Raw genomic sequence first — 131,387 nt, 5'->3', positions numbered from 1 at the left:
AATAACAAATTTTGCACTTTTTCTTAAATTTCTAAAAATATTAAATGACTTAATAGCCTAATAATAATGATGATGATGATGTAAAAGACCACTTAGTGATATTACTAAATTCTTTTGAAGTCAGCTTGCACATTAAACTTTCATTTAATATGAAACTGAGAGCATGGCATTGATATTGGCATTCAGAAAGTAATCGTGAATCTAATATCTTGGGTGTGGGAAACTTTAATAAACCTACTGTTTAATACAGTATGAAAAACATCTTATGAAAATCTCAGAAAAAAAGCACTTAATTTCAAATAAAAATGATTAGAAATTTCTTAAGCAAAGCAGTGCATTTGCAATCTTGATGGAATTCTTAAACTGCAATCTAACTGCATTGGGCAAAGTGTCCTAAATCTTGACCTTGCTGCCGGACATTGTCCCTCGAGAGCTAAATGAGCAAAGTGGCCACAATGATTCATTACAGCCCTCTCCTGCACAGCATATCATATATCCATCTGCCTTTGACCTGCCATCTCCACAAGCATATCTCCTACATACTGTTGCCATATGCAGGTACATGGCTATTTGACCATAAAATTCTGATTTACCTTCGCTCCCCAAATTCTGGAAAGGATGTTATGCAAGTACTTATAGTTATGCAAACTTGTGGTTGAGAAATAGGAGGAGAGGGTCCCATATCAAATAAACACTTTCTGACTTTGAGCCACAGTTTTCCATCACAGTTTCTACAAAAGCACTTAACACAGGAACCAGATAGTTTACAATTAGCATGACCAAAGAATGCAGTGGGATATGATTGTGGTATGATTGGTTTACAAAATGTCTCAAATAAATTTCGAAATGTAATTTAAAATGATAAGACTGTCCTGTTGATCTTTTATACGCCATCGGTATAGAATAGTATTAGTATATTAGTATAGTAAGTAAGTGCATACAAATGTACTATATGTTCTAATAAAGAGACTGAAAAAATTATATATATATATATATCAGATTTTCTTCTTTGAGAAACTGGAAGAAGTCCAGGAGGTCACACTAAATACTGATTTTTTTTTTTTTTACTTAAAGAAGCCATTTTGTTCTTTTTTTATTATTATTATTTTTACATTTTGTGTACATATTTCCTGTATTCTCTGTTTGTATCGTAATAAAGACCAAAAAATAAATATGGATGGTCATTAAAACTTGCTGGTGGTGGCCTAAGACTTTTGCACAGAACTGTGTGTGTGTGTGGGTGTGTGTGTTTATATATATATATATATATATATATATATATATGAAAATGGTTGTGCTGCTTAATATTCTTGTGGAAACAGTAGGCCTAATACGCAATTTGATTTTATGTTTCTTTGATGAATATAGCGTTCCAAAGAACAGCATTTATTTGAAACAGAAATTTTTTGTACCATTATAAATGTCTTTACTGTCACTTATGATCAATTTAATTCAACCTTGCGCTTAATAAAAACATTTCTTTACTGACCCCAAACTTTTTAACAGTAGTGTGTATATAGCCCTATAATTATAAATAAAATATTATATTTGAGTGTATTATTCATTTTCATATTCATTCATGCTTGGACACTGATCATTGCGTCAACAATTCACAAATACAAAAGACACACACACAAAAAAATGTATTCCAAAACTGAATTTCAGAAATAACAAAGTGCTCTCCTGACAAATGAACAAATTTCGGGTAAACCACTGAAAAGCTGTTTTGATATACAGTTATAATAAATGAGCCAACTGCATATAACTGACCACAGTGAATTTGACCACAATTTCCTGGAGTAGTGCTAAAGAAATCTAAAAGCCCCCCAGAACTTTTCCAAAGGAGGAGGATGTTGTTGTGTTTCTCTTACATCACTTACAACTAGGAACATTCTGTTCTTTAAAACAGCTAAAGTCCTCCAAAAAGATAAAGTCAAGGAACCACCTCCGAACTTTACAGTATTTGGGCAGATGTAAACCTCATAACTTTGACAGGTTTGGTCAAGCCAGGATGGGAGCTTGATGTTTTTCAGTCAAGTACAGCTCTTATGTACATGATGGCTCTCTAGGGCCTTTTAGATGATATTACCACACATACAGTCCATCAGAGAACCTCTATGACCCTCACAAATGAAAAAGACGGAACGAGCATATTCTGCACTAGATCATGTCTAAAAACAGTGCTGATACTTTATAATCTGTGATGGGAGCACTCTCACCTTTCCTTTATTATTTTTCATCATAAACAGAATTTTGATGTGGAATGAAAACAAGCAGCGAATGGCAAGTATGAAGTTCATAAGATCATGCACATATGTTTTGGGTAACAGTTATTTTTATGAGCATGGTGATACTTAAAATACCATTCTAACCATAGTCTGTCTCCTGACTGGAGGAGAACCATCTGTGGTACAGTCACGTTCATTCCTCCCGGCCCCTCGCTGTCCCTGCAGAGGAGTCGGTGGGTTGCAGGGATTCCGGGTCTTTGATCAACACTGGGGCCTTTTCTGAGAACATTTGAGCCAGAGGAATTTCCTCTTGAGCAGCCCGCTAAGCCAAAGGATTCCTCAAGACCTGCTAAACAGCAAGAAGACACGTGCATCTCCCTGTGCTTTTGAAATAGACAGAGAGAGTAAACAAATAGTAAAATATGCAGCGAGCATGAAGCAGCAAAATATGATAGACAGTGCTTTACCAAGACTGCTAATGAGAGGTAGGTTTTTGAATGCTGAAATATTTAAACATCTACTCTACTATTAAAAATGTTTTTTTTTTTTTTTTTTTTTTTTTTTAAAGAAATTCAGCAGGACACATTCAATTGATTAAAAACTTACAGTAAAGTCATTTATAATGATACAAAATATTTCTATAAATGCTGTTCTTTTGAACTCTATTCATCAAAGAATGCTGAAAAAAAATATTAACAGCACAACTGTTTTCAACATTGATAATACATGTTTCCTGAGCACTAAATCAGCACATTAGAATGATTTCTGAAGGATCATGTGACACTGAAGACTGGAGTAATGACTGCTAAAAATGTTGCTTTGCCATTACAGGAATAAATTACATTTTAAAATATATTTAAATAGAAAACTTTTATTTTTAATTGTAATAATATTTCACGATATTTGAGTTTTTACTGTATTTTTCATGAAATAAATGCAGCCTGTTAGTGAGCATAAGACCTATTCTAAGTCACTTATGCAATAGTTCAAGATCTCTAAACTATGTAAATATAAGCAAACAATGAAATATTGCATTTATCCCGTTTCAAGAGTGTTGCACAAGACAGGATGTTTGACGGGGACAGCCTACCATAGTTTAATCACTGGACATTGTGTTCTCAGTGTAAAGAGATATCTGTGAAATTGCATATTTATATACATACAGTAGCCTCAATAAGTATTTGGACACTCAAATCACTTAAAATGTCTGAATGTCACTGCATAGATATAAAACATCTCTATTATCATACAAATGATGCTAGAGATTTCTTCACAACTAACTTCACTGCAATTAGGTTTAAACAACTGGTGAAGGTGATTTTAGTAGATGTATGAAATTAGTTCCTCTCAAGTGTAGACTAGTAGGCACAGATGTAGCTCATCAAACTACGAACATCATACACCAGAAAGCGGTTACACCTCCTCAGTTTTAGCACAAAATCAGGTGCTAGATTAAAAAGTCCATTTAACTTGAAACAGTTTTAAACTTCAGTGATTTTTACAAACACCTTTGTGATATTCTGTTCTGTGCAGCTGCTTATTCTAATGAACAAAGAAAGGTTTTTGTGTCAAGAAATCAGAGAAGTTCTTTAAATAATCTGTGAGAGGAGAAACTTTGCAGGCTTTGCATGCTATCGTCCTCTCTTCCTCTTTCATTCTGTGTCATTACATCTGGCTGCCAAGAAGTAAGCATGACAAATGTATTTTCCCCCTCCTCTGTTTTCTTTCGGGCATAACTCTCTGACCACATGAACCGCACAAGGACTCTAAACAGAGGCCAAAAAAAGGCCAGGTATCAAAGACAGGCTGCAGGAACAGAGAAAGACTCTCATGGGACAGGGAATTGTGTCCCTAAACTATAAGTGCAAAGGTCAACTTAACAACTAAACCGACTATATCCCTTCAGAGACTACTGCAGAGTATTGACATGTAGCAACAATGCTCACGCCTAATTTAATTAGATTAAAAAACATTTAAAAATAAAGGATGAGGATGCCCAGGGACCTCAAGTCTAAATGGAGTTTCTGGTGTAATAATGCAGCTTTCTAAAAAACTATTACTGTGAAATGTTATTGATGAAAGTGCAAAAGAAGTGTAAATGTTGCCCTCTGCTGGATTTCATGACAAATGGTCCAGAATTCCATTGACTTCCATTTCCTTTCCAACAAGTTCAAGTGTTATATGGAAATACATCGGAATATGCAAAAATATAAATAACTGTGGATAATAATTAGAAACATCAAAAGCAGAAAAATTTGTTTTTTTAATCAATCATTCTACTTTTCTTTTTCCATAAAACTGATTTTTAAAATATACAACAAAAATATGATCAATTTAAAAATACATATTTTACAGTACATTGTCAATTTCCTTTGCATAACTGCATTTTTTTTTTTTTTTTTTTGGACTCTGCATTCGTGACTGTGGCCGGGTTGACAGTCTGTTTTAGAAGGCAAGTTAATACTCTTGCCGATACTTAAGTATTTGGCTGTGGGGTTTGGCAAAAACCTGAAAAAGAATTTTTTTTCTATTTCAGGCCTAAATGTAAACCATACAGAAATTTGCATTGCAGCATTTCAGTGTAATTATGTGTCAGCATTAATGCTGGCAGTGGCAAGTGACTTGTACTTTTCTTGAAAAACAAAAACAAAAAAACAATAAAAAAAATAAAAATAAAAGGTACCATAATCACATACTTGCAAAAGGCGAAAAATAAAACAGTACACTCACTCATTCACTCAAAAAAAGAAAAGAAAAAAAAAAGAAAAGAAAAAAGTTCAGTCTGTATATGACATGGTACAAATGTAAAGGCTTGGTGACATAAAAATAAGCAATCTCAAAGAGCCGTTTCCTTAGATTCTGCCACCACTGGTGCCGGATAGAAGGTCAGAATTTCAGTGAAGGTGAGTCCTGGGAAAGAAGGAATAGAAGTGGACAGAGGAAGAGAGAATGGAGGGAAATTGGTTATTTCTTAGCTCTCTGGAATATACTATCACACCTATAAGAAAAAAAAGTGTTATAACTGGTTGCCTCATCCATTACACCAATTATTGTGAATTTAAAGAATTAGTCCACTTTCAAATAAAATTTTCCTGATAATTTACTCACCCCCATGTTATCCAAGATGTCCATGTCCTTCTTTCTTCAGTTGAAAAGAAATTAAGGTTTTTGATGAAAACATTCCAGGGTTATTCTCCTTATAGTGGACTTCAATGGACTCCACTGTTAAAGGTCACAATTACAGTTTCAGTGCAGCTTCAAAGGGCTTTAAACGATACCAGACGAGGAATAAGGGTCTTATCTAGTGAAACGATCGGTCATTTTCTAAAAAAAATACAAAGTTATATGCTTTATAAACACAAATGATCGTCTTACAAGTGGTTCCGCCATTCCGCCTTCCGTATTCTTCAAAAGGCTTACGTTGAATGTCCTACGCCTTCCCTATTCTACTTACGGAAAAAATTGGAACTGGTGCCATGTTCGTTCCGTAAGTTGAATAGGGCAGGTGTAGGACATACAGAGTAAGCTTTTTGAAGAATACGGAAGGCGGAATGGCGGAACCACTTGCAAGGCGATCATTTGTGTTTATAAAGCATATACAGCTGTATTTTTTTTAGAAAATGGCCGATCGTTTCACTAGATAAGTCCCTTATTCCTCGTCTGGTATCGTTTAAAGCCCTTTGAAGCTGCACTGAAACTGTAATTTTGACATTCAACAGTGGAGTCCATTAGAGTCCACTATAAGGAGAATAAACCTGGAATGTTTTCATCAAAAACCTTAATTTCTTTTCGACTGAAGAAAGAAGGACATGGACATCTTGGATGACATGGGGGTGAGTAAATTATCAGGAAAATTTTATTTGAAAGTGGACTAATCCTTTAAAGTCACTCATATCAAGCTTTTCAGTTCATATGTGGAACACCCCCAAAACCTACGTTTCCATTGCTCCACTGACTGATCCGCTTCATCTAGTGAATGGTCATACGGTGGGGCCTCGGTCTCCTCCTCTGGTTCACGAAACTCTGAGAAGAAAGGAAGAGCCAGTCCCTCTGCTGCTGTTATTCTACTTTCAGGGTCCAAGAGCAGCATGCTATCTAACACATTAATTGCTGAAAAGGAGAGCAACATGGAGTCAATACGACAAACAATCAAGTGACATTCAAAATTGTTTTCATCAAATGTATGCATGAAAGGTGTACTTGGATCAAATTGTAGAGCATCGTGCTAACCAGACTTGGGTAAGCTACTCTAAAAAAGTAACTGATTAGTAGCTACTAATTACATCTTCAACAGTGAGATTAGATTATTATACTAATTACTCTCTTCAAAAAGTACTTTCTAAATCCCATATCAATCTCGAACAGTTGAACAATACAAGGATAGACATGAAACTGTTCTTTGAATTATTTCAAATAAATATAAAAAATATAAAATTGCATAAATCATTCTTTCCTTCAAGTGTTCATTTAAAAGTGATCCTGGTGTGTATCAAATGGATTTACAAAAGTACAAATATTAGAAGTACAAAACTGCATGCATATTAAATGAAAATAATTGCATAATAAAAGTGAATAAAACAATTAGCAAAATGCTTTTTAAAATACTTTCACATAATTATGATATGACTACTATTTTTAAATGATAACAATGATTAAAAACGTATTAAAAACACAAATTCACCCCTTTTTGCATTGAGCAGAACACTTTCAAAACACTCTTACCTTGTGGGTTAACATTTGGTAACAATGTCCGAAGATCTCTCTTTCTAAGTTTTGGTAACTTTGCTATGTAGTTTCTAGCCTAAAAAAAAAAAAAAAATTATATTTATTATATATATATATATATATACCATGTGACTTTGGATTTTCACATCTCCAAATTATTCATAATACATCTGGTGAGAGTTCTGCAAACTAATCTTAGTATGAAAATACAAATGAAACACACATCTTCAGACTGTAGTTTGCCCGTGAACTCTTTTGTTGGCGTCCCTGTAATCTTCATGATCTCCATCAGCTGATCCAGGTCTGACGGAAAATGGTCAAGGATTCAAATATACTGGGGATGAGACTTAGGGAAACAATCACCACATCAAAATCACAATTACATTTTATCTCTTATATACGTAAATAAAAACCAGTTTTCCTGCGAGGAAGGATACGGTCATTTCCTTTGAACAGTGGTTTCCCTAGCAGCATCTCTGCCATGATGCAACCGACTGACCAGATGTCCACTGAGGGGAAATTTGAATAAAACATAACATGTCTCTGAATTATCATCAGTTTAGTTAGCAATTGTGGAATATCTAATTAATCATGTAATCATGCAAGCAATACGTGCAACCACTAATCTATAATAAAAGAAAAATATAAAAAATACAATATTATTATTATTCATAATATTTAAGAACAACATATAGAGATCAGTGCATTCAACGAGGGACTAACCAGTCTGTGTGTAATGCATCCAGCTAAGAATGACCTCAGGTGCTCTGTACCAGCGTGTCACAACGTAGCCCGTCATTTCACTGTCTGCTTGCCGCGCTAGGCCAAAATCAAGGATCTATAATATAAGACATGGAACAATAAGGCTTCAAATAAATATTTTTTTTCGACAAGAGCCATACAGCATGAATATACATGCACATGGTGAGATACCTTAAGCTCACACTCCTCATTTATTGCCAGATTGCCTGGTTTGAGATCCTGAAAGGTAACAGATGAGGTTAGTGGATTCGCAGTGAGAAATACATGTGTACATACGTGAATAAGACTGACACAAATGTACTCACCCTATGAATGATTCCAGCAGCATGGATATACTATAAACACAAAGAGATTCATGACAATATATTTGCGAGGGTGTGTAAGCATGCATTATTACAATAATGACTCACTTTGAGTCCTCTCAAAATCTGGTAGACCAGATACTGGACCCTGTCCTCTGATAGTCTCTCCATTTTCATTAACTTTCCTAGATCAGTACCCATAAAAGGCATGACCAAGTAACTGTGCAAAAGATGAGGAGAATCAGATAATGATCATGAATCCATACATCCAAAACAAACTGTCACAATCACAGTTAGACCACATGGTCAAAGCTTGACAGTTTAAGAAATACTCACAAGTCATGGAATCTGTCTAGAGAAAGGTCTGCAGTGAAAACATCCACAAGTCCAATAACCTGTACCAATTCATATAGAGAAAGTGGTTGACTAATACAGCATAACATGAGACTGTAAATCTGTTAAATTAACAACAGGGCAGATGAGAGCATGCAGTATCAATCTTTGGTGTCCTACATTATCATGCTTCATGTGTTTGAGCAGCCTGAGTTCCCGATAAGCTCTTTTGGCAAACAGGTCAGACTGGAAGGGACGATGGAGTTTCTTGATGGCCACCTTTGCTCCTGTCCTCCGGTCAAACGCATAGCTGAGGAGTAACTCATCAGTTGTAAATAATTACATGCATTTTGAATTAGAATACAGAAATATAGTAGCATTTACTACAAAAGAAGCTTGCTTTTGCAAAAGAAACGCCTATGCACAAAGAATTTGTAAAGTGTCTTTTGAAGATACATATGTATATTTCTGTTTTTGAGTGATATTAATCTATATGAAGATTAGTGATATTATTAGGGGTAGTGAGTGATGTAATATATATATATATTATATTTAAATAATTTCAAAGTGGAAAGGTTGCTATTTACTAAGTTAAAGGGATAGTTCACCCAAAAATGAAAACTTTGACATCATTTACTAACCCTCAGGTTGTTCCAAACCTGTATAAATTTCTTTGTTCTGTTGAACACAAAGGAATATATTTTGAAGAATGTGGAAAACTGAACAATTCTGGGGCACCATTGACTTCCATAGTATTTTTTTTTTTTCCTACTATGGAAGTAAATGGTGCCCCAAGGCGGCCTGGTTACAAACTTCCTTCAAAATATCTTCCTCTGTGTACAGCAGAACAAAGAAATGTATACAGGTTTGGAACAACTTGAGGGCGAGTGAATGATGACATAATTTTTATTTTTTGGGTGAACTATCCCTTTAATGGCAGAATAAATTGTGGGACGTGGCTCAAAACGCGAACAATAGTATGTTAATCTGAAATAATCCTCTGGGACTTTTAAAGGAAGTATGGAAACGTAATAATCCATCATCACCTGACCACAGGCGGTATTAGTCAACAGCTGCCATCTTACAATTATTAACCTCATAGTAATGCAACGAGCTGTACACAATTTAGGCTAGTCTTGCAGACACTTAATTTTGAAACTCTCATTTTCTGTGTTTGTTTATCTTGTAAATCCCTGTAATCACGCATGGAGAAAACATATAGACTGACTCGTAAATATGCTGTATGAATTTGGATCGCATCAAAACATTTTGGGGCATCTTAATCATAAAATAATCTTTAAAAATTTCACTGTGTTCGCCAACCGCCGTCCACAACATTTGTTTTGAACAGATCCCAGATAACGTTACATATTTTTGTGCCACAGTGACAAGTGCATTAAGATATAAATCAAGATTCTTTCTAGGAAGTACAGAAAATGAGAGCAATAACTCACCATACTGTACCATATGCGCCCGTCCCCACCTGTTTCAGATCTTTGTATCTCTCCGGCACCTCCCAAACGGTTTTATTTACATCCTGGCGATAGTATCCAGGTCTTGATCGGACTGACATATTGGTGAATATCCCTTTAAATATGATACGCAGAGTCCCGTGGCTGTGATTTCAAGATTTACCTGAACACTGATAATAGCAATCTACCTGTCCGCGTTCATAGATTGTGCGTGTGCGCGTGCGCGTAACCGCTCCCTCTCTGGCGTGGCGGTGTGTATGGCAAGCCGTTTTAACATATAGTTATTGCGTAAACTGAACTAATATCCATTTTTATGTTACTAGCAGTAGCGTAACTTAGTTTTAAAAAGTGGGTGGGACAGTGTGTGTTGTAATTGTGTTATTACAATAATAAAAGCACAAAATTTCTTGACATAGACCTCATGTTTAATATGAAAGTTTCATCCTTACATCTAACTGTAGAATTTTTGTTCAGCGTACCAGAGGCAATCCGCCCTCGTATCATTTATTAGATTTTTTTCTCATTAAAACCAAAGATGTTCATCAGTGATTGTATATCAAGAGAAGGGACACGTTTATGTGTATTTTGTTTTGTGATTTTACCTGACAAATAGTGTCTCCGCAACAGCGCTAAGCGATAGATTGAAGCGCTCGTCCATTTGAAGACTGCGCAGTGTGCACGAGCGCCAAGAGAGCACTGCTTCCAGTAGTGACTATCTATAGGTGCTTTTCCACTGCGTGGTACGACATGCCTTGCTTTACTTTGGCTAGGTTTGCTTTTCCACTGCAGTTTAGTACCGCTTCAAAGTGGCTGGGATTATAGACTGATCATTATAGTTGAGTTGCGCCGCCACCTCGTCTACTGACCACAATACAGCCATTTCTTTTTTCAAGTTGCATGCAACGGTTATTTAAAGCAAGTTGTTTAAAAAAGTTGTGCGAACAAATGATACTGCGATTGCTGTTTATGACTATTTAAATCTAACGGGTTTGGTGTCTCGTGTCGCAAATCCAATGAGGCTAGTAGTGACGATTCTCTCTGACCAATCAGTGATCTGAAGTGTTTACACGTCACATTTTAGTGTCGGTACGGCTTGCTTGGAACCTCAACCGAGGTGGTACTAAAAAAAAAAAAAAGAACTAGGTACTGTACACAGTGGAAAACACCCCAAAAGTGAGCCGTACCATACAGTGGAACAGCGCCATATCCAGTCACGGCTCGTCTGTATGGGCAGGTGGGGCAGAGGCCCACCAAAATATTAATCCAAAAATAGACTATTATATACACTGAATTAATAATAAATGTGTCTGCATCAGGTCAGTAACTATAGTTGGCATGTCTGTTCTTCCTATGTGGAGTAGCGTATCAAATTAATGAAAGTATAAATCCTTTAGTTTAAACATGCTCATGTGAATAGCATTTATAGTTCTGTTGTGTTTGTTTTATGTTTGTTCTGAGAATAGACATGACTTTGTTTTCCTCACTGGAATTCCTACACAACTTGCAATATTCTAAAACAACATTCGGAGGTAATAAATACTACATTAAGACAATTCTAAAATGGCATTCTATGCGTTTGTCATGTGCACTAAAGTCTGTCAATCACCATTAAAGTGCCACCCTCAGGCTAAATAGCGCAAGGACATTAGAATTTTGCCAAAAGTGTGATGTGTTCAGCGATAAGGATATAAAGCTTACAAAATGTTTATCATAAACTAGCGCTAAGACCCAGAATCTGCCCTACCTAAATTTACGGCCAGGAGCCGCTACTGGCCATATCTATCCCACAAGTAAAAACGTTTCACTTGAGTACTATGACAACTGGAATACCATTTAAAGTAAAAGTAAAGTAAAACTGAAATAGGTATGAGCACAAATGGAAAACATACGAATGAATAACATTCAGAGATGAATAGTTGATAACTGAACCACAGATTCCCATAGAATTCAATTGCAATGAAATTTGTTACCAGTATAAATAATTACTTGTCACCATTAGGGACTAGTAGCAAAGGAATTAATGCTATTATGTAATGAATATATAATAGATTCAAGATGGTAACTGAATAAGTTCTTCAATGAATGTTTATTATTTAACGAATAGTTACTTGTAAAATTGAAAAAGACTACTAGTCAGTATTGGATTCCTTGCTAGTAATTAGAAGTGTTAGTACAATAAAATATATACTAGTCTTTAAGGAATAAATGTCAAAACAGCTTTCCATACATGAGTTGCATCACTGAGACAAAATATCCAAGAACATGTTCATCCTTCAGTGAATGTTTGAACTGCTGCATGTTTGTTCTTCTACAGCCTTGAAAACCATTAAACGAAGGCTTTGGGAGACATAAATTTTTGGTCTTTTACAATATGAACAAAGAATGCTTGTTTCCCCTGTTATATGCCATAGATTACAGAGAGATTTCTTTTTTTTTTTGTCTTCAAGTATTTGACAGTGTTGAAATCTGCCTTAATATTTTTAGGTGCACACCTGAACCTGTGTTAACATGTTAAAGTATTGGGCCCCAGGCACAGACATTCCTCCCTAAATGAAAACAATGGAAACTGCTTCCCCACACACTCACTGAGAAATAATCCTCCTCGTTGACAAAATTAGAACACAGATGTGCTATTTGTTATGTTTATTAAATTAGTACTTTATCTTTAGAAATATTGCATAGTCATCAGGGAAGTTCATAAAAATTATATAAATAATGTCTGAAAATGTAATGATGTCTTCACAGTTGTTGAAACTATGCCAAAAAACATTATCATTCTTTTAGTTGTGTTTTAAACAACATTTAAAGGAATGGACACAAAGCATATTAAAATACTTTCTTCGTTGACTCCAAAATGAAAATGTAAAATGTCCACTTCTTATGATTTATGCATTTTGTAATCACACTTTAAAAAAAAAAAAAAAAAAAATTAGGTGAATCTGTGTTGTAGGGAAACTTAAAATACTTAAGTAAAAATAAAATACTTTTAAGTCAGGATACTATCTGCAAATAGGTGTAGTTGATGAATAATAGACTATTCTGGCTACAGATGGATTGTGTTAAAGGATTAGTTCACTTTCAAATAAAATTTGCCTGATAATTTACTCACCCCCATGTCATCCAAGATGTCCATGTCCTTCTTTCTTCAGTCAAAAAGAAATTTGAAGGTTTTTGATGAAAACATTCCAGGATTATTCTCCTTATAGTGAACTTCAATGGACTCCACTGTTGAAGGTCAAAATTACAGTTTCAGTGCAGCTTCAAAGGGCTTTAAACGATACCAGACGGGAAATAAGGGTCTTATCTAGCGAAACGATCGGTCATTTTCTAAAAAAAAAAAAAAATACAACTGTATATGCTTTATAAACACAAATGATCACCTTGCGTCATTCCGCCTTCCGTATTCTTCAAAAAGCTTACTCTGTATGTCCTACGCCTTCACTATTCAACTTACGGAACGCGGCGCCAGTTCCATTTTTTCCGTAAACAGAATAGGGAAGGCGTAGGACATACAGCGCAAGCTTTTTGAAGAATACGGAAGGCGGAATGGCGGAACCACTTGCAAGGCGATCATTTGTGTTTATAAAGCATATAACTTTGTATTTTTTTTCGAAAATGACCGATCGTTTCACTAGATAAGACCCTTATTCCTCGTCTGGTATCATTTAAAGCCCTTTGAAGCTGCACTGAAACTGTAATTGTGACCTTCAACAGTGGAGTCCATTGAAGTCCAATATAAGGAGAATAATCCTGGAATGTTTTTATCAAAAATTTCTTTTTGACTGAAGAAAGAAGCACACGGACATCTTGGATGACATGGGGGTGAGTAAATTATCAGGAAAATTTTATTTAAAAGTGGCCTAATCCTTTAAATCAGCGCTACATACTTGTATAACTACATGAAAGTGAGATAGATACCTTTTAAGTAAATGATTTGTGCGTTTAAGCTTTGGAGCTACATTGCTCAATGGCTTGTGCGTTTCATTTCATACACCCTTCTACATTCAAATCCACAGTTAATTTATATATAAAGGCACAACTTCTATCTTTCAGACTGAGACCTGTCATGGTTAGACTGGTGGTCAAAGTCATCATTTGTAACCAGTTAAATGTGCAGCAGTAAATGTGCTGGATTTTCATTTAGCCCCTACACACATCTTACTGCATGTTTTTAACTGGTGGACAGGAGTTTAATACCTCATTTAATACCTTCACTGACACCTAACCAGCTTCTGCAGGATTATTCTGCTTAAATGAGCAGGTTAGTAGTCACAAAGGTTTTATGATGATCAGGTGACACAGATCTCATTGGCCCAGATGGGGGGCTTGCTGTCATATGGAACAAGTACTCGAGCCTCTGCTCCTGAAGTATTCCCTTCTTCTCCGGTCTCATCTCTCTCCCCTGGAGCCGTGGCTCCTCCTCTAGCCACTAAGCCTGGCTGTTCAAGACCTTCCTGGACAGAGAACGGCTTTTCCAACACTTTCAGAACTCTCTGGACCTAATGGATTTGAGAAGACGACAACATTTATAGGACTTTAGGAAATGTATGCAGTACAATCACATCGTAAGAGAATTGATACAGATCATGACAAACAAATTATTAACAGACAAAACTGTTCAAAAGTTTGGGGACGGTAAGGTTTTTTAATGTTTTTTGTAAAAAGTCTATTCTCACCAAGGCTGCGTTTATCTGACCAAAAATACAGTAAAAACAATAATATTGTGAAATATTTTTACAACTAAAAACAACAGCTTTCTATAAATATATTGTTTTTAAAAATTATTTATTCCTGTAATGGCAACGCTGAATTTTCAGCATTTAATTGGAAATATATATTTTATTGTAACAATATAAAATTCTCTCTCTTTTTTTGTTGTTGATCAATTTCATGCATCCTTGCTAATAAAAGTTTTTAAATTATATATAAATTAATACATCTTCCGGACCCAAACTTTGGAACGGTACTGTATGTCTCTTGCAATTTAGGTGCTCTGAATAACAAAGATCGTATGAGCCTCACCTCTGAGAAGTCACCATTTTCAGCTGCCTCTATTGCATTCTGGGCAATGTAGTTTCTGAGCACTACATGTGGGTTGTTGTTGTTCATCACACACACTCTCTCCTTCTGTAGATCTTTCACATCAACCCCTGACTCACATTCATAAGCAAGCCGCTGCCTTGGGAATTAAATAGACAACATATGCAAAAGGTACATTGTAGCAGGAAAATAATTCATTTACATAAATGAATCTAACCTTAACTATTAATAACTACTTATTCAGGTCTTTTTGGTTTCAAATAACAATGCTTTATAATAAATTTTTCATTGCCAATAGGAAATGAGTGCATCAGATTAAAAGAACTCAAAGCTTCCTTTCTGTACCTATATTTTTTGATCCAGCAGGACCAGTCTTCATTCTGCTTGGCCCACAGTTGTTCTGCAGTAGTGTCCATCAGCTCCTTCAGTCTTGAGAGTCTTTCAAGCTGCCGGGCGACTGTCTTCCTGTCCGAAATCATCTGGAACAGTGCAGGGTTACTCTGAGCCATGGACAGCAGCATTGCAAGCTCACTACGTTGAAAGAAAAAAAACAAAAAACAAAAACAATACTGAAAAGAAATATGTAAATGAAGATATTTAACCATTTCATTTTTATTTCAAACCATATTATTTTATAATACTATTATATTATATAATACTACTATTATAGTATTTATTAATATTTTGAATTCACTTTTCATTTTAATTTTAAAATTTTAATTTTGTTATGCGTTTGTCACTTTTATTAGTTTTTGTTCTTATATTAATATATATATATATATATATATATATATATATAGCAATTTTAGTAACTTATTTTCAGTCATTTGCCAAGGCAACATTGGTTCATATTCATTTCAATTAGCAAAACGATTTTTACTAGTTTTAATTAACAATAACAACACTGATTATTTTAGGCAAATCTGAAAGCCTGTTCAATACCTTTTTGCTCTCAAATGCAATCTAAAAATCCATTCCCATCTCAAAGTAGATAACGGGGACTGTGTGACATTTTGTTAAATGTGGGTAAGTTTCATAAAAAAAAGCAACATTTTGAACAAAAAGTTGAGAAAATCACATTTTTTCCTCCAGACTACAGGGCTCTACGCTAACATTTTTCTATAATAAAATAAAATTTAGGAGCACAGTCAAAAATTTAGGAGCACTTTCTGATCAATAACAGACAATAACTTTCCCATTACAGGGCCATATTTGCTCCTTTAAATTAATTTCCAGGGGTATTTTTTACCATTATAAGAGCAATTATTTCTAACCTTATTAAATGTATGCATCATATTTCGTCAATTTCTTAAATTAAAATAGAAAATTTGTTTTTAAATGTTAAACAATACATTCGGATAGAACAATAAGACCCAATCAGACTGTTATCAAAAGAAATAATCAAAAAATCCATCTTTGTGGCACAGAAGCTCCATCTGAAGCGGTATTATTTAGACACATTTACATAGACTGCTTAATGCAGCTCATTGGTAAATAATGTTGTACGAATGTTTTTAAATATAATTTTTGAATTTAGAAATATGTAAAAATTAAACTTTAAACGTTTGATATTTTAAGTAAAAACATTCCATGTAAAGTGTAAATATGAAAAATGTAAATATGAAAATAAAACCGCCAGTAGGTGGCAGTAAATCTTCATTCAGTTGTTCAAAACGCAGATTCATTCAAAATCACTGTTGCTTGGAGATGTGCAACAGTTCTGGCATGGCTTTGTTTGAAACTATTTTCACGACATAGAGCAAAAACAGACAGTATTGTGGCTAAAATGTTGTCACTTAATATCAGCTTGTTTATTGGACTTCAATAAGATCAGTATCACATTTGCAATCACGCCAATACTCGGAGAAACAGGAGTCTACTCGTGTGATATTACTTAACTTGCATATTAGGCTTGCTGCAATAGACGGTGTTACCGTTGTTCAGCCGCAATACCGGTTTTATCACTTGCCCACTGTGACTGCGGCACCGCCCCCCCACCGTTGTTTTGATTTTTTTATAGTAATAAAAATTATTTCGCTCAGTTAGAGAACAGATACAGTTAAAAACTGAATGCGTCTGCTCAATTCAGTGAGCCGAATGAGAGTCACAGCACAGATCAGCAGCAGTCAGATTTCACCTCACTTCGCCCATTTCGCCTCAAGACAATGGATGAAGATTTGGTTGCAAAGCTGAATATAAGTAAGCAATAAGGTATGAGAGGCTGTGCTGTATCATGAATAATTCATTCACGATACAGCACTAGCATCGAGTACCTTATTGCTTTTATAAAACGGTTACCACACAATACAAACAAAGCCAAAAATATGTATTAATGCAACTTTCATGAAGTAAACTTTCACTATAAGCCTTCCTTCCACCAGAAAAAAATTGTCCCTGGCTGTGAACAGAAACAGAATTTACATTATTACGCCATTAGATGGCGGCAAAGAGTGTGTCAGTCAGAAGAGAAGCCTTTTACATTGAAAAGACTGAATTGTTGTGAACATGGAAAAAGATGCAACTGATTAGCGCTGTCAGTCACAGAAAAAAAAACCTTAACTGTTAAAAGTACAAGATAATACATCGTACATTTAAACAGATTTTTTTATTATGAACATAGGACTGACCTGAAGGAAAATGCTAAACCTGAATGCAGGAAATAAACTCGCTCACTCAATCTCTTTCTCACAATACTCTTCTACATAATACAGTAAGCTTCAATGAACAATATCAACTGAGAACAAAGTTTACGTTGCTAAGAGTGGTTGCTAAGGGTGTTGTGTTGTGATACACAGAACCGTTGGGTGAAGCGGTCATAGCCGTGTTTTATCGTGAATAAAACACAGCTATTGACCAATCAGAATCAAGGACAGGAACTAACCATTTTATAAAAGTGCATAATTAAGCGAGTTTGTCATTGTACTGTTTTGTTGTTGTGTTTTTCATTAAGAATAATAACGAACCCACCCACCATTCAAGCAATTTCTGCTACTTCAAAAGCAAAAGTAAAATTGCAGCACGGGCATTCATAACGTGTGTTTTTATTAATTTTTGTGGCATTTTTGCCCTCAAGCCCCCGTTAATTTCCGACCTTGCTTATGATAATCCATATGTAGTATTTCCAGTTAATTTGGCTGAAACATCAGCAGCATGAGATGGTCTGGTAACTGTGCATCACCTGTTTCAACTTGTAAACAATCTTTAAAGTGTAGTCCGTTGCGCACGTCTTTTGCACTTGCTCTGCTGACTGAAGCAAAGTCTTTGAATGAAGGCATGAAAAGCAGACGATTGCAGTACGAAACATAACTGTTGTTCTTCAGTGTAGATGCATGTAGGGAGTTGTACTTTTTATTTCGATTGTATTATAGATCTATTCATGAGAATCGATCGGGTCACTTGCACCAGTGCGCCTAAATATTTTTTCACAGTCGCACGTAGTTATTTTCACCAGCAAATGCGACCCAAATGGTCGCAGTGTTAAGCCCTGTAAGCAATGCTTTTATCGCTTGTTTCTGCTCCTTTTTAGCTGTGTTTTGATCTGGAGATTCTCTACTCTTTCAGAAGAAGCGTAATAGTGCCCCCTACTGTATAATAGTGAAAACACAGAAAGCCGAAAAAAATTATGTCATTGGCAGGGAAAGAGTTATGTACTGAGTTACCACAGTTATAGTTGACAAGATAACTTGTTTTGTGTAAACAGAATTATGAATGAACGTACCACCGTTTGTCGCATTGTAGTTCTTATAGGCTATCATCGATATGAAAAACGTATACATTGTCATTTGCAGTGTTGCGTTTTAAATAAAATTAAACGGGTTGCAAATAATGTCTTACTGATGACAAAACAGAAGATGTCGCTCACTGAAGCTTTTATTCAGGATTACAGCAAATGGCTTAGATCAAAACAAAAACAAAAAATCAGTGTTCTCTATGTGCTTTCTTCTGTATCCGATAATCCAACACATTAACCCCATGAATGTCAAAGCAAAGAAAAGAACAGAAAATCACAACTATCACAGCTATTCACAGTTTGAATGCGGCACTAAAGTATATGTACTCGGTACATATCAAACGATCTGTAACAGACAAAGCAATAGTGACACATGGTAAAAACATTGCTACTCACACTGTTGCAACATTGCTGTCAGATCCAATATAGTCATCATCACTGCATCATCTTTTATTTTCAGTCTTTTCTTATAGGATATTTTGGTAACACTTTACAATAAGGTTCATTAGTTTAACATTAGTTCATGTATTAACTAACATGAACTAACCATGAGCAATACATTTGTTTCTGTATTTACTAATCTTCGTTAACGTTAGTTAATGAAAATACAGTTGTTCATTGTTTGCTCATGTAAAGATTTTAATAGTGTATTAGTAAATGTTGAAACTAACATGAACAAAGATTAATAAATGCTGTATAAGTGCAGTTCATTATTAGTTCATGTTAACTAATGTTAATGAATGAACCTTATTGTAAAGTGTTACCGATATTTTTTATTTTATAATAACCTTTTATATGTTAAAAGATTCAGGAAAATTTGATTTCTCAGTTCATGACCCCTTTAAGCAGCACAATTGTTTTCAACATCGATAAAAATAAGAAATGTTTCTTGTGCACCAAACAACATATTAGAATGATTTCTAAAGGATTATGTAACACTGAAGACTGGAGTAAAATAAAAATGGCTGCTGAAAATGAATAATATTTTTGATCAAATAAACGCAGCTTTGGTGAGTAAAAGACTCCTTTCAAAAACACTTTTTTCTGAAACCAAAAGTTTGAATGATAATGTAATGTACATGAGAATATACAATAAGGTGTTACCGTGGATCCATGGTGGGTTTGTTCGCTGCTTTCAGCTCCTCTAGAGAGGCACACTGCTGCAGGAGTAGCTCTGTGGCTTGTTTTATAACCTCACTTTCATCTTCCCCTGCTGTTGGGCAGGAAATCTGACTCAAGCTGCGGAAAGTGTTGGTGAAGTCCGCACCTAAGAGGAGGAAGAGGTTATTGTCCTGCATTTGCTCCTCTTCTACTATATCTGACATCACTCTAATATGACTGCTACACAATCTTCATACCCGTGTTATGCATGGTTTGCATAAGTTCTGTGATGAGCATCTCATCCTCTGGTTCCTCCTTCCTCAGCAGACCCAGTTTCTTCCTCATATTGCTCAGATAGAAGCCATTGTAGAGCGGCAGGTACTCATCCAGTACCTGTTTTGCCCGGTCTGGAGGTAGGTCAGGCTCCAGGGCTTCAGCCAGTCGAGCTAAATTCCAGCGGCAGATGGCTGGTTGGGCCTGGTAAGAATACCGGCCTGAATTATCGGAAGCATTACAGATGAAATCTGGGTCAAAACTAATGAGAAAAAACAAGGAAATTCATGTCATTAATGCAAATAATTGCTGAACATTCTGAATAACATTTAATGTTTAAGTGAGACCATACCGATCCATGAAGCCAAAAGGCCCATAGTCCAAAGTCAGGCCCAGGATGCTCATGTTATCAGTATTGAGGACTCCATGACAGAAACCCACACACTGCCATTGAGCCACCAGCTTCGCTGTTCGTAAAGTCACCTAGTAATAAAGATACACATTCAAGTAAATACAGATTTAATATAAATATCAAATGCTAATGCTTTATATAAAATATTACTAATTTAAAAAGTAGTCAGAACAAGTGCACACATCTGTTACCATTATATCCTGTCAAAGCTTGAACTATTAGAAAACTAATATAAAAATAAATATTTACTAAAGAATAAAATAGAAAAAAAAGAAAATTCAATATTGTGCTAGTATTTTTCCTAATTAATAAGTCATAATATAAATTTAAATCTAAAAGAGTTTTATTGAAAAAAAAAAAAAAAAAAAAAAATCACTGCTAAGCTCTAATATAGTTTCCGTGGATAAGAAGCTAAATCTGATGATGGTAGCCTGGCAAAGTCACTCAGGTAAATAAGGTCAGTGAGGATAATGAGATTATAGACCAACAAACAACTGAAGCAACTAAAAATTGTGTGAAACTATATATAGTAGTTTCAATGGATCAATAGTACAACCAGAGCAATCATTTTATTAAAAGCAGAAAAGAAAATGATCTCAGTCTACCTCTCTGAAGAAAGCAGTATTCCTCTCTGTGCGGTCTGAGTGATTCTGATGGATCTCTGGGTAGAAGTTCATAATGACATAATCCAGCATCTGAGTTCTGATCTCATTGTGGCCATAGCTGGGACCTTGCCGACCAGTGAACTCATCAGCTCGTTTGAAGATCTCAAATGATCCAAACCTACATCAAGAATCAGGACAATTTCTTTCAGGACAACATCTCTTATTTGATAAAGTTTCCATCATACTTCAGTTATTACTACAGTAACTACATGTAACATATTTAACAAGGACACTGTAAAATAAAGTTTTACCTAAAGCTGAAATAAAATCAAAGATAATGAAAAACTTAAAAACTTGAGTGAAAATTAGAAGTGCTGACCTAGCAAAAATAATTGGCAAAATAAATGCACTAAAATTACTACATTTGAAATAAAAATAAAGCTAAATAGAAACATAAAAAAAACCCTAACTATTAAAAATGACAAAAGCACAACAAAATTACTAAAACTTGAGCTAAAATACATAAATGCAAATTCAAAATATTAATATAATATAAATAAAATAACACTTATGTAAGAAAGTATTTAGGAACTAAATAAACAATTCAGGTTACCTAATAAAACTGGGAGCAATGCGCAAGACCACAGAGCATCTTTCCATGCGTGGATTGCCATCGTAGAAGATATCCCTCATGACTCGTGAATCTGACGTCACTACTGATCCAGCTCTCGTGGTCGGCACTCCCAAGGCAAAAACCGCCTCGCTGCACAGAAACTCGCGTATGCTGGAGCGCAAAACCTTCCGTCCATCTGCCTGTCTAAAAAACAGGACAAAAATTTAAACCTGTTGACACTGTTATTGAACTGAATTGAATCAACATTTAACTGAATCAGCTGCTTTACAGCACAGTTTGAATTTGTCTCATATTTGATGAGGTTGGCATCACTGAACATTATTTATTTTCGTGTTTATTAATGTAAAGCTGCTTTGAAACAATCTGTATTGTATAAAAGTGCTAAAGGTAAATAAATAAAGGTGACTTGACCTGTTTATCTTAAGGGAAAATTCTTTTGGTAGAATTTGCCCCTTTTTAGTTGGTTCATATTCTGCTTCTTTTATACTATGCAAGGTGTAAGATGAATTTTAAGAAAATAAAAGACCACTTTTATTTTACATGACATCTCCAGCATAATAATCTGCAATAGGAAAACACGTGTTGACAGCCAATGAGAATATCATAACATGATGTAGTAATTATCTAAATAAAATGTTGGCAAAAGTTAAATTACAGTTGCAAGCCTACCTAGAGTATGGTGTCAGGCCGGCACCCTTCACCTGGATCTCCCAGCGTCCAGTGGGATTCTCATGCAGTAATTCAGGGCTCTGATCCACTGGGGCTTTCACTTCTCCTAGATAACATGCAGCTCCATCACCAAGCTGTCCTGCAAACTGTCCAAACTGGTGTCCGCAGTAACAATGGGCAGCAGGCTCTGATCCTGGCATCACTTTAGACCCACTGAGATACTCTGGGCCCAGTGGATCCTTCAGAACCTCATCAGCATCAAGACCCAGAAGTGCCAGAGCTGGACCTGAAACTGCCACAAACTTTGGGTTCTTTAGAGGGGTGGGTTGAACTCTAGAGAAACAGGCCCCCCGGACCTGTCGGACTCCTGGTTCGGTGGACGGGTCCAGTGGAAGTTGTTTAAGAGCAACATTGTCAAACTGCAGTCGTTCAAAGCAAGAGCGGCTCGTGCTTATACCCATGTCATCCATTGCCGCATTTGACAATGATCTAAGTAAAATAACACCGGGACATGAGATATAAAGCCGTGTTAAACGAGCTCCAGCAGAAGCCATTCACATTGTACTAATGTCTAATAAAGCTTGTTAGATAAGGAGAGTGACTGTCATCCTTATATAACTCCTAACAGAACCAAGTTGTTCTCAAATTTTCTCCATGCAAATCCGGTCCGTCGTTGTTTCTGTCCCCCCTAGAAACAAACACATCGGAACGTACTAAGACTATATAATAAAGAGACTACTGCCCTGTCCAAATACCCACACTTGCAGTCTTTGCACTTGGCCACTTGTCTACTTACATGACGTATTTCCTGTATTTGGCTCAAGTGTTCAAGTGGGCGTGAAGACTGCAAGTGTGTGTAGAACTTTTGATTACCCGATGGGACACACTTATAGTCTTGCAAAAAAAAAAAAAAAAAATGCAAGCGTTTACAGAACTTTATTATTATTATTATTATTATTGTTATTATTATTATTATTTTAAATACTTTGCATTTTAAAATACACTTCTAAATGTCTGTTCAGTGGTCACTATGTAACTAACATAAGACACGATTTTAAAATTGTGGTGCTTCTTTAAGTGATAAAAAGCAGTTGCAACTGTTGTACAAAATACACATAGCCTACTCATCTTTACATCAATAAAATGTGCAACACTTTATATTTTACTACCAAATTATATGTAATATATAATTAATTTAACTTACAGTCGAATGTTTTCCTTTACATCTCGCGATTTCAGGGCATGTGAGTTCCCGAACATAATGCATGATGGGATACGCTTAGCCTAAAATGCCGCTCCGAAGGAGTACGGCCAAAGCTACTGGAAGGCAAGCCTGCAACCTTTAGCCAAAAAAGCGTAACGGCTAATGCTAAAGCTCCGCCCTTGGCGGTACGCAGGGAAGGAGACCAGAGGCTGTTTTTTGAATGGATGTCAATGGATGAGAGGCTTCACTATGCTGATTAAACAGCTTTTGTGGGGAAATAATCATTTAATTAATCGACAGCCTGTTTTCTAATCTTCAGCATGTTTTACACTAAACAGTACTTTCGTTGGGAACTATATGTAGATTTTAGCTTGATAAAAATGTATTTTTTTAAGAGAAGGCAGACTAGGGAATGTTGCGACTGATGTCACTGCCATTACACGATAGGCTGAGAGGTGCCGCACGTGATTAAGTTAGCCGTTACGCTTTCTCCAATGGTAAGAGATACAGACGCTCTCATCTCCCTATAATATACAATCTCTGGTATGCCGGGTAAAGTCCTCTGCGTAGCTCACAGTCATGACCGCTAAAATAGTATGTTCTATATAGTATGAGGGTGTGTAGTATGTATGTAATCCAGACGTACTACAGTACATTTGCTATGCTGTCATTATCATGTGACCTACCAGCGTGAGTGGGACAGTGAATCTCGCCGGAAGTAGTAGGTAATCCAGGTACTTTTTTCCTACTCTTTTATGAGTACTGTAAACTGGTTTGTTTTTTGCCTACTATATAGTAGGGAAGTATGCAATTCCGGATGCAGTCATTGACATTAATGAGCAGTGTTTGACAGCTGACAGCTCAGAAAAGGTTGGTAATCTTGGCAGTGTGCAAAATATCCATGCAGCACCAAAGCAGGGTTAATATTAGGCAATTATTTCACAACCTTTATTATATACAGCTTAGAAAAATACAGAGGTCCAGACCTCGGGGACCTCAATGGTGGGTACAGTCCTGGCTGTAGGTACTGTTGAGCTGCTTCACTATGAAAAGTTCATTAACTGCAAAGACAACCAAGTAGTGGCTCAAGTCCAGATTTTTTTTTTTCCTACAAAGTATTTTTTGTCTCACATTAATTATATATATATATATATATATATATATATATATATATATATATATATATATATATATATAAAGGTGGAGAGATGAAAAGACAAATATAACATGTTGGAAAATTTATATATTTTAGTTAGATCTGAGCATTAGCTATTTGGCTTGTTGAAAATTAAGGATAGCAAAAAAGGATAGCACTAACAAAAGAAGAGGGACCAGTTATTCCCCCTTTCCACATTAACAATTGTTAGAAAGAAAAAAAATGTAGCAGTATAATTCAAGGGCGTACAAAGAGGTGCATTCAATATACATTACTTGTACTTGTTGACCATGTAATTTCTCACTTAACTAATGCAGCAGATCTAGATGATCAAAAGTAGCACTGCATGTGTAGTTAACTGGAAGACATAGTTTTAATTTTCATGAAGACAGCAGCATTTTGAGAAAAACTTATCAGGAGAACTAGCCTACTGGGTCACTGGATCAAGTTTTTTAAAATATATTGTTTTTAAAATCAATTCGTTAGTCATCCATTTTAATTGTGCAACCACCTGTCAACATTTTCAAAAAGTTAAATGCAGGGACTGTTGCTCTACAAATAGAAATACCCATTAAACACCAGGGCACTGACAAATTTCCCATAATATATGTTGTAAAGATTTCTTGAATTCCAATTAAATAATCCCAACAACCCATCTACATAAAAAAATCATGCAGATACATTTATATAGTCATCTCCTTCTCCAGCATAAATGCACATGGCACACATGCAAAGTTTCAGTCTTAATTTGAGCCTCACTACAGCTCAATACACTCATTCAGCATCTAAACATTTAAAAGAACAAAGGCAAGCAGCTTTTTTGGCATTAGCATTCCCCATCACACTCAGACACACAAGTGTTGTGTTTTGAATGTGCCTGTGACCTAGGTGCCACATCTAAAATTGATTTTCAGTCACCCTATAAAACACCATAGTAAAAAGGTACTTAGAAAAACAAAGTCAAAATGTGAAGCAGCAGTTCCAGTAGTATAAGGCTGTAAGCAGACAAACACTCTCACCTACCTTCTATCCATATAAAGCATGATTCCCAAATTGTGCCCTGATGGCTCATGCTGATGGCTTTTCTGTAGAAGCATTTTCCTGTCAACATACCTTCTTTGAAGGTTGTCTACACTTTCAACAGCAGATTTTCGAGTCTCATGTGTCTTTTTAGACAGTGGTAAATAATAAGAATGAATAAATATAAAAAAGGTAATTTCATTACAAGTGTTAAGAGTATTACCATACTATCAGCAATGAGCTTTAAGTTTGTTTCCAATTTAGTGAACTTAACCTTTACGCAACTCGACTTCATCGACACGGTAGCAAAAAAACAGTAAATTGGGGGAAAACAGCTGTTAGTTTCTTCTGGTAAAAAAATACTGAATCAAGTACAATCTCATTATGTAAACACAAAATGTATCTTGTCTAATTAATTTCTTCAGCAAGAACTTTTTTTTTTTGTTAGTTTTTGTTTTTTTTTACCAATTATGAAACAGTGTGAGTGAAAGAGGAACCCAGATTTAATAGTACCCATTTATTATGACCATATGGAGAGACAGCAAAACACGCTGACCAGTCTCTGTTCCTTTTAGCCCTTTCCAGGTCATGTAGTAGGAGGCACTTGATAGCTAGCACAGCCAATAGTTTACACTGGGCTTATCAGGGAACTAAACCAAGCAACCCCACATAGAGTGAACGAGACTGGGCGTGACTTGAAACTCTCAAACACTGTGTGCAGTTGTTTTAGTTTCACTCATTTCAAGCCATTTTTCAGAAACATACAAATTCAATCACTGAAACCAAAAATACTTTGGTCATAATCATTTTCCCAATGTGCATTACATGTATTTATCATCAAGTCATACTTTCAATAAAATCTAATGGTCCTAAATGGCACTTGTAGTGCAATTCAGGTTTTAAAAATTAGTTCTGGGATACTGTTCCATTAATCACCGAAATAAAAAAAGGTGGCTTTACTACTCATACTTCATAAACTACAGATTATGGCTGGAGTAGGTCGTAGATTCAAATGCTGACTTACAGGGAATAACAATACTGGACTGCTGGGAAACAAATTCATCGATCATTTGCAGGAGCTAACCAAAATAAAAAAAAGCACAGCAAAATAAAACTTCATTTAGTTCAAGTTGGATAACGTGGGAAATCCTGCTGCAGCTAATTTCCTAGTGGGTCATACTTTAAGAATGAGGAAAGAGAAAGAAAGCATGGTCCGATTTCTTTGGCAGTACAGCTCTGCGTCCACAGGTACACAGAGGGTTGAGGAGGTGACTGAGAGCTAGTCAAAGGCTTCCATCCACATTGCTTATTTCATATGAGATGGAGATTATGTTTGCCTTTAATCTTCCTCCTAATCTACCCAACCACCATCCTGTAGTTAAGGCTACTGGTGTTCAGTGTGACATCCTGATCTCACTGCTGAAAAGTCTGTGCCGTTTAGAGAAGGGTCAAACAGAAGGCGTTCGTATATTTTCAAACAGCGATTGGACAGTCGGTAAGGAGAGTAACGCTCTCCCCACACCCTTGCTGGCACGGAAGCAGGCATAACCCAGAAGCCCCCACATGGCTCCCTTCAACACGTTCCGTACTACCCAGCTGAAACGAGATGGTGGAGCCACGCTAAGAGGAAAAAACAAAACAAAGATTTTTATCATGGCATATCTTGTACTATGATATATTTCAGTGCATACAACCATTCCAATACGCACCTCATGATCTCATGGATATTGAGCTCTTTATCCCAGTTCCTCTCAATACCAGGCACATGACCCATCCCAACCACTCCAACAACCACAGCAGGCACTTCTGAGAAAAAGAAAGTGTGTATGAACAAGAGGTTTCATGTTGGTCCTGCAGAAATATATGTTACCTTATCCCGCTCCCACCCGCAAAAGCCCACAGGTAAAAGTACATAGTTTTTTTTCAATACATTCATATGAAATAGTTTCAAGTTACGTGTCACCTAGCAACAACCTAAACAGAAAAATTATTTGTTATTAAAGCATCTACATTCACAAACCACTGTTTATTTTAACAGAAAAGCAAGCATAGGTTACTGCATGCGTGATTAAATAAAAGTGTGCAAAGAGTGCTCCCTTTATAATCACTAAAAAGCTGTCACTCTTTGTTAATCGCAATCTCAAAGTTCCTTTATAATCAATGAAGCTCACTGTACAATGAATCTCTCGTAATGTCTGTTATAACGAGAGGATTCATGTTTTGAGCAGCGAGTGGATTCTAATTTAAACACCTCTAATTGGCCATTGAGTTCAAGAAATCAACAGATATATTTGGAATTGTCTGCATTGCTAAATGCTACAAAAACATGTAAATAGAAACCTTTGACGTACATCGCTTGCCTCTATTTATAAACAATACATCGCTTGCCTCTATTTCACCAAAATGCTATAATTACGGAGAAAACTGATCCTAGACCAGCAGTTATGGGCTAAGCCTTGCCCTTACATGCGCTCCGCCTGTAAATTATTTTTATTTCATTTTAGTTTTTCTTGTTGCATTTGTACAATAAATGAATAACAATTTATTTGTTTTTAGATATTTTATTTTTAGATATTTCTATTCTGCAGGAGTCATGCAAATCATTTTATTCTCTTCCGCGACCCGCACACACGAGTGTCCCGAACTCACCTATCAAATCGTACACTGTTGCGTTGGGTCCTGCGGTAGTGCAGGCCTCTAGTTTCATGTAAAAAGTAATGACTCCAAATATGTTTCTTACTATTATATTATTTATTAATATATTTTTCAGCTGTCACCTTTATTTTACTTCTAGTAATTTTATGTGCTTTTGTGATTTTTTTAGTTTTAATTTTTTATAATACTTCTATTTAGCTTTAATTTATATAGCTTTATTTTAGTTTTAGTAATTTTAGTAATTTTAGTACTTCAACTTATTTCAGAAAATTAAAGAAATGTTCTAATTTTTCAAGTTTTTCATCTAACATTTATATTTTATTTCAGTGCTATTTCAAACAAAAATGATTTTTAATAGTTTTGGTTTTAATTTAGGTTTTTGTTTGAGGAATGGTCCAACCTAAAATGAAATTTCTATCATTTACTCACCCTCATGTCGTTCCAAACCTGTATGACTTTCTTTCTTATGTGGAACTTAAAAGATGATATGTAGGCAAGTAAAAAATTTTGTTCCCATTCACGTCCATAGTATGAGGGGAAAAAAAAAAAAAAAAAAAAGCAAGGAAGAAAATGGGAACGTTCTTCAAAACATCTTTTGTGTTCCACAGAAGAAAGTATGTCATACGGGTTTGGAACGACATGAGTAAATGATGACAGAATTTAACAATAACAACACTGATCACTGGGCATACCTGAATATGTATTTTATGAATTAAACATTTTTCTAAATCAAATTGGCATCAATTTAATTAAATCAATTTAACTTCAATGCAGAGCACTGGAAAAGACTGCAGCATGAGAAGACTGCGCAGTACTCACTCTCAGCATTAGGAGGCGCCTCCACACAGCGCGCTGCCTGTCTAAGTGTGTGTGTGAGGTAGATGTCTCGTTCTGCAACAATAGTACGGTGGAGGGCTGGAAACTCGCCGATCATCTCTGACATGGTCTGTTCCAGAAGATCTTTTTGTTTGCACTTCTCTACATCCTCCTTGCTGATAAGAAAAACACATACCAAAAATGTGTGAATGTGTGAATTTTAAAAACAAGAGCATATCCAGGCCATACTTCCCACAATCCAAAAAGAAAAAGAAAAAAAGAAATTATGTTTTGCTTAAACTTTGCTTTAGCCTATATTTAGGACTATTATTTTATCAACAATGAATAATTGTCCTAAACGGCCCTAAATAAAGGCTTCATTAAGCTCAAAGGAGCTTCATGCTTAACAAAAACAAAAAAAAACTAATTTTTCTTACTGTAAGGCTTTAATACAAACCATCTTAAGAAATGTAATACATTAAAGTTTTGAATTTATACATCATGGTAGAATACTACAAAAATGCCAAGGCTATCAATTAAATTTAATTACTTTTTATATATTATTTTTTAAAATATTAAATTAATAAATTAAATTACAAATAATTGTATATAAATTTTTGTTGAGAAAAGCCCTAAAAAAAAAAAAAAAAAAAAAAAAAAAAAAAAAGTATAACGTTTATAGTATAATTTATTATAAAATAATGATCACCTGCCTAACTGTGGCAGATGAAATAGTGCTGAAGTGGACAGACACTATAAAAGTACCTGTAGAAATTTATTGATAAATGTTAACACTGTTTGTTTTATTACATATCTTTGAACATATAAGCTTATCACTTCCAGTCCATAGCAATCAATCTTGCAAAACTGGTCTATGTACACACGCAGACTGGCATCTTTGGCATTTGTGTCTGTCTGTTTTTCCTGTCCCATATTAGTGTTGTCATGGTACCAAAATTCCAGTAGTCGGTACCAATACCAGTAAAAATTTACGGTTCTCGGTACCAATTTCGGTACCACAGGAAAATCTGTTGGAACTATTTCATTAGGCCTAAACAAATGCTCAAACATCCATTTTGAAACAGACGTGTGTGTTTATTTTAGCTATTCCTTCAGTGAAACGACACACTGCAGCCTGTAAAACTATGAAATAAATATCAGTAAATAATGGTAACCTAAATAATAAGAAAGTGAAGTATTATTCTAAAAAACATTCGTTTTATTATTTCCACAAAAAGATGCGTCATATAGCCTGCCGCTCTGCTCTTTGAGAGGGATGTGGGACACGAGCAGGAAAGAGACCGTTTCTCTTTAATAATATCTTCATGTTATCTCCTGATGTTACAAGCAACTGACACTTGTTGTAAAAGGTCTGAAGAGCTAGTTTTATCTTCAGACATTCAGGCTGTTTGATTTTGCGCTGCCAGAGAAAGCGAAATTAAACCACCGGTGTGTGAAACGCACTATACAAATAAACTTGACGCGCCTTATAAAGTCCAATAACAAGCACAAACTGTTAAATAGAAATTGATGTGCAAGCAAAAAGGTTTCTGTCCTACGGTGTTTTTCTACTTTACCACAGTAAAGAATGTGAATATAATAGCCTAATTAAGAGTGAACCAAAGAAAGAAACGTTTATAATCCCCTGCGTGAGTGAAGATTTGGGAAAAGAAACAGATTCCATGTTCAGTGGAATAACTAATGGAATATTGTAAATTCTCTGATAATTGGGTGACCAGATCGTGATTCGCAAAACAGAATTCAAAGCCGACAAAGCTTAAATGTATGGACTCACGTACCTCTCTCATTTGGCATGAACCAAAATGTTTCCATGGCTGCGATGTCACATTTAATTCCTAACCTATTAGCCTATTTCTTCTATAAACAAAGCTTTGTGCTTCACTCATGTCATATTCACGTAAAATACTGGCACAGCCCTATCAGTGGGTACCGAATATACCCGGATACTTGGTACTCCCGGTACTACAGAAATGCTGGTATCGTCACATTTTCAAAATTTCAGTACCGACTTGGCACCGAAGTACCGGTACTTTTGACAACACTACATATGAAGTTTTACATTCTGAAAGACTTCTTAAAAACATAAAGGAGTGATCGCTGTGCATATAAAGACAAAGTGGTGTTGACTTGTACCTGATGGGGTCAGAGAGGAAGCACAGGCCCCAGGCCAGACGAGCCTTCTGCCACAGGCTGAGAGCAGCTATTGCACGCTTAAAGGTTACTGGAATGGGCCGATCCCCAAGATGAAATTTACAGAAGGGCACTTTTCCTGCCTGAATTGGGTAAAACAGAAGGAAATGCCTATTTTATTTATGCAGATCAGTCTTTGCTGTGACATGTACTGTGGTGTCCACAGGTTTCATGTTTCAGGTTTCGTGACTGTGTGCACTTATTGTTTTTTGATAATTGGTGACATCTGCTAGAAGTCAGGAACGAGTGCATGAGTTACAGTGCATGTCAGGACCATGAGGACTGTGTAAGTGAGGGAGAGCATGTGTATTCACACTGACCTCCTTAAAGGCTTCTCTAAACTCTCCTCCAGGGGCCATGCCCAGCTGTTCTGTAATGTGAGCTGAGACTTTGAGCAGCAGTATCTGCATGAGGCCAGACATCACTCCATTCTGACACAAGAAATAGAGAAAGAGAGAAAAAAGCAAAACAGAATAGAAATGAGGTTAAACTTGTAGCATGTTGATAAATGAATTCCGAGGAATGTGTCTGGCAGTTTAATAACTATGTCTTCAGTTTCATGGCTGACCTGCTTAATAGCCTGCTGGACCTTCTCCAAGTTGATGTCTTTAGCCTCTTTTAGCAGCGTTTTCTCATCCATTTTAAGCATGGATACTCTGTACTGGCATAGCTCCACCACCACCACATCAGGCTGGACCGCTCGGATTGTCTAAAGCAAAGAGAATCAAATCAAAACAGCATCTAATCAATCAGTAGCTAATACTAAGGGTTTTTTTTACACTCAAGCGTTGGTTGTGAGCTCACAAAAAAAAAAAAAAAAAGAGAAAGCCAATGCTTACAGTGGCAACATCTTTCTTGCTGCTGTCGCTGAAGTGGGCGGTGCCAACCAGGTACACAATACTGCCATCAGGTGTGGAGAGACGCGTCACAGTGTCTGGAAGATCAGGCTCTGCCTGCCGGCGCTGGGTACGAACCTGCCACAACACTTCCACTGCCTCAGAGTCTGCTAAAAAGACAAAAACATTTTCATAATCGTAAGAGGTGGAGCAAAAACACTACATATACATAAATTTATACACATATATACATACATACACATACACACACATATACATAATATATATATATAATTTATAAAGCTACCAGAAAATATGTTTAGATAACTAGTTTCAGCACAGAGAATAAAAAAGAAAAAAAAAAAAAAAATGGAAAAGAGCTGTAAACAAAGCTATGTAAATATTCTTTTCTCCATATGAGCTCATAATCAAAAGAAAACAGCAATAGAAAGATCAGTTATGTGTTTTTCAAGCAGTACTACAGCAAAAACATAGAAAGGATGAGCTTTAGAAAATATATGGTTTGTGGTGGTGTGACATTTGGAAAAAGTTTAAATAGTTATAGTTAGAAATTCAGCAAATTTCGCTGAACTAAACTAAGGTTAATACTAGTTAGTTCAGCAACTAAACTAACTAGTATTACTGGACCAGTCCGTTGCACTGGACCAATGTTATTATCATTAACAAAAACTAAATAAAAAAGAAAAACCCTAAAAAACATAACTGAAAACTGAAACTAAAATAAATTATGACTCCAAAACTAAGTCAAATAAAAATGGGCACAAATTAATTTTGGTTTTTGATACAAGGTATGTTATAAGTCATAAAACCTTTAAAACCCTGACAGCACTAAAATTCTAAAACTAAAAATTAAATAAACAGAAACTGAAAAAAAAAAAAAAAAAAAAATAGGAATGATGTGAAAGATAAACTGAAAAGATAAACTTCAATCATTTTCCTAAGCAATAAATAAACTAATTATTTAAACATTCAAAACTCTAATAACCCTGCACTGAACAAGGGGAGGTTTTTCTATGATATACTATGACATTTAATTTGAGGACTACACAGCACTATTTCTTACAAAACCATATGAAAGAAACCTGGGATTCAGATCTACTATTTTGTAAACTTTAAATCAGAGATTACTCACAAAGTTCGAGAGGAAATGGAGGTTGTGTGTCATCTTCTGCTGGGCCAACTGAGTCATCCTACAAACAAAAACAATGTATTATAATCTATGTAATTCTTTGTATGGACATGCTGACAATGTACACAAAACAGGTGAGAACAAGCTTGGCATCAACTTCTAGGAACTCAGAACTTTGCGATTTCATGTTCGAGGTTGAGGATATTTTAAGCAGTTTTGAAGCTTTAGTAAAAAAAAAAATAGCCTGAGAATTCAGTCCATATTTCTTCATGGTGGGAAATGCCCAGCTAAATAGACAAAAGACCATTTTCCAATACTCTCAGTACCCACAAGAAGGCAATAAAGAGACTATGTACATTAAATCAGAACGAAAGTCAACAAAAAGCACAGGAAACTGAATGATTGTCATGAGTTTTACAATACCATTTTTTCTTCCTTTTACAAACCACAGATGCTGTTTCTATTTAGCAGCTTGAATCAAACCCTCCTTAATTATTACAGATAAACATCCATCACCATGCAAATCAGTCAGTTTATAAATATAGTAAAAAAAAAAAAAAAAAAAAAAAAAACTGCCAAATACGACAAAACAATACATTCATTCCGCCAAAGTCTTACCTCTGAGTTGTTGTCCTGTTCCATTGTCCGCTGTTCAGTAAACCCTCAACCTGGAATAAAAGATCATAAGTCAGATGCACAAACAACCTACATGACTCCACAAAATGGCATTGAACCATTAAACAGTTAAAACCCTTGGAAAGTAGTGTACTGACCTGGCCTGTTGGAAATATATGGCTCAATACTAAACCAGACAGTGTTTAATTAAAGGATTTGAAAGTTTTTTGACTTGTGTAGCTGGGTAGGCTGAGTAAAGTGAGTCATCGGGCTTGATTATCAGCCTGCCATCTTGCCTTGTGCAACTAGGCTACGTATACTTTCCAAACTACTGTGATTCCAGCACACCAGGATTAGTTGGTGTTTTGCTGAGGGTTTAGATCTGACTAAACATCTCTTTAAAGTGGAACAACAAAGCGTTTTTATGTTGACCATGTAACAGATCTAATCCTACAGAAGACAGACATTAAAGGTGGCAACCTGCTGTTATCAGACCACCTGGTTAGTACATCAAACTCATTTTAGACAGTTTACCGTCTCAACACCTCAAAACGGGATTGTAAACAGTTACATTATGAGGAGAAAATCCTCTCGTATGAATTTTAAACTCAAATTGAAAACTGACAGTTCTGACAGAAGACAAAACTGAACCGTAAGAACGTTTTGGACTAGCTGCAATCTCAGCCACCACTCTGAAAAAGGAACAAAAACAAAAATAAATCTTACATTTGACTTGGTAGACAGCTTGTTCACTCTTCCCACAAGAGTAACGAATCGGACCAGATCCAACTGTCAATTGTAGAGAGGGATGGTTCTTGACAAGGTAGCTCGGCTACAGGCTAACTGCGCACACATACACGCAGCTGTTAGCTGATGCTATGCTAATATAAGCTAAGCCCCTTTAAAAACTTTACAGAACTGACCGATAATAAGTTATTTAATTCGCTCGCTGTTACGATTATAATATTGCCTTTGCATTATATAGAGATTTAAAGAATACTTAAAACAACCGCCTTGACTGCTGTTTGGTAACGTTAGCTAGCCTCGGCGAAAATGAAATGATTAAAGTTAGAGCTACAGTCAGCTGCTTGCATGAAGTGAATCGGTAGAGCCGCCCGTTATTGCAATACTTTCTGGGTAATGTAGTATATAGGAGGGGGAAAAAAAGACTATTACAGATGTTGTTGTTTTTTTTTTTTTTTTTTCGAAAAAAGGTCGGACCTATATACTTTATACTTATATTTGATTAGAAATAGCGTTAAGGACGTATCATTTTAATGTTAACAATAATAATGTTAAACATTTTAAAACCTTGATGTAAAGTGTACCTTCATTTTTAATTCATATTAATTTAATTTTGTAACAGTAAGAAAAACTTGCTTTATAATTTTAAAAAGATGTAACACTACATTAACTCACTTTTGCTTTCTCTGAAACAAAAAGCAGTTAAAATCTGCAAAAATTAAATTACGTCCTTTGTAAAATGTAATTCATTGTTGTTGTTCAGATAATATTGTAGTAACTGAAGATGACATTTTAAATCATTTCTAAAATGTTTATTACTGTAATTCATTACCCTGGTTATGACCACCCCCATCCCTTCAACACAAAACCACTCAAGTCAATCCGAACCCCATTCTTCGTACGTGGATAACTTAATTATCTGGATTTTACTTTTGACATTTCATGATACTAGATTGTTAGGTTCTATGAACCTCATCCTGGAGTTGCTGTCGTAGCAATAAGTCTGTAAGCTCCACTCAGGAGCAGGCATATTTCACGTAAACAATATTATACTGGTGAAAGTCTGTCATCGCTCATTCCTAAACATGGTTTTGACGAGTATCGGCACATCTGCCCTTTCCAATGAACACAAGAACACGCAGTAATATCAGACAATATAATCTGGATATTTTAATCAAATCTGCAAATTCCATTTCAAGAACCAAATTAGCCAGACATCGATTATCATCATGATCAATATAATTTATTATATCTTCTCTGTATTAAAGGAATAGTTCACCCAAAAATTAAAATGATCCCATAATTTACTCACCTTCAAGCCATCCTAGGTGTATATTACTTTCTTTCAGCCGAACACAATCAGAGTTAAATTAAATAAAATCCTGGCTCTTCCCAGCTTTGTAATGGCATTGAATAGTGCCTGAGTTTTTGAAGCTTTAAAAAGCGCATCCAACCATCATAAAAGTCATTCATAACTGACTCCAGTGGGTTTAAAAAATGCCTTCTGGAGCGAAGCGATGGGTTTTTGTAGGAAAAATATCCATATTTTAAACTTTATAAACCATAATCGCTGGCTTCCAGCAATGGCCGTGTGTGCAAAAACCCATCAATTTGCTTCAAAAGGCATTTGTAATGCAGGGTGAACTCAAAAACAAAGGAGAGCTGGATCCAAATGCAGTTATTTTATTAAACAAAACAAACACAGGGCGGAGCACCCAAACAAAACATATATGTAAGGACAAGACTCAACAAGAGACAAAAGAAACACTGGGGTTTAAATACTAGAGGGGTAATAAGCAAACAAGACACACCTGGAAATGATCACAGAACTAATCAACTAAAAAAACTACAAGGACTACAAAAATGGCAGACAGGACAGGAAACAAGGTAAAATGTACACTAAAATTCCAATTAACAAAACATGAAACACAAGGCCAGGGAATACATAACAGGGAGGGAATACGTAACAGGGAGGGAATGCATGAGGAATACGTTAAGGAGCAGATTACAGACGCTCCCAAAAAACAAAAAACAACAAACAAGAGTCCAGGAGGGTGGTGGAGGGGAGGCAGATCAGGGGGAGGGATGGAGGGCCAGGCCAGTGTGGTGGTACTGGAGAATGAGGAGGATCAGAGAGCCAGGGTGGTGCAGGCAGAACAGGGTTCCAGGGCGGAGACGGCATAGTAGGGGGCCAGGGCTGAGCCGAAGACCACCAAGGTGGAGCAAGTGGAGCAGGTGACCACCACAGCGGAGCAGGTGAAGCTGGTGACCACCACGGTGAATTAGGTGAAGCTAGAGACCACCATGGTGGAGCAGATGGAACAGGTGACCGCCATGGCAGATCAGGCAGAACTGGAGACCACCATGGCAGCTTCGGCAGTACTAAAACAGAGAACACAGAGAGGTTAGAAAACAGGAAGCACAGGGGTTTCAGAGAAGGCCTCCTTGGCCAATACAGGACAGGGACTGCTCCTTGGCCATTAAAGGGCAGGCTGAGAGTTCATGGATGACCTCCGTGGTTGTGTCAGGACAGACAGAAAGTTCATGGGCGACCTCCGTGCTTGTGTCAGGGCAAACAGAAAGTTCAGGGATGACCTCCGTGATCATGTTAAGGCAGACAGAGAGTTCAGGGACGATCTCTGTGGCAGGGCACACACAGAGTTAAAAGATGACCTCTTTGGTCATGCCAGGGCAGACAGAGAATTCAGGAACATCCTCTGTGGTCGTGTCAGAGCAGACAGAGAGTTCAGGGATGACCTCTGTGGTCGTACTGAGTCAATAGAGAGCACAGGTGATTCAGCCGCCTCGGGAGGAGCTGTAGCAGCCGCAGCCTCAGAAGGAGCTGTAGTGGTCCCACCACTGCTTCGGGAGGAGCTGTAATGGTTGTCACTGCCTGAAGCAGTGTGTGCGGCCCAAACACACAAGACACGGCAGATCAGGCGGAACTGGAGACCACCATGGCGGCTTCGGCAGTACTAAAACAGAGAACACAGAGATGTTAGAAAACAGGAAGCACAGATGGTTCAGAGAAGGCCTCCTTGGCCAGTACAGGACAGGTTGAGAGATCAAGGACTGCTTCCTTGGCCATGACAGGGCAGGCTGAGAGTACATAAATGACTTCTGTGGTTGTGTCAGGGCAGACAGAAAGTTCAGGGATGACCTCTGTGATCATGTCAAGTCAGACAGAGAGTTCAGGGATGATCTCTGTGGTCGTTACTGAGTCAACAGAGAGCACAGGTGATTCATAATCGGCCTTCTTGGCCATATCAGAACAGGCAGAAGTTCAGGACCGGTAGTCATTGCCTCGAGAGGATCAGTAGTGGCCGCTGCAGCCGCCTCGGGAGGAGCTGTAGTGGTCGCCACCACCGCTTCGGGAGAAGATGTAGCGGTTGTCACCTCCTGAAGCAGTGTGCGGCCCAAACACACAAGATGGTCATAGCTATTACAGACAATGCAGACGACTCTGTGACCACTGGACTTGAGGACACTGAAACGACTGGACTTGGCAGCGCTGGGATCCATGGTGGGCCAGGCTCCGCTGCCACTGGAGCTTGAGGCCCATAGCCTGTGTTTAGGGGAAGGGTCCTCCTCTACCACCCCCACAGTGTACAATGAACCACTTATTTAAATGGCGTAGTCCAGGAATTTCACCAGTGACCCCCGAGGACCATCATGGACATTTATGGGTTGGTAGTGGTTATTGAGTTTGTGGCAGTAAAAGTCAATGAAGGCGAAGTCTCGGAAGTCTATGGGGTAGTCGATATCCAAAAAATCTTTGGTGTGGTTCTCGAGAGAACGGGTTTCTTGGCGAAGCTAGATTAGGGTGACTGCCACTGTCATCTGCGTTGTCTGTGATGGCTACGGGCATCTTGTGTGTTTGGGCCACACACTGCTACAGATCCTCCCAAGGCAACGACAACCGCTCAACTCCTCCTGAGGCGGTGGTGACCACTACAGCTCCTCCTGAGTCTTAGCATTATCAGTACTTCCCCGGCTTCCTTGCCTCCCTCTGGGTGTTCGAATACCTCCTGAAATTGCAATAAAAAGTTAAAGGATGATTGAAGACTGGTACCTCTCTGCCAAACAGCTGTGGCTCAGTCAAGTGCTCGACCAGTGAGAGCAGAGATCATAAATGCTATCTTGACTTCAGCATGCTGGAGTACTGTCAGACTTGTCCAGTAGCGAGAGAAAAGGTTGATGCCAAAGGGAAGCGAGGCTAGTCTCGCGTAGCCAGACCTTCAGACTGACGGCAGAAGGTCTGGACTCTATCGCAGCTTTCATTGGCCAAGGTCTGCCCAAGAGGACGTTTGACTGACATGTAACGCAACCAATCACAGTTTGTTTTGTTCCATGCCATGTTTGGGGTGTGAAAATGTAAAGATGTCCCTACAATAACAGACCGGTGTGCATCTAATAAATTATTCATTCAAGAACATTGTGCAAGTTTACGGCAAGAATGGAGCCTCGAACTTCACATCCTTTTGAAAATCCAGTGTCTAGTTGATCCTGGTAAGCACACATTGTCACAGTTGTAAACACGACGGCGTTCTTCTTCCATGAGGGCATTTGGAGTCACAGCATTTGTTTCCAGGCGGACCATTAAAGAACGCGACACACAAGTCTCCCGGACATCCTGTAGAACTCAACCAACCAGATGACGACTTTGAAAATCCTGAATTGTTTCTAGTGAAGTGTGCCATATGCTTCAGACGTTCAGCCAACGATCCGTGGGCATGAAATCTGAGGCAGAGACTGAGGCTAGCTATAGCTGAAAGGCTAGCTGTGCTAGGGGGCTCAGAGTGAAAGTGGAATGTTTGCAAAGACTTGACTAGTTCTTTTGTTAGCGAAGTGAGTTTGCACAACTGTTGATGATTTGAAGAGAGCATGGTCGTTGTAGTTTGAGAATCTCTGCTGAATCCATGGTGGGCGAAGTTTTATGTGATGAAGAGGCTTGAGTGTTAGGCTCCATGTACAGTTTATTAGTTGCAGAGATCAGAATTACAAAGAATGAGCAAATAATGGCAGCAGAATGGTGGCATGCCATTGGGAACACAGCGAAACACACAATAAAACAGTTCCAATCACACACTGCAGAGAGAAAAAAACTGAGTCCAGGCACGAGAAATCAATCCAAGGGAGTCCGTCAGAGTAAACGTGAAACATGAAAACAGGCACGAGTCGATACACAGGCAAATAATCCAAATCAGGGGAAGAGGCAAAAATAAAATCCCAAAAAAAAAAACAAGCAAAGTCAAACACAGGTAAATCCAGTCCAAAGAGTAATCCAAAGTGCTCAGATATGTTTGCAGGGCAAAACAAAACTTCACACTGGGCCAAGTGAGCTCAGCATTTATTAACCCACTGAAGTTGTATAGATAACTTTTATGATGGATGGATGCGCTTTTTGGAGCTTAAAAAACTCGGGCACTATTCAATGCCATTACAAAGCTGGGAAGAGTCAGGATATTATTTAATATAACTCTGATTATGTTCGGCTGGAGGGTGAGTAAATTATGGAATAATTTTCATTTTTGGGTGAACTATTCCTATCAGCAAAGTAAGAAGAACGGACACCGGATGTCAGCAAGCCCTAACACAAAAAATTATTCACAGCCATAGAGTGTTTCTGATTGGCTAAAAAGCATGGGCCGCTTCTTAGAATGCTTTTAACGTTTTATGTGGTACTGTTACAGATAGAGGGACAGGTGGGATTTCTCATGACACTGTTTTCTGTGAGTTAGTAAGCATTTTATGCATTGTATTAAAAAAAAATCGCTTACAGCATCTTACAACATTGTGTACTTTATACTCCTCTTTCTGAGGTTCATGTATAACAGAGATATCTCATCAAACATACAGAGAGAGAGACTAAAAAGATAAAGACCTGTGCAAGACAGACTAGGTGAGTTTATGATTCAAATTCAAGTATTTTTTTCCCCATGTAAATTATGTAACACGAGTTTAACAATTGAACATGCAGTATACAACCCATGAGGTAAATCTAACATTTTCTCATTTTAGCATAGATTAATTTATTTTTCTAAGCAGGTTATTTGGTTGAAATGCTGCAGTTCAATAAATATACGTATATAAAACATTTGTCAAGAATTTGAGACAAAAAATAGACAAAAAAACAAAAACAAAAACAAACAAACAAAAAAACAAGCAAGGTGGCATGGCCATGAACTTTTTTATACATACCTTGTCTAACCCCATTTGAACATATCGGCTCAAAGACTGAATTCCATTAAGATTTTCAAGTTTGAGATTAGCACCCATAATACCATCAAATTATATTCAAATCTAAAACGTCAAGCCTGGAAAATCAGGTGTGTTTCCTTCCCCTCTAATGGTATGGTCATACATGATCTGTGTTCCCTGTATCACATAAAAATATTGCACTTTGATCATGATATGTGCTAGAAAAACAGTGAGCTGCAGCTATCCCTAATATCAATCTCATGCCTTGTGGTTAGAGGTGCTCTTGGATTATAATTGTTGTGAATTACTGTGCGCTTCGTGCACTTCACTCGCAATCATATAAGTTTGTTTTGGTAGGGCATTTGTTAAACTTCACTACAAGGTGCATCAGTGAATATCAAAGGTTTTAACCAGGATTTACAAAGGTGGTATGACACTTACACGAGTTGTGGTTCATTGTTATCTAGGTATCAAAAGCATATTTCATGAATCCTCTTTAGCTTGAAAATGTCCAGCTGAAGAAGCTGAAATCTTTTTGTCACAACTCTGTTCAAAAAAGCTGGTATAAGGATCCATATTTCTTCGGGAAATCCAGAGTTGAATGTCTTTGAGCACTTGGCCCAGAGACCCAGAGTGATATAGTCTCATTGAATAAGGGCACCAGAGGTGTGTGGATGAACGCCATGTGACAGTCTTTTTTTTTTTTTTTTTAAATAAGGAAAAATCTCATATTATTAGATGTAAGAACATTTTTTTCCTGTACAGCTGAGTATATACATTCCAAATGTGCATATTATTGCAACAATAAGAAATGAGGTTGCATATTTTAAGAATACATGTATTGCGTTGGATACCTCAAGACATCTACATGAAACAGACGCTGATTGTGTATACGGATAAACAACACAAAACTATGTTGACACTGATGTTAAACAGGAACAAACTGTGTTTTGTGCAAAATTCTGATGTGCCTCTGCCTTCATTTGGAATGTCATAGGGAATTCATTAACCCATATGGTGAGCACCAAGGTCATGGGTAATTTTATTTTCCCTAAAACTACACACACTTCCAAGTATGTGGATGTAAGGCTGGGAGATGGTGTTTAAAGGTGTGCTTTTTTACACAAAGAAATTAATAGTGTTTGTTAATAATAAAAGTGATATACACTCACATAAGATGAAGATATATCAGTGGTCTAAAACATTTTGTTTCTACATTATGGAGCGGTGGTTGACATATTAAGATCGTATGACCAGCCCAATATTTCACTTTATTTCAGAGTTATTATTATCCCTGTTATGGGATCCTTTTGCTTGCAGAAATAAATTAATCATGTCAAACTGCGAATAGGGCATTTCTGCAGTGACACCAGTAACCGAAAATTCCTGTATCCATCCTGCAACTACTTTCATATCTGTCAGTGCTTCACTTTGTGCTTCAGTTCATATTCTAGTGCTTTTGTGTGTGTGCAGGTGTGTATACATTTCCTTCAACACTCTCCAGCAGCAATCAACTCGCCTGGTCTAGCTAGTCTGTCCCTTCTGTTTTGCTCCTCCTCGTCCTCTTCATACAAGGTATGATGGATGCTCAGCAGCGGGTGTGAGGGGTTTCGACTAAAAGGCCCGGACTGGCTCTCAGGCTCTGCCCCCTGGTTGAGAGGATCTTTGACCTTTGGGGAGTCTGGAGGAGGCATGCTGGCCGTTCCACCATTCATATATGATGTTGTGGAGAGGGTGGCTGTGGAGAAGGCAGTGGTGGTAGACAATGGCGGAGACTCTTTCTTCTCTAAGGGGACAAAAAGTTAATATAGATTTATTGGTAACACCAATATAAAATGATACACGTTTTATGTCTGATACTAAAATACTATACCATTTTGCCTAAATAAATAATAATAATAATAATAATAATAATAAACTAAAATTAATTGTTTTAAATCCTACAAGTAATTTAAGCATCACAACATTATAATGTACAGTGCACAGTATAAAAACTGATAAATTAATTTTGAGATTTGAACAGAACATTTAACAGTGTTACTAAATTATTACTTTTTTTGAAGATTAAATTTAAGTAATTTAAGTGGGTGAGTTAGATGATGGCAAAAGTAATGTAAAAATAGGGAAAATGTAAAAATGGGAAAATTGCGGCACTCTATTGCATGCGCAATATTGCAGTCCTTACCTAAAATAATTTTCGCACTTCTGTTTCAATAGTCCTAAATCAATGTTTTTTTCTGAATTCCTGAAATAAGATTTTTCAAAGCTTTTATGTGTCTTGGAAGAAGGCACTTGCTAACACGTGGCTAAATGGGACTACAGAGGTTGTCAGGGACATTAAAAGTCATCACATAAAACAGGAAAAGTCTGCTTTTACAGCCTTGTGTTCATTATTGCATTCTTGCAAACCTATTCTAACTCAAACCTGAAAATGTTTTTTTTAAATGAAGAATAAAGTGTTGAAGTCATGCGATTGTGGTATAGTTCATTTATAGCCTAATTTGAACTTTTTTTTCTGCCGATTGTATTTAGGCTTCAAAATTCATAAAAGTTGTGTTCATTTGTGAAGATTACCTTTGATGCATACGTATAAGAATTATGAACTCGAGTTGGTCACAAAGCTTTTTTGCAGCATTAATGAGGGAACCAGGGTGAAGCTAACTTCCGCGTTGGCCTACAATCCCTGCAACACTATTAAATAACCCATATCAATATAATAAATTAAAAAAAAAACTCTACCCATGGCAGATATGGTACTGATATACTGAGTATCTCTAGAGGCAATTCAAGCATACCAGTAAGAGAAGAGGAGACGTGGACAACTGTATGTGGACCCTCAATATATACATTGCTGAGAGAGTGCTCAACAGGGGGTGGTTCAGGGTTGACTATGTCTGCTTTTGCTTTCTGGATGGTTAGCATGTAGGGATGAACATCCAACGAGAGGTTAAGAGTGTGTTTCCTCTCTATATTGTTTGATTCTGTAGCTGAAAAGTAAAATGAGAAACATGATCAGGACAATTTTGACCACATTTTCTATGCTAACTTAAACCAGGTTTTACTTTGGCATTACCTATGTTTGTAGGAGGATGTTGTGTGCTCTTGCTGTCCAGAAGTGGAGCCATAATGCTATCTGGTACATTCTTCCTTCGGACTGGTTTAGGTTTATCTGCCTTTATACTATTATCCAGTCTGGTTAGAGTCAAGGGTTCCTGTATACAAACAAAGAAATTTAAGGTACATTTCACTGACAGAAGGACCATACTACAAGTAAGCTATTCATTCGCTAAATATGAATGAGAACCTCAAGTCATGTCTTACTTTAAAAGACTGTGGCAAAGGGTTAGATGAGGGGATCCACTTGATCTTCTTGCGGGGTCTTTTGATTACTGAGGGCTCTCCTCCCAGCTCTCCCACACCGAGCACTGAGGGGTCCATATTGGGGTCAATAGTCTGGATACCAGAGTCTCTCATAGTCGGAGTGGCATCGTGGTTGGATTGAGCCAATGCTGCCAGCAGCTGCCGCACCACATTATCATACATGAGGTCACTCTCGTTTGTGATAAAGTCCAGTCTGTTGAGAGATTTAATGTGGTCTCTGTTCTCATTACAGAACATGGCCAGAATGTTAATATCACAAAACTGTGACTTCTGCCATCGGCGACGTGTTTTAATGCCAACTTTGTGCAGCTTGTCGAAAACGAAATTGGACTTACGTACTACAAACAAATGCAGCAAGTTCACAAGGATAATGAGGTTCATAGTACACAGCAAAGCGATGTCCACTGCGGCCATAATGCGCTGGAGCTGCACGGCTGGTAGCTTGCAGTTGACGTTCAGTCGCAGTTCAGGGATGCTGCTAGTGTCCGGCGGCTCGCCAAGCGCACAAGTGAACTCGTTCTGCCTCTGACGGGCGTAGTAGGTGCTCAGGTACGTTATGGGTAATGAGCTGAGGCAGATGATGGCTAAATGTCGCGCCAGGTACAACTTAGCCAGAAAGTTACTCTGCCCTCTGCGCTCAAGATACTTCTCAAACAGGTTCTGCTCGGGGCTCTTCTCCTTCTCCGCATTCTCGATGATCTCCCGTCGCTCACGTTCTGTAATCCCTGGCCCCTTGGACTGGATCTGCTTCTCAATCTTAGGCGCTCTGCCCTCGGCCGCCCTGTGGTAGCAGTTGTCGATCTCTTGAAGGAGGAAGTTGAGCTCAGATGTGAGGCGAGTGGAGGCCAGGAACTCCCATCCAAGGGCAGGTATGTACATGATGCCTGCGAAGGCCAGCAGAGCGTAAGGCAGAAACTTGTGCTCGAACAGGGAAGGCCGAAGTTCAGGGTCGACACCAGGAACAGCATCCCGAAGCTCTGTCCAGCAGTAACCTCGGGCATACAGGGCCTGGTCTCGTGTGAAGTTGTGTGGGGTGTAGCAATATATAGATTCCTCTAAAAGAGAAGTTAGAAAATCATAAAAATTCCACTTCACAAAATAATCAAGATTTCTGCATAGCAATCAATTAGATGCCACCAGTGTTAAGGCCTGTTCACATCGATAACGACAGAGGGTTGGAATCACTTACAAAGCAATTTTTTCCAGTTGATGGCTGTGATCGGGTTTCTATTAAATTAAATGAGTTTACTGCATAGTGTAAGGCAGCACAGGCCAATTAAATGATGAATCAGTGATAAAAACAAATGCTACATTTGTCTATGCCAGCTGGACAAAGATAGAGGTAATTCTTTCACAGCTGCTGTAACTCCTATAGACGCCTCCACCTTACTCTGGGTGGATTCTACTCAGTAGATTACACTCCTGCGCAGAATCAATAATGTCAGTTAAGCAAGATAAAGTCATAAGCTAATTTCTGTAAGGCAAGTATATGTTATATTTGGTGTGTCTAGCTGGGAATAAACTCTTTATGGTTACAGGCTCTACTTTTTCTATCAGTGCTTTCAAGTTTCAGTTTCTATTTATTGTCCTTGCATTTTATGCTATAAACAGCCTCAGCCAACATGACAATGAGGGTTTGACCTTCACTTATCCTCTTTTCTGATATAAGTGTTCATATTAAAAAATATTGCAATGTAGTAGCCCTCAAATTACATGAAAAGGCATTTTAGCTGCAGTCTAATTACAACCTTCCTAAGCGTAAATGTTTGTATACCTCCAACAGTTATTCAGATCTAAACTATACTGCATGTTTCTGCCCAGCAGGGTTCTCAATGTTCAGTCACAGCCAGTTGGTGCTGCTATGCAGTAAGACTGACTCAGCATTTAGTGTAAACCCCCTCCTACCACCATAACCTCTTTATCTCCCTCTGTCTCTCTTTTCCTACTTGATCACCCCACAATATCTCTAGAAAAAATCTTTTAACCACTCCTCTGCTGAATACTCGTGGACAACAGGAGTATAGAAAGTCCTATAGAGCTGTTAATAATGGGTCAACTTTAAAAACTTGGCAGAAATCTGGCACAGTGCCATTCAAGTTGCGTAAATCCAAAAATATTTCTGATTTAGAGTTTTATACCATATCATTAATTTTTCAAATGAATAAAGGGCGTTTTGCATAAAAAATACTAGATGGAAACACCAAGATGTGAATAAAAGTCCTAATATGTGCAAAAAGAAGCACGTAAATTATTAAGGAGACACATTTACCAAATAAATCCTTATAAGTGCATCAGAAATTCATGTGACTGAATAATTTGCTCAGATTATAGTCTATTATCACCATTTCGCTGCTCATTTGCATAAAGTTGAGTTCTGCTGTTGCTCATGTCTTCAGAAATCAGCAACTCTTATTGAAAACGAATGTCTTTCAAAACTCTTTGTCGCTGCATATTGTAAGGTGTTCATTAGGTACGTTTGTCTAAATAATGCGTAACACCACTCACCTGCAAAGTTCCGTGTGAAAACTAATGTGACCAGCAGTATAGGGATGATGACAGTTCCTATGGTGACGACCCGGTCAAAGGGCAACTCTAGTTTGAGTTGCACCATGAGACCTGCGAGAACCCCGCCTTTCTCATCCTGTGTGGAACCTGGCAGGATCAACTCCTTCAGCTTCTCACCCGCAAGCAGAGCCGTGGCCATGTCCAAGTTCTGCTCGAAGATGTTCTGCATTCGGTCCCAACAGCCTGCTCGCCACTAACCTCACAACACTCCTGATGAGACTTGAAGCTCCTCCTCCTCCTCCTAACCCGTCAGCCAAAGGATTGGCTGAGGGCTTTTCCCTGCAACGATATTATGAGTAATATGTAAGAGGTGTTGACTTGAAGGATGAAAGTGGATCTTCTAAGAGTCACAAAGGAAGCTTTGTGATCAGCCTGAGTTGATGGGTTATTGATGGCTGATCTTGTCAGAGGTAGATTGAAGAGATCAGTTGATTTGTTGTTGTCGCTTATATTGACAGCTGGGATGAATTTGTCATCGTATCTATTCCACTTCTGCAAAACCTGTAAATTAACAATAGAGTTCATTCAGAATCGGCGTTAACAGATAAAGATTGACAAGAAAAAATAAAGCTACTAAACCAAAATTAAAAATACATATAAAATACTTTTAATTCAATTGATTTGAATTCTTGATGATGGCGATAACCATATAACCATAAAAGAAATCTATAACCATAAAAGCAGACTGCATTTGCTTCTACACATTCAGACTCTATGAAAGTGCACATTCCTTTAATTCAGTAACCAATGGAGTGTGTCTCTCTGCAGAGTCCTTTGAGAGCGTGTACTAGTGACAAGGACAAAAGGACACAATGACATCCCTACTAAAGGCTTAATCATTCAAGACAGTCCAGATTAGAGTACAAAGATGTTCTGTTGGTCTTTAACTCATTGGAAAGTTTTATTGCTTACTTCTGAACTACAGATGGAAGCTTGATATGTTGCAGCATGTCTTTGCCCATGGTATAAAAACACAGACAAGAAAATAGCTGTTGTACATTTTGAAATCAATATATCTCACTTTGAGCTCAAGAAATCAATAAGGAGCAGCTTTCTAACAAATGGAAAGAACAACAAAAACAGCAGGAACTCCAAGTTTGTAAGTTAACTTAAATATGTATTTATTTTTGGGATGAAGTCAATCAGTTTTTCAAATGAATGAATGCATTAAACATGTTTTATGTTAATGTAAAAATGTATATTAATATAGACTTGTATTAATATATTTAATAAATGCAAAAAGCCATTAAAATGTCTAAATATGCAAAAATGTTTCTTTAAATAGATAAATAATTATTCAACCCACTAAATAAATAAATGTATTAAATATAGGCATCCTTCAATCTCAGGAGACCATGGATCAAGCTGGATGAGGATAAGCGGTATCTGGTAGCAGTTTTCAGTATACTCTCTTGTATGTTACTTTGGCCTAGTTATGGACAATTTTTTAGCTCCTCCCTGAAACACTTGGGGAAAAAGACGAAAAACTCCTTTTCACAGCAGGTTTGATAAAACTCAAACAAGCTGATAGTGATTAGGAATGTGTCATGCAAACTTAAAGTAATAGCATGAAGTAGTAGGTTATCTTTTAACATAAAACAGCCTCAGATATAATCTATTTTTATCGATTATGGTGTAATGACATCGCCCGACATATTGACATTCTGACAATGTTTAGGAGCATTAAAGGTCATGTGGTGCACATCACTTACGCTCAGTCGAGGAGCTGTCCATCACCGGATCATCAGGCTATCCGGCATCATTACTGGCTGGAAAGACATATAGCGGCTTAAGACATAGATATGATCAAATACATGATACTATATACGGCATGAGTTAAAGAGAGACGGAGAGGACTAGGCTGCATTGACTCTCATCGTCATGATGTCACATACCTGTCAGATTACTCGATATTATTGAGGAACACGCAGAGCCTGAATCCCATTCTCAAATCAACAACATCAGGACAGATCACCTCACAGCGACCACCAGATCCCCCAAAAAACAATGGACGCGGATGTAGTGACTTGTGCTTTATTGCTGAGCATCCCCGGCGTCTGAAGAGTTAATCTGCAGTGCGGGCGAGCCGTTTCAGCGTGTATCCGGGCACACACGCCGGTTTGTTCCGCCTCTCGCCATCCCTCGCGCCCTCCCCTTAACAAACCTCACACACTTCTCCGGTTTACACGATCATCTTCACACAGACCTTCAAGGAGATTCATTGTCATCGCTTGTTATGCCTTACACAAGACTATATCGTTAGTAGGATTTTTGCCATATTATACTTTTTTATTTTAAAGGCTAACAAAATATATAGCTAATTTTTATTTTATTTAGGCATTATTTTTTAAGATTTATGGGGAAAATTATTTATGTAAAAAAAAAAAAAACATCAAAAAAGTAAAAAAATCATGTAAATATAAAAAGGCAGCTATTTTTCCTCATACTTGTGTTCCCATATGCAAATACTTTTGATATACTATAGCAAGACATTTACATAAGTAGGCTTACATTAGTTATGTAGTCATCTGAACTAAATGTTTAAAAAAAAAAAAAAACTAAATTAAAGGGATGGTTCAACCAAAAATTACAATTTTGACATAATTTACTCACCATACAGGTCATACAGGTTTAGAATAACATGAGGGTGAGTAAATGAAGAATTTTTATTTTTGGGTGAACTATCCCTTTAACTGTGTCTAACTGTGTACAGATATATTTTGATCTCTATTTTTCTGTATTTATTTAAGACTCAGGCTGCACCTGGGCTAAAACATGAACAAATACACTGAGCTGTTATGCCACTATCTGAAATAATTCACATTTCACATAAACAATCCTCAGAATTTTATTGATCTATAATAACATCACAAGATGCATATATTTATACAAAAATAAAATCTAACAAAGTAAAAATGGTTGCATGAAGCAAGGTAGTGAACAGCACTGTGGTCCATTAAAGTGTGTTAGAATTATTACATGCCTCATATATTAGGTCCCCTACTCTTTCAACATCCAACATATGAGATTTTTAAACATGGGATTTCTAAATAATGCATTACAAGTGCTGTGGATTGTACATGCATGGTGTGTTCACCATTTATTTGCATATAAACTTGCTCAGTCATTCACTCACCACATATGATTCTAATTTCAAACTGGTATGGTATGCTATATTCACGATTGTGAGACACAAGTTTAAGGATCTTTACAATAGACTTTAAAAACCCACCTCGCATTTTGACTTCTTGGTTCTTATCCTCATTAAACTGTCATTCAATGATATCTTTGACAGACATACATTTCTGTTTAAAAGTCTGGGGTCGTTATTTAATTTATGTTTTTTAAGGAAGTCTTTTATGCTCACCAAAAATATAGTAAAAATACAGTAAAAACAGTAATATTGTGAAATATTATTACAATTTAAAATAACTGTTTTCTATTTGAATATATTTTAAAATAGAATTTATTCCTGTGATGGCAAAGCTGAATTTTCAGCAGCCATTACTCCAGTCTTCAGTGTCACATGATCCTTCAGAAATCATTCTAATATGTTGATCTGGTGCTTACGCAACATTTATTATTATTATCAATACTGAAAACACTTGTGTTGCTTAATATTTTTGTAGAAACTATGATACTGTTTTTCAGGATTCTTTGATGAATAAGAAGTTCAAAAGAACAGCATGTATTTGAAATAGACATCATATACTTTTATATAACAATGTAAAAGTCTTTGCTGTTACCTTTGATCATTTTAGCGCATCTTTGCTAAATAAAAGTATCTTGAAAAAATTAAATAAAATCTTACTTTAAAATCTTAACCCCAGACTTTTGAACAGTAGTGTATGGCTCATAAATATGACAATTCAGCTGACAGTTATGACAGAACTCTAAGTTTCATACCCCAAAAAGTGATGCTTCTCTTCCAGCTGACATTCTTATCTTCCATATTTGTATATTCATTTTTTTCTCTCTGTGTTTTTTTTCCTTCTGTTGCCTGTATCTTTGGTCACTGGGCCATTTGGACCACCACTGCTTTCCAGGCCTTTTCTTTGTCAAAATCTCTTAGTGTGCCATTTGACGTCTGTTGCTGTAAGAAAAGAATGAGATGGTGGAAAAGAAATGGCCCAACAACCACCTTTGTTAATTCTTACTTTGTTAATCAGAACATCCTCCATGTGTGTTTCCACTGAATCAAAGGAGAGGAACAACTCTTCCATTCCAGTGTGATTGTGTTTCATGCTACATTTGGCACCATACAGTACAGTTTTCCTTTATTAATTTCTCTTTGCTAACAAAATGTGCACATACAACACACACAGTACAACACATTTCCTTTACTCTTAAATTGACCTGTCAGTCATTGCATAGGGTGTATGTTTGTGTGTTTACCTCACAGTGCTTTTTGTGTAGCATGTCCCATTCAGTGCCTCCCATGCGGAGCTGGCCCTTGTAGGAAGCGCACTTTATTACGGTGGTTAATGTCAGCACCGCCTGCACCAGCAGCAGTCCCATCAGGACAAGCAGCAGTATGTCATACGTCTGCTGCATGCACAACATCACAAATTTAACATGCTTCAAATAACCTTCAAGATGGGTGTGAAGGTGAAAATGTATCTGAATTCCTATTTTAAAGGGATAGTTCACCCGGCCAAAACCTGTATACTTTTTTTTCCTGAACTGATTCACCAGTGTTGTTATTGTTAACTAAAAATATTAAAAATTGGGTCCCATTTTATATTAGGTGGCCTTAACTACTATGTACTTACATAAAAAAATAAGTACAATGTACTTATTGTGTTCATACGGGTATGGTTAGGGACAGGTTTTGTGGTATGGGTAGGTTTAAGGGTAGGTTAGGGTGTAAGGGATGGGTCAAACGTATAATTATAGATGTAATTACAGAAATTAATTACAGATGTAATTACATGTAGGTTTATAAAATATAAGTACAATGTAAAAACATGTATGTACACAAAAAGTGCATTGTATCAAATGATTCATTTAAATGTAAATACATAGTTATTCACCCAAAAATGAAAATAATGTCATTTATTACTCACCCTCATGGAGTTCCACACCCGTAAGACCTTCGTTAATCTTCGGAATGCAAATTAAGATATTTTTGTTGAAATCCGATGGCTCAGTGAGGCCTCCATAGCCAGCAATGACATTTCCTCTCTCAAGATCCATTAATGTACTAAAAACATTTTTAAATCTGTTCATGTGAGTACAGTGGTTCAATATTAATATTATAAAGCGAGAAATTTTTTGGTGCGCCAAAAAACCCCAAAATAACGACTTATTTAGTGATGGCCGATTTCAAAACACTGCTTCAGGAAGCTTTGAAGCATTATGAATCAGCGTATCGAATCACAATTCGGATTGCGTGTCAAACCACCAAACTGCTGAAATCACGTGACTTTGGTGCTCCGAAGCGCTGATTCAACACGCTGATTCAAAATGCTCCGAAGCTTGTGAAATATGTTTTTAGTACTTTAATGGATCTTGCGAAAGGAAATGTCATTGCTGGCTATGTAGGCCTCACTGAGCCATCAGATTTCAACAAAAATATCTTAATTTGTGTTCCGAAGATTAACGAAGGTTTTACGGGTGTGGAACGGCATGAGGGTGAGTAATAAATGACATTATTTTCATTTTTGGGTGAACTAACCTTTAAGGCCACCTAATATAAAGTGGGACCAAAAATAGTTTTCGGTAAGCTGAAATAAAAAAAAAAATGAAGGAAAAAAAGAGAAATTTGAAATGTTGCCTTGGCATCTAAATGAAATAAGTTTAATTTGAAGTATTAAATGACTAAAACTAAAATAACATAAAAAAATTACTAATATTATTACAACAACTTGGTCACCAAACATGTCAGAAACAATGACGTTTGATGATGTCATTGATATCCAACCTGATTTGACTACTGCAGCACAGAGCAAGATTTTCACAAGATATGCTCACTATGAACTGTTATATGAAAAATAACCGAAATTGATTTTTAATAATTGATTTTAAAACCGCTGATTCGATACGCTGATTCATTATGCTCCGAAGCTTCCTGAAGCAGTGTTTTGAAATCGGCCATCACTATATAAGTTGTTATTTTGGTTTTTTTTGGCGCACCAAAAATATTACATTAAAGGATCTTGAGAGAGGAAATGTCATTGCTGTGAATGCAGGCCTCACTGAGCCATCGGATTTCAACAAAAATATCTTAATTTGTGTTCTGAAGATTAACGAAGGTCTTACGGGTGTAGAACAGCATGAGGGTGAGTAATAAATGACATTATTTTAAATTTTGGGTGAACTAACCCTTTAATGCACTGTGAACTAACATGAACAAACAATGAACAACTGTATTTTCATCAACTAAAGTTAACAAAGATTAGTAAATACAGTAACAAATGTATTGCTCATGGTTAGTTCATGTTAGTTAATACATTAACTAATGTTTAACTAATGAACCTTATTGTAAAGTGTTACCGTTTTAGTTTTAGTTAAAAATAACAACACAACTTGAGGGTGACTAAATAATGACCAAATTGTAATTTTTGGGTGAGCTATCCCTTTAAGGGGTCAAAAAGGTTAAAATCCGACATATTGGAACTAATTTGATTTGATTTGGTTTGCTGCACAGAAATGACTCACCTTGACTGATGCCACTTCATGCAGAAAGATCTCAATAAAATTAATCACACTGCTGGACAAGAATCCAGACGCTGAGAAAAGCAGTGGTGAGGTCACACTACTTATAGCAATCAGCATCTCCACCTACAGCAGAAACAGTGAGATGTGGAAAGAAAGACAAAGAAATAAGGAGAGAGACACTCCTTAGAGAGAATCACTCTAAAGAAAAAGCATACAGACAGCTAAATGAATGAGAATAGCGAATGTCCTTTAGGGATGTTTGATTGCACTGCTTTATTGCTGGAGAGACCCTGATGGTGACTCACCAGACTCTTGCTGGGGTATTCTGCCACCACATGGCTGGCAATGGCACTGGGGAAACACTGCGGAGGTATCACACACATAAACAACCATCAGGAACCGAATGGAATAATTTATTACTGAGTTGAACTAATATTTAATATAATAATATGAACACACAGCTACCAGAATCCAGAAGAAAGTGACAGAAAGGTATGGCTCTGGGAGGAGAGCACCCAAATTGAGAGCAATAATTCCTCCGAATACAGCGGAGATGCCCACTATAACCTCAATTACCTGCACCAGAGAAAGAGCAGCAGATCTACAGTGTACTTCATGCTGATATACAGTGGATACAGACACATACACACACACACACACACACACAGATGATCTCATTTGTAGGCAACTCACAGCGTAAGCCTTGAGAAGACGAGTGGGGAACGAAGCTGGGGTCACAACCACAGGGCCATCAGACACGGGCTGGAGGAAAGAGATGGATGATAGCAATGAGGAAAAGAAAAAGAGCAGAGAGACATGAGCACATATAAAATGCAAATCACATAAGCTAGAGACAAATACAGTAAGTCATAGACATATCACATGGTGATAAAATCCTGCTGGCTGGCATTTAGCATAAAAGGATTTTGCAGTTATTTTGCATCATTAAGGCAGATTTTACTGCACTTTAAGAACAGTCAGTCGATACACATAAATGGTCAGGAACACATTATACACACCTTTCCGTGACTGCAGCAGTCCTCCACCGAGCGAGCTGATAGGATAACAGTACTAGCCGTGAGCACTTCCAGCACAATAAGCAGGAGCAGGTTAAAGTTAATCTTTAGGATGACAGATAGCAGTAATTGTTTAAACTGTATATATATATATTTTTTTTTTTTTTTTTTTTTTTTTACATGAACATTATAGCTTAGTGTCTGACCACTGTAACAAGTGTAAACAGGCAGTTTATTTCATAAGTAAACTTAAGAAACTACTTTCTACCAGATCTTTTAAATTTGCTTTTGCTTTGCTATTATCATATTATAAAATATACTTAGACTTGAGCAAAACCATTTAATTTAGATGTTACCACATGAAGCGCATATTTGTTAGGTTACCTGACAAACATTTTAGGGGTATTAGAGTTGTGATGTTCTCACATTGATGGCTGAGGGACTAATGGCTAGTTTACATCCGAACCACACCAGGCACGTGGTTGTCACAGCAAAGGAGGACACGTAGACCATTTGAAAGTCTGAGACCTGTAAACATAATATAGGTTACACACTGTATTTGTAAAGCAAACGTAAAGTCTTATCTGCCAAAGAAAACAAACTCAATTAGGGTGATTATACAGAACACGCCGTGACTTATAGCCATATGAATCGAAAACTTGATTGTTGAACAGTGTTTGACTAAATATTATATTACATTGTAGAATTAATGTAATAAATATTAAAAGGTTATTTTGTATTTGTCACGTCTTGCTGTGTAGTTTAAATCCCAAGGAAGATGCGTGACGCAGATTGACGAAAGAACGATACTTTTAATAAACTCCAACAACTAGAAAGACAACACAACAAACCATAACCTTTAACACAAGACATAGAACTGAGGGAACTGAAGGCTTAAATACACAGAGGAAGGTAATCAACACAACAGGGAACAGGTGAGGATCAACAAATGAGAGCTCAGGCAATGCCAATGAAACTAAAGACAGTGATCGTGACAATTGGCTATTATTTTGTAAACACATAAAGTGTCATGCAGGTGTCCATGCAGTGATTTAGGCTATGTTTACACAACAAATATGTACTAAAATGGAAAAGTTTTTCCTTTGCATTTTTCGTGTACAGACGACACCATTGTAATAATGTTCCCAGTTCACACAAATCCGCAAAAATGACTAAAAACGCTGTATTATGCTGTCAGGTCAGTAGTTGGCGATGGTCACTTGGTAAAGAAACACTACACACCCATAGACTGAACATGTAATATGCATGTGCATGATGTTGCCGTTTTCACAAATTCATGTTTTTGTAGTTTATACAGACACAATAACAGTATCGTTTTCAAAAACTTGCATTTTGAAACACATTCAAAGTTTACATTTTCAGGCCCCCCCAAAACGCCATTGTCATGTAAATGAATGACCAAAACACAAAGTTTTACGTTTTTAGTTGAAAAAACGGCCCCTTAAATGAATGGGGGGAATGTTCTTGAATGGATTTAATTAAATGAAGTCTGAAAATGGTTTAAATTTAGCTATATTAACATAATCTTAATTCAAATGTAAAAAAAAAAAAATCAGTTTTTATCAGCTTAGATAAGAGGGCCTTTGAATATTTTCTTGGACAAAGCTTGTCCTAAAAAAGCTATTTTATTTATTTATCTGTTTTTATTGGGTAAAATGATGCTTTCACATTACTGTATGTAAAACAATTATTTAAATAAAGTGAACATTTTAGGTGAGTGTGTTTGATGCTTATGTTCATTCACCTGTAAAGCTGTGTACTATATAATACTACAGAAAACGGTTGTCATGATAGCCTTATTCTCATAAAATGTAGCATTTTTACTGATACATCTACATTGATTTGAATACAGCTACTGAAATGTATAGTTAAGTAAGAAGGACCACCATTTTTGTTTTTTTGTTTTTTCTGTATTATTTACTGAAAAATATCCACTTACTGCAACGTGTCTGTTCTTGGCAATAGCAAAGCTCACCACTGCAGCTGGAATACTCTACAAGCCAGAAGCAAAACATATATATGAATGTCAAACCGGCCAATAGCCTCATCCATGAGGATAAAGTAGAGACACTCACAGATCCAGCAGTACAACGCAGGTAGTCCATTGCAGCTGGAAACACATTACCCATATAGAGAGAGAAAGCTGCCGCTATCAGCAAGCTGCTCTGGGGGTCAGATACAGATGAATTTGAGAAAACCAGTGTGTTAAGTCTGTTAGCCACAGGAGTGAAAGTCTGCTGAGTCAAAGCTCTTACCCCTATAACGACGCTGTAAAGCCAGACTCTGTAGCTAAAGCAGGGATGTAATTGCCCAGGCTGATCCAGCTGCAGGTCACTGGCCCTGACATCCACCGTGTAGCTGTCTCTTTCCAACCTCTCCCGCTCCAGATGCCGACTCAGCGTCCCTACCCCACTGTTTCGCTCTAGGGTTGACATCTGGGCGTAGCTGAACACTTCCTGGGCAGATGCCTCGTCTCGTTGCATCCTGATATCCATGACCCCTAGAGACCCAATGCATATAGATCACATATTGATAAAAAATGCAGAGAATGCAAACTTTTACAGAAGGAGGTAAAGCATATGTCTTAAGTACTATTGACAGATTGTCATGTGATCCTTTTAATGACACTTAAACTTACCTCATCCCTATTGCCTTTAAGTGGCATTCAACTTAAAGGCAATGCTTCTCTAAGTGCATTTGAAGGTCAACCAGTCACAAACCTCCATGTTTGAAGCATTAAACATGTAGATTTAAACATGCATACATATTGGATTGCATTCCTGTAGCTACAGTAGCACCAAGGTCATGGTTTTAACTTTGATGAACTGATAAAATGTATATCTTGAATTCAATGCAAGTTGCTTTAGATAAGCATCTGCCAAACGCACAAATGTAAATATATTGGCCGATATTGGATATTTAATAATAATTGACATTAATGTGGTTTGTTACCCAATTTGCCGTCCATCATTTCTGGGGGAAAAATAAAAAAAATGCAAATTTCCTCCGTTTTTACATACTACCTTTGCCATCATCTAACACTCAGCTAAAATTTGAAATAATTGATTTTAGTTAGCATTTTATTTTTACCTTATTTATACAAAATTGTATATTTTTTTTCTATTTTATTTTATATCAATTCTATAGTATAATAATAGTCCATTTTTTTTTGTTTATTGGATTTTTTTAAACACAATGTAAAAAATGAAAACTATTGAAATACATGAAAAACCCATTACACATAGCCAGGTTTAAATGAAACTCACCCAGAAATAAATAAATAAATAAATATATAAATAAATAGGCCTAATTTTGATGTAAGACATAACATGGAAATAATTATCTGCAAAATGATATTGGTCAGATTTGTAATATCATCCCTAGTCATTTTGAACAAAAAAAACCCACTAATGACAATCACACATATGGTTAATATTCTCCCCAATATTAAAAGCGCCAGAATGAACAGATTTACTTTTAGCGTCTTGTTTCATTACATAAATGTACATAACATTTTCCTTAATTAGACACAGTTGAGAAAACATATGGACCATGAAACTCTGGCTTAACAGTGACATATCCTCAACCCACTAAGTTTTACTCTTCGTGACCCGCTTTTGAAAAATGCCTTTTCCTTTTTTTTTTAATTTAGAGAAAGCAGGGCCTTGAAGGAGCTCCAAGAACACAAAAAGGTACTAAAAACACCATTTTCATCTTTGCACTGATAAAATCATCATACGAGACCTATAATATGAGCTCTGAGTGCTACATTTTACTAATAACTACCAATATCTTCATCTTCAGGGGGAAAAAAAATATATTTTTTTTGGTCAACAATAAAGAAATACAATGCAATCAAACAGCTCCCTCTTGAAAACCCACACGCACAATGAATATAAAGCACTTTCACTGTATTACGTAAACAGCCACAGGAACACAGAGCAATAAAGAGGATACAGTGCAGGGATAATGCATGAAGGCAATGATTCATAAAAAGTTTGAAAACACACCAACCCCTCCCTCAGCCTCTGCTCCACAACTTCATTCTGAGCCCCACTTTCTTCCCTCCATTCATTCATCTTATCTCTCCAACCCTCTTTATCTTAATCTCTGCTTCCCACTCACCTGCCTCCAGCTTCAAGACACAGTTTATTTCGGCTTAGCCCACCTGGTCCCCTGTTCCTGCGGAAGTCTAAGGTTTTAGTTGTACTTTATCTTTGTCTTCTTCCTCTTGTTCTCTCCTCTCTCTCTCTGTCCCCTCCACTCCAAGTCAATAAAAAACTTTTGGAAGGTTTCAAAGCCTGGAACAGAAAGTTGAGAGTGTTGCCCTGCCAGCCAGTTTTAGCCAGTGAATGCAAATGGAGTGGAGAGATGAGGCTCAGATCAGGGGCTGCTGAGGCCAGAGCCTCTTACTGCTCTGTTGAACTCAATGAGAGAACTCACACATAAATCAACACCCCCTCGCTGCCATTCACACAGAGAAAGAATGCACACAAACTAGAACAAGTTTTCCCATGTGCACACACAAACAAGCAATATTTTTGTGGAAACCGTGATACATTGTTTTCAGGATTCTTTGATGAATAGAAAATTCCAGAAATCTTTTGTAACATTATAAATGTCTCTACTGTCATTTTTGATCAATTTAACATACCCTTGCTGAAATATTTTCTTTTTTATCTTACATACCCCAAACATTTGAATGGCAGTGTATCAGGATTTAAACAAATATGTGAAGCAGCATGTTTTCAACATTGATAATAATAGTTTCATGAGCAACAAATCAGCATATTAGAACAATTTCCGAAGTATCATGAAGACTGGAGTAATGGCTGGTGAAAATTTACCTTTGCCATCAAAGGAATAAATTATATTTTAAAATATATTAAAACAGAAAAGTTATTTTAAATTGTAATAATATTTTACAGTATTACTGTATTTAATATCAAATAAATTGAGCCTTAAGAGCACAAGAGACTTATTTCAAAAACATTAAACAATTGTAATTATCCCAAACTGACCTGTAGTATATGGCAGAAAACAAGATATGCATACAGTTCTTGTGCATAACAAGTTCAAAGCTGTGCAGTCCTGCACTTCTCTCTTGGCTCCTCCCACTTGTGCCTTTGTTTTACTGGGGTGGACAAAACAGACCAGAGAATTGGGACGCCCCATAGAGCTTCAGAATTCTATAACCAGTGGGCTCATAAACAGGCTCTTCAAGCACATTTCAGAAGTATTTTGTCACACATACCTTTGAAGTGTCTGAATTAATCCATTTCTTTTGATATAAATTAATATAACTGTAGATTTAGATGACCATATTTTGGTTTATGGGTATGAAAGAGATTATTAAGAGGAGAGTGAGCGTACTGTATGTGTAAAAATTCTCACCGCTTTATTTGTTCACAGCAATGCAACTGTTCAAAAGTGTCCTTGAAAGGCAGTATCCATGGATACCTTTTAAACAGCCCCCTTCCAATGGCTGGCCACCACACTTCACTGCCCTCTGAATATGCTCAACAAAAAGATCACACGCTCATGTGGACACGTACACACACCAGAGGCATGGCAAACCACTGAAATCCCTACAGAAGCATTATTGATTCACTGTAACTCAGCATTCAATAGTCATTTTAGGGGTTTATGAGGCAAGAGAGTGTAAAGTTTGTGAGCTGTAGAAAAGAGAAACTTAAATGTTTCTTTTTATTTTCACCTAAATCAAAAATTTCTCTATAGTGGCCTGATGGGAAAGCTCACACACCATAAATACCTAGTGGTCCTTTAAAGGTAGGGTAGGCAATTTCGTAGAGGCTAGCAATAGCATGCTAGCTTTGAAAGCATTAGATCCCACCCTCTCTTCAGAGCGATGTCCAAAACCATGCATCCTTCAAAACACGAACGTGCAGGTCGCGCACAGCCAGAGCAGATTCTTTAAAGCATCACGAGAGATGGTGTTAAATTACCTCATGTCTCAAAACACATAACATTACAACTTACAGAGCTCTCTTGTACCTCCTGACTGCTGCATATTGATTTTGGCCTTGAGTGTTGCCAGAGAAACGCATAAATCTGAGTCTGATTACGTGAACAGCTCCGAGTAGAACGTCACAGGTTGCCATCCCATAATTATGGTTACGACATGGCGTGAACGCAACATAAGCGCTGATGACGTGTGATGTCTGCGCGAGCAGGGTGCGCATAAGTATGGAAATACATCCGTTGACAGGCAGATAGGACATCCTATCATTGCATTCGGACCGAATGTAATGATTGGACGAACATTTTTTGGTCCTGAGACTTCTACAAAAGATTGAACTGAGAACCCTATTGGACATGAACTGGACTGACACGTTCTAAATTCTTCTCGAAACCTTTACGAATCTTTTAATTCAAATCAGTGCTTTGGAGCGCGTATCAGACTGTAATTTCAGCATATAAAGAAGTTCTTTAAATTCTGTCTGTAGTGTAAACGTATTGGTACAATAAGTGAAACAAATTAATAAACTAAGACTATACGTATTATCTGATACTGGTATTTAATGACATTATAGGCCTATTTTGTAGATTATACCTACTTTAATGGAAACATTGTTCGTTGCATTTATTGTGCAGATTTTCGAGCTTTTGTGAAGCAATTGGTTAATTTTTTTGTTATTTAACATTTGATATTTCATAATATTCTATTCAAGGCCTTTGACATAAATTTTGTTTTATGTAAAATATGAAAAATATTCTCACAAAGCTAAATATGCTCTTGTAAATCACTAACAATCTGGGGTAAAAGTAAAACAAATTAAAAGGCATAATGGAGGGCATCTCTAACTCACAGGTTACCTCATCAGCCCAGACTCCTCCTCACTATTTGGTAACCACTTCCCACATAAAAGGACAATGCTTCTCTTGTTCCTTTTCCTTAAATCCCACTTTATTTTCACTTTTCTGATATATCCCTGCCTTTTTCATAGCATTCCTTCATGTTTCCCTCCTCCCCTGCCCCTCTCCCTCAATCGCATCTGTTGTGCCCGTAAACATTGTCTGGTTTGCTGAGATTAAGTCTTCTTTAACACAGTACAAACAACTTGAGGGCAGAGTTGCGCTCCAAAGTTACAAAAAGATAAGTCGCAGTACTGCCGAATCAGCTAGCACTATAGCAGCATTAAAATTCAGCAAGTCGCATTAAAATGATTAACCTCAGTGGCTCTCAGCTGATGAGCCGCGTCTGTGGGTCACAGATCTGTTCAGATCAGGGTTGCCAGGTTTTCACAACAAAACCCGCCCAAATGCTCCTTAAAGTCGTCATGAAATCAAAATTGACCTAGTTACTTTGCTAGTGCATATTACTAGTCTTGTGGTGAACAATTAATCCGTAAAAGTTAATACACAGAAAAAAATTGTTTGTCGTGGTAATCTTTAATCAAAATCTGAAAAGTTATTTCCGGTCTGGAATGGTGTTCTTTCTCTAATGACGTCAGTTTGACGGTTTGGGTTGAAAACGCTTAAACCACTCCTCTCCGACCGTTAGTCTGCTATGAGCGAGAGATGGAGAGGAGGAGCGCTAAAGTAAAACCCTGCCATCTATTCAATATTTCGTTTCACTTGGAAATACGTCACAACACTGAAGAAAAGTCGTTTGTAACTTCCGGTTTACGGGGACTTTAAAACTAGCCCAAAACTAGCCAATGGCATTTCAGGGGGGTCCCACAGTAAAAATCGTGTCCCGGGGGTAAAATTCGCGTTTTTGGCGGAGCTTCCCTGGTAAAATTCTCATTCCAGGGACTAAATAACCGCGGACTTGGCAACACTGGTTCAGATCGTGAACAAGCGGGAAATGCTAAAATTCAAGTAATAAAAGGCAACCACCCGTCATTCGTGAAATAAAAATAGCCTCAGTTCAAAAGGTATAGGAGAAAAATCTTTATCTCTTTATCTTTATTTAATAAATTAAGTTGCCATTTCTTTATTAATGTATTATAATAAAATAAATAGCCTCATAGACCTTATGCGCCAGAGAAACAAGAGCGCAGCCATCTTTAGAATTTTGTCTTTGAACTTCCGTTTTTGCTGTAAATTTCTGTGGCATAGCTGTCAAAGACTAATTAGCTGGTGAAGTTTTACTTATTGTAAAGTTATCATGCGCATTGTAATGTCTGAAGCAGATGTCTTAACAGATGTCAGTAGACAGGAAAGATTTTAAAAGAGCGGTTCATTCATGAATCTGTAAGATCTTACCTTCATGCTGTGGAAATAGAAACCGGAAAAACAAAACTAGCGCAGCGCTGAAAAGGGGTGGGGCCACATAAGGTCTATTAATTATTCTTTTGATATTTTATATATTTATTTAATTTATTAAATTAAATTACCATATCTTTACTAATAAAATAAATAAATAAATAGGTGTATTAAATTTTAAAAGGTATAGGTTGCAGAGAGCATCAAACCACTGAAATTCAATATTCATTTAGAAACCAAAATAGTCAATATTTCTATTTAGCCTATTTTGTGCTATAGATAGTTCTGGTTTTGGGTCACCACTGTCTAATATACAGTAAAATCTGAATTCTGCAACACAAGCAAACAATATTTATGGACTTCCAGCCAATTAAAAAAATTCCCAGATAATAAAATATGACAAGAGGCATGGGTATTTTGTAGTAATCTTTATAAAGAACACTGATTTAGTCACCGAGTGGCTTTACACAAATGTCATTAGAGACACAGCACATCAGAACGTATTGCAGGCACATTCTGAATCAGTCGTTTCAGTCAGGGGATTCACAGCTACAATTCTGCAACTCCATGCTGATAATAATTCGTTTTCCCAGACAAAACAGATCCCCGCACACACACAAGAGTGTAAAGTCAATGCAAGACATGACGACAGCAACAAAACCCAAGCATGAAAATACTTACATGCTCATCTACATTTACAACAGTTAACAAGACTTCAAGAACACTTCTATTGTACATTATTGTGAGTTCTCGATGGAAGTCTTAAGATGATGACTTTTATATACATCTACTTACAGCTGGAGATCAACAACTCCATGTGAGAGATTTCGATTGGATATTTACATTGGCAGCCACATTCTCTGCCCACATTTTACACATATGGTTGCTGATAATAAGAGCTATATCTGTACAACTGAGAGGCATCATTTCAATGCTCAAAAATACAAATCTAGGAAGCATATTTAGTAACATCTATAATCAGTGCTGACAATGATTGAGTTGTTTTCTATTCCAGAGGACTAACCCTTTGTACCCCTAAGCCATGATGTCTTGTACCAGAAAGTGGAACCTGCTTGCTGTAGCGATCATAACAATGCCACTTTTTTGGGTCATCACATTTGCAGCTGTATTTCTTCATACTGCTTCAATATTCCAAGGTTAGTAGAGGTCCTGCATCTAACAAAACCATAATCTGTCACAGCTGTTATTCAATCTTAAGACGACATGTAAAATGGCATTGTTTCCTTTATGGCTGTAACCTAAAACACAGATCAATTCTGTTGAGAAGAGATCACCACAGTCTTAGATGGGGAACTACAAGTGCATTGCTACTGCCACTGAATGAACACATTTAGAGCGCACTGCTAGAGTCCTGGAGGAAGTGCACGTGTTGGGATCTCAGCATGCTTCGATGAGGTCTGGAGGTTTTAGACGATGGATCCCTTCGAGGATGACAGATGAATGGAGCGAATGCGCGTGGCTAGCGTCTTCTCCAGGTCGTGCAACACGTCGGGGCAGCAGTTCTCCACCGGAGTGTTATAGAGCAATTGTTTAAATGGCTCAAGCTCTATGAGAACTGCCATGTTCTTCAGAAAGTAGCCCTCGATGTAGGCCGACAGCTCAGGTGCCTCCAGGAACTAAGAGAGAAGCAGAGGAAAGAAAATACTGAGAATGTAAAGAATATTCCATGTACATACCACATGGAAAATTAAATCTGAGCACAAGATTGTAACATAAATAGACTGCCATTACTTTAGCATGGTTGTAGATCTCCACACAAGTTTCGGTGTTGATGTTCTTGGCGCAGATGATCTCACAGTGTCTCTGTAATGCCTCCAGCTGGAAGAACTTAGATGCAGAGAGGAGCTGGAAGAGAATAGGAGAGAAGTTGAGAATATGAAAAAAAATATAAACCTCAATATAAGGCTAATTTTATATTAGCCTAATAATATAACCATAAATGTCAAACTTAGTGGTGTTTTTTAGTGTTTTATTTACACTACTATTCAAAAGTTTGGGGTCAGCAAGGTCACATTAAGTTGATTAAACATGAGAGTAAAGACATTTAGCACCTTCCGTATTCAACTTACGAATAAAGTGTAACTGACACGACGTCCGTTACGTTTTTTTCGTAAGTTGAATACAGAAGGCGTAGGATGTAACGTAAGCGTTTTAAACTGCAAGAGGCGTTACACTCTTCGTAAGTTGAATACGGGAGGCGGTCTGGCAGAAGATAGATATTTTACTTTATAACTTGTTAAATATGTATATTTTTCTTACACAAACGCATCGCTTCACTTCACTTCAGAAGGCCTTTATTAACACCCTGATGCCATGTGGAGTACGTTTATGATTACGTTTATGATAGATGGATAGATGCGCTTTCTTTTCTTGCGCTTTCTTGAGCTTAATACTCGTTGGTCATTTTCAGTGCCTCATCACAGCATTTTCTCGTTTGTCATCACAGGAATAAATTACATTGTACATATATTATACACTAAAATTCCTTTAAATATAAACTTTCTAGTTTGTATAACATAAGGGCTGAAATGGAGTTATTAGTACTTACATCCATAACCTCAGTGTTTCTGATGTGAAGTGCATCCGTTCCACCACAGTACAGATACTGCATCACCAGCTATAAGGAAAGCATCAGTATAAGGGAATGCATCAGTAAGACACAACAGACCACAATATAAAAATGATGAGCTTTCCTTTCATTCTCAATAAAAGTTACATAAAACTAACAAGACATGCTTGCATCTTTTCAGAGTATTAGTGCAGGAGTCAGACTGTACCTGAAATACATTGTATTTGACATGGCTGATTTCAATACAGGTGTTCTCAGCAGCTGGTCTGTTTGCTAGAAGTGATTTAAACCTTGGGTATAAGAAGGAGAAGTTAAAACAATGATAAACATACTTTATACAGAGTAACTAAGGAAAATAAGCCCTTTATTATGCCCTCATATCTGTGTTATTAATAAGGTATTGTAATTGAAACAACAAAAGTTAAACATGTCACTGCATGCAATTATACAGTGCTTCTTTTTAGTTAGATGCAGTACATCAACTGACCTGTTGGAGGCGGTGAAGAGCAAAACTTTGTGAGCATAGAATGGCTTTCCCTCCACCAGGAAGGTCACATCTGACATCTCCTTGTTGTTTAGAAAATGAGGGTCTGACACACAAACATATCACAGATGCATTTCATTAGTCACAATTGTCATCTGTGGAAACCAACAGCATGCTACAGTTGCTGTCAACAAAGCTCAAAGTGTATATCCAAAAATGAAAATTCTGTCATCATTTACTTCTCAATTCTCACAATGTTCCAATCCCATATGACTTTCTTTCTGCTGTGGAACATTAAATGTTTTCAAGAATGTACTGGTTGGTTTTCCATTGAGTTACAAAAAATGGGGAAAGGGGAATGGAGCTTTCAAGGACACAAAGCACCACAAAAGTAGACAAAGAGAATTGTGCACTTTTTAAGTCCACTGAGGCCAGGCGATAGCTTTATGTGACAAACAGACTGAGATTTAAGTCTTTATTTACTGAAAATCAGCCCTAGATCTCCTTGGAATGTATGTGAGAGTAAAGTTTGTTCTGTGTATGTATTGTTCTATTGAGTCAGATCTTTTGAATCAATCGTTTGATCCAGTTCACAAAAGTGGTCTCAATGATTTGTTTGTAAATCGGACTGTTGCAGTTCATCTAGAGACCTGCACTCCCGCGGGACTTCCGCAGGACCCAACGCAACAGAGTGCGGCGCGGGACAAGATTTGATGGGCGTGTGCAGGCGCGGGCAGTGAGACACTACTCATCCGGTTGGTGAGGTCTGAACGCGCTCTGACAACGGAAGTGATGTCTCGCACTCATTGAAGTATAAGCGCGAGACATCACTTCCGTCATCAGAACGCGTTTTCTGACCTGACCAACCGGATGCTCAAGGCAGCTGGACATAGTTGTGTTTTAGAGGTGAAAAATGATATAAATACTGTTCGGTTTCTCGCACAAACCGATCGTTTCGTGTCTTAGGACATCAATGTGTCGTCACGAGCCGCAGGGTTTAATTTGGATTTGTCTGTGCATGTTTTTTTGACTCTTATAGATGGAGTTCCCATTGACAAGCATTATACGACTGACAGACCGCAACGGTTGGAGTTAAAAATCATCATTTGTGTTCGACTGAAGAAACAAAGTCACCTACATCTTGGATGCCCTGGGGGTAAGCAGATAAACATCAAATTTTCATTTTTGGGTGAACTATCCCTTTAAATTTTGGTCCGTACGTCACCGTAAGCTATCATATGACTTATGACCCTGAAGCTTGAAAGCTCCACCCCTTTTTAAATTGCTGTACATGTGCTTTTGCCATTCTTATTTTTTGTTGTTTTTTAATATCTCTAATTAGCTTTAAATTTAAGTTTTCATTCCATTTTTTAATTTTAGTACTTTAGTACTATTTATATTTTGTTTCAGTTTTATTTATATTAGCGAAAATAACTTTTAATGGTTTTCATTTTTTTTAACCATAACAACATTGAACAAAATTATTATAAGGATGGAAATGAATAAAAAAAACTACGTAATTGCAGTACATGCTTCAGAATTTCTCCCTTTGTGTTCCACAGATGAAATAAAGTCACACAGTTTGGAACATTTTTGTCTGAACAATCCCTTTAACTTGCATTTAAAATATTTTTTTTAATGGCAGAACCACCCCCAAATGACATTTTTCACTTGACATTTCATTAACAAAGAGAGTGCTCAGTTTAATTAAAAAAGTTAAATTCGTTCTGGTCATGAAAAGCTTGCAGTTGATTGTATTTTACAGAGAGCATGGCACAACCTGAAATCTGGTGCTACATACCCAGTCTTGACGTCTGTTTCCTCTTGATCTCGGTGAGTTTGGGGATTGGATACGGCCCGTAGCAATGAGTAAATATCACGGCCAGCTGCTGACTAATCACTTCATTCTGCAAACCATGGGAAAGAATAACCAGTAAGACCCCTCTCATCAAGTCCCATTACAAAACAACACATTTTGACTTGCCTTGAAGGTGTTAGCAATGCTAATGTGTGAGGGTTATGTGTATGTGTGAGCTTGCATAGCATCACAGCATCTATTCTTGAGAAGTATCAGTGCATGGTGTTTTTTGGGATCAGTACTTTGTTAAAGAGGTGAGACGAGTACGTTAAATGCAGGAAGATGCTTAAATCCCTGTCAGATCACTCCCTCTGCAGTTTGAACGATCAGCTTCTCTGAAAGATTGTTAGAGGTTCCTCATCAACTTGACATTTCTCTCACCCAGCCTGCCTCTGTCTCTACAAATCACCTGCTGTCAGCACAGCGCCGCTATTTCCTCCCTCTCTCACTCTCTCCGCTGTTCTTTCTCTTGGTCTCTCTCTCTTTGTACTAACAAGCAGACACACATTATTTGTGAAGGCTGAGCAGGGAGCGGAAACTGTCAGTCATCCCTGCAGGGCTCAGAGTAAAGTTCCTTGACTCCACCATAGATCAACCTTGACAAACACGCTCACACATACACCTACTGTTGCCCCAGTGGAAGGAAGTCCACGTTTATCTTTCCTTCCTGTACTGTCTGATATGCTGTAGAGGGAGTAGATATGGATGTGTGAAGCAGATGTAACGGTCAGTGTTTAAGGATTCTTTTAAGCACCCTAGGTTTCAAAGAAAAGCTTACTATTCCATAACACTGTGGGAAGACGTCAACAGAATGCCCAATTCAAATTATGCGAGTTTCTGCCTTCACTTTCTGTTCTGAAGAACCAATGTGTTCCCCAGGGTTCAGGTCTCTAAAGATTCTGAGAGAAGTAATCATGTATCTCAGGCAAGCTACTAGCAATACCAAGATCAGAGGTTCGATTCCCAAGGAATTCACATACTTATAAAGTGCATTAGAAACTAGAATGCAGTGCAACCCACTTTGAATGAATGTGTCTGCCAAATAAGGTATTATTTTGAACAAAATCAGTGTTATTTTGGCATTATTAAAGGGTTAGTTCACCCAAAAATGAAATTTCTGTCATTAATTACTCACCCTCATGTCGTTCCAAACCTGCAAGACCTTTGTTCATCTTTGGAACACAAATTAAGATATTTTTGATGAAATCCGAAGTAGTAAAGACATTGTTAAAATAGTCAACATGACTACAGTGGTTCAACCTTAATGTTATGAAGTGATGAGAATACTTTTGTGCACAAAAACAAAACAAAAATAATGATTTTATTCAACAATTTCTTCTCAACCCTGTCAGTCTCCTGCGCAGTTGACGCAGTGCAGCACTTCCATGTTTACATCCGAACGCCGGCTCAGTATTGGCCGACGCTGTTCACATGAGCACCAAGATGCATGTGTGTGATGCTGACGCAGGAGCCGGCCAATACTGAGCCGGCGTTCCGACGTAGAAGCTCTTGAAAATTTCCTTGAAAGTCTTGGAAATTGTTGAATAAAATAGTTATTTTTGTTTTGTTTTTGCGCACAAAAAGTATTCTAGTCACTTCATAACACGATATCTTTACTACTTTTTTGGGACCTCGAATGTGGTAATTTCATTGCTTTCTATGGGAGATTAAAAAAAAAAAACCTTGGATTTCATCAAAAATATCTTAATTTGTGTTCCGAAGATGAACGAAGGTCTTACGGGTGTAGAACGGCATGAGGGTGAGTAATTAATGACAGAAATCTAATTTTTCAACCCTTTAATACACTATTATAATATTTATTAATATTTTGAATTAGCTTTTATTTTTCATTTTAATTTTAGTTATGTGTTATGTTTTGTTATGTGATTTTGTCATTTTTATTAGTTTTTTTTTTTTATTATTATTTCTATTTAGCTTTATTTTATTTATTTTTTTTAATAGTTTTAGTTAACCATAACAACACTGAACAAAATTATAAAAATGAAAATTGGCAGTGAAAATTCATTTAATTAATTAAAATAAACATAAAACTATAAATGCAATATAAACTATAACTAAAAGAAATCTTTTTTTTTTTTTTGTATTTTTATTCATTGCAGGATTTTGTCATATAATTAATCTTTCATGCCTGACTTCTGACAATTTCCTGTAAAAGAACAGCCTGATTATATAGCAAGAGCCTGTCTGATCTTTCTAATGAAAAGTCAAAGGTAATGAAAAGTCAGGTAAATTCGGTGAAACCACAATAATAAACCTGTGTGCAACAAAGTATGTGGCAACTCAATCAAATATTGGCACTGCAGTCTGCGCAACATGAAAGAAATCTTGTCTATTTGTTACAATTGGCCTCAAACAAAATTAAATTTTGAAAAATAGTTTTTGGCGTTGTTTCAAAGGATAAAACCTAAAAACTATTTGTAAAATAAATAAAACAACGAATTTCAAAAAATAGAAATATATATTTTATTAATACAAAACTGTTTATGAACCACTAGTTGTAAACTGTAAACTGAAATTAAAAACCAAAATACAAAAAGAAACAAAACTAAACAGAGTGACATTTAAAAACTATAATAACTCTGTTGCAAGATGAAGAAATATGAGGTCAAATGTAGAAATTGCTGAGTTTTGCATGTGTGTTAGTTCACCTTGCTGGCACGCAGGATCTGGAACATGAGTGGGAGGCCGTGTGTTATGAGTTCCTCTGTGTACTCCTCCTCTTCAATAGAGCTGAACTCTTTCAGCAGACCCTGGATCAGCGGCCGCCGGTGCTGCAGGAAACAAGTTCGCAGGGACTCCATCCAGGTGTGCAGCGTCCAGGGCACACCTGATACACACAAAATACATGACAATCACCTTTTTACTTTTTAACAAGTAGGAATGTTATGCAATCAGTAATGTGAAGTCACCTTTGAGCTTTTCACAAAAGTATACAATACCATTCAAAATCTATGGTTTATTGTTGGAAATATTATTTTAGGTTTTTTAAAGAAGTCTCACGTTCATCAAGGCTGCATTTATACAAATACAGTAATAATGTGAAATATTATTACAATTTAAAATATCTGTTTTCTATTTTACTATATATTATAAAATGTAATTTATTCATGTGAAGGCAAAGCTAAATTTTCAGCATCATTACTTCAGTCTTCAGTGTCACATGATGCTTCAGAAATCATTCTAATAAGCTGATTTGTGCTCAAGAAGAATTTCTTATTATCAATGTTGAAAACAGTTGTGCTGCTTATTATTTTTTTTGGAAACCATGAGACATTTTTTCAGATTCTTTGATGAGAAAGGTTTGATGAGAATGAGAAAGTATTAATGTCTTAAAAAACAACAACTTTTGAATGGTAGTGTATGTAAATTTTTACATTTTATGAAGAAAATGTCTGTAGTGCTTGCCCGTGCAAATTTCAGTTGCTAGGGTGGTGGTTGGAGTGATCCTATGTTATTTCCTACTGGCACAAGCCAAAAGAGCCCAGATATACTGGTTTCCAGATATAACTTGGGTCCCTCCTTCAATGCGGGTCCATGCAAATTTTGCCATGCCAAAATTTTGTATGCCATGCCAAAATTGTCCAAATGTTTAGAAAAGCAATAGCACACCTCAGCAAGCTATTCATTACATTAAGCTACACGTACTGTAAGCATTAGCACTGTGTACATTCTAACTTAAGTTTTGTAAATTCATTGTAATATCATTATTTTATTACTGTAGATACTATAAGAGCACTGACCTAGACTTCTGATGTCCAATGTGATGTCGACATAGCCGTGTTCAGAGCTGTGATACATCGCCTCCCTTAGAGCTTTGAGTTTGGCCTTCCCTGTGCGGGTTGCTTCTATCTTGAGGGAATTCCTCTCTTCCATTTCTGATCCCTCAGCCAAGATCTCCTGTAGAGACAGAACATCCGCCTTCCCCTTTTCCGACTGCGACAGAAGCTTGCAGAACACGTTCCTGCAGCACGGGGATGAGGATGATACGATTTTGCAGGTTTTATTAATAAATTACGAGACTGTGTGTGTGTGTGTGTATTTGACTGATGCATGTGTGTGTGTTACCTGTGTCCATGCGCAGCAGCCAGGCTGAAAGAGTTCATGTCCCCATGCGGTGCAGTAGAGATGCCGTTGCGGTACATGGTCCCAACCATGGGGTCTGCTCCTCTCTCCAAAAGTAGACTGACCAGCTCAAAGTTCCCTACAGCAAACAAACTGCTGAGTCTTCTCTTGTGGCCTCGCTGGCTTATAATTCAGTAATTCGAGAAGGAAGTGGCCCTGTTGTCCGGTCTGCAGTGTGAGCTTTCTTACCTGCAGCGGCAGCTAACTGCAAAGGAGTCTCAGTGTAGTTCTCCATTCCGTCCTGCAGAGAGCCCTCCACATTAGCTCCAGCGTCCAGCAAGAGCTGAGATAAAAGGAAGGAGAGAGGTTACTAGTGTATAAACTTTTCGCTAAGATTAAAGGGTTAGTTCACTCAACAATGAAAATTCTGTCATCAATTACACAGGTCGTTCCAAACCCATAAGAATTTTGTTCATCTTCAGAACACAAATTTTAATTTCTGTCCCTCTATTGAAAGTCTATTCACCCAAATCATCATAAAAGAAATCCATATGAATTGAACAGTTTAGTTCTGGTCTTTTGTAGAGACACGATCGCTTTATATAATGAACAGATTTAATGTAGGTTTTTATTAGTGCTGTCAAAATTAAAGCGTTAATGCATGCAATTAATTTTTTTCCAGTTTAACACGTTAAATATATTTTACGCAATCAAGGTTGCATCCGTTTTTTCCATCATCCTTTAGCTAGCGTTACATTATATGATGACACTCTTATTCAGCAAATGCTTTTAAACCATTCAAACGCAACAAGACAAAAGAGAACGCAGTGCGGTACTGGCGCGCTGTCTGTGAATCTTCTGTCTGTGTGCGACTCGTTTTGACGAGGATCCTCATAAGTACAGTCTTAAACGAGTTAAATCAAGTCTTGAATGAAATTTGTGAGAAAATAGGATGCAGATCCAAGTCATGTGTGGCAGGTCTTAAAGTGACAGCAGCCTAATAATCCTGCTACAGTCTGCCATGAAAGTCCCCCTGAAATCAAAATTTAATTTTTTTTTAGCTTTTAGTATGAATATGTCAGCCTTAAGATTATGAATAAGCTGGTGTGTTCCAAAACAATGACAAAACTTGCATTTAGGAGATATATAAGCATTCAAAACTCTCTTCCAGTCTCTCACTTCCAATCAAACGCTCTCTAGACTCTAAAACATCCCGCCCCCTACATTATAAATAGACGTTAAAGCTGCAGCTGAAATTGGCCATTTGTTCACACATTTACTTTTTTCTGCATGGTGAATGGCACATAGTGCACTATATAGGGAATAGGGAACGATTAAGACAGTGTAAATATGCTTTCCATTGAGGCGAATGAAGTCTGGTTTCACGTTAGTGTCACACGAACCGCAGTGCACTGCTCCGGTCCAGAGACACGACAGCACACAGCGGATCATATCCGCAAGTCGGCGCAGACCACAAAACATATCAGACCCATTTGATTTCTGCACAGAATGCTATATTTTAAAGCAATATGGAGGAGATTAGGAGGAGAAACGGTTAGAGATTAGAAGGAAATTGAGGTTTTACCGAGCTCAACGGCTCTGGCTGAGCTGTCATAAACAAAACGCTATTGGCTGTTTAAAAAAAGTCCCGCCCTGTCTTCCTGTGTTAGTTGAAATTACGTCAACACATTGAATAATGCTGCCCATTCCAAGGCACTTCAGTAAGCCTTTAATGTTAATCAATTAATTACAGAAAAATGTGTGATTAATTAGTTATTTAATCGATTGACAGCACTAGTGTTTATACACATAAAAATACTGATCTGCGAACATACACAGAGCACTCAAATTTGGTAAACAGAAGCTAGGAGGTTTGTTCTTACACACCAAGCAGATTCGGTTCAGACTGTCCTCCAAAAAAAACCCGACCCTATAGGTCGTTTTTCAAGCACCTTATTACGACCTATATTTACGTTTTAAAGTCATGTGCCCTCTAGCTGGCGTAAAAATAATGACAGTGTCATGTTACGTCTGTCGTCATGAAATGACGTATGACTGTCGTTACCAATCAAAATGCATGTTCATTTAAATGCAATGTGTGGACTTTTTACACCATTTGTCCTATTTCCATTTAGCAAAACTCATTTTTTTTATTAACGACTACACCCACCCCATCCCTATACCTACCCTTAGAAATTTATAGTGCATATACACTTTATGAGCATGTGCGTTCCCTGGGATCGAACCCACGATCACATGATCGCATATTGTTATATATTGCAATGCTCTGACAATTGAGCTACGCGAAAACCGAAACATGACGCAGATAAAAGGGAACAATGCATTAAAATGAAAGTGTCCTGTTGTCGATATTGGCGTAACTTTAGCAAACGCTTCTATGGGTCGTATTTCATGAATTAAAATGAAAGTGTCCTGTTGTCGATAGGGGCACAACTTTAGCAAACGCTCCTATGGGTCGTATTTCAGGGAAGTGACAAGCGACCTATATAGGCGTAATGGTTGGAGAACATGTTGTTCGGTTGAGCTTCCGATTACCATATATGAGTGTTCTGTGTATGTTCGCAGATCAATGTTTATATGTTTATAAATATCTAAATTAAATCTGTTCATCATATAAAGCGATTGTGTTTCTTCGGAAGACTTGGATTAAATCACTCGATTCATATGGATTTCTTTTATGATCTCTTTATGAACGTCTTGAATCATCAGTGTTACAGGTGAATAGATTTTGTGTTTTGAAGATGAACGAAAGTCTTATGATGACAGAATTTTCAATTTTGGGTGAATTTTCCCTTTAATAAGAGGCATTAGCTCAGCCAAGAGACAATGAAATAAGCAAACACACAATGAATCATAATGATTGTATGACTTAATGATAAAATGAGAGCACCAAGCACTCCAATTCATGCAGACAAGATTTTCAGGAGAAAACTGATGCATACGCTTCAGGAATTTTATTCTGACTCAAAAAAACTGCCAAAAGTTCGGGTGGGAGAGAGAGGTCACTACCTGCACCACGGGGATGTGCTGGTGAAGTACGGCGAAGGTGAGAGGCGTGGCCTGCCGGGTCTCTGGGAAGACTGAGGGGTACTTTTGCACTGTGTTTGGCACCTACGGGAGGTATAGGGGACAGAGCAGGGCACAAATGAGAGAAGGAGACCTTTAAAAACCTGTCCTGGGAAAAGCACAGAGACGCTGCGCTCAGCTGAAAATATGGAGATAGGAGAGGAGCTTTGGCCTTTCTGCCACTTTACAGGAGCTGCTTGCACTTGTATATACATATATACAGCATATACTCACACACTATCATTCAAAAGTTTTGGGTCTAAAAAATTAATAGTTTTATTCAGCATGGATTTCTATTTCAAATGAATGCTGTTTTTTTGAACTTTCTATTTATCAAAAAATCCTGAAAAAAATTATCATGGTTTCCACAAAAACATTAAGCAGCAACTGTTTTTAACATTGATAATAATAAGAAATTTTTTCTTGAGCACCAAATCAACATATTAGAATGATTTCTGAAGGATCATGTGACACTGAAGGCACTGATATTAATAAGAATATTATTATCAACCATGGCTACTGAAAATTCAGCCTTGCTATCACAAGAATAAATAAAACTAACAAAAAAGAAAAGAGATATTTTAAATTGAACTCCTTTAAAAAAAAAAATCCTTTTTTGTACAGATGGTCAGATAATCTTGCTTCAATTCAAATTATGAGTCAACATATTGATATATTCTTAAGTTTAAAAATTGAAGGTTAATTTAACGTCATGATATCAATATGTTGCCTTATATTCTGGATTACATATTTTGTGACAGTAACAAACAAGTCGAAAGTCTAGTTAGATGTTTCTGAAAGTGTAAGGCTTTGTGAGTGGGAAAACAGCACCTGATTCATAGCAAACGTCAATAAACTTTTCATATTTTTTGACATAGAGTTGCAAACAATATTATTTCCCTGCTACAGCTGACTGAAACTATGACTTGCACAAAAAACATCTCTGAGACGTGGCTGGAAATAGCGACAAATAGTGAGTGTGTGTATTAGTGAGAAATCTGTTTATACTAGATTCTAGGGCAGAGTTTGGCAGAACAACACCTAGTGATAGTGACTTCCAACAAAAAGTAGAACTCTACGCAGACAAATCCCTCATGGGCATGCAAAGCAGTCTGAGTTTTCTCCTGTTGTACCACAACACAGAAAACACAAACACTACACATGAAACTACATGACGAGCAGGATGAGTGTACATAATGTGTATATAAGAACGCAGCAGAGATGTAGTCACAAACCTCACTGTTGATGTCAGCTCCTGCATCTAGCAGCATCTGAACCATGGCTTCGTCACCGCGGACACAAGCATACATCAGAGGGGTCATGCCCTGGAAAACACACAAAAGACCACACTGAGCATATGCTAGATATATCTTCTGATTGTAGAGTAATGACAGAATACAACTTGACCATATTATGCAGCATTTCATTCAAATACATCACTCTATTTTATATGGACAAAATTCCAGCACTGAAAGAGTCTTCTTGTGCTGACAATTAATCTACTGGAAAACCTATGAAAAATGTTACTCAAATCAAGAGTTGGAAAATCAGATAACAAGTGAACTAGGTAAGAAACATATGTAAAGGCAAACATTTCCACTCCCTGAGGTCGAAAGTGGAGCAAAGCAATCAGTAATGGAAAGAGCACTGGTATGTTTCCTAAAAGCTGGCTCTGATTAAGACGGTCAACCGTTAAACACTCTGAATCTTGAGAGAAACCTGCAGTGCAAATCTGTTTTTTTTTTTTTTTCTGGGCTTCCATATAGGGAAAATACAGCAATGTGTGCAAGCATTTTAAGTCTGCAACCTGTCAACTTACACATTTATCTACATTTAGTTGCCTTTATCCATTTTAAGCGACACATTTTTGCACCTGGAGCAGCACCTGCATTTGTACTGGAAGGTACCTCATGAACAAAGCGCTTCAGGGGTCTGAACCTGCAACTTTTAGGTTATAAGACCAGGCCAAGACCATTACAACACACAATCACTTCCCACTGAGGTTTTTTAACCCTCAGGAGACAGTTTGTAAAAAGGTTTTTTTTTTTTTTTTTTTTTTTTTATAAATTGTTTTAGGGCTGGCAAAGTCAACATGTAAATCTAGGATATTAATCAAAGAAAAAAAAAAAAAAAAAAAATTTGCATTCACATTCAACATATTTGATTTAACTAATTAATTCCTGCTGTATAATTACATTAATTTAATTTAGATTTATTGTGATTATTTTATTCTACTAATTGAAAATGTTTTTAAAAGAAAACAAATCTGCATATAGTTTTGAAAAAAAAAAAAAAAAAAATTAGTTAATCTCAGATCAACTTGATAAAAAGTTCATATAAAAGTAAAAAATATTTTCCAGACAATATTTTAACAATTAGCTTCGTTACAACAATAACAAAAAAGACAATTATTTAATTGAGGAAATGTGTATTGAATTTTATTGTCACACTTAACATTTTTTCTCACACACTATAAATGGGTTTATAAAAGGTTGCATTTATTTGATCAAAAGTACAGTAAATAATGTGAAATATTATTACAATGTAAAATAACTTTTTTTTTTTAAATACATTTTAAAATTGTACTTTATTCCTGTGATGGTAAAGCTGAATTTTCAGCATCATTACTCCAGTCTTAAAGGAACACTCCACTTTTTTTGAAAATAGGATCATTTTCCAACTCCCCTAGAGTTAAATAGTTGAGTTTTACCTTTTTCGAATCCATTCAGCCGATCTCCGGGTCTGGCGGTACCACTTTTAGCATAGCTTAGCATAGTTCATTGAATCTGATTAGACCGTTAGCATCTGATATTACGCAGCGTCTCTCACAAATGTCTCCATGGTTGCAAGGCACGCTCCCTGTGCCAGCAGGGGGTCACAGGCGCTGCGTAATATCATTGCGCCTGCTGCAGCCATGGTACGACAGCAAAGTTCCTTGATTATTACGCTGGAATGAGAGTATAGTTCCTAGCCATATCGGCCTAGAAAATCGCAACTTTTCATTTTCCTTTGGTCTTAGTACACAGTGTAACTACAGAAGAGTCAAGTTTTAAATAGGAAAAATATCGAAGCTCTTTGGTCATTTTTGAGCGAGATGCTAACGGTCTAATCAGATTCAATGAACTATGCTAAGCTATGCTAAAAGTGGTACCGCCAGACCTGGAGATCGGCTGAATGGATTCGAAAACGGTAAAACTCAACTGTTTAACTCTAGGGGAGTTGGAAAATGAGCCTATTTTCAAAAAAAGTGGAGTGTTCCTTTAAGTGTCACATGATCCTTCAGAAATCATTCTAATATACTGATTTAGTGCTCAAGGATCATTTCTATTATCAATGATGAAAAGTTGTGCTGCTTAATATCCTTGTGGAAATTGTGATAAATTTATTTCAGGATTTGATGGGAAGAAAGTTAAAAAGAACAGCATTTATATGAGATATAAATGATTATAATAATGAAAAAGTAACAAAAGTAATACTTATCTCAAGTTTTTGAACAGTAGTGCATATTTTAGGAAGGGGTTCCCACATGGACGAATCATAATATTTTGGTTATCAAGAAGTAAACAACCCCTACTCTACCATACTTTTTAAAACTAAATTAATGTAATTTTGTATTAGTATGTATGAACGTGTCTGTTTATGTAACAATCATTAATGTTGAATTAAAAAAATGTGATTCTCATTCTAACCTGTTCACTCATACTGTTGATTCCGCCGGGCCCAAGTAAGTTGATGGCCTGGTTGACAAGGTCAGTGCGGCCGCAGTTGAGCATGCGGAAGCCCAAGTCCTGCAGGAACTTGGCCTCGGTGGAGGCAGCGTCCAGCTTACGTGACACGCAGAAACAGTCATCCGTCCTGCGGCACAAACACAAAAACATCTTTCTGATGTCTTAACCCTCTGCAAAAAAGCTTGAGTCATATATTCCAAGTTAAATATTCATCTATGGGTGAATCTTTCATTACAACACTTGGCCTAATAGCAATAAAGCAGCAGTTATGGTGCAATGAAGGGCATGTGTGAGGTTGACTGGGCTTGTTTTCCCTGTACAGACTGTTTATGAGCCATTTTCATTTCACTCATGATGGGTAGCAATATCTGGTAGCTGGATGTTAATTTAATGGCAGCACGCTTACTTCAGCTGGCGAGGTTCACAATCCACCCCGGGCAGCAGGAGTCTGGCCGCCTGCCGAACATCATCGCTATCCACTGAAAAGCTGCGGCGGTGCTCTGCGTGTGCCAAAGCCACTCTGATCCACTCCATCAGAGGAGGCAGTACTAGAAACGGCCTGCAGGGGGTGACAAAATGTGATTGCGGTTCTCTAACAAATACATAATATTTGTCTTTCCTAATTAGTATTATTTATAGATTAACATTTTGAATTAGATTTTATTTTTACTTTTTCAGCTTTCATTTTAATTTTTTTTAGTTTAATTTTTAGTTATTTTGTTTGTGCTTTTAAAAAAAATTCAAAATAGTTTTATTTTAATTTCAATTTTAGTTTTATTTTCAGTTAGTAATTTTAGTACTTCAACTTCAACTTATTTCAGTTAGTTGCAAAGGCAACAATTCTAATTTTGTTCAGTTTAAGTTTTTCATTTAATATTTATTTCATTTCAGCATTATTTCAACATTAACAAAAATGTTTCTTGGCTTGACTACTTGGCTTAAGGTAAGTACCTTGAGTGACTACATCAACCAGAAACCTCCCTAACAAAAATACCCAAGATACTTTGCAACGCCTACAGTAGATACAATGGAAGTCCCCTCACCTCTCGGTCTGTAAGGTGACTTTGGAGGGCTCTACGTTGGGGTTCTCCCACTCCATCTGAGGGCAGTGCATGAAGTAGCAGAGCGTATATAAAGCCTCGGGCTCCCAGTGGATCAGGCTGCTCTTCTGAGGGAGCGGAGTGCCGTTGCTGTGGTTCTTTATGCTCAGAGGCTGGAGGTGATGCATGGCTCTGGACACTAAATCACCTGTCAGGGCACAAGAGACCTTTAGTTTACTGGGAATGATGTAAATGGTGAAGGACAGTACTGTCGTCGCATTGATGTTACAGCATAAAAAATTAGCAACTCTGTCAATCTTTGTCTGCAAGTCAGCTGTTTGTAGGTCCTCGGCCGCATGTTTGTCAGTAATGAAATTCTTGGCCAGTCCATCAAGCTGAATATTACTCAAACCAATTATGTAATATTGCCATAGTATACCGGTCAGGACTTTATATATCTGTCTAATATCATATAATAATATTAATAATATTATTATTATATAATAATAAGGCTTTCCACAAGATTGTGGAGTGTTTCTGTGGGAATTGTTGCCCATTCATCCATTAGAATTTTTGTGAGGTCAGGTGTTGGACGAGAAGGCCTGGTTCGCAATCTCCATTCCAGTTCATCCCAAAAGTGTTCAGAGGGGTTTAAGTCAGGACTCTGTGCAGGCCATTCAAGTTCTTCCACACCAAACTCATCCAACCATGTCTTTATAGACCTTGCCTTAGGCACTGGGGCTCATGCTGGAATAGAAAACTGTTCCTACAAATTTGGAAGCATAGCACTGTCCAAAATGTCTTGGTATGCTGAAGCATTAAGATTTCCCTTTACTGGGAGTAAAGGGCTTAGCCCAACCCCTGAAAAGCAGCCCCATACCATTATCCCTCCTCCACCAAACTTTATAGTTGGCACAATGCAGTCAGGCAGGTAATGTTCTATTGGCATCCGCCAAACCCAGACTCGCCCATCAGACTGCCAAACAGAGAAGCATGATTTGTCACTCCACAGAACATGTTTTCACTGCTCCAGAGTCCAGTGTTGGTGTGATTTACTCCACTCCATACGAAGCTTGGCATTGTACTCTGTGATGTGAGGCTTGCATGCAGCTGCTCGGCCATGGAAACCCATTCCACGAAGCTCCCGCCGCACAGTTTTTGTGCTGATATTAATGCCAGTGCAAGTTTGAAAAATTCAGCTATGGACTTTTACACACCATGCGACTCAGCACTTGGTGACCCCGCTCTGTGACTTTATGTGGTCTTTCACTTCGTGGGTGAGTTGCTGCTGTTCCTGAATGCTTCCACTTTCCAATAATACCACTTGTCAGTGGAATATCTAGCAGGGATGAAATGTCATGAACTAACTTTTTGCAAAGGTGACATCCTACCACAATACCATGCTTGAATTTACTGAGCTCTTCAGAACGACAGTTTTTTTCACAAATGTTTGTAAATGCAGACTGCATGGCTAGGTGCTTGATTTTATACACATGTGGCAATAGGTCTAGTTGAAACAACTGTATTCAACAATTAATAGGTGTGTCCCAATACTTTTTTGTCCATATAGTGTGTATAGTATGCCAAGAAAATATTTTAAATATGAGGGAAGAACAATGCACTAAACTTGGTTAAGGTATTTATCTAACAAATGATTTGGCAAAAAAGGGGTAACTTACAGCTACAGGTTTTATTTTACTATGCAAAAGAAATGCATATTAAAACAAAAAGCTCACAGAAAAAAGCATATATTGACTATAACATTATAAGTTATTAATATTTAGTTGATTTTCTCTTGTTTCCATGAGAGCCAAGCCTAAAATTGTCCACACATTTTTCATGTTTCATTGCATTATCACAAATAAAACAATTGACTCCAAGCACAACTACGCAATATGCTAACAAAATCTTTAATAAATGTTGAATTATTTAAATAAAGGGTGAAGATGTCACTTTTCCTAGGCTGGACATCACTTTTGGCCACTACTGTATATATATACATATACTACTGTCAAACGTTTGGAATAATAATGGAGTATTTTTAAAGAAAGCAGCATTATTTATTTTTTTGATAAATTGCTTGAATAGCTTAGTAAATCACATACAAAGATACTGTACAACTGTGTGCACGTTTGCATGTGATGTTTTGTAAAGAGCAGACTATCTGATGGATGAGAAATGTCACAAACCTCTTTTCAAACAAGGTCACACAAAGCTCTGCATTCATTACACAGAACATTAAACACTCTCCCTCTCGCTCCAATGACTATTTCCTTTCATATGCGAAACTTTCAGATCATCTACGGTCTCATTTTGTCCATGAGACCTAATTCTTCTGAATGCATTCAACTGAACAGCAGTGTGTTCAGTACAGTCAATAATACACTCTGAAAGGCACACTGAGAAACAGCCTCATCTATTGCTCTGCAACTTAAATAACTGCAGCACTCACACTTGTTCTCTTAGGAACATTTCACATCTCTGTTACTCCAAATGAATTAACAAGGCCGCCTGTGCGAGATAAGCATTCATTTAGAGAATAAGCGGCTTGTTTAACTGTTGTAATTCTGATTTCCTCTGCCAAGGCAGCAGATTTAAAGGAGTAGCTCACCTAAAAATGAACAATCTGTCATCATTCTGTCACCCATTTGTTGTTCCAAACCTGTATGACTTTTTTTCTTCTGTGGAACATAAAAGAATGTATTCTGAAAAAAATTGAATGAAAGCAAGCGGGGTTCAAAGTTTTATTGGATCCCGCTGACTTTCATTATATAGACAAAAGAGTTGACTTCTTATGGGTTTGGAACAACATGAGCGCAAGTAAATAATGACAGAACAAAGCAAGAATGGAGCCATTGTAAAGACAGAATACTGATGAGTTTGAGAGGAAGCTATGTGGACTGTCTGACAGCGGAGGGCAAAGATATGCACTGTAATTACACAGTAATTACAGGATTATGCAGAATACATTATCAGGAGCCACCGACAGTTACACACACAAAACAATAAAGCATAAGAATACACCTGTCAGCACAGAAACACACAGCGTTAGCAGTCAGAGGTGGTGGCAGGAGGTTCTCGAGAGGAGGAGAGGGGCTGGAAGCCACCTGGGGCACTTCTGTGACCGACACTCATCTCTTATTCATGATAGCGTGTGACATTTCCTCAAGTCAGAGGGGCAGAAGAGGAACTGACTGAGAGATATGCTCAAGATTAACCAGCTAAACAAACACAGCAATGGCAAGGTCTTCGCCGATTAGTCATGACCGAAAAACTCATTACCAAGAGGGCTAATCATCTACAGGTAATGCAGGATATTCGTATGGGTAAGCATGGTGACATAAGGAAACAACACAGCAGAACATTTTCTGTTTGCTTGAGTGTCTTGGGTTAAATATGATACTCTCATCCGTAACAGCAGAGAAGGTGCCCTTCATCACCAGACTGAGAATGAGACGTTGGGAATGGAGGATGCAGAATGGTGTTTTACTGTGAAAACTGAGCAGAATCGATTGCCTGTCCTCCCTGAGACACAACATAAATTACCAAGGAAAGGCCATGAGAGAGAAAGGTGCTCAGCTTGGCTTTACATAAGAGAACAGATTTTTCAGTCTTTTTGAACGGTCAAACTGGGATTTGCTGGATTAACTGTAGTTAGTCTTTTTTAAAATGTCTGGAAAATTGCACGTCATGAGTATGACATAAAAAAGAAAGAAACACCAAAATAAAGAGAAAGGGATATATATATATATATATATATATATGGTCAGGTCAAACTGTCTAATTAATTTTGGGTCCCAAATTTTTATCAATTTTACTGGTAGTCCACTGTATGAAGAATTTTTGGGTATAATATGTCACAGTTTACTTTATTTTGCTATCCTCACTTACATAAATGAACTATAGTGTCCTGTACCCACTAGTAAAAATATTAAAAAAAAATGATATCTAGTGTCTGAATAATTTTTGGTTTGACTGTGTATATATATATATATATATATATATATATATATATACATACACAAAACTCCTAAAAATAAACTAAAATGGTGGCTAATGGTAAATATAAATAATCTAAATATTATAAAATGTTAATAATATAGAAATATAAACATTATTATAATATTATATACCATATTTTTAGGACCATTATGACTTTTTTGTGACATTTGAGCACATTTTGTGTATGTATGTGTGTGTGTGTAGACTTTTATTATTCTCATTTCATAATTTTATTAATATTTTAGACTTTTAGGACCATTTGAGTTTTGCTTTCTTTTAGATATATTACTTATATTTAAAGTTGAGACTGTAGTTGAGTTTCACCAATAGTTTTCTTTTATTGTTCTGTTAAAAAGACCACTTGGTCTGGGTCTCATCACACCCATGTAATGCAGTTGGCTTTTCCAGACACATATATTCCAGCAGCCATCGAAACTACAGCAGTTCCTGCAACAGAAAACTCACTGCTTAGCAGAATTACTGTATATCCTGTAAGAAAAGTGTAGATAAACAATTAAGAACCAGTCATTGGGCACCAGCGGTGCTCCAGAGCAATGAAGCAATGAAATGTAATGAGCGTTTTATGGCGCAAGAGGGAATAGATGCATTAGCAGAGCTATGGGAGGAAACAGGGACTTTTAGGAAAACGGGGAAAAAATGTTATGGACGGCATGGAAACACTCACTGATGGCAATTTAGTTTTTTGACTGGTGTCTGGCCAACCTAAAAAAAAACCTGACTGTGGTGCAGGTCTCATTTAGACAGAGCCTAATGTAAGACACTTAAACAGCTATTTATTCTGCATAAGAGTTGATTCTCCTTTAGGGCTGTTTTTAGAATCGGTGCAGGCTAATGCAAAAATGTGCATTTCCCAATTAGCTGTTAATGGCTAAGTAACTGCCATAGCCCAAAGTAAAGTTCTTGTACGCACACTCAAATGCTGTAAGCAGAGAATTAGTCTTATTTAGATCAAACAAACCATTACATGAACAAATGTAGTATGTAGAAAAAAAGTCCATAAAGTGCAAATGAGCTTAGCTTCTCTGGGGTTTATTTGTCCCTTAGTTATTAGAGAGAGTTTATTTTAAATAATAGAAAACTAAATTTAAATATCCACCACTCAAGAGCTACTCAATCTGCATTAAAATAAGCACTGTTAAAATGACCTCAGAAACAGTAAGAAAATGTATTTTTCCAGGCAAATCTGGAGAGAGAATGATTAAGGAGCAAGATCCACTAACTCAAGGACACAATGGAATTTTAAGAGATGAATACGACAAAAAAGGCTTCTAATACACTGACCTTTTGACCCTCTAGTGCTCTACAGGGAGAGATGTCTTCTAGTTAACTGGCTCATGAGTGACACATAAAAACCTATGTACTGTAATGGAAAGATTTAATCTATTGCCGTGCTCTGATGTTATGGGATTTGTGTAATTATATTGAAGTACAATTACTGTATAGAATAGGAGATTTCAGACTTCCTTCTGGATATATACAGCTGTGAGAGGATCGTGACAAGCCTACAAAAGGTCATATGTGCTTTAAATTACAATGATTTCCTTAGCAGCAGTGACTTTGACGGTATGAATGCCTTCCATTCCGATTTAATAACTTACAGATTTTAACCTCATAATAACCCTGATCCTACTGCTTATCGTGCATATTGAAAAAGCATGGTACAGTTGAAAATATACATTACGCAATATATATTATGAAGCATTTTCTGAATACAGACTTGGTGTCTTGTTCACATTAAGTTTATAATATTTTAAAGCCTGAAACACACACAAAAACTCATTTATATCATTATAACAAGAAGCTGTATAATTAGATCTACATTTTGCAAGTTCAGCCTTCTCTTAAAATAAAGTCTGGCCTTTGAGTAAGAGTGCTCTGTTATGACTGTCCAAATGCAGAAAGACTCTCTCTATGTGACAGTTGTTGTTCCTGCCCTTGCTGGAGGCGGTGTACTGGATGTGTAAAGCAGGGGAGGACCGCTGTCCCTATCCAGGGTTCAAACTGCCCTCAACTTCCCTTGCAGGGTCACTGGGGACAACTATAAGAAAGACAGAGAGAGAGAGAGAGAGAGAGAGAGAGACAGAAGAGAAGAGCTGGAAATAGACTAAGCATTTTATGGAAATCTCCATGGATACTGTGTCTATAAAAAAGTACTAATGGAGATTTGATATTTAAGTTTTGAAGAGCACATGCATTTTTGAAGAAACAGACAGCAGCATTTTGCGCATATCTGCTTCTGCGGGCTTGCTTTGGGATGTTTTCCATTTACTTTTCAGATATTAAACAGGGCCATGCATATTTGTTGTATTTGATGTGAATTTTTGTGTTTGTTGTTGCCGAGTTCATATAAGGCAGGCATTGTGGCTACAAAGATTTCTGTACTGCAGAACATATAGTATTGCGTTTAAAATCGATGTTCTCCAGAATAGAACAAGCTTTCTGCTGTGAAATATATTGAATTACACGACCAATCTTCTAAGTAAGAGAGCTTTACATCTAATTAGATTTGCATTTCCTGAAGGAAATACCAGTGCTTGCAAGGCAGCAAAAGAATAGTGTTAAAGTTTTGAGAATGAGACTGAGTTTAAAGGCTTTGTTTATGCATAAATTAAATGCTGTTGTTGTCATGACACTCAGCATGCATCATGTTTTCAGTCGGCTGCACATCACACGTCAATGTGCAGTGTACAGGATAACTGAATAAACATACGCCAGGAAGGCAAGAGCCATAACAATCAGTATTCAAAAATATGCAAGAAAGACAGCCAATCATAATTCAGCATGCAAATAAATGCAGGAAAAAATACCAATGGAAATTTAGGCACAGCTGAGAGCTACACTTGAATGATGAACACTCCATCTAAATTTCTATTTCAATTTATATATATACACTACCAGTCAAAAGTTTGGAAACATGACTGTTTTTAATGTTTTTGAACGAAGTCTCTTATGCTCATTAAGGCTGCATTTATTTCATAATAAATACAGAAAAAACAATAATATTGTGAAATATTATTACAATTTAAAATTATGGTTTTCTATTTTAATATACTTTAAAATATAATTTATTTCTGTGATGCAAAGCTGAATTGTCAGCATCATTACTCCAGTCTTCAGTGTCACATGATCCTTCAGAAATCATTGTAATATGCTGATTTATTTATCAATGTTGGGAACAGTTGTGCTGCTTAATATTATTTTATAACCTGTGATACTTTTTCAGGATTCTTTGATGAATAAAAAGTTAAAAAATATCAGCATTTTTTAAAAATAGAAATCTTTTGTAACAATATACACTACCGTTCAAAAGTTTGGGGTCAGTAATTTTTTTTCTTTCTTTTTTTTTGAAAGAAATTAATACTTTTATTCAGCACGGATGTGTTAAATTGATAAAAAGTGATAGTAAAGATTTATATTGTTAGAAAAGATTTATATTTTGAATAAATGCTGTTCTTTTTAACCTTTTATTCATCAATGAATCCTGAAAAAAGTATCACAGGTTCCAAAAAAATATTAAGCAACACAACTGTTTTCAACATTGATAATAACTGAGTATCAAATCATCATATTAGAATGATTGCTGAAGGATCATGTGACACTGAAGACTGGAGTAATGATGCTGAAAATGCAGCTTTGCATCACAGAAATAAATTATATTTTAAAGCATATTAAAATAGAAAACCATAATTTTAAATTGTAATAATATTTCACAATATTATTGTTTTTTCTGTATTTATTATGAAATAAATGCAGCCTTAATGAGCATAAGAGACTCAGTTCAAAAACATTAAAAATAGTAATGTTTCCAAACTTTTGACTGGTAGTGTGTATATATATATATATATATATATATATATATATATATATATGTGTATATATATATATATATATATGTGTATATATATATATATATATATGTGTGTGTGTGTGTGTGTGTGTATATATATATATATATACATACAAACACATACAAAAGTGTTGCCATTGCCTAATTAATTAATTATTTGACATTAAACTGTACTGAAGAACCGGATTGATATACACATTTGATAAATTGATAAATTACATGCTGTCTAACTAAGTGCTCTGTTGAACAATTGAGTTACTGATAACAATGACCCTTTTAAAAACAGATATGTCTAAAGTACTGCATTAAATTCATGGGAAAGTCAAATACAGTGTATGGCACTTGTATGAGAGTGGATTGTGTGTATGGGATGTTGAGAGCTAAAGGCCTGTTTGAGGTAAGAGAGAGAGACCTGAATCACGAGCAGATGGATTCCTACTAGTAAACACATACCACTCTGGTGTGAAATGACTGCAACCTGGGGCTAATACTTACTTCAAACGAAATGAATTTCAATCAAAATTTATATCTTTACCACTCTGCACCAGCATGCAGCTGTTCCTGAGCACTGTGAAAATGTGCTGTACATGCAAATCAAACAGAGCTGTAGATCACTCAAGAAAAACTACTACTGAATAAACTCTTAAACCAGCTGTGTGCATACACACATACACAAACAAGTATTAAACCAAAGAATGATGGCAGCTTCTGCTTTTCTAAGCAAGGAATGATTGGTAGGAAAAGTATATGGTGCAGAAGAGCTCAATTTAAGTTGAAAAATAGATGTTTGGTTACTCACTGAGCTCAGCAATGCTCCCCACGCGTGTGGCCAACAGGGACTGCTCAATAGTACGCTGCTCGGACTGACTGTAGGCGTCTCCAGCTTTATTAGAGCGCTGCTGGTTCCTGTGCAGGCTCAAACTGTCCGGCAAACTGAGGATTCCTGCACAAAAGAATTAAACAAAACGACAAAAGCATGAGGAAAAATGCAGCAGTTAAATCCAAGCAACACCAAGACCATGGGTTTGACTCCCAGGGAATGCTTTGGATAAAAGTGTCTGCCAAATGCGTGGATGTAATTTAACATTCATTCATTGGGCAGAACCTTTTATCCAAAGCAACTTGCAGTGCATTAAAGATTTATCAAAAACACAAACCCCTTGGGAAATGAGCCCATGACCTTGCTGTTAACATCATGTTCAACAGCTCAACACTAGGACTACAAGGAATTTTGTCCAACTATGGGAGATATATTAAGAAAATAAAACAAATTCAAAAGTATGAATTGGAAGATATGAGATCTTCATCTTCATTTTCAAAGGCATAGCCACGCAAAAGTGAACCCTCATGTCTTTCCAAACCTGTATGACTTTCTGGCACTGTTTACACCTGGTATTAAGATACGTTTTGTTCGATCGGATCAGATGTAGATGAGGAAGACACATACCCATTTACACCTGGTGTTTTAATCTGTCTCTTTTATCCACTTTCGACCACTTCTGTCCTGATTTCTTCAAAGGGAGGGTCTATTGGCAGGTAAATGTATGGGCTTTTTTTTTTTTTTAGATCTTTCGATCTAATGGACAAAATAAGCTTGTGCAATTTACATATGAATGCGAAAGGAGATAACGGAAAACATACAGAGAGCAGCAGCTTTCCTTTCTGCTCTGATAGACGCAAGACCACGCCAAATGCTATGAGTGTGTGTTAGAAATCAGGAATGGTAAGAGAACATTGTGCTTGGTACGTATTTCTTCAAACCAAACTTAGGTCTTCAGCCTACAAAGTTTCAATACCGTCTGGTTAGCGTGCTTTCCATAATGTTTACGCATTAGGTCAGTAGGCGGACAGCGGACAGTCTTCTGTGGCTGTTCAAACGCATTTGACTACATGGGTGTCTGCACCACAAAAGCAATCCGGTTAAATGCGTTTTCGACTACCTCTGGAAATGGTCGAAAGTGAACAAGCTCAAAATGTTTTAGAGCCCGTTTACACCTGTATTTAGCGTCATCCACTTGTGATCCGATCAACGAAAACGCTTCCAAATACCAAGTGTAAACAGGGCCCTTTCTTCTGTTGAACATAAAAGAAGATATTTTGAAGAATGTTCTTCAAAATATCTTCTGATGACAGACTTTCATTTTTGGGTGGACTATCCCTTAAATAATAAGCAGGCAAACTATACAACAGGTCTCACAGGACACCCTCCTGGTTGGTAACAGGTGAGAAACTTGGCGGGCCGTTTGTTTTGCCTGCTCACAAGGAGAAAGCGAGGTGTATCACCTTTCTGGACAACCAGCAATTAATGTAAAGAACTACCGCCTTCTGTTTGTGGAACACGGATAAACTTAATGCTAATGTTTAAATAATGACATATGTAAGGATTCTGCATTGTACCAATGCAACAGACTCAACATCACACAGCGATGCTGAAATCAGCATTAGATTGAGGGCTCACTTGTTCAGCACTACTGCACCATCACAAAGCTTTTCATCCCGGCTCACAGCCGAACCACTGAGGTGAGACTTCGCTAGTGTCTGAATCACATTGGTTATTGTTTTTAACAGGATTGTTGGGCTCCTCGAAAATTGGATTCTCTCTCATCCTTGTGTTTTCATCACTTCCATTGTTGGCGAACACTTCTGGAGCCGACAGCGTGTTAAATTATGATGTAGCGGAAACAAATGACTCTATTTTGTTGTCCACCGACAGAGGGGCTTTCGTTTGAACCATCTCATTTACTATTGTGAGGCAAATGTAATTTTAGGGGGCTGCCTTAGAGCGAGAATGATGTAAATCCTTAATCGGTTTCACCCGGGGAGATGTGACGGCAGCGTACTGTATGTTGCTTATCATAATGTAAATATATCGCTCGACAGACTCATCATAGGTCTACTAATGCATGTTATTATTCAAAAAATGCACCCTTTCGTAATTACTGTGATATAGATCATGCAGTCCATCTTACAGTAAGTGTGTTTTGCTTCAAGGAGGAATAAAAAAATAAGGCGCATCCTGATAGAATTTGAAATAGGTTGCCATGGAGACAAGGCAGGGGTGGAGTGATGGTTACTTGCCTGCGGCATGGGAGGAAGTACAGGTGTTTAGCAATGCAAGACCACACCTCACTGTCCTGGGCCTAGTACTCTGCTATTGTACTCATGTATTAATACAAACTAACTCACAGCCCTGCAGGTGTTCATAAATGTTTATAAAAATATCCTGTTCTCCATTTCCCTCATCTCAGCTCAATGAAGATTGACTGACAGGTGTATAAGATCCTAGATCGGAGCAAAACTCCCCTTTGTTCCCTACAATCTCTTGAGTCCAGAGCTCTTATTAAAACTCTCAGCGGGTCTCTGTGACAGATGAGTGTGCCAGGCTCATGCACAGCCAGCCTGAAACACTTAAAGCAACGGGTGGTAAGACTGGCATCTCGCTCACTTTCCTTTCAGCTCCACATCCTCAAACATCGGTCAGGGTAAACTTTTCAAATTACTGTAGGCTATAAAAACTTCACATGCATAGAAACGCACACACACACACACACTTTTAAAAGCCTGGCTTCTTCCAAATCCTTGCCTTCTTTTGTTCTGTGTGATTATGCTTCAAAAATAAATTGTGCTAAAACATTTTAAGGCAGGTTTTTACATTTGGCCTATCCCCAAAAAAGTTATTTTTTTTTATTATTTATGAAGGTAAACACATTAGATAACAAAATATACAGCACAAGCAAAATATTTCACAAAAATAAGCTTGTTCTTAGAAATTAAACCATTCTAATTTTGGGGTCAATAAGATAATATGTCTCTTATGTTTACCAGTGATGTATTTATTTGATCAAAAATGCTGTAAAAAACAGTAATATTGTGAAATAATAGTTGTTTTCTATTTATTTTAAAATGTAATTTATTCCTGTGATGACTTTTCAGCATCATTACTCCAGGCTTCAGAGTCACATGATCCTTCAGAAATCATTCTAATATGCTGATTTGGTGCTCAAGAAACATTACTTCTCATTATCAATGTTGAAAACCAGACTGTCCTCCAAAAAAAAAAAAATGACCCTATAGGTCATTTTTCAAGCACCTTATTATGACCTATATTTACGTTTTAAAGTCATGCACCCTCTAGCTGGCGTAAAAATAATGACAGTGTCGTGTTACGTCTGTCGTCATGAAATGACGTATGACTGTCGTTACCAATCAAAATGTGTGTTCATTTAAATGCAATATGTGGACTTTTTACACCATTTGTCCTATTTCCATTTAGCAAAACTCATTTTTTTTATTAACGACTACACCCACCCCACCCCTAAACCTACCCTTAGTGATTTATAGTGCATATACACTTTATGAGCACATGTGTTCCCTGGGATCGAACCCCACATGATTGCATATTGTTATATATTGCAATGCTCTGCCAATTGAGCTACGCGAAACTCGAAATATGACGCAGATAAAAGGGAACAATGCATTAAAATGAAAGTATCCTGTTGTCAATAGGGGCGCAACTTTAGTAAACGCTCCTATGGGTCATATTTCAGGGAAGTGACAAACAACCTATATAGGCGTATTGGTTGGAGAACATGTTGCAGAAAACAGTAATACCGCTTAATATTTTTTGTGGACACCATAATACATTTTTTCAGGATTCTTTCATGAATAAAAGTTCAAAAGAACATAATTTCTTTAAAACAGAAATCCTTTGCGATATTATAAATGGCACAGGTCATTTTCTGTTTCTGGTTATTTTTCCGTTTGCCTGCCTGTTTGAGTTCTCATTAGTCTCCTTGGTTACTGATTGATCGGTTATTCTGTTCAGCTGTGTCCTGATTATTTCCCTTTGTCTTCCTCTTGTATTTATACCCTGAGTTTCAATTTGTTCCTTTGTCCGTTCTCGTTTATACTAGTGACTGTGTACTCTTATTCTCTTGAGTGTTATATTAAAATATTGTTGTCAAGTCATCATCTTCCTGTCATTGTGCGTTTCAATCTACACAGTGATGAGTGACAGTAAATGTCTTTACTGTCACTTTTGATAAATTTAGGCATACTCGCTGAATAAAAGTATAAATTTCTGTCAAACAAAAATCAGAACACTTTATGTTATGACGTCTGACAAATATTAAAGGATTAGTTCACTTTTAAATAAAAGTTTCCTGATAATTTACTCACCCCCATGACATCTAAGATGTCCATGTCCTTCTTTCTTCAGTCGAAAAGAAATTAAGGTTTTTGATGAAAACATTCCAGGATTATTCTCCTTATAGTGGACTTCAATGGTCTCCAAATGGTTGAAAGTCAAAATTACAGTTTCAGTGCAGCTTCAAAAGGGCTTTACATGATCCCAGACGAGGAATAAGGGTCTTATCTAGCGAAACGATCGGTCATTTTCTAAAAAAAATCAAAATGTATATGCTTTATAGGCACAAATGATCGCATCACAAGTGTTTCCACCTAGAACGCGATTCCGTATTCTTCAAAAAGCTTACGCTAAATGTCCTACGCCTTCCTTATTCAACTTACGGAACGAACGCAGCGCCAGTTCTGTTTTTTCCGTAAATTGAATAGGGAAGGCGTAGGACATTCAGCGTAAGCTTTTTGAAGAATACGGAATCGCGTTCTGGTGGAAGCACTTGTGATGCGATCATTTGTGCCTATAAAGCATATACATTTTGATTTTTTGTTTTTAAATTACCGATCGTTTCACTAGATAAGACCCTTATTCCTCGTTTGGTATCATTTAAAGCCCTTTGAAGCTGCACTGAAACTGTAATTTTGACCTTCAACCGTTTGGAGACCATTGAAGTCCACTATAAGGAGAATAACCCTGGAATGTTTAATGAAAAACCTTAATTTCTTTTCGACTGAAGAAAGAAGGACATGGACATCTTGGATGACATGGGGGTGAGTAAATTATCAGTAAATTTTTATTTGAAAGTGAACTATTCCTTTAAAAGCAAAATAAGAATAAAAGTAGTTGCAAAAATGAGGAAAAATGCCACTTGGTTTTGTGATTTAATGCCATAAAATTCACACATTTTATGTGCAGTGTAAGTGTTCAAATGCTTATAGATGTGTAACGGTGAGCTGTAGTAAATCCAATAGATGAGATGCATGACCTAGAATGAACAATATAATTACATGTAATAAACACAGAGAACAGTAACACAACAAACCATACACGTTAACAAAACACAACGAATTGAGGAAAAATGAGGGCTTAAATACACAGAAGAAGATCATTAACAAAACAGGGAACAGGTGAGGACTAATCAGAAACCATGACAACTAATAATGAATGAGAACTCAGGCAAAATAGTGACATGGAAAACGAAACAGATAATGGCAAAGAAGAGTACTGAGTAACAAGATGCCTATATATCTGAGGTTTCTCTTTGTAGATCCCTGAGAGGGTCAGTATATTCAATAAATAATTGAAAATAACCTAGAATAATAATATTAATATTTTAGTATTAATATTTTGCAGGTTATTCAGTGGTCAAGGCAGCCTACGATTGCAACAACAATTTACCTGCAGTTAAATTATTAAAAAGGAATTGATAGAAAAGAAGAAAATCAATATTTCGTCTGTATAAAGAGATTGTGAAATGTTTATTTTATAAAGAGTAAAAAAATGAATTGATTTACTGGAAAAAACAGAAGAAAAAAAAAGCCTAAACCCTGAAACCATACTGTCATTCATACAGCGCCTCCACCACTTCACTCATGGCTGTAATGAGTTATGGCAAACAGTGTGAAAATGCATTTGCATAATGCTGCATAATAATAAATAAATGATCATAATGCCAGGTCATGATGTGAAAAGTTTTTCCCTCAAGCTCCTTATTCATCTTCCTCAAGTTTGCAGAATTCGCCAGTGATGCCACTGCAGATTAAGACCTTTCTCGCTCCAACTCACTATCCAAAAGGCCTGTGGGTTTGGAAACCATTAAAAGTGTGTCCAAAGTGATACCCGTTCCACAAAGTCTCTATTCTCAAGGAGCTGAGTTTATGATGACATAGGGAGACTGAGAATAGTAGAGCCTCCAGCTTTTCTTTTTCAACTTACGATATAGCCTACATTTTCTCTATTTTGACTGTCTGCTGGACATCAATAGATTCAGTTAAAACATTCAACCTTTGTTTATATATATATATATATATATATATATATATGGCATAGATTCAACAAGGTGCTGGAAACATTCCTCTGAGATTTTGGTCCATACTGACATGATAGCTTCATGCAGTTTCTGCAGATTGGTAGTCTACACATCCATGATGCAAATCTCCCATTCCACCACATACCAAAGGTGCTGTATTGAATTGAAATCTGGTAACTGTGGAGGCCATTTGAGTATAGTGAACTCATCATGTTAAAAAAAACAGTTTGAAATGATTTGAGCTTTGTGACATGGCATGTTATCCTGTTGGAAGTAGCCATCAGAAGATGGGTACACTGTGGTCATAAAGGGATGGACATGGTCAGAAACAATACTTAGGCAGGCTGTGATGTTTAAAAGTTGCTCAACTGGTACTAAGGGGCCCAAAGTGTGCCAAGAAAATATCCCCCACACCATTACACAACCAGCAGCAGCCTGAACCATTGATACAAGGCAGGATGGATCCATGCTTTCATGTTGTTTACACTAAATTACCAACTAAATGTCGCAGCAGAAATCGAGACTCATCAGACCAGGCAACGTTGTTCCAATCTTCTATTGTCCAATTTTGGTGAGCCTGTGCAAATCGTAGCCTCAGTTTCCTGTTCTTAGCTGACAGTAGTGGCGTGTGGTCTTCTGCTGCTGTGGCCTATCTGGCTTCAAGGTCCGACGTGTGTGTTAAGAGATGGTCTGAACGCCAACCCCATTCTGATGCTCAGTTTGAACTTCAGCAGATCATCTTGACCGTGTCCACATGCCTAAATGCATCGAGTTGCTGCCATGTGTGTGTGTGCCTGTGTGTGAAAACCAGTAAACTAACCTGGGGGGGAAAAATAAGACATTTGACCATAAAATATACAGACCTCGATCTGGGGCTGTGGTTTAGAGCCCACATTACAACTGGAGTGTGTTATTATAAGAGTGATAAGTCATAACATTGTGATGTAGTTTGTTCTTAATAAAGCTTTTTGGTTGGCCTCAAATTGCCAAAGGTTTTCACCGAACAACCACTGAGCTTATCAAAACAGCAGCAGAATCGACACTGAAAACCCAGCAGATTTCAAAACATGCAATCCGAAGAATAAGAGGGAACGTCTAATGAAGGCATCCGCCAGGTTTAAACCAGCTGAGGATTGCGGGTGTGCAGGCGTCAGAGCCTTGTAACAACGTCAAAACCTAATGAATTCATATTGGCAACATACAACACACATTCTTAGGCCAAAACCAGAAGCTTTGGTTTGGAAAACACAGCATCCACAGGATGGCTCAGATAAGAGGCTCTATGAAATGATTTTTCATTTCACCTCTAGGGTGCCAGAATCGCACTACAGTACTTATTGCATGCTTCACAGTGGACCAGTTGACCAAAAGCTCTTTGACAGTCTAACAGGGGGATATTAGAAGAGCTGTATGCTTGGGAAGTCAATGGGGAGGAACCGCTGGGACATACCAGAGTTTTCCCAGCTTTCCCATGCACGCGTGCCGAGTGTGGATACGCCACTGACCTCACTGGGGCTCAGAGTCTGTATTTAAATCTATTTTAAAGGCCTGTGAAGCCCAGCCTGTTCTCTTAGCCTGAGAATGCAGATTAAAACACACACACACATACACATTTTCTGTCTCTTTCCAAGCACAAATGTGGAAAAACAACTCCCTGGATTTCTCACAGAGCAATGCCAGCATGCAAAAGCTAGAAAGTGATTCAAGCCACACCATGTAAACCTACACCCACAACACCTATTACTCTCACACAGCTATGTGCTTGGTCAACTCCTTTACTAACCCTACGCTAGGTTAAACCCACACATAAGTAAAATAATATCCAATATTTCTTGTTCAAGATGGTATTTCAGTGACACACTAGAGACTTGTGCAATGGCGTTATATCCTACGCCCTGCATAAACACATCCAAAATCAGTTTAACCATGTAGTGGACAATCGAAAACAATCGTTTGAGAGAGTTTGGTAATAGGTTAAATCACCCATGCTGAATTCTGGCAGCCCCATGCAGATGGAGTCCATATGTACGGCAATAAGAACCAGGAATGCTGCATTTCTGGGGAACGGAGGGAGGAGTTTGAGGAGAGAGATGCGGCAGTGTCTACAGTACATGCGTCGTGTGACTGCACAGTATGTCTCCAGTGCTGGCTGACCACAGAGCTTTAATGGTTTTTGGAATCATCCCCAGGGATTTGCTCTGAGTTGTTCGGTGATCAGAAAGTTGGAACGGTCCGTGGATTTGTCGCTGACGGCCTATGTCTGTTTGAATTTAAGACACACATGACTGTCAGAGAAACAGCACAGACTCCTCAAACATTCCCACTAAGCAACTGCGCATACATACAATATACATATACTGCACACAAAGATGCATTAAATCGATCAAAAGTGACACTGAAGACTCTTATAATAGATTTATATTTCAAATGCTGTTCTTTTGAAATTTCTATTCATCAAAGAATGGTAACACTTTATTTTAGGGTCTTTTAACTTGTTGCTTATTAGCATGCATATTACTAGAATATTGGCTTTTTATTAGTACTTATTAAGCACATATTAATACTTTATTCTACATTCATAATCCTACCCAATACCTAAACTTAACAACTAACTTACTGACTATTAATAAGCAGTATATTAGGAGTTTATTAAGGGAAAAGACGTAGTTAATAGTTTATATGTGTTCCATATACTGAAGTGTTACCCAAAGTATCCTAAAAAACGAATCATGGTTTTCACAAAAACATAAAGCAGCATAACTCCTTTTAACTGTGATTATAATAAGAAATGTTTCTTGAGCACCAAATCAGCATATTTGAATGATTTCTGAAGGATCATGTGACACTGAAGACTGGAGTAATGGCTTCTGAAAATCCAGCTTTGACATCACAGGAATAATATTTTAAAATAGATTTTTAAAGTTATAATAATAATATTTCACAATAGTATTGTTTTTACTGTATTTTTGATCAAATAAATGTAGCACTGGTGAACATAAGAGACTTCTTTCAAAAAAAAAATTTTGAACAGTGATGTGTACAAAAATATTGGTATTAGTATTTAACACATGTATTGATCACCCTGAAGGCACTTAGAATTAAGGACAAGCAAACACAAGGCCAAAAAACTGACATGTACATAAACAGCATTCACCATAATAGGCCTTTTAAAAATAATGATGGATGAACAGATTGTGTGTTGACTTCTAAATGATCCAAGATGGTTCTTAAATTGCAGGTCACATAAACAAGAGCTCACAAAAGCTTTTAACTTTTTTTCTCCCAGTCTTCATTGATTTGATTTTTAAAGGTGAAGTGTGTCATTTACGAGCCACTAGTGTCACCAAACACAATTCATAAAATGGAAAAATAATAACCTTTTCAGACAGGTCTCCCTAATTCCACTGACAAATGACTGAAATAAATCAATTTACAACAATTCTAGCAAAAGGTATGCTTACATATACCATTTAATGATGGCCTTTTAGACATGGCATAAATACAAATCTAGCAAAATCAGGACAAAAGCATGCACATCACCGGCAAAAATATGCTCAAAGATGGGTGCTCGAACAAAAAAAAAAAAAGTAATAAAAGTCAGAAAAAAGTCGGCACACCAAAGCTCCAAAAATAAGAGTCTTTTTTGCTTATTTTTGGAGCTTTGGTGTGCCAACTTTTTTCTGACTTTTATAAATGCAAATCTAAAAATTAAATAACAATACTAAACAAACAAAAATGTGTTTACAAGTCTCTTAAGCCTATAGGTTAAATGTATAAGGTATGTGTTTGATTCAGTAGAAAGAACCGGTTCACTATATGGTTGGTTCACCAAAAAGAACCGGCTCCTATGAGTCATTAGTTTGAGAATCAGTTGAACTGACCTGGGTAACCTTTCCCAAAATTTCAATGGAGCTCCGATCAACTTAGGCTTACGATGCTTTTGGAAAACGCTGCCCTGGTCATGCTCTATTGTTTTGATTCAATAAAAAGATCTGGTTCATAAGAGTCATTTGTTCTATATTCAACTGATTGTCATTCAGTTCCAGTATTTTTTCTGCATATTTCCTCTTTGTGCTATGATCTTTCTATTTACTTTTTTCACTATAACATCTTTAGAGTCAGTGTTGCATTCAAATCTAAACTGTGTGGAATTCTTGTAAATTATTGACTTGCCAAATGAATAAATGTCCTATTGGACATTCAGTAATCTTCACTGAGAGCATTTGTTATTGATAAAAAAATTAGAACAGCAACTCCAACTAATAGGAGTGCATTGCAGATCTGTAAATGAAAACCCTAAAATAGTATGATTCACACAAGCAGAAATGATATTAATCTCCACAAAAGCTGATAATAACTGTTATCAGAAGAGATGAAAGGCACTAAAACACAAACACGGTCATGTTTACATGTGGAAACATGCCCTGTGAATGGATGCTGGGTAATGACCATGCTGTGTCTGCCTGCTGCATGCACCAAAGTGATACTGAACTAAGTGTATGTGTCATAGCTAGCCTGGATACCCTGTGGTAGTTCTCTCTGGAAAACTCCAAAACAACTGGTAATGGAAAGCGGTACCTCCTGCAGTGACCCCGATTACATCACCAAAACAGCACAAGTGTTGCCCCCCGCTCTCCCCTGCTGAAGTAAGCCTTGCTGTCACTAACAATCAAAAACACACGTTGTTCTCTTATCAGCAATCTGGGACAGCGTGTTATCAGCCAACCCCCTCGAAGACCAATCTCCGGGCATTCAAACAGAGGGGTACACTGTTGGAAGAAAAGTTGAACAGTTCAGAGTATATTCAAGTGAGAATTTCCTCTGAGGTATTCGTATTTAAAAACTTTATTTTATTTTGAGTCTGTGCTCATTACTCTCTGTATTCTTCCCAGTGTTAAGTGGTAATTTGCATGCAACTGGGCTGCAAATTGCACAGTAATTGTTTGACTGGATCTGCAGGATTTATCATTTTGACTTTGTTTAGAGGCACACTGGGTTACTGGCTCTTTAAGGTGGGCCGCACGCGACGTCAGAGAATGATTTGATTGAGGCCTAATGAGGGACTTTGAAACAGCACAGAAGAATAACCAATCAATCGTAGTTAAAACTGTCATTTGATATACTTGAAATTGCCATTTGCAAGTCCACATATTTTATGAGTTCCAGTAAAAGACTGAGTGTAATTACACAACTCTTAATAGTTTCCTACAATTTTCTGATGGTACACACAATTTTTAAGGTCTGCTAGATTATATGGCATTTAATACAATCAAGAACAGCATCCATGCATTGTCCAGTCATTCATCATTCGTCGTCTATTTATTAATAGGTTACTGCAATTTACATTCTTTTTGTTCAGGAAAAAACAGATCAATTCCTTCTAAGAAAAAATAAAAGAGAGTTTTGACTAGGCCCAAGTGGAACTTGCAGGATTTTTTACATTAGGTCAGTGGTTCTCAAACTTTTTTGGTCACGTAATAGTTGCAATAGTTGCAATAGTTTCACTTTGTAATGTCATTGAATCACTGAAAAATATAACAGTATAATAGTTTCACTTTGTAATGTCGCTGAATCACTGAAAAATATAACAGTATAATAGATCAGAACATAACTTTTAATTTAAATAAACAAAAAAAAAAGTATATATTTTAGTAGGCGGGTTTCCATTACAGATTTGCGCAAAACTTTTGCGATATTTTCTAAATGTCGATTAAAAAAATATTGCAAAATGACAGCTTTTCCATTAACTGATGTTATGCGACTAAAACGTATTTTTTTCCTCTCGTGATAAGTCATTCCAAAAATCATGGCAACGGATGTTAGTAGGTCAAGTATATCGCTGCCACTGCACTAGCCAATATTTTTTTAATTGAAGGAGACATACGCATGTTATTCAAGCATTAACGGCAAGGAAAGCCTGTTATACTTGGGAGCAGCCACGTATGAGGTGTTTCTGGGTGTTTCTCCCTCCTATCTGCTTTGAGGTCTTGATAAATTGTGGCATTTCTTTGCTGTTTAGAATCCAGAACTTTTTTGTGAAATTGACGTGCTTCCACTGGGCGTATTTTCAATTCGCAATTTCAATTTGCGCAATTTAAAGAGTAATGGAAACGCAGTTAGTGGCTACAGTGAGCTCTTCTGACAGCGCCTCACAAGCTCAGCTTCTTGTATGTTTTCTCATCCGAATCTCATTACGTCCACTAAAGAGGTGCTTTTCTGTTCTATATTTTTGTTAACTTCTATGTCGATCTTGTTCAGATGATGACAAGTCAACAGTCTGAAGAACAATTCAGTGGAATTGGCGTTTGTTGCCGCTTTATAAAGGCAGAGCGCTTTGTTTTCTGTTTTTTTTTTCTGCTGACCCATACACACACACATATTTTTCAAACAAAACTTGTATGCGCAGTGCCCAGTCACAGCGTTCAGAACCAAAGAAAGCCACCATGAGTATAACTGTAGCTTTTGCCATGATGACATATCTAAAAAGAAAGTCGTATGTCAAGCTTTTTTTTTTTAGCAAATATTTAGTAAATATTCAGTCTCCTCCACTGACCAGTTTGTGAGACGTATGGTGCAAATAAACATACGCATGTTTGTAACATATGTAAACATACATATCACAACACTGCATTGAATCAAGTGTTTACAAGTGTTTAGCTTAACTTTTTTCCTATTGATCGGATTATTTCAGGTCTACACCACTCTTTCCAGTTCAATCAAAACTTTTAATTGGAATGATTGAGATGTTTACATGAAGGCTTTTGAGTCCAATTGAGCCATCAATCCGATTACTAACAAATTATTGTTTGCACATAAGTATAGCTATTTTCTGTGCTGATTTTGAAGGAGAAATGGGTGGAATTCTGCAGAATGGATTTAAAATGGTGAAATATGGGTTAAATTTCCATTTTTACCACAGAGTACTAATAGGTACAGTAATTACGACTTTATTTCTTATAATTGTGACTTTGTATCTCGCAATATAGATATAGAACTTTGTGAATGAAGGCTATCACAGTTCTTTGGAAAACTCCTAAAATCTGCCGAACAGATTTCACAAGGGCCTGGCTTTGACCTCCTTATTCAGCTACTCAATAACTTAAATACTTCCTGAACACAGGACTTCTGGGATTATGCACCAATAAAGCCTCTCATCCACACTGGAGAAATAAGCTTATGAGCTTTTCATAGCAGAATGATTAGACGTTAATTTTATGGTGCAATGAATTATTTATAGTAGAACTTTCTGTTCTTGCAAAATCAGCATATAAATATATGAACTTTAGTCTTCCATCCAATTTTTCAGCAGGTGGTCACTCACAAATGCATCTTACCTACTTGTTGTCACAGCATTTCCTCCAGGCATAATAGCGTTACCATCACATTACTGTCACTCTCTTCCTCTCATACACTAACACATAGACATGCATACTGTATAAATATATGCTAAATCACATCAAGAATAGCAATGTGATGGGGGAAAAAAGGACAACATGCCACCATAGCACCTCATTCACACTTAAACATTGCAAAAAACCCTTTCATACACACAAAGTGAATATAGATGTCAAGAAAGAAATCATTTATACATATATCTTTTGCTTCAATTCTTTTGAATAAACTCCTAATGACACATTTGGAGCTCAGCTGGCAAAATTTGCTTGTTTAATGAATTTGAATGATGGTGTAAATCAGCTCTGGTGTGTTCAGAGACACCACACTTTCTAACCTTTGTAAACAAACCACGACATTAGCTGAGCATGCACAACAACAGCTGGTGCTCCCCTCTACGGCAAGCAAGAGGGCTCGAAGGTAATTGTGTCCATTAAGACAACAGAGCCTGTGTTTATGGAACAAAAGTGTAAGTATTATTCTGTTCGACATGATCTCGGCCGTGAGACGCGCTGGAAGCGGATCTCCACTAGCGTCATCCTGACTCAGAGCTCTGAGCTTGGCTCCAGCTCGCAGTCTAGCAGAAATCAGCTCCAAACCAGAGACCCGCAGTAGATGAAGCGTTAACTTGTTTTCCAAATGTTCAACTTGCCTTATTCCTCCCCTTTGAACAAACTCCTCAAGCTGAGAGCCAAAACTGGGAGAGGTTTATGCAACACATTGATGAAAAATATTATTGGAAACAGAGCCTCTTAATTACAGATTAAAGTTCAACATTCAGTCGTTCCCTGCTGAACCTTCTTTTCATAATGCATATCTCAAGGTCAATGTTTCAAGCTAAAAAGTGTTTTTAGGCATGTTTTTAGTCCTCTGATGTCTGATTGTGGCTTTCTCACTGTTTATGTTATTTGTGATAACACACATTAAAGTCAAGCTAAAAGTGTTTCAATAGGCATATTCACATGCATTACATAATGCTGAACTGACTGCCAAAGAGGTCACAGCTAAAGTTGTTTGAAAAGAGGGTGGAAACCCCTTAAGAAAATCAGACCAGTCTCCAGGAGTTGCTTCCAAATTTGAAATTTGAGTCCAGTCTTGGGTGGATCAAAATAATGTTACATTTGTGGGAAAAAGGTTTCATATTAACAGACCCCTATCTTTAAATGCAAAGCTAGCTTGTGCCAATATATGAGTCATTCTATGAAATGAAGCCATTTACTTTAGAAGGTGATTTCAAAGTCAATTTTGGTACAATTTTAAATAATCCATCACACAAGAATGACTCAGGCTAAATTATTACAATTAATTTAATTAAAATTATGTTGGGAAATTCTGACAGGGGTAAAAAATAAAATAAAATAAGACATACTAAATCTCTATGCAAAATGCAAGCGCACGAGGGAGATGAGACTACAAACCCTTCCAAACTCCCTATATTATAGATGATGTCACCAGCTACTGTATGGTAAGCACTTCCTGTGACTAAAATGTTCTTTTAGTGAACTTCTTGGATGCACTGACCTTGACTTTGCTTAGTGATCATCCAATCCTGAGCTCCAATGTTGAATGTCAAGTAACAAGATTTATTTAAAATCAATGTGATTTTAGTTATTTTTTATACTTCCTGACCCCAGCTCTAATCCTCACTGTAGACATTAACCAGCACTGCAGAAGTATTACATCATTTCCAGGTTATTCCCTACGTTTCCAATGCAATTTTGTTGTTAGGTGACTTTTGGTATCAGTGCAGCTTCACAGAACAGCTTCAAAATCCACTTACTGAAAGTCTGCGGTGGTGATGATGACATCATTCATCACTAAATCATGGGCTTAATTCAATTGTACAGAACACATCATAAAATTGCTGTCATAACATGTTTAAAAGAGAGATGTCTAAAACGTGTAGCACAAATGACATAGCGCTTCCTGAAAGAGTTAATCTTATTTCCAAAGGTCTTCTTAAAAATCACTCTGACCAATCAGAGTTATTTAGAAACACTAAAACCACACAAATATGACTAAGTGGCCATTTCATCAAAATACTGGAAATGAACATTAAGGCTTGTTGAATAGTCGTCAACCGAAACTGACTTCACAAGAATACACACGTCACCTAGAGTCAGCTTGTACCTTTCGCGTGAAATATCGCCCTGTCATTACTTCATGTGGGTGCCATGCCGCTTTGGCATTGTTTACACCCACGAGCAACAGCTTTGCAGATTAGCATGCGCAAGTGACAGCATGTGTTGAAAAGGACAGCTTCTGCTTCGGTGACAAGCAATACCCCATTCACTTCATCTCCTCCATCCTTCTCATCTTATTGTGCCTCGTTCCCCCAAAACTCCCACCCAAACAACACACACTACTAAGCTTAAAAAGAACGGTCCAAACCACACTTTTCATAAAACGTGATTGCTGCAATTATGAGCAATGAAAGCTCAGTGAAGAATAAGACTGGGAAAAGTTCATGCTGTAATTACAAGGTACGAGATTTGTAGAAAATGCCTGAAGAATAAAAGACTTTTTGGAGGTGCAGAGACCAACTTAATGCTACTGCTGTGCTTGAATTTGGAAAGCTTTGCTGATTTTCCAGAGGTGTTGAGAACTGGAAAGGTTCACCGTCACAGAACAAAGACTAGACCTATTTACTTAATCTTAATTACTAAAACACACCTTTTATAGTCCACTGTAAACCTGGATGTTAAATGAATAAAAATGAGGCATTAAGATGCTTAGCTAGGGCTTGGTTAACATGCAACATTAATTTGAACAAATGTTCATATGGTTTGTTAACTTTTCTTGGTTATTTAAAGGGACAGTTCACATAAAGCAGCTAAAGCCTGCTCAAAAAGTAGCTAAATGTCGATAGACGAAGTAATGCGCCAACTGTCGGCACTTTACATCTGTTTCTCTCCTAATTTGTGCTTACATTCTGTATTTTAATACAATATATAGTCGAATGTTCAATAAAGCTGTTCTCATCTACATATTTTCTGTCAGACAACAGAAAGAATATGAAATAGTGACTGACTACATGTTAACCAGCAGTCCAAAATGTCGCTAGATTTGTCGCTATAGCTTAAAAAAATAAATAAATAAATAAAGTCAAGGTTTTTCCTGCACTGAAAATATTTTGGCAGCCACCAAAATAAATCTTTGTCCCGCCAAAGATTTATTTGATCATTTGATGTGACGATACCTGCTGTTCTGCAGTACCAGTACCGGCTGACAGCCGGCTGCTTTAAAACGCTCCTGTGAGTGTTTGTGTAAGCACTCTGTGAAGAACCTCAAAGGTTTCTATTTACTTTTTTAAGGTTTCTATTTAATGTGTTTTTGCAGCGTTGAGCACAGACATATCTGTTGAGTGAGTGACCGCAATGGCCAATCAGATGTTTAAGTTAGTCATAATACACTCAAGACTGCTCAAAACAGGAGTTTTTGTTCAGCACAAGTTGTGAATCCTTTCATTATAACCCACAAAGTATAAACACCATGTCAATAAGCACAGGGTAGAGTAGACAGCTTCATTGATTATAACGGGAGTTAATATTATCTTTGCATTTATTTTGGATTTATTGTCAGTACTGGGCTCGCAGTTTACATGGGTACTTAGTACTGTAAGTGTGGATAACCGTGTTCGTTCGCCACCACCGAAGACCATTTTTGACCCTTGAAAAACCCTGGAAAGTTTGCTAATCTAGCAATAAAGACATTAAGCTGGCAACAAAGAAAGATATGAAAGTCAGTGGAGTCTAAAGAACATTGTATCCTTTATTAGCATGGACAAAAAACACTGAAACATTTTTCAAAATATCTTCTTTTGTGTTCCAAAGAGTAAAGAAAGTCAAACCGTACATATTTGGGTGAACGAGCCATTTAAAAGTCAAAAGCAAACTAAGTTTAGAATAGTATTATGAAACTTAATAAAACTCCAAACACACCAAAATGTTTCCAAGAGTGAAATGTCTATAGTAGTTAAACATGATAGCGTTTTGACTGTGAGCCGAGACATGACATCCGTACTTAATACTGTTCAGCGTAACAGACCTGAGTGGATTTGAACTGACTGTCCGTCTCTTGGGTCTCGGTGACTGAGTGAACCTGATAGAATTACAGACTTCCTGAATTTGCAGTTGAGAGACGGCCAAAGGTAACTAAACAGATTAAAATCTATAGCAGAAAAAAACACTACTTTTATCCATAACAGGGGGACTATAAATACAGAATGCAGTGTTTGTGGACAAGTATATGTTCTCAGCTTCCATCTCTGGCCTTAATTCAATCTCTGTACCATGTTGGCTGAAACAAAGTGTGCTACTTGGCAATGTCACACGAGAGTGATTGTATAATGGTATTAGTGTTATTTATCCTCATATCACAAAGCATCAGCCTTTGGCTAAATTGTGGCTGTACTTCTGCTGTTAATTCTGTTCTTAAACTTTATTGAATGGGTTTCAACAGGAAATGTGAGATCTTGCAGTGAAGCTTCTGATGAGAGGCCTACAGTTCATCTTCAGGCTAACACGCTGTATACACTGAAATTGTCATAATCAATGTTGCATGCTTGGAACACAGACAGCTCCATTGATTAACGGGACTGTTTTGGTTTTGTTGCTCGCTTGGAGTGTGTAATAAAGTGCAAATGAACAAAAATGAGAGGAAACTATGACAAGCAACTATTACACAGTCATCTGCCCTGTTCATCCTCCAGAAGTACATGGTAATGAAAAATGATTTTACACAAAGTGATGAAAGAAACAACAAACCACTCCAATGCCAGGGAAAAAATAAATCACTTGCAGTGAACATAAGTTCACTGTAACTTAAAATAATGCTTAAAAACACACACATTTATGTTCTTAGCAGGTACCAAAACAACTTGTGCAAATGATGCAAATTACTACACCTGTAAGGGCATCACTGTCAAAATCTGTGGACAATTGCCTGCTTGTTAATGACTTAACTGACAACACCTGCCATATCATTTAATAAAGCAACTTGTGTTTCCTGTACACCCTCAGTAATTTTCTCCTTACTGGAGATTAATTTGCAAATAACAAGAAAAGATTTAGAAGGGAAAAATTACCTTAACTATTGTGATGTATGTAAATATTACATCCTTTAATATTTTATAATTTTATAGGCCTCACAAAAAAGTACTTCAGTTGTCCTTTTTACACTTTAAACATGTTTGTACTAGTAAATTCTCTGCTATAATATAATGAAATATTTTCATTTAAATGTACCTTGCATGAAAAAAACAGGTTACATTTCTGACAGGTTACATTTTCTACCAGCAGTGGAAAAACATTGACATACTTGAGTAGAACATTTCTATGACATTTACAGACCTTTTGCACCAATAGTGCAGGTGGGTTTTGATACATTCACAGTATGACCACCTCTTCAGTCACCACTACATCACTAGGTATACCTCAGTCATGATCTAATGATGTGAAATGTCTTGGATGATAACTTTGACCTTATGATCCCTGGAGAAAGAACCTAATGGCTACCCTTAATAGATCCAAAACAGGCACAAAATAGAAGGGAAAAAAAAACATGCCTGCATAGAAAGCATGAGATTTGTTGCTGGAGCATATGAAATACAATCAGTCCTTTGTCAGCTAGAGAGCTGACTTCATCAGCAGTTTTCCAAACCACAAAACACAAAAACCTCCATGACCTTCACAAAACGCATTTGATCACAGAATCCTCACTGCTATGTTGATTAATTTGATCTTCTCTTGTATTAAAATACTTCCCATTCATTTATAAAGGCAAAAGTAAAATATACAGTGTTGTAATTATTTGATCAGACATTCTATTTTTTCCAGGAAAATTATTTTCCATATTTGAAACCCTTTTCATGCGTTTGAAATTTGTCTTGATTTTAGAACATCTACTGCACAAATTGCAAATAGTTAAGCCAAAAAAGAAATTCCTGTTATAATTTCTGACTGTCCTCCAAAAAAAATGACCCTATAGGTCGTTTTTCAAGCACCTTATTACGACCTATATTTACGTTTTAAAGTCATGTGCCCTCTAGCTGGCGTAAAAATAATGACAGTGTCGTCTTATGTCTGTCGTCATGAAATGACGTATGACTGTCGTTACCAATCAAAATGCGTGTTCATTTAAATGCAATGTGTGGACTTTTTACACCATTTCCATTTAGCAAAACTCATTTTTTATTAACGACTACACCCACCTAAAATCCTTAAATGTCATAAAGGTAGTTCATACAGAATAACCTGTGCTTTACATTCCAAATCTTCTGAAGACATGTAATAGCTTTGAGTGAGAAAAAGAAAGAAAAATATGTTATTCACTAGGGGTGTAAAGGTACATGTATTCGTCCCAAACCTTGACGTCCGTACCGTGCAGTTCGGGATGAATACATGTACCGTTACACCCCTAGTGAATAACATAGTTTTCTATCCGTTTCTCATGCAGTTAGACGACGAATACAGACAGTCACAAGCGATCCATGCTCCGATCCAGAAGGGGGTGCTTGGTAATACAACGCTGTTTGCTAACCGCCACAACATGAAAAATGATCAGAAGAAGAACAGCGCAAACGTGAATTACTTGAGCACTTGAAAACAAAGTCCACTAGGTAGTGCGCACATCTTTCTGTGCTCATGAACAAAGGAGAATACTTTGAAAGGCTTGTGCACTCAACTATTTGCGAAACAGAGTGGAACACTGAAAATTAAGTATAGGAGGGTTGGGCTTAAGCTTCGAATGTTTAAATATAGTTTAAGTGGAGCAAATTGTAACACTCCTAATGCACAAGTTTTATTTTTCATTATTCTATTTATTTTGTACTTTTATAACACAAGATGCTTTTCAGCTATGTAGCTGATTGTCATCAAATCCCTTTTGTTTTTTGTCAGCCCTGCAAAAAAATATGACCTATGCAAGAGTGCATTCTGTTTACTGTTAGTGCTTAATACACTATAGGAGGCTGTACTGTACCAACTACCTCAGGGGGACTAAATACCGCTAGATGGAACAAACTGTGATTTGCACTACTGTCTGTTCAAAATAAATATGTCCTGTAACACTTTAGTTTAGTTTAGCTTATAAAGCAGATATTAATGCCTTATTCTGCATGACCTTATTCTACATCCCATAATCCTACCCAATACCTAAACTTAAGAAATACCTAACTATTAATAAGCAGTAATTCCGGGTTTATTGAGGCAAAAGTCATAGTTAATAGTTAGTTAATAGTGAGAATTGGACCCTTAAGTAAAGTGTGACCACTTTTCCTATTATACCGAAATCTTACCAAACTGTCACCCCAAAACCGAGGTATGTACCGAAACGTGACTTCTGTGTACTGTTACACCTCTATTATTCACCAATAACTTACTATTAATCAATATTAACTGAACTTGAGAACCAAATCTGTCCAATTTGTGAATGAATCATTCAGACTGTTTTGTGAAAAGTAACAATGATTCATTCAAAAGATGACTCAAAAGAATGATTTGTCACAAACTAGACATTGCTATTTCTCTCATGAACTCTGTCATATGGCTTCAGAAGACAAAATATAGTGCATTTTCCACACTCTCATGACACTTTAATGGTGCTGTTTTGTCATTTTAGAGCATTCTGGTCCACATTTACTTTCATTATATTGACAAGAGTGGGCAGGGAAAAAAAACACCAACAACACAGAAAGTCAGGTTTGGAATGACATAAGGGACGGAAATGGTGACAGAATGTTCATTTTTTGGGTGAAATTTGAGACTGTGTTGAGAAAACTGGATGTCTATCCATCCTGGTTGAATAAATTTAATTTGCTGATATTCCCATGAGGTCAAGTGCATAATGGGGTTTGGCCATGTAATGAGTAAGCCACAAATATGGCAGCCAAGGCTTTGGCTGTTGATGTACACTTACTAACAGATCTGACCTAGGCTGCTTTTATCACTGATGCTCCAGAATATCATACTGTATATAGGACCATGAACACTGAATACGTCCTCTGCATAATGCACCAACAGCTGACAGGTGTGCTGAGTTGAAAAGTGAACCCCTGTCAGTTACATAAAGGCTCAAATGTCCAGTTAGATTAGAGGGAATATTCTTATCACTTTTGGCCTCATGAATTGCCAGGTGGATTGGTGAAATAATTTCCATATGGCACTGACAACTGTGTGGGAAAGCAGCCTAGCACGGGCATATCTATGAGAGCAGCAGTAAATTCAGTCTCTAGAGATCAAATCACACACTCAGGATGAAGTTTGTTCAGTAACAGAGAAACCCAATGTCAGCAAGCTTCACTGTGGACTGGCTCCATCTTACAGATCTCATCAGGGCAAAACTTGTTCTCAATGTTTCTTTAATGTTTTCATAGTTATTTTAATGCCTCAGCAGACCTAATTAAAAACATGAGTTTTATCAGCAAAATCAGTGATAATGCCCTGGACCTCTTTCATTGGCCTTTCTGAATTTGTGTTCCCTCGTAAATTAATGTTATGCAGCGCTTTGGCAGATATCTTATACACTGAGCCACAGAGCTGTCCATAAACTGTCCAGATCCCCACAACCTGGGCTTATACAGTGTTCACACCATGTCAGAATTGTCATAAATACAAGTTTTAAATCGACAGCCCTAAAAACTTTGCATGTGTAGATAAACCAACAAATTAACAGAGCAAAAAACAGCAATATCACACTGCGACCTCTTGCCGACAGCCAAAGCATATTCGAACGACTAAGAGTGTGACATTGCTTTTACACCACACAAGAAGTTTATATTGAGAAACTTACATTTGTAGATATATTACTGGCAGTTCCTTTGTCTGTTTTTGTAACGAAAACAAATCCAAACAAAGAAGCAGTGAAGTTTTGAAGTTTTCCGCATCTCCACTTAACACAGTGTAGTGCCGTTTCGTTCCTGAATGAATCAGTGTTTTTAAACAAATTGGTTGCGTGAACAATTCAATGAATTACCCTTCACAGTTGTTATGGTCCTGAATCAGCATGTTCAAACTAATCTGCTGAATGAATCGGTGAAATGAATAAGAAAACATTGTGATCTAAGCGCATGGTCTAAAGCGCACGATGCAAGTGCACTTAGGGCGTGTCCGAATACACTTTTGCTAGTTTAGCAAGGGGAAAAATGGTCTTAAAGGGTTGTCCCTATTCTCTTAATGAGTAATGGGTGTGTTTTGCTCTCATCTCCCATTGCCTTTAAAAGCCAGTTGCGCTCGTGCCATGGCGGATTCGCTATTTACATGCTGGAATTTGCAAGCGGAAAAACTGAACGCTTCTCTAGCAAGGAAATGCACCTGAACATACCTAGTTTTCAGACCAGCACGCCCATGGGCACACAAATGGGCACAAATGCATTTGATATTTAAACAGCGTGGTGCAGGACATGAAAATGATAACTGCGTTGGGCTGAAACTAGCAAAAAACACTTGCGTTGATATGATAGGGCCCACTAATTTTCCGCCACCTACAGGCGTAACAACGTTACATGCAGAAAGAATCACTGAAAACTCCCCACCACTATTACACAGCATTTATTCACTTAAAAAATAAGCATATCAATCTTTATTCTGACATGTAAAACTAAAATGGTTGACAATTACCAATTATAACCTCTACACACAGCCTATTTATTATATCCAGTGCTACCTGGTGTATGTTTCTTTTATCTTTCATTTTTCTTAAACATATTGCAAGCTCATACAATTAATGTAGTGATTAAGCCACACCCACATTATTAACGTTGCCATCGAAATGAGTAATTTCAGCTCAGAGAAAAAGTTGTCATGTTGTAATTATGGTAATTCTGAAATGACGTGAATTCAGCACTTTCTGACATCACTATCATAGCGCCTCAGAAACTCCAAAAACGAGAACTAATGAACATTTACAACGGCATAATAGTGGGCGGTTTATCCATCCACTTATGAATCGATGACACACATAATGAAGTTGTAAATTCTACAGCATTCGCAGGACAAACTCTGAGCACATGGAGTTCTTCCATGGTGGAGTACAGGAAACTTTGTTTACTCTGGATATTTAAGGGATGATGTCAGTTTGCTGGGTGTTAGCAAGAGATTCTTTCAATGGTTTCCAGTCATGTAGTGGGTTGTGGCCACAGACATGAAATGTTCCATGCTGTGTTTCTGTTCCTTCAGGAGGGGTTAACTAGTGACTTCAGAGGCAAATAAAACTTCAGAGCCACAGTAAATGCCTAGCTAAATATGTAGTATATTAATCATAAATACAGACCAAGGACCGGTATTTCCTTTATCCAAACCCAATGGCTTTAAGCTTTTACCCAATGCATAAACTGAACTATGTGTTGGTTGTATCTGACCACAAATAAATCATCTCTTTTCATTCAACTGTAAATGAAGCAATTACAACAAAAAGCGGATAATCTTAATAGCTCTTCATGCTGCTGAAATGGAGTTTAAATGTTTCTGACGCTTTCCCACTGGCACTGAATGACTAACATTAGACTTAAATGACAAAGCAATGAAGTGAACGATCCAATCAAGCGTGTCCTCATTGTCCCTTATCAAATGATGGAAATTAGCCTCTCTGACTCACTCCATGCCCTCTGGCCAAAAGACAAAAGTTACTCACACACTAACTTTTACTTTATGTATTAAATATTATATTAAATTATCAGTAGTTATAAGGCCACACCTGATAATAGCACAGAGAAACTTCACATCACATGTATTAAATCACACATACACTCTGAACTGAGCAGCAGAGGAGGAACTGCCTGCTGCTGGTTTATTTTTAGAGCCAGCACTATGTGGTCAAACAAACAAGGATCATGGCAGATGTTAACCCAGGTCAGGAAATAGTGACCCTTGCTACAAATCAGTCACTACATTGGAAAGCCATCTAACCAAAACTGGGGTACCAGATTAACAATATTAAATAAAGCAAATTAAATGAAAAACAAATTGTGATAAAGGTCTTATTCAATTTTAAAATATCTTTTAAAAACAAACATGCATGCATATGTATAATACAAAAGACCAAAATTAAGATCAGAGTGTTAATTATGATGTATATCACACTCTGACATAAAGACATCTAGTGGCAAACAGTTTCCCATTTTTTATCCACTGGGGTGTACAATCTGACAAGCAACAACTGAAAAGGACAGAAAAAAGTGCAACTATATAAACAAAAGCCATATATAGGCTTGTGAAGTGTTATTGTAGTGTCACAATGTTCTGTGGAACAGGGAAGTTTGGAGAATTGGAGATAGTACAGGAAATGAGATAATGAAATTGAGAAATAGCCTAAATAGACAATGATCATCTATTTTTTGTTTTTCTTTAACCAACAAGAATCTGTATTATTCTTTCTGAAAATTCTGTATTTTGTTACAGACCGCTGCCAGAACACGTCCATCAGATATGGAAGAGCATCAGCGGCATAACCCCTCATGCAGAACGTAATTCAAACAAGCTTGTTCTTTTCTTCTGCGTAATGCATCCTAAGGCGATAGGCCACCATGTCAAAGGCAGCGTATAAGAAACCGATGTTAAACAACAATATCAATGCAAGAATTACAGCTGACAGGCACTGCTTCCTCTTGCACAAGAAACTCAGTTGGAGAGAGTTCAGTCGATGAGTGCTGTCTTGTATTTTTATTCCAAAACTACGATCACAGAATTCCCTTCACATGCCCTCTATACCAGATAAAGCACCTGTCATGAGGTTCAGAAGTAAATAGCTTGTAATATGTAGGCATACCTGCCTTAAAAGCATCTCACTTCAAAGATGGAGATGAAGTATCACAAAGGCCTTTTGCGTGGTTCATCATTAGCATACACACAACACATTTTTCCAATCTACAGTGCAACTCTACCATAGGGAATTGCTGCGCTTGGCAGGAAGATTAATATAAAAGGGAGCCAGGCAGGAGCATTTCAGAGGGAGCATCTCAGGACAGATGGGCTGGTTGCATGAGTTCTGAACAAAAGCCAGAGGGATTGGCAGGGGCACCGCTTTATTGTTCGCTGATTTCTTTTGACATGCGGGCCCTTTAGCGTGTTGAGCTATTTTTTGTGTAAACATCTATCGACATACTCTAAAGAGAGACTCAAAAGTCTCCAGAGAGGCAAGCGAGAGAAGAACTCTGACAAGGATCCCAAAAAACAATTGTCAATTCACTAAAACGGACCTTTTTTTAAACTCTAGCGAGGTTTGATGACTTTATTTGGTGATGGTGTAACAGTGTGAAATGCGGTGTATAATCTTATATAACTTTGATATGTACAGTACCGTTCAAAAGTTTGAGATTTTTTAAATATTTCTGAAAGAAGTATCTTATGCTCACCAAGGCTACATTTATTTGATCAAAAATACAGTATACACTATACAAAAATGCACTATATTTTAAAATGTTATTTATTTGTGTAATGGCAAAGCTGAATTTTTAGCAGCCATTATTTCAGTTTCCAAAGTCACACGTTCCTACAGAAATCATTCTAATAAGCTGATTTGGTGCACAAGAAACATTTCTTATTATTATCAATGTTGAAAACAGTTGTGCTGATTAATATTTTTGCAGAAACTGATACTTTTTTTTTTTTTTCAAAAGAACAGCATTTATTATAAATTGAAATATTTTGTAACAATTTTGTAAAAAAAAAAAAAAAAAAAAAAGTATTTACTGTCATTTTTGATCAATTTAATGCATCCTTGCTGAATAAAAGCATTAATTTCTTTTAAAAATAAATGTACTGACCCCATACTTCTGAACAGTAGTGTATGTATTGTTTTCTTATGTATTCTTTGCACATTACATTGCAGTATTACTTAATATCCATCAAAATCAACTGTGGTAAGATTCACATTAAAGTAAATCATTGATAATGAATCAATTTCAAAACTGATCTGATATTAATATAGCCAATTACACTGGTTTGTATTTTGGATGAAGAGGCTAGATATGCTGCAAAGTCGTGGAACATTTAATTATCGGACTATGGATTAATTCTCATTAGAATTAATTTGATCCAGCTAGCGATTTGGAATGACAGTGATGCATCCTTAGATCACCTCAGGCTTGGACAATCTAAATATTTCTTGCCGCAAATCTGATAACTTTGTTAAATATGAACCAGTTCTGTCACGATCCCTTAAAACATATTGCTTAACTATGGATTGCTGACAGAAACAACAAAGACAAGCATCTCACTATCTACTGAATGTACTGCAGTTTTTATTTTGACAAGACATACGACCTTGATCCTAAACCACGATGTTCCTATATATTCTTCTAAAATAAACCCCTACTTCTTCTTTTAAAGAAATTTCCCTTAAATGGTTTCATAAAATATAGGTCATCTGACAAGCACAAGGTGATTTCTAAATGAGTCAAATCTTCCTTAAAATGACATTTTTTCAGTTTCATTCTGAGATATTTTGAGATCAGTGAATCAGTGCAGAATCAGTCAATCATCTGATGTCCTATTTTCTTTGCAGGTGTGGTTTAAAACAATGCCAAAAACATGACAGATCTTTTGCAACCATGAATAATCTTTTGTCATGGATTGTAACGAAGGCTAACTTCCCTGGAGAAATAAGAAAACAGAAATCAGCACGTTTGTCACCTCCTTTGAATGCCTGTAGTGGGAGGATAGTGTATATGAGTCACTGATAAGATGCTTCAACCCTCTACAATTAACCAAAACTGCTCTTTAATTTCCTTATTATTTTCACTCTTAACGTAAAATGTTAAAACATAATTTCAGAGCTTGTCTGACCATTGTCCACCCTATCTGACCTGTGGAATTCAGGCAAAATTTAAAGAGTTAAGACAAAATTTAAAGGGGTCATGGCATGAGAAATCAAAATTGCCTTGATCTTTGACATGTAAGAGGTCTTTGTACCACTAAAACATCCAAAGTTTTATAGTTTAAAACGTCCTCATTATAAACAAAGCATTTATTTAATCAAGCTCCAAAAATGATGAATGCATCGCAATTCTCTCTCTAATCGATTCTGAGCTTAGTTTTTAACAGAAGATGGTGCTCTAGGCTAGTTTTTAACCGCACGCTCAAATGCTCATGAAGAAGAGCTTTCGTGCATTCGGCTGAGTCTGAGAATGTACTTGCACCTCAGAATGCTTTTATGACGCGAGATTAATGTAAACAGCCAACTGCAAACACACTTGTAATTCGTTTCAACCTTTTTGAACTTTATGAATGATTATTTTATAGAAGGTTCAAGTGGTGTATGCGTAAGGAATTGGAAGCAAGCAAAGTACAGCTGTTTCTAATGCACGCAGTGCCATCTGCTGTTAAAAAACTAAGCTCAGAATCGATTCGAGAGAGAATCGCAATGTATTCGGAAAATATCAGAATCGGTCCAGAATCATTTCTCGATTTGCGATGCATCGATTTATTTTCCCAGCCCTTGACTTCAGAATGACACCAGCATCATGAACAAGTGGATGGTTTATTTTTAATGGCGTCCTGGATCGCGTCAGAGGATTATATATTTGTTCAGAGAATTGGACTACAGATTGTTTTGTAAATGAGGCACAGTGTAAGTAAGCAATTTCATAATGCTTTGTAAATTATTTAATTTTATATTTTTAAAACACTTACTCACATACAATAGCAAGTGGGGTGTTGAAACTGTTTCCTATGCAATGGTGTTAGCCAATCAAAACAGTGGCCATTTATTGACAAACCTTAAAGGAGCCGCCCCTTAAAAACGGATAATTTCAGACAGAGGGTCAGAATGAGGGTGGAAAATAATTATTTTTCCACATATATATTTGTTGTTGTTTTTTTGTGCAAAAACCTTTACATTATAAGTGAACCCAAAGGAACATATTAAAATAATTTAAAAAAAAAATCCATGTCATGACCCCTTTAAACAGTCATCATTTACTCCCCCTCATGTTGTTCCAAATTTGTATGACTTCTGTGGAACACAAAATGATACATTTTGATAAATAATCCTAATCTTTTCTCATAACCTCATGAACTTATGAAGTAAAAGACAACAGAATTGTCATTTTTATTTCATTGTCATGCTGCTGTGCCTTTAAGACTTTGATGTGAACCCCCTTTTAACATAAAAAATAAGTAACAGAACTCTGAGTTTGCTGTCAGCTCCAATATAGTTTCTAACAGCTCCATCCTTCAACAACAGCCCGTTCGCCAAGTCTGTATTACATTTTGACAGTTTAAAATGACAATCCGTGCTGAAACAAAGTTTCAAATTTTGAAAGCTGCAGTGTGTTTTTTCATAGTACATCGAATTATTTTATTTCAGAAGATGGAGAACGTCTTCATCATATAACTCCTTCAAAAAAGTCAAGCAAAGCTTGGTAGTGCGCTTCTGAGCTCATGTAGAGAGGAAAAGTTCAACATTTTATGACATACTCCATCCAATACTTTGTTTTCCAGATGGTCACTCTCTTTTTGACAGCCCTATTAAAGAATGCGGTCTGGTGCATGCGAAGCTACGGTGAGTGGATTTTCAGTGCGCCTGTTTGATTAGACTACGTCACTATGCTTTCCAGGTCGAAACGACTGCCAGCTTCAACCCTATCGTTCCATTCGAATAAAGGCTTACCAAGGCAGCTCAGCATTTAGTCATTGGCTGCCCTACTTTCGGCCTCTGCTATGAGAGTGAATGGACTAAATTGGATGGAAACGTTTTTACCCGTGTGTGCAGGCGGGGAACTCTGACCATTCACCACAAGGCTTTTGGTTGGTCAGGCAAACACACGGGAAGATTACTTCCTTCTTATGTGATGCAGGCGCTTACAACCCACTTCCTAAGGGAAATGCACAAGACACAATTGGAAGCATACTTTCTGAAGACAAATAGAAAATGGCAGGCAAGTTTTTTTCTGGATATACTGGAGTAGAAACCTATTTATAGCTTTATAGCTTTAGATGGCAAGGATAGAGTGAGTAACTTGAGACTCAGATGATACCTTTCTGAAAAACTGCAGCCATTACCACATCATGGCAGTATTCTGATGTGGAGATAAGGGCTAATCTCAGATGTGTGCAGTGAGTTAGCCTAGTCAACATGATCCACAGCACTTCATTTTGCCATGAAACACCGAAGGGTATGTGTAAACAGTAATTAATTGCGATCTGGTGGCCCCGCAGATAGTTGAAAAGCTAAAACCACAGAATTTACGAGTCTGTACATCTCTGCCGCATATTAGCAAATGTGCTACATAGTGCTGCATTTGTTAACATGCCTGGGCGTGTAGTAATTTTATTTTGTGTGCGTCCTTGTTAGGTTCTTCCTCAAAGGTGAAACTGTAAACTAAATTCAGAGAGTGAGGCACTAAAGCTGAGCCTATATCAAGTATTACATAACTGAATAAATGAAAACCATTAGTCATACTTTCAAACAACTTGTTATCATCATTAGCATTCAGGCATGATGGTCATGTGCATGTGATTAATAATCACAACATGATTTAGAGCCATCTGCTTGTGGACCACTTCCCTTAATTACATCAAAGACAAGTCACCTGAAACCAGTAAAATTACGCAAACTTCTCTGAATATGTTTATAACAGCTAAGAGGGACTTCCTTACAGACTCCCTGAAAGACTCCCTGAAAGAGAACCACAAGAGGACAATCCTAAAAAAGGAGAACTTCTGAGGAAACAGAAAGAGAGCAGACTAATGAGCCATAACAGACAGATGACAAGATGGGTCATGACACAGTTAAGAAGTGATACAACGTGATACAACAAAAATACCATTAAAAACAAGTTTTTAAATGGTTATTAGTGCTGGCCAATATATTGAATATTCAAGAAAGATACATTTAAAATAATTCATCATGAAACATCATGAAAGTCTTACTGACCCCAAACCTTTAAACGGTAATGTTGAGATTGATTTTTTGATATTTGACCAGATTGACCAACTCTACTAGATGTCATTTTGGAAAGGTCACAAAAAGTCCTTCCCATCAATCATGTCCAAACACCTCACAATAAGATGATGCTGTGATCCAGATGTGTTTGAAATCTCAAACACTGTGACCCAGTATTTTAGTCATAATTTAATTCTTTGTTTGCATAAATCACACCCTCTGTCATCCATCATCTTAATCACAGTCACCAGGCCAGCCAGGATTCCACGACTGGGGTATAAAATATGAATATTCTAATGACTCAGTTACAAAACTTTCCCCATGGCTAAGATTCACACACGCAAATGGATAAACACAAACTGCAAGAACAGAACGACCAATATACACAAATACACACACAGATCTTACATTGCTCAGGCAACCTTGATCTAAACAGACTAAAGTATTGGAAAAATACAGCAGTACAACAAAATGGCCAATACTGAAATGCTGGTCTACAGTGGAACATTGGTTTACGCCATGGAGTTCCCAATTTCCCCGCTCTGCACATTTTGTATGTCCCTTATCTGACACACTCAGTTGAGGGGTGGGTCCCATTTGAGGGGTATTTTCCTATCTTATAGGAGATTCCAATCCGAACCAGGTGTGTTTGTATGCGGCTGTTCGCAGGTGTAAAGTGCGTGAGAAGCGTTAAATAAGATAAAAAGATATTTAAATGAACCAAATTACGCTTATTTTCATATTAACGATCACAACATAAATTTATCATTCAGTTTAGGGCTTTTGAATTTGACATTAGATTAAGTGAAATTTATAATTAATTTTTATATGGATGTATTATACACATATTAAATGAAAGTAATGTATATTATATTTATCGTAATGTATATTATATATATTTACAGAAGTATATTATGGCATCAAACCCTAAACTCCTCTAATATGTGCAAATTGAGTTTCGTCCGTGTTTGAAGATGTTGCAGGGTGTTGCGAATGAACACATTTTGTCAAGTGAAGTGAACTCCAACAGATAGCCCGTGCTCAGGGAGTAGGGCGTAGTGAACACTGCGTAGGGACCCTGTCAATTGTAACACACGAGTTTATGAAGCTTCCTTCTAATGATCTGTATCAGGTGTGTCAGATAAGAGAGACAGACCCTGCATCCCAATGTGAATACTATCCATCCTAAGTAATATGTGAGATTACAATAAGTGTGTCCCAAAGCGTAGTGTTTTGAAAAGAGTATGCCAAAAGTCCCCAGATGGTCTACTATTTCTAGTAGATTTTGAAAGTGTGGATCCGTGCACACTATAACGCCTAATATTGCCCACAACCCATTGTGCTTTGGAGGTGGATTTGGTTCAGAACTACAAACATGAATAAAAAGTGTTAAAAAACTACAAACATGGCGAATGTGCGCGACCGACGGTTAAGTAAAGAGGTTTAGATAAAGGGATTTAAGTGACTAATAATCAACATTTAGCCTGATAAAAAATATTTATTTAATGTTATCCATGTTGTATTTCATCTGCAACATAAAGATCTGTTAGTCCATTAGCGTTTAAATGCATCATTATGCAAACACATGAGGAGAGTTCTCCACATGAAAGACCCACGACTGGCAGATCAACGTGCTACTTCTTTTCACTCCGCTATGGCAGTAACTTACATGAAATGAAATGTGGAGGATTTCAACAGTGACAAGATGATTGACAGGCCAGTTTACAGTGACAGGATGCGTGTAACTATGCGATTAAAAGACGCAATTTAATGACTGATAGCTTGTCTACTCTTTTGCTACACACTCAAAAGTATGTTCTTTTTTCTTCACAAAAAGAATACATACTTTTAGGGCGTAGTATAAGTAGGTGAATTGGGATGCAGCAATACAAACTGTACAGGGCGGGAAGGAGTGAGGACTGGAATTGGGAACCCCTGGTTTACTCCATATGACCAAAATTTGAAGATCTAATAAAAACTATTGTTCAAAAATTTTTATGTTTTTACCAAAATCCCAATACCTGTAAATATAGGCAGGTGCAAATTTGGTTTCATACCATCAGATTTAAAATTATGAGTAAAAGTCACTTTGGATAAAAGCATCTGCTAAATGATTAAATCTAAATGTAAATGTGAAATTGCCAGTTTGAACTGTTTGTTACAGGACTCGTGCAAGAGGGCTTGAGAAACTAAACCCAAATTTAGTCTGAATGCTTTCAGCTTTTTAAAAAGCTTTCAAGCTTTGATAAATTTCGTAAATGTCTCAACCTATCTAATGCCATTTGAGTAAGCAGCAAAGCAGTACTGTAATAAGTAGCCACATTAATGGAAAACAGAATCAAGTACAACACAGACCAACTTCAGTGATTGCACATTGATTTCTCTTGTTTATGTCATTGGAACAAAAGAAGTAGGCTCTTTCTAAACTTAATTTTCTGCGGTATAACTTGTGGCAATTTGCACCGTTAATTGAATGCATCTGTGTCCATCCTCTCCAGAAAGTGACCCACGATGATACATGGGTCTCCTTATCATGTTAGCAGTGCCCCCCCCCCCCCCCTTTTTTTTTTTGCTTTTTTTTTTTGCTTTTTTTTTTTTTTTTTACATGAAATGTCTTATTCTGGAAGGAGCATGTGTTTGTAATAAAAATGTCATGAAAGCAGAAAAAAATACATGCACACACACATACCTTGAAATAATATAAACCATATGCCAACTACACAGGATGAAGCTGTAGCAATCGGTCACACAGGATGACAGACTTTTGCTTTTCCAAGTCCAAAGTAAAAGAACCCTGTACACCTTAATATGAACTATGGTTTCTGTTGTTTTGATTCTGTGTGCACATTTATAACTGCAATCTTGCACATGTGGTGGTTTCCCACACACAAATCTTTCATGAACATACACACATTCATGCACACAGACAAAACACACACCATGGTATAGTCTGACATGAAAAGGTGTTTTATTTAATGAATCCTTCTACTCAAAAAAAAAAAAAAGCTCTGAATTACATCAGCCTTTTTTGTGCTGGCTGCCTGCAGTACCTCTTCATCTGAGCACCACTACATTCACTGTGGCTTTCTTTCTCTGTCTGTCTATTTCATTCTTTATGTCTTTCTCTTTTACAGGATCACCAGTCTATTCACTAACAGAGAAGAGATCTTCACAGGATGTGAGCAGCAATGTCATCTTCTAGATAAGCAGAGAACAGCCAGTGACAAAGCAAACAGGTGTGAGTAGGTACAGGTCTACCGCAATAAAGCATGTCTGAATGTGTTGTCTTGTTGTGGGTGTTGGATGTCACAGAGTATTCAAAATTCAGCCCTTTGGTGAGGTGCTCTTGATTAAAAACTGAGAGCACATCTTTTGGGTCAAACACAGAAGTATTAAATTAGGTATTTCAGATAAAAAAGTACATTTAGCTACTGTATTACAAACTGTCAAAACTGTAAAAAAAAATCGTAGGTTATTTTGGATCATCAGTCATGCTCCGTAAACACCGTCTGTCACAGACACGAAGATGTATTTTTAATTTCCAAGCTGATTGCACTAAAAATCATGTTTTCAGCCCATTTCAAGTTTGATTTTGACATGACATAAAGCCGTGATATCTAACTGGGTGATCTGTTTACTTACTTTTCAATTAGTCTTCCCATTGACGCCATCATTTGTTCAATCAAACTGACGCGCGGAACGTGCACATAAACACACAAACCAATCATATCCAATCATAACCAATTACATCCAATCATAGCACGTTGGAGACATTGCCTCCTCTCACGTGACTTTCCCCCATTCATTCTCAATTACTCCCCACAAAACCCACAGCACGCTATAGGAGGTCTAATGGTTTTCTATGAGTGGAAAGGGAGGCATGACTCCTGCTGTAACTTTACCTGCGGGTGTCGCTGTTGGGCAGTGTTCCTTTAGAAATACGAGTGACTTGCGCTCTTTTTAATGTCGTAATTTGTAATATTTGTGTTGTTTTATATGTAATATGGATTATTTTCTCATCCTATTTTTTTTTTTTTGAGGAGGCACTGCCTCCCTTGCCTCCTCGAAGGAAACGCCCCTGATATATATATATCCTGTTAAATTTATGGTAAAAAAATGGCTGTGGTTGGAAGAAATTCATTCAGTGACAGTGTTTCAGGTATGACGGTATGGCCTGTATATTTTACAACTTACTGTATATTTTTAAGTAAGTTTTTTTGTATTATATTTTTGTTAACATATCAATTGACTTTAAGAATTAAAATCTGCTTTTCTGGGAATACACTTTTACTGTTTTTCAACGTGAATTATATGGTATTTCATAGTTTTTACCAAAACCCTAAAATTTGAAAATATAATTAAAATATTTTATAGTAAAATTACACATGTAATGTTAAACTATATTATATATATATATATATATGATGTTACAAGTTTTCAATGTATATGGTACAGTAAGGTAACTTACAAGTAACCAATTAATCATTCAGTAATGGAAGTCTATGGGGTAAGGCACTGCACCACTTAGACAACTGAACTGAAATAAAATAATTTTATTTTAAAGAATTAAAGGGATAGTCTAAAAACAAAAATTCACAAAAATTACTCACTCTCACGTCATTTCTTCTGTGGGACAAAAGAGAAGATATTTTGAAGAATGCTGGTAACAAAACAGTTTGGTTCCCGTTGACTTCCAAGTCAACTTCGGTTCCAGTCAATGGGCACCAAAATTGTTTAGCTATCAACATTCTTTAAAATATCTTCATTTGTGTTCAGCAGAACAAAAAAATGCATACAGGTTTGGAACTACACGAGGGTGAGTAAATGATGACAGAATTTAAATTTTAGGGTGGACTATCCCTTTAATATAAGCAAAATAATAAGTAAAGCTTTTTTTTCTTTTAAACCATCTAGAATGCCCCATAGACTGCTATTGTAAGTGAATTGCAAACAAGGTCTTTGTTTGTTCAGCAACCGAATGACGAGTCAATGAGTTGCCTGTGATAAGCATGACACAAATGCGATCAATAGAGCTTAACTTGAATGGTACCCGGAACTTTCCTATAATATATGATAGGAATTATACCAATTGGAATATAGCAATAGAAGCTTGTTACAACTATTGAACATAGTGACAAACTAGTAAGCCAAAACCCTTAGTGGTATCGATTGCTATATTGAAGGAGGCTGTCTGACCTCTGTCTGACCTTGGGCTTGTGGGAATGTGTTCATTACTGTGCGCCACAAACTGATCTTTGTCAATACTGTCTACTGCTAAGAGCCTGCTGATAGCAGTCACCACAAATGCATCTGTGTCTTTTTCCCTTGGAATGTGTAAAGATGAATTGTAAACTTCAGTCTGGGCATTACATTGATAAAGGTCTGGTCTTTCTCCAGTCTTGGGCGCCCTTGTTTATCAAGACTCTTTGCTGTGAGGACTGCTTGTAATCTCATTCTAGTCTGTGAGGAAATATAGAAGAGACGTTTACGGTATGTGCCTATAGATACTGCCAGAGCATTATCTGCTAAGTTATTAAGTTTTTTTTTTAATATACATATTTATTAATATAATATTAGAGACATACTGACCTTGAACTGACCCTGACCTTGACACGATCATTTCTTTTCTTTTTTTTTTTTTTTTTGTCACATTACAATTAGACAGCGTCCCCCATGTTAGTTACTCCACTATTTGATTTGGCAGACTAAAGTTTATGTAAAATTACTTCACTAATTTCTAATTCTTTTTAAGAAATAATTTAAAAACCAGATAATGCCAAACTATATTTTTCCCCCAAGAATTTCAGACATTTAATGAGATTTTTAACGATCTCAGGCACGGTTATAAGACCTTGACATTTTTGCCACATAAAAAAATCCAGAACTTGATCAAAACATTTTCTTCATTAAAAAAAGTTGAAGTTGGTCTGTATAACAGTTAAAAAAATTTAAAAAAAAAAAATTAAAAAATAACAAATTATTTCATTTAAATAAATAGATCTACATAAAAAATGAGTGTCACATCATTAACCCAGTATGTTGACAATGAGCGTGTGTATGTGTGTTTGTGTGAATGTGGGTGCCCTCACTCCTGCCACGCATCCATATGTGTGTCTGTTTATTTACAAGAGCTGGAATGTGTGCGCGTGCATATGTGTGTGGGTGAATCCGCACATACTTGTGCTCGAGTGAGAAACACAGTGTGTAATGCTCAGCTCATTATGTTTTATAGTTCAGTAAATTTTGATGAATAGAGGAGTGTTTCTCTCTCAGGACCTGCCACATCGGTCATGCTGAGAGCCATCTGTGCGATTGGGCTTCGCTCTCATACATACTACATCACATGCCTACAGAAGATCATCGTCTGTACTTTTAACTCTCTAATGTATCTAATATCTAATGTCATAAACAAAAAGTTTAGCAGGCAGGATAGAACAAGTGTCAGAGTGATGAAACAGAAACTAAAAAATCATGTGAAGGGGTCACTTTCTTGTTCTTCTTCTTATTATTAAAATAATATTAAGTCTTCTTATAATATCAATTTGTCTTAAACTTGATTATAATGTAGTAGTGATACTATCTATATACACTAGAAAAAAAACCATCATCATCACTATCATTAAATAATATATAATTTGTATAAAATAATATTATAAATAATATAAATATAATATAAAAAATTATTTCTTGTTATAATAACATTTATTATTATCATATTGCTGTTATTGTTGTTGTTATTAAAATAATATTATATAATTTTTGACTCTACAGACTATTTATAATTTTAATGATTTTCTAAAAACATCATATTAATGTAGTGACCATTATCTATGTAACAAAGAAAAAGCTTAAATATATAATATATAAGACATCTGAGGCTTTAATTTCCATTAAAAACTATTTTGTCATAAATACTATGTGTCATATATGTATTGTGACATAAATACTGTTGTGTCATATATATGTATTGTGACATAAAATTTGTCATTCGGTGAGATGAGATATTGGTCATACCACCCAACCTTATTATGACCTCTTTAAAATACATCATTGTGCAATACTGGAATGCACAAGGTTTGCACAAGTCGATCACATTAAACTTCCTCTTGCTTCTAGCCATATTGTTTCCTATAGACTCAAGTTAGGCAGGTATATCACCCCAGGAGGGTGTTGTTACCTTTGCTTTTTATGTGTATTGTCTTTCCTGCTGGATTGCTGCACTGCAGAATGCAAATTTCTAGCAATGTTATCATCTACATTTTCAGCAAAGTCTGTGGGCAGAGAATCTGATGGCCAAGAGCCTTCAGAAGAACCTGGAAAAACTGAACACAGCACTGCCTGCATTCTTCTAAGACAAGAGCTAATCCGAAAGATCAGTCAAGACATCAATGTGACAAATTAAATTGAGTAATTAAGATCAGAATCAATTGATAGCTTTTAGAATTCCGACTATGGTTGTGTTGCTCTCTCATTTCTCGGTGATTCCTGATAGATAAAAATAGACATGGGTTTAAAGTATTAAAAACTATAATCTGTGAAACCAAGACTCCACTGTTACCTCATCCTCCAACATTACCATTCATTGTTCTAATGCCTCCAGCAAACCCGCTGCAGAAGAAATCCCTGACACCCAAAGCTCCAGACAGTAAAGAACCTGCTGTGTACTGGGGCAGCCTGGTACAACTAGAGCCGTGTCATGCTTGGGCTCCCTAACACTGCCTCCATTAACACACACACACACACACACACACACACAAACATACACTAAAATACCCCTCAGTGCTTGGCACAGAATACACACAGGCACATAAACACACTCAAAGCAGGCCACCTCTGCAACTGAACCAACTGCCTCCACATCTAAACCACAGCAGGACAGGCTGGAGGAAGCTTGCAGATTGCATTATGGAACGCATGTAATGCAGTTATGCATATTCAAGCAAATTAAGAGGTTGTGTAACAATTGCATGTCTAAAATGTATGCTTATTCTAACTCTAACAGAATTTACAGTAGAAAAAGGCTCTATGTTTCTCGAAATAAACCCCTAGTGCAATTAAAAGATCTCTCTAGAGAAGAACAAAGGGTGGGCTATTATCTGGCAGCCCATCTTGAAACCACCCTTGAGGAAGAAATGTACCTTACTATGGAGGAGATGTAATCTCCTCGTAATTAGTTTGTTGAAATGCTCACCTCTTAATCTATGCAAAATGAGGCATTCCAACAGAGGTGAGAGCACTCAGTAATGGGATACTTACATCTGTCCGTTATACACTAAAACTAATCTAAGATTCCTTTGTTTCATCAGTCATCAAGACTTTGCTTGATATATGGTATGTATAGGTTAGTATGTGTGTGTATATATATAGACTACTGTAGAAAAACCCGCTCTGCCAGGCAGCTGTATTAAATCAATGACATCATCATTCTCTTTAGTGCTGCAATACTGTCAAGTCCACAATGTTGCGCAAGCATTATTGGAAGTTATACATTGAATAGTCCCTTAGCTCCAGGGTCAATCACTTGGATTATGTTAACTAGAGCCTGGAAACATTCTGGATGGCACATTCATAAGTACCACAACTGTACAAATGATACATTAAGAAGAACAAGATGGTACTGTGAGCTGATTACCCATGGAAAATGCAGCTGAGCTTGGTATTAGAAATGAACCGCTCCCTAACACATCATTAAATTATACACAAGGCACACACAACCAAACTATGTCTAATGTCTAATACGTCCAAGCACACATAAATCAAAGCACATCCCAGGAAAATTAAGTTACATCTCACATCTCTGAGGGCCAAAAATCATAATTACTGTGTTTATGCACATTATTTTGCAATTAAGGTCTATATTCTGGCATCCAAAGAAGAAATTTAAGTATGATCTTGTCATTTATTCTTTTTAACAGTAACTCAATCAACTCGCGTATGCATGTACTGTAAATGCAGCCAATAACCAATTTTACACATCATCTTCAATAGCTTAACATTTCACAACTATCTTTAACCTGAATATTAGCATAATCTGGTATTTGCAATCAGGGTAAAGTATTTACATGATGCTTAGATAACCAGAATATATGACCAAATTCTGATGAATATTGTAATATTCTTGTGCACTCAGTCATTGAGGCAGTGTAATAATATATACACAGATGATGTCAGTCTCTGGGCAATGGGCCTAAAAGTTAATGTCACTGACTGAATAAACATCATAGCCAGTTACGATTTTTCCACCACATTACAATAATTAAAATCTGAAACGAACGTGAGGCATAAAAACATAAAGTGTTCACCCTCTCCCAGAATAAAACAAGGAAAACAATCAATTAACCTGTCAATTTTGTGAGAGTGCTTTTGAAGTGCAGAACTTACCATTGGCATTTTTCCCACATGTGAGATGCTGATAGGGCAAGAGGAGGCCGTACAACTCCGAATCGTTGCTCAGAGCCTGCTCAAAGGATTCCAGTGTAAATTTGGGGATCCCGTTATCCTTCTCCACCACCGAGCTATTCAACACCCGGGTAAAGACCTCTCGGAAGAGGCTCTCCATACAGGCGGTCAGGTATATAGCCGCATGCTCGTGGACGCGCACCGCGACCCTACTGTCCACCATCCACCTGAAGAACTTCCCCACGGAGAAGACCAAGCCGCATCTTTCCGATTTCCCCCGGCTGAATTTATCCTCGGTGCTCATGTTGTACATGGACAGCGCGCTGAGCGACGCGGCGATGCAGTTGACCGAGATGGTCCACGACAGGATCATCTTGATGGCACTTTGGACTTCGTATTTGGTGCACTTGCCGTAGCGCAAACTCAGCCGCTGCGCTTCCCTGGCGATCCTCACCAGCGCGCGGCTCACGAGCGCGGAGAGGCGCGCTAACAGATCCGCGGACACGGTCCCAAACCTCAACTCTTCCTCCTTGTTGAGCGCGTTCTCCACCTCCCCGAGGCTCCAGGGCACATCCTCAAGCTCGGGAAGTTTCGCACAGTGTCCGGAACACTCCAGGGTCTCGCCGTCTTCGGCCAGGACGGTGTTGACGGTGTCTAGGCTGTTGTGTCGACTGCGCATGGAGTCGGTCAGATGCCAGCAGTGCCCTCCATGCGCATAGGAGATGTGCGCCTCGGAGCAGCACAGAGACAAGCTGGATGACCTGAAGGAGTCCGCGGCTCCACCGTAACCCGAATCCAGCGTCAAATCCTCCAGGGTCCTCACTACGGATTTACCCCTTTTTGCCATAACTGCACTTCATATTGTCCACACGGCTGAAAGCAGGGGGAAACGTTACTTTGCAAACAAACGCCACTGCTTGACGGCTTTATTCTGTCCACTATGCTATTGGAAAGGCACAGGCGAGTTTCCAAATTGTTGCGTTCACTGTTGAAAATGCGCCCCCAACTTTGAAGGAGCAGTGGTGTTGTTATGGCACACACTAGTGTGTTTGAAGGCTGCGAAGCGTCAGTTGGAGGAGGAGCCACATACAGTACTGCATCCAATACGCTGACGGGACCATTGCTGCGTACAGTTGGTTTTGAATGTGCACGGTTCTGCATGATGTACTTCTGTTCATCTGGAGATCCCCTTTTAAAAAATATGGAGATGTCAGACACTATGAAAATGAAACCTTTGACATTTTGACACCCACTTGCATAAAGTGTTATGATATAAAGGTCACTGCAGATCATAGATAGAAAGATAGATAAATTTGTACCACTATGATTTTTCCTTTAAAACGTAAAGTGGCATTTAACTACATTTACTTCCAACTTGTTCATCAACATCCACTTTTTACAGAACTTTCAGTTCTCTTTTACTATATCGTTTAAAACTATTTTTACTCTGATCAGATAAAGCATTCCATTTACAAGAATTCCATCAGTAAATCAGCTGTAATTGGAGTGAAAACAGAGCTTTAGATCTAGTGGTCTTAAGTGCCAAAACAAACAGATAGACTTTATACAACTAGTAGTCAGCATGCATGAAACTGCTCCGATCCAATAGACCAAGCAGGGCAGCATGTTTGAGGGGAAAAAAAGCAAGGGATCAAATGAACACCTGTCCTCTTCCCCATTCTCCCTTTCAGATGGGGCTTAGAGTAACGAGATTCCTGTTCATTAATAATGAAGAGTATGCATAATATATTAGTCATCTTGAATGGAGGGTTCTTGTGAACTTCAGTCCCAGAGTCTGTAAAGGTCATATGTTTCTCAATTTAAAACTAAAGACAAAAATGGTGCATCAAGCACCTCTTATTTAGCTTTGATTAATGCAGTAGGTAAGTATTTGGCAAAAATACACATTAAAAGAGTTCAAAATTATATCAAGACTTTTATGTTTAAAGACTGAAGATTATGAATCAGTCACTGTATCATAAGAAAGCATACATAACGCTTTTCGACTTGAAATACACTTCACCGTTTAAGTATTTTCAACTTTGCTCTGATATAGTGAGGACCATATTTTACTCAACACTGACCTCTTTGGACAGCACTCCTTCAGAAACCTGAAAATAAAAGGGATATAACAGTTTGAAAGCTGTTTTTGCCAAGAGTAACGTTTTTTCCTTAATGAAAGGCACTGACCCTCATAGTTTCGTTACAATTCTATTTTTAATGTGACAATTAATGTGTATATCATAATTAACGCGTATCAGATCAATGAGATGCACTTGAATTTATAGCATATTGTCGTGTTAGACTGCCATCTAGTGTTCAACAAAACTTACAAAAAAAAAAAAATCGTTATTCACTCAAACGAACTGAGCTCAGATTTGAGTCAGTAGCATTACAATTAAACTCATTCACTTGTCACTAATTTTATAAGGGATGAAAGACATAGGTAATCAAGCTGGTTGACATTAATTAAACCGTAATTTTTAATCAGCAGTAACGTAGTAGCAGAAAGGATTAATCTTTAAAAGATAAACTGCCTCATTTACTTTATTGTATGTTAATGTTCTCAGTATCTAAAGGCAAGTGCAAACCTAATCAATAAACTAATTATCTCTTGGATCAATGTAGTAGTTCCCATTGTGAATTGCAATGTTTTTTTTTTCTCCACATACTATGCTGATGTTCTATGCTCCAAATGCACTATGCTGGTGTGAAGAAAAGTAATAGCAGAATGAAACATGATACTACATGATGCATCATATTATGCGACATTAATATAAAACAAAGTGATCAAACATTTCCTCTGTTATTGCCCAGAAAAAAAGATACACTGTACATGGCGACTTTTATGACAACATGCCCCAATTATAGAGCATATGAGTTACATTCTATGGGGTTAGTATTACAGTCTTTACAGCAAATTTTACATAAAACAGTTGTAAAACACAAAACAAGCCATAAAACAACAAATATATAAAATGTTATGTAAAAAGAAAAAATGGCAAAACGTTGTTTTGGCCATATTGAAATAATAAGT

General features: G+C 37.0%; 6 protein-coding genes across 18 annotated transcripts; all 6 read right to left on the bottom strand.

Annotated features, from left to right (window-relative positions):
* Positions 1-4,478: 4,478 nt before the first annotated feature.
* Positions 4,479-10,058, bottom strand: mapk12a (mitogen-activated protein kinase 12a). Of its 2 annotated transcripts, none has more exons than XM_051870649.1 (12): positions 9,805-10,058; positions 8,531-8,660; positions 8,354-8,412; positions 8,126-8,237; positions 8,021-8,050; positions 7,887-7,934; positions 7,677-7,791; positions 7,391-7,462; positions 7,177-7,256; positions 6,951-7,029; positions 6,165-6,338; positions 4,479-5,138 (listed from the first exon to the last, which is right to left on the bottom strand). In XM_051870649.1, exons 1-12 carry the CDS (start codon positions 9,921-9,923, stop codon positions 5,065-5,067), a joined length of 1,092 nt encoding a protein of 363 aa, XP_051726609.1. In that variant the 5' UTR covers positions 9,924-10,058; the 3' UTR covers positions 4,479-5,064. The 2 variants fall into 2 exon arrangements, with proteins under 2 accessions (XP_051726609.1, XP_051726610.1); XM_051870650.1 differs by having other exon boundaries at positions 9,834-9,984.
* Positions 10,059-13,619: 3,561 nt separating this feature from the next.
* selenoo1 (selenoprotein O1) lies at positions 13,620-23,507 on the bottom strand. Of its 3 annotated transcripts, XM_051870647.1 has the most exons (10): positions 23,491-23,507; positions 22,287-22,974; positions 21,597-21,800; positions 20,984-21,161; positions 20,319-20,449; positions 19,951-20,228; positions 19,697-19,859; positions 15,208-15,393; positions 14,845-15,001; positions 13,620-14,321 (listed from the first exon to the last, which is right to left on the bottom strand). In XM_051870647.1, the coding sequence occupies exons 2-10, from the start codon at positions 22,838-22,840 to the stop codon at positions 14,103-14,105; spliced, it is 2,070 nt and encodes a 689-aa protein (XP_051726607.1). In that variant the 5' UTR covers positions 22,841-22,974; positions 23,491-23,507; the 3' UTR covers positions 13,620-14,102. The 3 variants fall into 3 exon arrangements, with proteins under 3 accessions (XP_051726607.1, XP_051726606.1, XP_051726608.1); XM_051870646.1 differs by lacking the exon at positions 23,491-23,507 and having other exon boundaries at positions 22,287-23,074; XM_051870648.1 differs by lacking the exon at positions 23,491-23,507 and having other exon boundaries at positions 14,112-14,321; positions 22,287-23,076.
* Positions 23,508-26,168: 2,661 nt separating this feature from the next.
* Positions 26,169-35,065, bottom strand: trabd (TraB domain containing). Of its 2 annotated transcripts, none has more exons than XM_051870652.1 (10): positions 34,676-35,065; positions 33,953-34,002; positions 33,338-33,395; positions 32,188-32,351; positions 31,917-32,057; positions 31,669-31,779; positions 31,292-31,431; positions 29,141-29,313; positions 27,376-27,472; positions 26,169-27,286 (listed from the first exon to the last, which is right to left on the bottom strand). In XM_051870652.1, the coding sequence occupies exons 2-10, from the start codon at positions 33,974-33,976 to the stop codon at positions 27,115-27,117; spliced, it is 1,080 nt and encodes a 359-aa protein (XP_051726612.1). In that variant the 5' UTR covers positions 33,977-34,002; positions 34,676-35,065; the 3' UTR covers positions 26,169-27,114. The 2 variants fall into 2 exon arrangements, with proteins under 2 accessions (XP_051726612.1, XP_051726611.1); XM_051870651.1 differs by having other exon boundaries at positions 32,188-32,354; positions 34,676-35,064.
* Positions 35,066-35,838: 773 nt separating this feature from the next.
* On the bottom strand, positions 35,839-49,526 carry panx2 (pannexin 2). Of its 4 annotated transcripts, none has more exons than XR_007926271.1 (8): positions 48,736-49,526; positions 48,553-48,609; positions 46,781-47,341; positions 44,216-45,330; positions 43,968-44,106; positions 43,690-43,881; positions 37,247-42,680; positions 35,839-37,204 (listed from the first exon to the last, which is right to left on the bottom strand). XR_007926271.1 is itself a non-coding variant. In XM_051871064.1 (7 exons), the coding sequence occupies exons 3-7, from the start codon at positions 47,007-47,009 to the stop codon at positions 42,385-42,387; spliced, it is 1,971 nt and encodes a 656-aa protein (XP_051727024.1). In that variant the 5' UTR covers positions 47,010-47,341; positions 48,553-48,609; positions 48,736-49,526; the 3' UTR covers positions 35,839-42,384. The 4 variants fall into 4 exon arrangements, 2 of the variants coding, with proteins under 2 accessions (XP_051727024.1, XP_051727025.1); XR_007926270.1 differs by having other exon boundaries at positions 35,839-37,668; positions 38,766-42,680; XM_051871064.1 differs by having other exon boundaries at positions 35,839-42,680.
* A 144-nt stretch (positions 49,527-49,670) lies between these two features.
* mlc1 (modulator of VRAC current 1) lies at positions 49,671-59,645 on the bottom strand. Of its 5 annotated transcripts, XM_051871069.1 has the most exons (13): positions 59,559-59,645; positions 58,663-58,838; positions 56,793-57,037; positions 56,613-56,702; positions 56,477-56,530; positions 54,943-55,044; positions 54,520-54,621; positions 54,194-54,262; positions 53,960-54,076; positions 53,806-53,862; positions 53,501-53,623; positions 51,236-51,388; positions 49,671-50,933 (listed from the first exon to the last, which is right to left on the bottom strand). In XM_051871069.1, the coding sequence occupies exons 3-13, from the start codon at positions 57,030-57,032 to the stop codon at positions 50,853-50,855; spliced, it is 1,188 nt and encodes a 395-aa protein (XP_051727029.1). In that variant the 5' UTR covers positions 57,033-57,037; positions 58,663-58,838; positions 59,559-59,645; the 3' UTR covers positions 49,671-50,852. The 5 variants fall into 5 exon arrangements, with proteins under 5 accessions (XP_051727029.1, XP_051727030.1, XP_051727031.1 ...); XM_051871070.1 differs by lacking the exon at positions 58,663-58,838 and having other exon boundaries at positions 59,559-59,637; XM_051871071.1 differs by lacking the exon at positions 59,559-59,645 and having other exon boundaries at positions 51,236-51,385; positions 58,663-59,120.
* Positions 59,646-63,182: 3,537 nt separating this feature from the next.
* btbd11b (BTB (POZ) domain containing 11b) lies at positions 63,183-129,560 on the bottom strand. 2 transcript variants are annotated; one of them, XM_051870663.1, is made up of 17 exons: positions 128,333-129,560; positions 88,309-88,452; positions 79,643-79,847; positions 79,006-79,158; positions 78,561-78,726; positions 76,107-76,196; positions 74,815-74,916; positions 72,034-72,127; positions 71,788-71,923; positions 71,463-71,683; positions 70,371-70,549; positions 67,645-67,750; positions 65,847-65,949; positions 65,568-65,649; positions 65,339-65,407; positions 64,522-64,635; positions 63,183-64,406 (listed from the first exon to the last, which is right to left on the bottom strand). In XM_051870663.1, exons 1-17 carry the CDS (start codon positions 129,195-129,197, stop codon positions 64,197-64,199), a joined length of 3,039 nt encoding a protein of 1,012 aa, XP_051726623.1. In that variant the 5' UTR covers positions 129,198-129,560; the 3' UTR covers positions 63,183-64,196. The 2 variants fall into 2 exon arrangements, with proteins under 2 accessions (XP_051726623.1, XP_051726624.1); XM_051870664.1 differs by lacking the exon at positions 128,333-129,560 and adding an exon at positions 99,257-99,405.
* Between the last annotated feature and the right edge of the window lie 1,827 nt (positions 129,561-131,387).

The sequence above is a fragment of the Ctenopharyngodon idella genome, chromosome 18 (genome assembly GCF_019924925.1).
Source record: "Ctenopharyngodon idella isolate HZGC_01 chromosome 18, HZGC01, whole genome shotgun sequence".
Lineage (NCBI taxonomy): Eukaryota > Metazoa > Chordata > Actinopteri > Cypriniformes > Xenocyprididae > Ctenopharyngodon > Ctenopharyngodon idella.
This window is presented reverse-complemented; position numbering and strand designations above follow the sequence as displayed.

Excerpts from the sequence above, each read along its gene's own strand:
- trabd (XM_051870651.1), bottom strand. The coding sequence starts at position 33,976 with ATGGAACAGGACAACAACTCAGAG. Across the intron at positions 31,432-31,668 it reads TTAGAGAAGCCTTTAAGGAG|GCAGGAAAAGTGCCCTTCTG; the intron begins GTCAGTGTGAAT and ends TACCCAATTCAG. Across the intron at positions 27,473-29,140 it reads GGCGCCTCCTAATGCTGAGA|AAGTGCCTGCTGTGGTTGTT; the intron begins GTGAGTACTGCG and ends TCTTTTTCTCAG.
- panx2 (XM_051871064.1), bottom strand. The coding sequence starts at position 47,009 with ATGCAGAACATCTTCGAGCAGAACTTGGACATGGCCACGGCTCTGCTT. Across the intron at positions 45,331-46,780 it reads TTTCACACGGAACTTTGCAG|AGGAATCTATATATTGCTAC; the intron begins GTGAGTGGTGTT and ends CTTCTCTTTTAG. Across the intron at positions 43,882-43,967 it reads ACATCCTCCTACAAACATAG|CTACAGAATCAAACAATATA; the intron begins GTAATGCCAAAG and ends TTTACTTTTCAG.
- mapk12a (XM_051870649.1), bottom strand. The coding sequence starts at position 9,923 with ATGTCAGTCCGATCAAGACCTGGATACTATCGCCAGGATGTAAATAAA. Across the intron at positions 8,413-8,530 it reads AACACATGAAGCATGATAAT|GTTATTGGACTTGTGGATGT; the intron begins GTAGGACACCAA and ends GAATTGGTACAG. Across the intron at positions 7,935-8,020 it reads CTGCTGGAATCATTCATAGG|GATCTCAAACCAGGCAATCT; the intron begins GTGAGTACATTT and ends GTTACCTTTCAG.
- btbd11b (XM_051870663.1), bottom strand. The coding sequence starts at position 129,197 with ATGGCAAAAAGGGGTAAATCCGTAGTGAGGACCCTGGAGGATTTGACG. Across the intron at positions 88,453-128,332 it reads ATGTGGGAAAAATGCCAATG|GAATCCTCAGTTTGCCGGAC; the intron begins GTAAGTTCTGCA and ends TCTTTTGTGCAG. Across the intron at positions 65,950-67,644 it reads GAAACAGACGTCAAGACTGG|ACCCTCATTTTCTAAACAAC; the intron begins GTATGTAGCACC and ends TTTGTGTGTCAG.
- selenoo1 (XM_051870648.1), bottom strand. The coding sequence starts at position 22,840 with ATGGCTTCTGCTGGAGCTCGTTTAACACGGCTTTATATCTCATGTCCC. Across the intron at positions 20,229-20,318 it reads CCTTTTGGCTTCATGGATCG|TTTTGACCCAGATTTCATCT; the intron begins GTATGGTCTCAC and ends TTTTCTCATTAG. Across the intron at positions 14,322-14,844 it reads AAAATGGTGACTTCTCAGAG|GTCCAGAGAGTTCTGAAAGT; the intron begins GTGAGGCTCATA and ends CAAATCCATTAG.
- mlc1 (XM_051871069.1), bottom strand. The coding sequence starts at position 57,032 with ATGGATATCAGGATGCAACGAGACGAGGCATCTGCCCAGGAAGTGTTC. Across the intron at positions 54,622-54,942 it reads TTAGTCCCTCAGCCATCAAT|ATTAACTTTAACCTGCTCCT; the intron begins GTGAGAACATCA and ends GTCATCCTAAAG. Across the intron at positions 54,077-54,193 it reads GTCTTCTCAAGGCTTACGCT|GTAATTGAGGTTATAGTGGG; the intron begins GTGAGTTGCCTA and ends TCTCTGGTGCAG.